The 122,261-nt window shown below is 37.0% G+C and overlaps 2 protein-coding genes and 1 long non-coding RNA gene across 3 annotated transcripts in view; all 3 read right to left on the reverse strand.

Annotated features, from left to right (window-relative positions):
* Window positions 1–46,489, reverse strand: part of RB1 (RB transcriptional corepressor 1) — a 151,575-nt gene extending 105,086 nt beyond the window's left edge. The window contains exons 1-6 of the mRNA XM_081815431.1: window positions 46,041–46,489; window positions 43,175–43,301; window positions 15,784–15,899; window positions 12,155–12,274; window positions 3,644–3,682; window positions 2,583–2,650 (exon numbers count right to left, since the gene is read on the reverse strand). Coding sequence (XP_081671557.1) covers window positions 2,583–2,650; window positions 3,644–3,682; window positions 12,155–12,274; window positions 15,784–15,899; window positions 43,175–43,301; window positions 46,041–46,204 — 634 coding nt within the window. The 5' untranslated portion in view covers window positions 46,205–46,489. The remainder of the gene's footprint in view (window positions 1–2,582; window positions 2,651–3,643; window positions 3,683–12,154; window positions 12,275–15,783; window positions 15,900–43,174; window positions 43,302–46,040) is intronic.
* A 33,912-nt stretch (window positions 46,490–80,401) lies between these two features.
* On the reverse strand, window positions 80,402–91,562 carry LOC145720636 (uncharacterized). Its single transcript, XR_014143755.1, has 2 exons — window positions 84,702–91,562; window positions 80,402–84,632 (listed from the first exon to the last, which is right to left on the reverse strand). It is a non-coding gene; the product is annotated as an uncharacterized LOC145720636 (long non-coding RNA).
* Window positions 91,563–92,479: 917 nt separating this feature from the next.
* Window positions 92,480–120,349, reverse strand: ITM2B (integral membrane protein 2B). Its single transcript, XM_006740639.3, has 6 exons — window positions 120,052–120,349; window positions 98,417–98,545; window positions 96,546–96,752; window positions 95,097–95,207; window positions 94,151–94,301; window positions 92,480–93,225 (listed from the first exon to the last, which is right to left on the reverse strand). The coding sequence occupies exons 1-6, from the start codon at window positions 120,166–120,168 to the stop codon at window positions 93,140–93,142; spliced, it is 801 nt and encodes a 266-aa protein (XP_006740702.1). The 5' UTR covers window positions 120,169–120,349; the 3' UTR covers window positions 92,480–93,139.
* Between the last annotated feature and the right edge of the window lie 1,912 nt (window positions 120,350–122,261).

Below are 122,261 nucleotides of genomic sequence, written 5' to 3' on the forward strand. Positions count from 1 at the left end.
TTAAGAGATATTGACTCAGAGTATCCTCATCTCCTCCTCTTCTGACTTGGAGGGAGGAGAAATTGCTGATGATGGGATAAGGGTAAAACAGGAAATAAACGATAACTAACTTTCTTTTGTTGTTGTTGTTTGGGGGGGGGGTTTGGTTTTGTTTTTTGTTATTTTTTTTGATAGCTAACTTTCTGACAAACACAGAGATTCCGGTGTGCTATGCTGAACTGGAAACCAATATGAATCCCAACACAATCCCATTATGGAAACAGGATGCAATTATCACTACAGTGTTCTATTTTAGAGTTCATTCTAACAAAAATCTCAGAACAACAAAGACTCATATCATTCCAGATGAATTCTCCACTTTCTCCCTCACCCCCTAAAACTAAAAGTAAGTAAAATAAAAAGCCCGTATTCATATTGTAGCTCTTTGGGGAACACAACTAGCCAAAGATAAAATGCAAAGAGAGTGTAAAGAGATTTATTCACACTACATCAGAGAAAACAACATCACACACCAACCACATCAGAGAAATTGCGTTGCCCACATAAAGTCCTAGTAACATGGGGAGGGGAGAGAGGATGAGAAGCACAGAGATTATGCAAACATACAACAGAAAAGAAAAAAGAAAAGAAAAAATAGAGTCACAACATAAGAAGAGAAAAAGTCAGAGAGAGAACCCAATCTAGAAGATAATCTATGAAAAGAAAATGCCCTACAACTCCTTGCACTAAGAAATAAAAAACAAATTATATAAAAACAACAACAAAAAGCTAAGGAAAAAGTGAGGACAGAATAACACCATTACAAATATAGTTTACACAAACAATGAATCATGGAACACTACATCAAAAACTAATGATGTCCTGTATGGTGACAAATATAACATAATAATAATAAAAAAATATAGTTTAGCTCAAAACAGAAGACTTGAGACAAAAACAGTTAGTAAATAAGAAAAGACGAAAGATCAAAATAAGACAAGAAAAGAAAGTAAATATGGAGGACAAAAATAATCCAACATAAGATAGTTAAGTTTCTGGGGCGCCTGGGTGGCTCAGTTGGTTAAGCATCTGCCTTTGGCTCAGGTCATGGTCCCAGGGTCCTGGGATGGAACCCTACATTGGGCTCCCTGCTCAGCGGGGAGCCTGCTTCTCCCTCTCCTTCTGCCTGCCACCCCCCTGCTTGTGCTCTCTGTGTCAAATAAATAAAATCTTCAAAAAAAAATTTAAAAAAAGATAGTTAAGTTCCTGAAACATAACAGAATAGAATACCTAACTGAATAGAATAACATTTAAAAATTTGTGTGTTAAGACGTCTTTCAAATGAAGAGCAGAACCTTCAGTTTAAAAAGAGATACAGTGTCATAAGAAAAACTAATATGAAATAATAAAAATCAAGAGATATTCTAGTTAAAGTATTGAACCTCAAATTTAAAAAAAAATCAAGTATTCAAAAGTAAATGGGGGGGGGAATTAAAGCTAGTCTCCTATTTCTCAACAGCATTGTTCAATGCCAGACATAGACAGCCCAGTGGTCCTTCAAGTATAAAGACTATGCGCATGATTCATAAACATGACAAACATAGGGAATATAGTGCCAAAAAGCCTTTTTTGAAAAATTCCTTCTTGGTAAAAGCCAGCCAGCTAAGGATGAATCAAAATAAAGAACTCAGAAATGGAGAAGTTATAACAGGAATGACAATAAGCTTAGAATCCACTGACATACAGAAGTGAGACTAAACAAGTAATTATAATTACAGAATGAAATATAAATGTTATGATCTTTGATAATGTAATGATAATACAATGAGCAAATCTGAAAGTGATGGATGGGGAGATGACAGGAAGAGTGGTAATACTGTACTAACATCCTTTTCCTTCAAAGAAGATTTATATTGCTTTAAATCAAAACACAAAGTAAAATCAAGATTCTAAGCTTAATTTTTTAACAGTGCTTTTTCATAATCTTAGAGAAATATTTTAGGAAATAATACTGCTTACGTGACAAAAATTTATCTAAATTTAAGCAACTCCTCCCATTTCTCTTGTTTATTTTCTTCTGTAAAGTTTGAGTAAAACTAATTTGTATGTTTACTACATGTTACACTATAATATCCTATTTTTAAAAAATTAGATCTGTTTGTGCATGCACACATCTCCAATCTTTTTTATCAGGTTCTATGCATAAAAATATACCTGAAATAACAATCATATAACTTTAATGATTATTTATTTATTTATGGGTAGGCTTGGGGTAATTTTTCTACATTTTCTTTGCATTTGCCGTATTATTTGAATTCTGTATCATGAATATGTACCATATTTATAAAAATAGTAATATTATTCTTTAAAAAAAAAAAGGAAGGAAGAAGGATTTTCAAAGGATATTAGAAACAAATGAAATGAGACATTTCCAAAGTTGCTTCCAGTGCCAGAATTACAAGAACTTGCTAACAGGTAACAAGCCACACAGAGAACTGGTGAGTGTGGGGGAATAACATTAAATTGAATAAAAAATTTTGAACCTAGTCCAAAAGAATTATTACATTTGAAACATTAACATGTAACAAACATAATGACTTTACCTTTAGCTAGTAAAAATGTGATCCAAGAAACTTTTAGCACCAACACAGAGTTTATTTCAGTAGATATCCTAGTAAACAAATAGAAACCAGAAAAAAAATTTTATACTGACAGTTTTCCAAATATCTCTTCTTTTTCCTTATTTTAAATTATAGGCCTAAATTGACTACATAAGAGAATACAATCCATTTTAAATGGACAATTTACAAAGTAACTCAATTTGTCTCAATTCAGTTAGTGTTTTTACCAAGATATTTATATTTAGCCCATAGAGTAGTATATATTTTGTAAAGGAAATATTTAATATTTCAATTATAATCTAAAAATATGCACAAGAAGTGGTATACTATGATGTACTTGGTTTCCAATTACTTAATACTTTTCTGTTCCTTGCTTTCTAATTAAAATCAACACTAAAGCAGAAAAATAGAGGTTTGGATGACTACCAATTTAACACTATGCCTTGATAACCTGTTGATATTAACAACTGGAATAGATTAATATAACTAATAAACACATAATTTCCCTTTATATCAATCATCTTCAATACCACTAGTTCAGTGGGGCAGAAAATCTCATATACTACTCATTCTGTTTCCAAAGAAAATCTCTAGAGCTCTTTCATGGGTATACGGTTGGAGCATGTATCAACATTTAAAAAAATAATTTGGAAATTTTAATATATACTGTCACATTTACTCTTACACAAAAACTATGTTCTTGGTCTTAATCAAGTTAATAAAATGCCAATATTAGACAATAACAGACACTCAAAAAAGATTAACTCAGTGAATTTGCATTTTTCCCAGAACTGGTGATATGTTGCACTGAATCTACTTCCACCCTATTAGCTCTCCTTGTAGTAAAGGGCACATATTTCATACCATTTTCTTTGTGAGAAGATAAATAATCTGCATAGGGTTTAAATCTATGACCTTAATTTATGAAAAGCATGCTATAATCAATCAAACTAACCCTGGCATTATCAACATGTTTGGGATTCTTCCAGAAAAATTTTTTAAAAAAACAGAAAGATAAAAATAACTTGCTCTGAACTACTTACAAACTGCTGGGTTGTGCCAAATATATAAGTTCACATGTCCTAAAAGGAAGAAATAATTATATTAACATTATGGCTTTTTTTTTTAAAGTCATTTTAAATTTTTTTTCATGATTTAGAAATCAATTTTACCATGCTTTTTTCATATTATTTCAAGAAGTATACATTTTAGGGGTGCCTGGGTGGCTCAGTTGAGTGTCCAACTTTTGGTTTTGGCTCAGGTCCTGATCTCAGGGTTGTTGGATGGAGCCCCACACTGGGCTCCAAGCTCAGTAGGGAGTCTGCTTGAGATTCTCTCCCTTTCCTTCTGCCCCCCCTGCCCGCTCATGTGCACACTCTCTCCAAAATAAATCTTAAAAAAAAAAAGTATACATTTTAAAGACAAAAAATTATAGCATTATTTTAAAAAGTTAAAGTAAATTTTTCCAATACATGGCATTTCACATATCACTGTAATATCTAATTACAAAAGGACTGGATTCCATATGTGCATTTGTAACTCAGAATACATTTTGTAATTAAATCTTGATCTAGTTAGAATCCCAGATCAGGTCATAAAAGCTTACTTAACTATTAGCCTCACTAAAATAACTCAACTTAAAAGTACTATAAAACCTATTTGTTGGGGCGCCTGGGTGGCTCAGCCAGTTAAGCATCTGCCTTCAGATCAGGTCATGATCCCAAGTCCTGGGGTCGAGCCCCATGTCGGGCTCCCTGCTCAGTGGGGAGTCTGCTTCTCCCTCTCCCTCTACCTGCCACTCTGCCTTCTTGTGCTCTCTTTCTCTGTCAAATAAATAAATAAAATCTTAAAAAACAAACAAACAAAAAAACCCTGTTTAGGACAATGGAGGAGTTAGCATCTCCACAGACCTGCTTCCCAGTATAATAACTATAATTGGTTGAAATTATTTAAAAAATCATTTAATGTCTCTGGAAATTCTCCTAAGGGCATACAGCAAAAAAAGGAAACATTTTTTCAAGAAAATGTACTAACTCCTGGCAAAAACAAAAATAGTCTGTGGAATTCAAAGCAAAACTCACTTCCTCCTCTCCAGTTCAGAATCATAAAGGTCTACCTTGGACAGGTGCAGCCAAGACACAGGACTCCCTCTCTCCCCAGCTCCCAGCCTAGGACTATCACTCTGGGAAAGGAAGGTGACTGGCATCTCTAATCATCCCAAACTTTGTGCTGTAGAAAGTCTATCCCAGGCAAGAGGAACTGAGGGGTCTGGGGCTCCCTTCCTCCACTTAGCCCCCACTCATAGTGCAAAAGTTCTCTTCCAGGCACAGCAGATCAATACTGGGGCCTTGACTTCTCTTACCCCAGTTAGTTCACAGGACAGAGGTTTCAGACATTAAAGGCAATCTGAGAAGACCAGGAACTATTACCTCTTCTCAGTGACACTTTTTTTTTTTTTTTTAGAGAGAGAGAGAGAGAGAGAATATGTACAGAGGGAGAGGGAGAAGCAGACTCCCCGCTGAGCAGGGAGCCCTATGCAGGGCTTGATCCCAGGACGCTGGGATCATGACCCGAGCCAAAGGCAGATGTCTAACTGACTGAGCCACCAAGGTGCCCCCTTTTTAAGTTTTGGGATTTTTTTTGAGAGAGACAGTGGCGTGTGCACGTGCACAGGGACAGAGGAGCAGAGGGAGAGGAGAGAGAGAATCCTAAGCAAGCTCCATGCTCAGCTCAGTGCAGAGCCAGACATGGGGTTTGATCTCATGACTGTGAGATCATGACCTGAGCTGAAACCAAGAGTCGGCCATTTAACCGACTGAGCCACCCAGACACCCCCTCAGTGATACTCTTAAAGCAAAGGTGACATTCCAAAAGAAGAGGACACTGTCCCCACTCTGACCTCCCGAGCAGTGGCACAGAAATGATGTCCAGGGGAGAGGCAAATCTTAAGAAAAAAGAATTTTTTTTTTTTTAATTCAAGAGAGAGACACAAAGCAAAAATGGAGAGTGGGGAGGAAGAGCAGAGGTAGAGGGGAGGAGAGCTGAACATGGAGCCCTACGCGAGGCCCAATCCCAGGACCCCGAGATCATGACCTGAGCCGAAGTCAGACACTTAACAACTGAGCCACCCAGGCACCCCAAGAAAAAAGAGTTCTGAAGCTCTCTCCAAGGTAATAACTATATTTGGAACACAGTGTGGGGACTTTCAAGGCTAAGTGCTATTGAAAACAATGGAAATTTTGGTGGTGAGAAAGTTAAGAGGAGGCTAGCAGTTCTATGAAAGCAACAAGATAAATTCTAGACCACCTAAGAAAGAACCAGGAGAATAAACAGCTAAGAAGAGCTCTCCTGGAAAAAGAACAAGCCTCAAGGTTGACCTCAAAGCCTATTCTTGCAAAGGGAGCCAAATTTAATTGGATCAGACTGTGAAGCAATTTCAGATGTGGGGTATTGTCAAAAAGAGCAAAACAGTCAGGAATTAGTGGAAGGTAACAGCTAGGTATTAACAAGAGATCAGGGGACAAGACTGTTAAAGAGAACCCCTTGAAAATGACTCACCTCAGAGTGACTGCCACATGTCCAATGGCTACACTGAAGAGCAATATCAGAGGCTACACACTATGGGACAAATAGACTTCACTGAAATAATACAGCTAGGCCACTAAACAAAAAACCACAACAGAAAGCCCCAAGAGAAAGGAGAATCAGTATCTAGAGTTACTACGGTGTTATCAAAAATGTTCAGTTTTCAAAAATAAGTGAAATATGCAAAGAAGTAGGAAAGTATGACCTCTACATGGGAAAAAAGCAGGCAAAAACAAAAAACAAAACAAAACAAAAAACTGCACTCGAGAGAACCCAGGTGCTAGACTCAACAGAGAAAGACTACAAAGGAGCTACTGTAAATATGTCCAAAGAACTAAAGGTAACCATGCTTAAGGAAGAAAGAAAGGTATTCTGACATTGTCTCATCCAATAGAGAATATCAATAAAGAGAAATTATCTGAAAAGAACCAAATGGAAATTTGAGTTGAAAAGTGCAAGAACCAAAATGAAAAATTCACTAGATGATCTAAACAGTAGATCTGAGCTGGCATAAGAAGTAAACACTAACTTGAAGATAGGTCAAAAGAGATTATGTTGAATGAAGAACGAAGAGGAGAAAAAAAGAAAAATGAAGAGGTTCACAGAAATGTGGTATACCAAAAAATATACCAATACATGTGTAATGTGAGTACCAGAAAGAGAGCTGGGGATGGGGGTGGGGAGTGGAAAGAGCAGAAAAAATATTTAAAGAATTAGCTGAAAATTTCCCAAATCTGATGAAAAACATTAATCTACACATCCAAAAAATATAAACTCCAAGTAGGATGCATATAAAGAAATCCACACCAGATATATGACAGTAAAACTGTTTAAAGACAAAGCTCATGATAAAATGCTATCATACAGTGAAAGATAATTGCATTCAATATAAATCTGTGCTCATATGGTAGCCACAAGCACTTGCAGCTACTGAACACCTAAAATGTGGCTAGTGCAAAGGTTGTTGTGCTATAAATGTAAATTACACACCAAAGTATTCAAAAATACTTAGTATGAGAAAAAGAATGTGAAATATTTCATTAATAACTTTTGTATTAGTTTCATGTTCTTATTAAAATATAACTCATATAACATAAAATTAATTTAAAAGTGTATAAATCCAGTAATTTTTAGTATATTTACTTTGTTTTACAACCATTACTATCTAATTCCAGATATTTCCATCACCCCCATAACAAACCCCATACCTATCAGCAGTACTCCCCATGCCTGGCAATCACTATACATTCTGTCTTGGACTTTTGTGTACTTTATATGGACTTTTATGTCTAGCTTCTTTCACTTAGCTTAATGCTTTCAAGGTTCATCCATGTTATAGTATATAATAGTATTTTATTCCCGTTTATGAATAATAATCCACTTTTTGGCTATTATGAATAATGTTGCTATGAACATCAGCGCACAAATTTTTGTGTGAATGATACGTGTTGAAATATTTGGGGATATATGGGTTAAATAAAATGTTAAAATTAATTTCACTTGTTTCAACTTTTTGTCATGTAGCTACCAGAATATTTAAAATTCATGGCTTACATTATTATATTTCTCTGTGACAGCATTAATGAAGCTAAAAATAACTTTAAAAGCTACCATTTATCAGCCATCAAAAAGAACGAAATTTTGCCAATTGCAATGACATGGTTGGAGCTAGAGAGTATTATGCTAAGCAGAATACGTCAGTCAGAGAAAGACAAACACCATATGATTTCACTCATATGTGGAATTTAAGAAACAAAACAGATGAACATAGGGGAAGGGAAATAAAAAAAAAGAGAGGGAAGCAAATCATATGAGACTCAACGATAGAGAGCAAACAGAGGGTTGCTGGAGGGGTGGGGGGTGGGGGATGGGCTAGATGGATGATGGGCACTTGTGATGAGCACTGGGTGTTACATATAAGTGATGAATCACTAAATTCTACCAATAGGAAACCAATATTATACTACATGTTAACTAACTAGAATTTAAATAAAAACTTAAAAAACTACCGTTTATTACACACTTAGTATGTGCTAGAAGGTGAGCTAACCAGTAACACTGTCTTACTTAATTCTCACAATTACCCTACAAGGAAAGTATTACTGGCTATATTTTAGATTGAAATTGAGGTTGAGAGAGGTTAAGTAACTTTTCCTAGCTCACACAGTCAGTAAATGACTAAAGTAATATTCATACTTAGATCTGTTTAGCTTTTTTAAAGTGACCATAATCACTATGGCATATTGCCATATATATATATATATATACACACATACAGTCTGCTCTGAAATAAACAGGCTTTGATATCACAGTTAATTTTCCTAATTGCTCTTCAGTAAAAGGTACAAATAAGATACAAAAAACTCTGCCAATCCACTTTAAGGCCAATAAACACTAAATTATCTAATATATCTAGTTAATAAAAATTCTAAATCCCTTTTACAAAGGCCTGAGTGATCTTTTAAGGTGAGATCTGACTGTCATTCCCAGCTTAAAATCCTGCAATGACTCCATTGTCTGCTGGGCAAAGTCCAAGCTCACTATCGGTCTGATCCCTTCCTACCTTTCAGCCATCAGCAATATCAAAGTACACCATGCTACTGCTTTGCCTTTGGACACATGCTAATCACTCTGCCTGGGAAGCGCAGTCCCAGTTCCTACACATTTTGCTTGGTGAATTTATCCTTAAACCTGTTCAGACATTGCCTTCTCCTATAGTTTTTACTTGATCAAAAGTACCCCACAACTACCCTTCTTGCCCTTAAACATACACAATATTTTGCCCACCATGAAATTTCTACTTCCCACATATAATCCTCTACAATACAGCATCACATGCATCATTGCACTTTTTTTATTAAAAAATATAATTTAGTTACTACATTTACTATAATCATAGTATCATTAGATTTTGTATCCCCAGCACCTAACTTATAGCTGAGTACTAACAGCCACTTAGTTAATGCTTGTTGTAGTTTCTTAATTTATTTGCAGTAAACAGCTGATAGCTAGCCTAAAGTTTCTTTTTTTTTTTTTTTAAGATTTTATTTATTTATTTGAGAGAGAGAATGAGAGAGAGAGAGCATGAGAGGGGGAGGGTCAGAGGGAGAAGCAGACTCCCTGCTGAGCAGGGAGCCCGATGCAGGACTCGATCCTGGGACTCCAGGATCATGACCTGAGCCGAAGGCAGTTGCTTAACCAACTGAGCCCATAGCCTAAAGTTTCTTAAAGAATATTCTACAAACACTATTTCCAGAAGTTAATTGATGTTAAATACATATAAACATATATTAGTAGTCTAATCATTTAGGAAACGATAAACTCAACAGATTCAACATGTTTTATTATACAGGACTTTTAAGAACCCTGGGTTGTGAATGTACAGTCTGACTCTTTAAGGTGGGTATAGTATGTAAATTTTCCCAAACTGGGCCAGAAATTTTTTTGTTTTATAAACATTCCTGGAGGGGCACCTGGCTGGCTCAGTTGGTAGAACATGTGGCTCTTGATCTCTGGGTAAAGAGTTCAAGCCCCACGTTGGGTATAGAGCTTACTTAAGAAAAACAAAAAACAAAATGAAAACATTTGTGGAAAGTTTACTATGTTTATTATAGGTTCTGGACTCAGCACTGCCTGCATTATCTCATTTAATACATTAAAAAATGTAACAGGGTAGGCACCATTATCAACTCGTTTGTACTCTAGAAATTTAAGCACTAAAGTTGGGTAACTCACTTGTCCAAGATCACACAGTACATGTTGGAGCCCAGAGTAGAATACAAATCTGTCTGACTCAAAAGATTCCATTCTCTTCAACATTAAACTGTACTAGAGCCTCTCTTTTTTGGTAGGGCATCATACCAGACTACTATTGTAGAGAAAATTTTTGTGAACTCTGACCTTGAACCCTACTTACTAATCTGAAATAGCCAGTGTTTTACAAAAACTGGCCTAAAGGAAAAACATAGGGCATGGGAGGTAGGAAGAACTCAAATACTTCAGAATTATCCATATAATATTCCACTTTCTAACTTTCCTTTCTAACTTCCTTTAGCCCCCACAAGAATCATAAATACAATGTATCACTAGAAGGTATGAAGGGTAAAGGAAAGAGGTAAAACAGAAATAAATATCCAAATAGATTTCTGATCTCAGATAGTGAAGCAAAAAACCTAGAAGTATCTAATTAAAATTATTATAGCAGGAAAAAAAATCAGGACTGCACTCCAAATCATTCTCACTAAAATTCTGTATCTAGAAATAAACTGATAATTATAGATTTTGAGGTACTAGTCTTTACAGAATAGATTTTTTTTTAAATATTGACCTAGAGAAGTTTTTGCTTAATTTATTATACCGGTAACACATCCTCTTTAGAAATGCAAGTTACTCATACAAAACCTTGGTTAACACATTCAGTACATTAGTGTTAATACATAACTTCATTCAATACATACAACTTCTTTCTGCAGTTATAATCACAGTATATCCTGCTTTATTTATTTAACATTAGAAGCATTTTTCTCATATTGTTTTATTCCTCATCAAATTTTATATTTACTTAATATTAGAAGCATTTTTGCATATTGTTAATATTCCTCAGCAAATTTTATTTTACATTTATAATATTTAGTGTTTAGATTATATTTATATCTTACTCTTTATTTCAGTCATGCATAAATAGGTTGTTTCCAGCTTTTTGTTGGCTTAAATAATATTGTGATAAAAATTTCTAAAGCTTTTTTGTATTTAAGATAACGTTCTTAGGGTAAGTTCCAAGATATGAGTTAAAAGGCCATAAACAACTTTAAGGGACAGAAGCATTCAGAAAAGTCCCAGTTAGGTTAAAAAAGAAAAAAAAAAGAAAAAATTATATATACCATATGTAATTTACATAAAATATCCAAAAGAAAGAAATATTCTAAATATGAAAACTAGTTATCTCCAGTATTAAAATTTAGGGTGATTCATATTTTATTTATGCTCTTCTGTGTTTTCCAAGTGCTTTATAGTCTACATTCCTTGTACAAATTTTTATTATAATAAAAAAAATCCCTTTTTTCTTGTGCATAGATTTTACTCTATTCAAGAAAAGACAAAAGAAAATAATGATGGCCAATGCAACCTTATTACAATTAAAAACGAGGAGCAAGAAAAATTCCTTTAAAAGCCATAGGCCATCTTGATTTTTCTCTCCATTTTTCTTATCCTCTATCACACCTCTGAAGTTTTAGTGACATACCAAACAAAAAGAAAGAAAGGGAAAACAGAAGCATCCTTCTGAGAAGATGCTTCTTTCCAGCACTATCTCCATACTCATTCTCCCCAAAATACTCTTCCCTCTCCCTTTACAACTATTTGTTTAGCTAAAATATTAACTTTCATATATTCTCACCAAGTGAAATGAGCCCCACAATGAACAGAGTAACAGCCACATGCCAGATGTGGCATTTTACCAGTGGCAGTGGCGACGTGGATGAAAAGTGCATTAAAAACCCAAGTTTATCTGAATTTCATCTTTCTCCCAGTTAAAAGGAATGAAAAGTCTCCGTTTACACCACTGAGAATACAAATCATAGCTTGGTAGTATAGGTCATGTACACCTTGTACTACCAGTATGTTTTTCTCTTTCTAAACTAAATAACACCATTAGGAAGAAGCTTAAATTTAGGTCACTCTTCCATTGAGAACTGAAAGTCTCTGGCAGAGAAGACTAAAGTCTTAAAATTTGTTGCAACAAATGAGAAATATGAAAGGACAGTATAACAATTTTGGAGGAAACATTCATAATGCATATGATTGAATAAAAAAGAAAGCTAAGAACCTATAAAAAAAAAACTAACAGCAAAGGGGACAAATCTACGGGGTAATACCTAATAACTTTACTAAATATAGTTCCCAGATGGAATCTAATCATCACCAGTAACATGCAAAACTGGGGTGTAATCCTAATAAAATTTTTACTTTACCTTTCTAATTTGCTGTAGAGTGCACACAATACATTATACTTCTTTAACAGTCTTGACATAGCATTATCAACTTTGGTACTGGTATCAATTTCTTTTAGTAAATCAAAGAATTTGCAGACACTACAAAGAAAGGAATAGAAAAAAGTGAATCTGTAACTGAAAAAATTCATTTTATTTCATTTTCAAAGCATAGACATTTCAATTCAAAAGTTTATTAGCTCCATACCAAATCACTATTATATTCTTTGGAAGGAATTACTTTTTGCATTTTATTAGTTTGAAGAGTAAAAATCAACTAGCTTCAACCTACAGCCCTATATGTATATACCTATGCCTACATCTATTTATACCAAAAAAAGGGTTGTTATGATAGACATATACATACATATTTATTTCTACACCTACCTATATGTTTTGAAAACTGTAAGTTCACATCCATTTATCCAATTCCAACATAAAACCACATGGTTTATTCTAATGTTTCCCTTTTCAAATTTATAACTCTTCTTTGATAGTGAGAAAGCTGGGATCCACTTATCTTTATTTACTCACTTAGTCAATCACCCTGCATGTAACTACCTTCCATCTCCAAAGTTACCCACTCTCCCACATGGGCACTCTCCTCTCCTGCTCAGACTGACTCCCCATCCTAGACTGCCCTGACCCCTCCACATGGACATCTTCACCCCAGTAGGGTTCTGACTCCCCAGCCCAGACTGCACTCGCTTCACATGTGGTCTGGCTACCCACACACCCGGCTTGATCTCTGACACTGCACACCAAGCAGCCCATATCAGGACCCTCACCCCCAACTACATCCAGGTGAATACCCACTTGGGCTCTAACATCCTTCTCTGCACCCCATGCTCTCTCCTACCACAGATGCACATACCTACTTTCTTCACCCACCAATGGTTTTAGACTGAATTGTTGGGGAAGGGAAAAGAAAAACTGATTAAAATGTTTAGGTTGTTTAAATAATGACTTTAAATAATTCTTTATTGTTTTCTATTAAAAAATTAATCTATTTGAAATATTCATACATTTTTCACTAATAAAAAAATAGGGCACTAAACATAGCAATCATCAACTGCACCTCACACACTCATTTCTAATCAAGTTTGTCTAAGGAATTATACCAAAGCAGCTAAATGAACTCAAGGGTAGTCACGAGACCCACCCATACACTCTCCAGCAACTGAGTTAAGGCTTCATTCTAAAAAATGGGCTGGACCACTCAGACATTCATCTCAAGAACCCTAAAAATAAAAGCTTCAGCTAATGAGCAGCGAACAAAGAACCCAAGAGAAGGTCATTAAAGCACTTGTGACATAGAAGGGACTGGGGCAGCCATGACAAGCTACATGGAACAGCAAATAAAGAAGTAGAAATGATATGGAGTAGATAATCATGATGCTGCTCACAAGAGAAAAGAGAATGGAGTAAATGTCTAGATACCTTCAGAGAAAAATAAATCAACCCCAGAAAAGCATTTATTCAAGAAGCACACTCAGTTCCAGTTTTTATGAGATAATATAGCAATACCTATGGAGCACCATGGAAACTGAATTGTTACTACAAAGTCACCTTTTTCTAGGGGTAACTTAAGTGAGTCTCTATTCCTTCTGCAGCCCTCCTCTGAAGGAAAGAAGAGAAGAGGAAAGGCTACAGAGATGAAAAGCAGGCATAAAGAGCCATAATTAAGACACACAAATCTAAAATAACTACTTATTCTACAGCAGTGCTCCATGGATTGATATGTTTTGTTATCTGTCCACAATTAAATAAATACAGAAATTGAGAGTAAGCATATAAAAACTTTTATGGCAATTTAACACTAATTTTATGGTGCTGAATATAATAATAAAAAGTTTGGTCCTGCGGTTAGTATAATTTTTTTTATTTCATTTTTCTAATACTTAATTTATATTATATATTTTTTAAATGTCAGTCCATGACTTATTGAAAAAAAAGTCCTTTACCAGGGCACATTTAAGCAGCAGTGGTCTAGATACCATTCCTGGATAGTTATTAGAACAAAGAGATGACCTAAGAAAAAGTTGTAACAAATAAACTATTATATTTATTGTAGGGAGATTATTTATGACATGCCCAATTATAAGTGTTGCTCCATTCAGGAAAAAAGTTCAGGAAAAGCTTTGCCAGGAAAATTCTTTCATCTTAGAGATAAAAGATTTAATAGCCTTTCTGTCATATTTATTTAGTAGTCTATAAATAGCTTTATAACACTGTATTGCAGCCATCTGTTTAATTTTATCTTCCCACTGGAATGAATTTTTGAGCTCAGAGACTATTTCTCACCTCTGTATCATTAGAACCTAGCACAGTATCACAGAGCCTAACAACTGTTTTTCTTTCCTTTCTTTTTTTTTTTTGCAGGGGAAGGGCATGGAGGGGTGGTCTACAGAAGGAAAGAGATCAAGACCTCATCAATACCTATGGTTAAGTTACAAGCACTGTTTCTATAAACTACTTACTTTTCCATTCATTATAAGTTATTTAATTCTCGTAATTCTATAAAATAGCTAATAATTTTCATCTCACAGATGAGGAAACTGAAATTTAATAAAGCTAAGCAATCTGCTCTAGGTCATATAGCTTGTAAAACAACAGAGGCCCATTAAACCCACTCTATCTTAACTGAAACATTCATATCCTTTTCAATCCTCTAGGCCACTGAAACATCTACTGCATGAATGTATAAATTAATGTAGAAATTTACTTACATAATTTTCAGCTATATAAAAACTATTTTGACTTAGTAATTTTATGAATAAAATAAAACTGAAATCTCTGAGAGGTAAACCAATTCTAATTCAATAGGTTAAAATATGAATATACAAGGTCTTTGTTTCCACATTTTACTTAGAGGTAGTAAGAAAAAGAGTTACTGAAAAATGCAGCAATTTAATTTATCTCATATAAATAAAATACTAATTATGTTTAATTCTAGATGATTTTATCCAAGAAGAAACATATACTACTACCTTACTAGTAAAATTATTTACTGTTAGATTTTGTAAATATGCTGCAAATGAAATGACTGGATGTCCCACAAAGCTGTTCAAGATAAAGTTCAGGAGTTATTGGAAACAAATTAGTAAATTCTTCTTATAAGCTTATAAGCTCAACAAGAAACAATTATTGGAGTAATTATGGAAACTCAGCTGAATATACAGTCTCAAAAAATATATAATTATGCATGTATTATATGAAGCAATCTTAAACATTAATAAATGTTAACTAAATTCCTTTAAGATAGACTCACACCACTTTCATAAAAATTTTAATCTAAATAAGCCTACTTTATAAACCCTTGCTCTTTTTGTCCACTTTATCAACAGCTACAATTGAGAAAGTTCTAGAAAGTGGGAGACATGATGAAAAATTTCCCAGGACACAAACTCTACATTCTTGAGAAACTATAACATAAATACACATTCATTAAGGCTCCAAGAGAGAAGGACAGTTCACTGTTTGACCTAAGTCCTTTAAAAGTTTTATTTAATTTTAGCATTTCTCACTAGTTCTCTAAAGTCTATTAAGAGGAAAGTTCAGAAATACTTTTCTTTGATGGCAGAGGCCTATATTGATATAATAAATTTTACCTGGTTTCTATGTTTTTCTGTAGCTCAGTAAAAGTGAATGGCATCTCATCTAGGTCAACTGCTGCAATAAAGATACAGATTCCCCATAGCTCCTTTTTCCTTTGAACATAACCTTCCTGGGTACAAAAAAAAAAAAGATTCAAATATTTCATTAATCATTCACATACTAGATACATATTAAAATTGTATTATATGATAATATTTTTCTTATTCAACATAAACTTGTTTTTAAATCCTTATGATGGCATATACTTGAGAGCATTTAATTCTACACTAATCAAAAACACTTAAATTTTATATTGTAAGTAAAAAAAAATTACTAGAAAGATCAAAAAGTTAAATTACAACTTACTGTGAAAAATTTAGGGGTCAGTCAGTTCTCTGAAGTAAATACTTTCATTTTTAAATAATCCAATGTCATCAGAACCAACTTAAAGGATTTTCGAGTCCATAACATAAATTGTTTTTAAAAAAAACAAGGCTACTTTCTTACATGATTATCCTCCTTTTGCCCTGATTCACTCTTGTTTTTTAAAGACATTTATTTTTAGAGAGAGAGAAAGAGAGAGAAAGCTCACGTGTGTATGCACGTGAGCAGGGGGAGGAGCAGAGGGAGAGCGAGAGCGAATCCTCAAGCAGACTCCCTGCTGATTGCAGAGCCTGACCTGGACTTAATCCCAGGACCTTGAGATCATGACCTGAGCCAAAATCAAGAGTCGACTGCTTAACTCACTGAGTCACACCTAGGCACCCCTGATTCACTCATTTTTTAATCAGTCTATGGACTCAAGTATTTTTTAACTTTGTGAAATTCATATCCCTCAGTGCCATAATTGCCTTCTTTGTGAGGTGGAAATAATAATACATATCTCACTTGGTAAGAATTAAATGAGATTATACATATAAGGCCCTTAGCATAATGCCTGACATATAATTAGTACTTGATGAGTGATGGCCATGATTATCATTAGAATATTTTTTCATTATCATTAGAATACCTTTTCCCCTAAAAATATGTATTAATTTCTAGATATGTAAGTTTTGTAGGTAAAATTTGATTACATTAAGTTGAAAACAAAAGACACCAAATTATCTGATATTCTATTACAAAACTTGGACTATTTGCTTACTCTTAGTTGGAGGTTACAATAGAGCTGAGAAGTATGTGATGCAAATTTACATTGTTTTGAAATCTCAGTTATATACAAGCTTTAAGAAAAGAATTATTCTGGGGCTCCTGGGAGGCTCAGTCAGTTAAGCGGCCAACTCTTGGTTTCGGCTCAGGTCATGATGTCAGGGTCTGCACTCAGCAGGATTCTCTCTCTCTCTCTCTCTCTGCGCTGCACCCCCCCCCCACCAGCTCACAATCTCTCTCTCAAATAAATAAATCTTCTAAAAATTATTCTGGATTATCAAATTTTTAAAAGATTTTTATTTGTTTATTTGTCAGGGAGAGAGAGCACAAGCAGGGGGAGTGGCAGGCAGAGGGAGAAGCAGGCTCCCCATCAAGCACGGAGTCCAATGCGGGGCTCAATCCCAGGACCCTGGGATCATGACCTGAGCCTAAGGCAAACGCTTCACCAACTGAGCCACCCAGGCGTCCCTGGATTATCAAATTTTACTGATAATAAAAAGTTTATCATTATCCAACTCTAAACTTTTCCATGATTTTAGCTACTTGGAAAATAAATATTTTTTATTAAGTTTTTATTTTAATTCCAGTATAGCTAACATACAATGTTATATTACTTTCAGGTATACAATATAGTGATTCAACACTTCCATACATCACCCTGTGCTAATCATGACAAGTGCACTCCTTAATCTCCATCACCTATTTCACCCATCCCTCCACCCACCTCCCCTCTGGTAGCCATCAGTTTGTTCTCTTTAGTTAAGGGTGTGTTTCTTGGTTGTCTCTCTTTTTTTCCTTTGCCTGTTTGTTTTGTTTCTTAAATTCCACAATATGCAGAAATCTGTTGCATTTCTATACAAATCTTTTAAAACTTACAACTATACATCCACTAAAATGATTAAATTAAAAAGACTGACAATATCAAAGGTTAGTGAGGATGTAGAGCAAGGAATATTCAAACATTGCTGGTGAACATGTAAAATGGTACAACCATTCTGAAAAACAAGTTTGGCCAGTTCTTATAAAGTTAAGTATATACTTTCCATAACACTTAGCAATACCACTCCCAGATATTTATACCCAAAAGAAATGGAAGCTTTGTACATGAATATTAATAGCAGCTTCAATCATAAAAACCAAAAACTAGAAACAACCCAATATCCAAAAACAGGTGAAACAGATAAACTCTGGTATATCCATACAATGGAATGTTATTCAACAATAAAAAGGGAAAGTACTAATAAACACAACATAGATAAATCTCAAAATTATTTCATGGAGAAAAAGAAGCCAGAGAAAACAGGGTATATCCTGTGTACTGTGTGATTACTCTCCTACAAAATTCTAGAAAAGGCAAAATTAATCTTTAATGGCAAAAAGTAGATCAGTGGCTGTCTAGGGACAGGAATGGAGGTATCTGGGGAATGACTACAAAGGAGGAGAAAACTTTCTGGAGTAACCAAAAATTTCTATATCTTAATTAATGGTGGTAATTGCATGGTTGAATGCATTTGTTAAAACTTATTGACCTATTCATTCAAAATTGGTTGACTTTAGTGTCCGTAAAATATGCTTCAATAAATTTGATTTTTGAAACCATATTATATATTTATTATTTCTGAAAATGAACAAAGTATACATAGCTTGATTGTTATAATGACTAGTAAGTATATTATATTTTAATAAAATGAACATCGACTTTTGTATGTGTTTATATTAATATGGTCAATATCTCAGAAACTAAGAGGTAAAAGGTTGTTTGTCCCTATAATAAATAGCCCCCACACTACATTACTTTTTGAATTTTTGTGCTTATTTCGTATGTTTTTGGTTTGCTTCCTTGCTCACAGGCTATCACCTGTTAAACCTAACTGCTCTCAATGTGTCTACTTTCAGGAACTATAGCATTTTTTTTTAACTGTTCTAAAGGTTGAGAAAGGAAGTAACTAAAGTTATTAAAATGGAGAACATTGCTTATTCATATTTTAAAAACAACAGATTTTATTAGGACATAGTGAACACAGTTCAACACAAGCTCATTTGAAATGATAAAATGCCTAAATGAAATGTTGTATAAATAGGTTCTGATTTTTAAGGACCTAAGGAAATTTCCTATGAGCAAAATGTATGACCGTTATTTCAGATGATTTATAAAGCTTGCTATTTTTGCTGTTGTTGTTCTAGCTGCATCCAATTAACTCTTTTTTGGATAAAGTGCTTTTTCTTCTTGATACACATTTATCTATGGGAGAAAAATAAATGTTCCTTCTAAACTTCAGCCTACTAAGTATTAAATATGTCAGAGGGAACCAGGTTACAGATGAGATCAACCGGATTATTCATTTACAAGCAAATATTTTTATGTATCTATGGAAAGGAAATGATCAGTTTCCAACTAGGAGAGTCCTAGAAGTAGACTTTCTAGACACACACACACACACACACACACACACAGGAACGGCTTGTAGTTTAGTTGTAACCAATAACATTGACTTGGTCTGATCTTATACCTGGTTGCCACCAAGATTTGCTAGATGGAAAAAATTTACAAAACCAGAAAGATTAGAATCAACTATAAAATCCTACTCTATAATTACTTTGTTCACTTTTTAAAACAGCAGATTTTATTAGGACATAGACAACACAATTTAACACAAAGTCATTTGATATGATAAATGCTTAAATGAAAAACATCAGTCTAATCACTAAAATACACTAATTTAAAAATCATCTTTATCTTCATATAGGCTTCTTTGTACCTTCCTATGTTTTTTTAACACTTTCCAAAATTTGAGATCTCTAAAAATTTTTCAAGAAACACTCATTATACAACTGTCATGGTTATGACTCTGGGGAATACAGTGGTGAAAACAAAAACAAAAACAAAAATTCCGTATCTTCCTGGAACTTACACTCTTTTATTTAAGAACATGGATTTTGGTGTCAAACACTCAAGAGTTTGAATACATACTCGAGTTGTGTTAACTGTGGGCAACTTGTTTAAATCCAATTAAACCTCAGTTTCTACTAAAATAGGAATGACAATAATAGTGTCTAATCCTAGAATCACCACAAAAATTAGCAGTGAGGATGCTCTTAAGTAATCAGCTTGGTGCCTGGCATTGTACCTACTGAATCAGAATTAATTAGCAGCAGTAGCACTACTATTATCAGTGAATCTAGCGCTCATTCCACTACACCATAGCTGTCTCAGCGCCTCTCACTATCTGATCATCTCCCTACCATAAATATCCATCCTTGGGAATAAAGGATTTGTGTGTGTGTGTTTAGGAAATCAGGTCTATTGACCCCCAGCCCCAGGCAATCACTGATCTGATTTTAATTCCTTTTCCAGAATGTCATACCAATGGAATCATATGGTCTGTAGTCTTTTTTGTCAGGCTTCTTTCACTTAGCATAATGTTTGGGAGGATTCATCTATACTATTTTATCTATTAGTATTTATTCCGTTTAATTTCTGAATGTACTCCACTGTATGAATATACCACAATTTGTTTATCCATTCTAACAGTTGAATACACTGCTATAAATAATGCTACTACCCCTAACCCTAAATATCCAAGTACAGGTCTTTAAATAAATGTAGGTTTTCATTTCTTGGGCAAATACCTAGTTGGGGAATAGCTAAGTTCTATGTTAAAAGTCAGTTTAAGTTTATAAAAAACTAACAAACTGTTATTCCAATGTTTGTTGCTTGTTTTCTAGCCATCCTAATAGGTGTGTAGTGGTACATTTTCCCACGGACTAATGACATTGACTATTTTTTCAAATCTTACTTAACATCTGTGTCCTTTCCAATCTTTTGTCACTTTTCTATTCAGTTGTTTGTCTTATTAAGCTGTAAGAATTATTCATACATTCTGGATTCAAATTCTTTGATAGGTGTTTTGCAAAAATTTTCACCTCGTCTGTGACTTGTATTTTTACTTTCTCAAACAATATATTTCAAAAAGCATAAGTTTTTCATTTTAATGAAGCTCAATTTATTTTTTTTCTTTTATGGATGATGCTTTCAGTGGTATGATCTTTGAAATCTCTGCTTAACCAAAGGTCACAAAGATTTCCTATGTCATCTTCTACAAGTTTAGGTCTCTAATTCGAGTTAATTTTTATAAGTGGTGCAAGCAAGGTAGGCATCAAAGTTCATTTATTGTACATGAATATCCATCCAGTTGCTCCAACATCACTTGTTGAAAGGAACATCCTTCCTGCACTGAATTACCTTCAAATCTGTGTGTACAAAGACTGAGCATATATGTGTGGATTCTATTTCTGGATCCTCTGATCTGCTCCACTGACTGGCCTTTCTTTTCACCAATACTACAATATCTTGATTAATGTGGTTTTATATGTTTTGTTCTTTTTTAGTTTGGTTCAGGATTTTTCAATCTGAAAAGGTCACCTGATTCACCTCTCATTGTGCAGATTAAGAAATTAAAGACTAGAACTGAGACTTGCACAATACAGCCAGTCAATGCCACAGACCTAAAACCCAAGTTTCCTAACACTCAATTTAGTATTTCTTCGAGAATATTTCTTTATTACATTTCTACATTGATGTTCCTAACATTTTCACTATTGAAATCCTTAGTCTCATCACCCCACCAAGAGTTCTGTATTCTGAACTATTTTACTATTCTGTATTCTTAATTTCTATTTTATTGAGAAGCTTAAAGAATCACAATACTTAAAGCCTCAACATTCTTCTCCACATCAAATACTTTCTAATTACCATATCTTGCAGTCTTCTTTAAAATGTCTCTGCATCCTCATCTCTAAATTTGTCTTCTCTTCTGATTTTTACAAATGGACATTCTCCTCCTCTCAAATTAACAACTCTAATGCCTTTCTACCTCCGATTTTCAATCTCACTGCCTCTCATCTCTTTCAAGACCTGGCGGCTTATTCATTACTCCCTCTATCTTTTGTAATTTCTCTAACAGTTTCCCTTCTAAAAGCTTCTTTCTCTTTACAAATAAGCCTATATCACCTTAAAAACAAAAAATAACCTATATTTCTATCTCTGGACCTTATCAAGCTACTATCCTCCCTTCACATACAAACCTTTCATTTGCTCACTATTCACACACTCACTCACCATATACACTCTCACAGGACATACATAGTACATCCACTGAACACATACTCTCAGTATTATACTGAGGCTATTCTCTATCTAGGTCTTCAAAGATCTCTTCTTAACAAACTAAATGGCCTTTTTTGGGTTTCAACCACAAAGACCTCTAAGTAGCATTTGACACTATTGCAATGAAACTTTTTCCCTTAGCTTTTAAAACACTCTAATATCCTCATTCTCATTTCTTTCTCTCTCACAACTTTTTCAGTGTTTCCTAATGCCAAAGACTTTTTTCCACCACATTGTTTTTCTCAGCAATCTCATTTACTTCCACAGCAACCCCTACCACCTCTATACAAATGATTAGCGTATCTTAGCCTGCTTTCCAGCCCTGATTGTTTTCTCAAGATCCACAGCTTTTCTTTTTTTTTTTTTTTAAGGTTTTTTATTTATTTATGTCAGAGAGAGAGAGAGCACAGCAAGGGGACTGGCAGGCAGAGGGAGAAGCAGGCTCCCCACTGAGCAAGGAGCCCGATGTGGGACTCAATCTCAGGACCCTGAGATCATGACCTGAGCCAAAGGCAGACGCTTAACTGACTGAGCCACCCAGGCATCCCCACAGCTTATTTTCCAATGGCAATTTACAACCTAAAATCTGTAACCGATGTGTTTTCTTAAAAACTTAGTTGAGAATTATGAAAAGGGCTTAGAAGAGGACCTTAAAAATGGTTAAAACAGAGAAAAATTATTTGCACCCAGCCAAAAGAATTACCAAAAAGAAATGGTAAAACATGAAGAAAATAAATGGGCAAGGACAAGAACAAGCACTCTGCAAAAGAAAAAATGGTCCTTTCTAACAAACATATTTTGAAAAGACTGAACCTCAAAATAGTACCAACTGAAAGACATTTTGATAATATGCATGAAGATCCTTAAGAGTTCAGTTTTATATCTAAGAATTTATACAACAAAAATATCTGGAGAGTTGAATCAAGATTTAGTGTAATAAATCGCCAGAGGCAAGGGAAACAAAAGCAAAACTGAACTACTGGAACTACATCTAAATAAAAAAGCTCCTGCACAGTGCAGGAAACAATCAACAAAACTAAAAGGCAGCCTATGGAATGAGAGAAGATATTTGCAAACAACCTATCTGATGAAGGGTTAGTATCTAAAATCTATAAAGAACTTACTAAACTCGACATCCAAAAACCAAATAATCCAGTTAAAAAATGGGCAGAAGACACGAATGACACTTTTCCAAAGAAGACATCCAGATGGCTAACAGACACATGAAAAGATGCCCAACATCACTCATCCTCAGGAAAATACAAACCAAAACTATGATGAGATACACACCTGTCAGAATGGCTAAAATCAACAACACAAGAAACAATAGGTGTTGGTGAGGATGCAGAGAAAGGGGAAACCTCTTGCACTGTTTGTGGGACTATAAACTGGTGTAGCCACTCTGGAAAACAGCATGGAGGTTCCTCAAAAAGTTAAAAATAGAACTACCCTATGAGCCAGTAATTGCCCTACTAGTTATTTACCCGAAGGATACAAAAATACAGATTCGAAGGGGTACATGCACCCTGATGTTTATAGCAGCATTATTAACAATAGCCAAACTATGGAGAGCCCAAATGTCCATCAACTGATGAATGGATAAAGATGTGGTGTGTGTATACAAACACAAACACACACACACACACACACACACACACACAGGAATATTATTCAGCCATCAAAAAGAATGAAATCTTGCCATTTGTGACAACATGGATGGAGCTAGAGTGCATTATGCTAAGCGAAATCAGTCAGAGAAAGACAAACACCACATGATCTCACTCATATGTGGAATTTAAGAAAGAAAACAGATGAACATATTGGAAGGGAGAAAAAAGGAGAGTGGGAAACAAACGATAAGAGACTCTTAACAACTATAGAGAACCAACAGGGTTGATGGAGGGAGGTGGGTGGGAATGGGCTAGATGGGTGATAGGTATTAAAGAGGGCACTTGTGGGGCGCCTGGGTGGCTCAGTCGGTTAAGCGGCTGCCTTCGGCTCAGGTCATGATCCCAGGGTCCTGGGGTCGAGCCCCGCATCAGGTTCCCTGCTCATTGGAGAGCCTGCTTCTCCCTTTCCCTCTGCCTGCAGCTCTGCCTACTTGTGCTATCTCTCTGTCAAATAAATAAATTAAAAAAAAAAAAATCTTTAAAGAGGGCACTTGTTGTGATGAGCACTGGGTGTTGTATGTAAGTGAATCACTGAATTCTACTCCTGAAAGGAATATTGCACTGTATATTAAATAACTAAAATTTAAATAAAAATTACAAAAAACAGATTTAGTGTAATAGAGTTTAAAGAATTATTTGTAAGAGCAAAATCAGTGGGGAAAACCTAAATATCTTAAAGTAGAATATTTAAGTAAATTGTGATGCAGCTCTATCACACAATGATATAAAACCCTTAAAATATTTCAAAGATTATAAGGACATGGGAAAATATCAAAGATATGTTAAGAGAAAAAAAAAACCACCAAAATACAAAATTCTGAGTATATTTTGATCACAATTGGGTGAAATTTTTTAAAAAGGGAAAGCAAAAACATATCAAAATGTTAATATCTCTATGTGGTAGGATTACAAATGGTTTTCTTTTTCTTCATTAATCCTAGATACATTTTCTTAAAATTCCTTACAATTATAGTAGGAAAAGTCAATCAATCAATAAAAAAGTGCTAGGGGCACCTGGGTGGCTCTGTCGGTTAAGCATCTGCCTTCGGCTCAGGTCAGGATCTCAGGGTCCTGGGATCGAACCCCACATCAGGCTCCCTGCTCAGAGGGGTGCCTGCTTCTCCCTCTGCCTCTGCCTGCTGCTCTGCCTACTTGTGATTCCTCTCTCTGTCAAATAAATAAATAAAATCTTTAAAAATAAATAAATAAGTGCTAAATTTATACAAAGCAATAAAGAGAAATATTAGGAATACTAATGAGAAAAATCTTAAAGTTAATTACATATATTATAGTTTAAATCAAAATCTACAATCAACACTTGAAGAGGCTACATATTAAGGTAGCATTTAGGTTAGTTCACTTGAACCACCCTAATGATAACCCCCAATTGATGACATGTTATTTGCTGCTTTAAAATGCACTAACTTACAGAAGAGCTCCACCATGTGGTAACACAAATCATCTTGGAGGCATCCGAAAATTACCTTACCTATCATAACTCAACATTAATTTAAATTCAATTTTAGAAGTTTAAAATACTAGCCATGACCAAGATGAAAATAACCATAAGAAATATGCTTTTGGGTGCCTGGGTGGCTCAGTCAGTTAAGCATCTAACTTCGGCTCAGGTCATGATCTCAGCTCCTGAGATCAGGGGGGTTTAGGCTCACACTCAGCAGGGAGTCTGCTACTCCCTCTCCTTCTGCCCATCCCCCTGCTACAGTGTGCTCGTGCCTTCTCTCTCTCTCTCTCAAAGAAAGAAATGAAATATTTTGTAAAAAAGAAATATGCTTTCTAACTCACGGTCAGTAGGACACATCCTTACTCTTTACTCACAGGATTGTAATGAGTGATTAACAATAAGGTTACAAATTAAATGTATTATAGGAATATATTAGAGGAATAGAGGGGATAAGAGCTGTCTTTATCTTCTACTCTTGGATTTCCTCCCTCACCAAGGTTATATGTAGGAACCAAAGGGATAACAGACTAATGTGTCAGAAAATTCCACTTCCCTCACTTGTGTAATATTGGCTGATAGCAGTTAGTGTTAAAAACATTCTTTGATGTACTCAGAAGAAGTAAAAGTCAAGAGTGACATAGCCAAGAAAAGGAATACAAAAGCTAAGCTTACTTGTACTCAATCACATTTTTGATACAACACAGAGGAGTAACCAACAGGTGAATCAGCCATACAGTTACTCAATGCCCTTGTGAGGAGAGAGTTGACTCCACTACTAGAAAAATAAGTACCTAGCAAGTTCAGATTTACCTGGCCCACTGTACAAGAGATGGGGCTCCCTCCCTTAAGAACTTCTACACAACTCAGTGGGTAGGAATATCTAAACACTTAACTGAACTGTGACTTACTTATTTATTTGTCCATATCCCAAGTAGTCTGTAAATATCTGGAAGGTAAAACAGTTATGCCTAATTCATTGCTGTACCCCCAAGTGCTTAGTAAAGTATCCAGCACTAACTTGGTGTTAAATGTGTATTTTTTTTTAAAGCAGTACTAATAGCTATACCCCAATATAGAATAGAACAGCTTTTTTTCTCCTTTAGTATGCTCAGAAAAACAAGCAGCAATTCAATCACCAATACAAAGTATGACGTAAGACAACTGGTTCTACTATAGCTTCTTCAACTCCCATTCACACACTGGTAACAACTAATGAGTATGAGCAAGAGTGACTCACACAAAGAAATGATAACTGACGTGGAACTTAGTTTCTGGTCAAGCTGTCTGCTTAGTTTATTGGGTCAAAGGCCCAAAGATGATCCACCTAAGAAGATATAACCATATAGGAGAGAAAACTGCCACCAAACCCAAATAGCCACTAAATAATCGGCTTTTCTGTAAAAGATCTATGAAACTGATATCTACCATTCTTAGAAACAAGGTTGAAAAACATTGAGGAGAGAGGTCATTCCTACAACTCAAATTGAATTATATGGATAAAAGGTATCTCCCAAAGTTTGCATGCCAACTCCTTCTACCAATATTGCATATACTACTTAAAAAAAGGAAAATATCAATAATGAATAAATGAGTTGGCATTAGAATAAAAGAATCCCAGATTGGAAGGGAACCGAAAGAAATCACTGATCATCAAAGTGCTGTGGTCTGGGAGTTTCTGGGATTCCAAGTCATAAAATGATAATCTGGCAAATTTTCCAAAATTTAAAAAAATTTAAGAAAACCCATATGTTTACTTACAATAAAGCCTCAGTTAATAAAATAGCCATCCAGTTACACAATGCCCTTGTGAGGAAGGCACTTGTTAGAATGGGCATTTGTTACTCTTGTAAGAATTCAATGTAGCACAGTAACACAATTTACCTTTATGTTGATAAAAAGCATTGGCTGTCGGCTTTTATGTCTTGAATAAAACTAAGAAAAATAAACTTAATAAAAAAAAGTTTGGTAGACTTTCTGAAACAGAGCCAAGGTGGGGGAAGCTAATAATGAATGTTTGGTGGCTTTGAGTGCAATATGATTCGGATTCAAGTTACCTTAAAAAATAGTTTGTACAATGAGAAAATTAAGGCACATATAAAAGAGATAAATTAAAACAGGAATAGTATTAAAAATGTTTGATAAAATAATTCACTTCAAAACTCTCCTAAATACCTAGGTCTCATATAAACTTGATTATCTGTTTATAGTTGAATATAAAGCAGATAGGAATAACTACCAATCGGGCGCCTGGGTGGCTCAGTCGTTAAGCATCTACCTTCAGCTCAGGTCATGATCCCAGGGTCCTGGGATCGAGCCCCACGTCAGGCTCCCTGCTCAGTGGGAAGCCTCCTTCTCCCTCTCCCACTCCCCCTGCTTGTGTTCCCTCTCTCGCTCTCTTTCTGTCAAATAAATAAATAAAATCTTAAAAAAAAAAACTACCAATCTGAACATCAATAATCATGAATATCAAGCCTTTAAAATTACGATGACTATAAATACGAAAAAATATTAATTCACTGACAGATTATTTAACCATTTATTTCAAAGCAACACCTGCTGACAACCTAGCACACCTGGAAGCCCATAACAATCTCAATAGTCATTTCAATCCTATGAAAGAGTATTTGATGTATCCTTCTAGTATCTATTCCTAATAGATAGGTGGGATGAAATTCAGATCTGGCTCTATGTTTGTGGGGAATTGGAGGGCGTGTAATTTTTTTTAAAGATTTATTTATTCATTTGAGAGAGAGAGAGGAGAGCACAAGTGGGAGGGTCAGAGGGAGAGAGAATCTGAAGCAGACTCCAAGCTGAGCGCAAAGCCCCATGTGGAGCTCGATCTCACAACATTGAGATCACGACCCCAGCCAAAACCAAGAGCTAATGGCTTAACTGACTGCACCACTCAGGCACCCTGTGGGGGGGGGGTAATTTTTTAGAAAGAAATACATTATGGCTGTTTTTCAGTAATTTGTATCCCAAAATATAACAGAAAGGATTTTTAAAAAAAAATCTTAACAAAACTATATATAATAAAATTAAGGAAAAATCTAAAATATATGGATAAAGAACTTGGGCATTTTGGGGAAGTGTAATTCTGAACATTATTCTCTTATTTATTTAATTATCAATAAATATTTATTAAATGCCTACAGCAACAAGCACTATTTTAACTGCTAGGAATACATCAGTAAACAAAATAAGCATTCCTCTTTCCTGAAGCTGACACTTTAGGGGGAGGAGAAAGACAATAAACAAAAATAAGTATAAATAAGTAAACTATATACTATGTTATAAAAATAGCAGAGTAAAGTGGATAGAGAATTTGAGGGAGAATAAGGGCAGATTACAGTATTAAACAGGGTGGTAGATCTCACCGGAAAAGTGAGATCTGAGCAAAGACTTTCATTCTATGAACAAAGACATAATTTATTAAATTTTGACCCAGTGGTTAGACTTCTAGAAATCTATACTACAGAAGTCTTCTTACTTGTGCATTAAATGTGGCTATAAAGATATTCACTGCAGTGGTTTGTAGTATCGAATATTCAAAAATAAACCAAATCTTTATCACAGGGGAGTACATATGTAAATTATATGTCCATACAATGGAAAATACATCCACTAAAAGTATCAAGCTAAACACAGAGGGTGAGGTGCTCTTCAAGATACACTGCTACATGAAAAAAGCAAGGTGCAGAACAATGCAAAAACTAGAAACTTCTATTAGTTGCTTTGGAGGGAAAAAGTATGTGTCTGCGGGATAGGAATGAGAGAAACTTCACTGTTTAATTTTTATTTCTCTTGAATATTGAACCATGTGAATCTATTGCCTACTCCAATAATAATAAATAGTAATTATTTATTTACACTTTTAAAACAATTCATAAGACCTCAATTAGGTAAGACAAAAATCTTTATATCTATGTGGTGAGGTGGAAGGAGGAAGGATTGGAGGTAGAGAATGAACGAAAACTTATCAATGGTTATTTCTACAGAGGTAGAAATAGAAAGAATGGATATTCATTTTTATTACTATAAAATATGATTTCTTAAAAAGAAGTATATTTGAGTTTTGAATATATATTTTTTTCTCTGGAACTTTGAAAGCAAAATATAAAAGTGATGATAAAAAAATAACAGGAAAAATGTTAGTATCTGGAAAACTGCACGCTATAATGCCTTGGATGTTAGCATCCAAAATAGTAAATAATCAATTAGAAGATTCACAGTGACCACAAAATTAAGTAAATTAGTTCTCAGAAGAAGCCTAGCTGCTCTTCATTCAGAGATGAAGGTTAAATTCCTTGCGTGGGTCCTTAGGAAGAAGAAAACACACTGCAGTAAACAATATTGGCCAACAGTGAAAACTTTCATGAAGGAAAAGCAATTTAAAAGCAGGCAGCCCAATCATTTACTATTATAATAATTACACTATATATAATTATATACTAGACCTATCTATTTCATGATGAAAGTTCACAATTAACTTTAATAATGTTATCTGATATACATATTAAATATAAAGCATTAAATGGTGGAAAAAATAGGAAAGAAACAGTTTAGGAAAGAGAATAGAAAAGTGAAGAAAATCAATGAAACCAAAAACTGTTTTTTTTTTTAAGAGATCACCAAAATAGAGAAACTTTTAGTTTGACTGACCAAGACAAAAGAAGGCTTAAATCAGTTAAAATTAAAAATGAAGTAAGGACATAAAGACCAACTTTACAGAAATAAAAAGAATTATAACATGAATGCTTATAACAGATGAAATGGACAAATTCCTTAAGAGAAACAAACTACCAAAACTGACTCAAAAAGAAACAATCTGTTGGGGCACCTGGGTGGCTCAGTTGGTTGGGCAACTGCCTTCGGCTCGGGTCATGATCCTGGAGTCCCTGGATCGAGTCCCACATCGGGCTCCCTGCTTGGCGGGGAGTCTGCTTCTCCCTCTGACCCTCCCCCCCCTCATGCTCTCTCTCTCTCTCATTCTCTCTCTCTCAAATAAATAAATAAAATCTTAAAAAAAAAAAAAAAAGAAACAATCTGAATAAACCTATAGCAAGAGATTGAATAGTAATTTTAGAACTTCCCAGAGAGAAAAGTCCAGGCCCAGATGGCTTCACTGGTGAATTCTACGAAACATTTAAAGAGAAATTAATAACAATTCATCAAACTCCTCCATAAAAACCGCTTAGGAGGGAAGATTTCCCAACTCACTCTGTGAGAAGCCAGTATTATCCTGATACTGAAATCAGACAAAGACATCATAAGGAAAGAAAACAGAGATAAAATCTCCTATGAGTATATGCCAAAAATCCTCAACAAAATACTATCAAACCAAATTCACAAACATATAAAAAAGATTATACACCATGATCAAGAAGGATTTATCCTAGAAATGCAATGCTGGTTTAAGATCTGAAAATCAATTAAAGTAATACCAATAAGAGAGGAAAAAAAACACATCATTATATTAATAAGCACAGAAAATCATTTGACAAAATCCAAAATCATCTGATAAAAACACTTAATGCAAGAAGAAGAAAAGGGAACGCTCTTTCTCTCTCTAAAAATAAACAACTTGTCTAGCATTAAATATTCACTAGGGAGAAGGAGAAGATCATAAAATACACCATTTTACATACAGAGAAACAAAGATTTGGATGGTAGCAGACTTATCTTTGGAAACAATGCAAGCTAGAACATAATGGGACTTGGGGGAAAAAAGCCAAGCTACAGTTTTTTAAAATTTTTTTCTTTATTTGAGAGAGAGAGTGAGAGAGAGAGAGCGAACACAAGCAGGGGGAAAAGCAGAGAGAGAGAGGGAGAAGCAGACTCCCCACTGAGCAGGGAGCCTGACTCAGGGCTCAATCCCAAAACTCCAGGACCATGACCTGAGCCAAAGGCAGTTGCTTAACCAATTCAGCCACCCAGGTTTCCCCCAAGCTACAATCTTTTAACCATGAAAATACCTTTTAAAAACTAAGGCAAGGGGCACCTGGGTGGCTCAGTCAGCTGGGTGGCTGCCTTCAGCTCAGGTCATGATCTGAGAATCCTGGGATTGAGCCCCACATCGGGCTCTCTGCTCAGTGGGGAGGCTGCTTCTCCCTCTACTTCTCCCCCAGCTTGTGCGCTCGTTCTCTCTCAAATAAATAAATAAAATCTTAAAAAAAAAAAAAAACTAACGCAAAATAAAGACTTTCAGATGTGTGAATGCTGACAGAACTCATTATCAGACCTGCACTGTAGAAAATGTTAAGGAAATGTTTCCTTCAAGGAAGGAAAGTGATGCCAGATGGAAATCTAGACCTTTATAAAAGAATGAAGAACACTGGAAATGATAGCTACATGGCTAATAAAAAGACTTTTTTAAATTATTATTTAGATTTCTTTAAAAAATAATTGTTTAAAGCAAAAATGATAACACTATACTATGGGGTTTCTATCACATGTACAAGTAAAATGTATGACAATAGGATAAAAGCCATGAGGGAAGAAATGAAAGTATACTGACATAGTTTTTATATTGTACATTCAGTAATATAATATCATTTAAAAACGAACTGTGAAAAGTTTCAAATATATGCTATAAACCCTGAAAGAATGACTAAAATAACACAAAAGTTATAGCTTACAAGCCAACAAATGACAAAAAAGGAATCATAAAAAAATAGTCAATCCAAACAAAGGCATAAAAAGAGGGAAAAGCAACAAAGAAAAGATGAGGCAAGTAGAAACAAATAGCAAGGTGGTAGATTCAAGCCCACCATTTCAAAAATCACATTAAATGTCAATAGTCTAAAAACCCTAATTAAGAGGCAAAGACTGACCCAACTATATGTTGCCTATAAGAAACCCACTTTAAATACAGTTGACCCTTGAACAACATGGGAGTTAGGGCTGCTGACCCCTATGAAATTGAAAATCTTTGTGGGGCACCTAGGTGGCTCAGTCAGTTAAGCATCCAACTCTTGATTTCAGCTCAGGTCATTTATCTCAGGGTTGTGAGATGGAGCCCCACACTGGGCTCCATGCTGGGCTTGGAGACTGCTTAAAATTCTCTCTCTCCCTCCCTTCTCTCCCTGCCCCCATATCTCTCTCAAGAAGAAAAGAAAGAAAAGAAAAAAAGAAAGGAAGGAAGGACGAACTAAAGAAAACCCATGTATAATTTTGATTCCCCTAAAACTTAACTAATAGCCTACTGTTGACCAGAAGCCTTACCGATAATATGCACAGTTGATTAACATAGATTTTGTATGTTACATGTATTATATACTGTATTCTTACAATAAAGTTAGCTAGATAAAAGAAAATGTTACTTAGAAAATCATAATGAAGAGAAAATACATTTACAGTACTGTACTATATTTACTGAAAAAAAAATCCGGGTGCCTGAGTGGCTCAGTCTGTTAGGCATCTGCCTTTGGCTTGGGTCGTGGTCCCGGGGTCGGGATCGAGTCCCGCACTGGGCTCCCTGCTCAGCGGGGGTCTGCTTCTCCCTCTGCCCATCAACCTGCTCTCGGGCTCTCTCTCTCTCAAATGAATAAATAAAATCTTTAAAAAAAAAAAAAATCCATGTATAGTGGACCCACCCACTTCAAACCCATGTTGTGCAAGGGTCAACTGAATAAAGATACAAAGAGGTTAAAAGTAAAAAGATTTTTTTTAAAAAGGTATATGATACAAAATATTTATCAAAAGAAAGCTTAGTGTCTATATTAATATTAGAAAAAGATTTCAGAGCAAATTCAGATAAGGAGATCATTTCATCATGCATTATATTAATAATATATGATACATACCATGTAAGATACAATAGTGAAGTTTACTAAAATAATATTAAGGTATAATAAAGTATAATAATAAAAGAATATTATAAACAATTTTACACCAATTCAACAAGTTAGACTGACCCAGGGGCGCCTGGGTGGCTCAGATGGTTAAGCGTCTGCCTTCAGCTCAGGTCATGATCCCAGGGTCCTGGGATCGAGTCCCGCATCGGGCTCCCTGCTCCTTGGGAGCCTGCTTCTCCCTCTGCCTCTCTCTCTCTCTCTGTCTCTCATGAATAAATAAATAAAATCTTTAAAAAAAATAAATAAATAAAATAAAATAAAAAGTTAGACTGACCCATTCCTTGAAAAACACACACTGCCCAAGCTCGCCAAAGAAGTAAGAAAACCAAAGAAAAAAAAAAAAGGACGCCTGGGTGGCTCAGTCTGTTAAGCTCAGGTCATGATCCCAGGAGCCCTGCATCAGGGGCTCCTGCTCAGCAGGGAGCCCATTTCTCCCTCTGCTGCTCCCCCCTGCTTGTGCACATGCCCACGCTCTCTCTCTCTGGCAAATAAATAAAATCTTTAAAAAAAAAAAAAGTAAGAAAACTGAATTTCCCATATCTGTTAAAGAAATTGAAATTGTAGTTAAAAACTTTCCCACACAAAAAAAAACCCTCGAGGCCCAGATGGCTTTACCAAACATTTAACAAAGAAATGATACCAATTTTACACAAACTCTACAAAAAAATTAGAGAACAAAATATTTCCCAACTCATTCTATAAGGCCAGCATTATTCTGTCACAAAATCTAACAAAAATTGAAGGAAAAAAAAAACCACTAAAAAAAACCCGTAACCAAAAAGAGAAAACTAAAGACCCAATATCCCTCATGAATATATATGCAAAAATTCTTAACAAAAGTTTAACAAATCAAATCCAACAATATATGAAAGGGATACTGTATCATGATCAAGTGGAATTTATCCAGGAATGGAAAATTGCTTTAACAGTCAATATTATTCATCACATCAACAGTCTAAAAAAGGAAAAATATGATCATCACAATAGATGCAGAAAAAGCATTTCACAAAATCCAACATTTATTTGATACAATAAAAAAAAAATCTCTGCAAACTGGGAATAGAAGGAAAATTCCTTAAACTGAAAAAGGACATCTAAGAAAAACCTACTCTTAACATTACACTTAATGGTAAAAGACAAAATGATTTCTCCCTAAGAGTAGGAATTCTTACCACTTCTATTCAACACTGTATTGAAATTTTAGCCAGTGCAACAGGCAAGGGAAAAAAAGCAAAAGGTTATAAAGGAAGAAATAAAGCTGTCATTATTCACAGATAACATAATTGTGTACATAGAAAGCCTATGGAAACTCAAAATGGGCAAAAAACATTAAAAACAATACACTGATGATGATAAACAATGGCAAATAAGCACATTTAGAAGACCTTCAGCAACTATGGACTTCGGGGGATAATGATGTGTCAGAGTAGGTTCATCAACTGTAACAAATGTAGCACTCTTGTGGCAATGTTGATAACGGAAAAGGTTAATCCTGTGGGGGCAGAGGGTATATAGGAACTCTCTGTACCTTCTGCTCAATTTTGCTGTGAACCTAAAACTATTCTAAAAAGAAAAGTCTATTTTAAAAAATATTCTGTATCACTAACCATCAGAAAACTGTGAATTCAAACCCCAATGAGATATCACTACATACCAAGAAGAATGGCTAATTTAAAAAAATAGTACCACACCACCAAATGTTGGCAAAGACGCAAGGAAACTGAATCACCCATATATTGATGGTAGGAATATAAAATGGTACAGCTGGAACAAAGTTTCGCAGCTCTTAAAAAATTAAACACATATGACCATACCATATGACCAGCAATTGCACTCCCCCAGAAAAATGAAAACTGATATCTACACAAAAACCTATACACAAATGTTCACAGCAGCTGTATTCATAACAGCTAAAACATACAAATGAGGCAGACATCTTTCAATGAGTGAATGGTTAAACAAACTGCGGTCCAGTCATGCCATAGAATACTACTGAACAACAACAACAAAAAATTGCAATGGGCTGACTTGTGCCCCCTCCCCAATTCCTGAAAACTCATATGCTGAAGTCCTAACTCTAAGTATCCAAAAATGTGACTGTTTTTGAAGATAGGGCCTCACAGAGGTATAATAAAGTGAGGATATTTGGTGAGCCCTAATCCAATCTGATTAATGTCCTTATAAGAACAGGAAATTTGGACACAAAAAACACACCAAGGATGTGTGCACATAGGAAAAGCATTCCAGAGCGCAAGGAGAAGGTGGCGATCTGCAAGCCAAACAGGGAAGTCCCAGAAGAAACAACCTGCTGACATCTCAACTTGGACTTCTAGTCTCCAGAAATATGACAAAATTTATTTCTGTTGTTTAAGCCACCCAGTCTGTAGTATTTTGTTACGGCAGCCCTAACAAACTAATATATTGATATACAATTTCAATGACTCTTCAGGGAATTACTCCAAGTGAAAAAAGCCAATCCCAAAGGTTAAATACTGTACGATCCCACTTAGACAACATTCTTGAAATTATAAAATATGTCATATTATTATTGAATAAAGATCTTATTAAATATCTATGTATAGCCAACCTGGTCTACTGATACTGTCAACATAATATTTGGAAAGATGATTACAATCATTGGTCATCTTTGGAGAATCTTACAGAACAAATGTGTTAGTTTAAAAACTAGTCAATAAAAGCAAAGCATAAAGTACTTATCCTTCCTTTCCTGAATGAACTATACTTTAGAATAAGAACAGTTAATGAGGGGGGCGTGTTAGTTTAAAAACTAGTCAATAAAAGCAAAGCATAAAGCACTTATCTTTCCTTTCCTGAATGAACTATATTTTAGAATAAGAACAGTTAATGAGGGGCGCCTGGGTGGCTCAGTCGTTGAGCGTCTGCCTTCGGCTTGGGTCGTGATCCCGGGGTCCTGGGATCAAGCCCCGCATCGGGCTCCCTGCTCCTCGGGAAGCCTGCTTCTCCCTCTCCCACTCCCCCTGCTTGTATTCCCTCTCGCTGTGTCTCTCTCTGTCAAATAAATAAATAAAGAAATCTTTAAAAAAAAAAAAAAGAACAGTTAATGAAGAAAAGTTTCTCTCAATTATTACAACTAATAATTGAAAGAGGAATGATAAAGTTATCAGATTACCATTTAGCAACCCCCATGGATCCAGTCAATGGTCAACAGTAATCGCTTATAACAAAAAAAGAGACATAACAAGATGTTTGCCTCCCAATGGGCATTCACAAAAATATCTCTGAACTGTACCACCTCTGTATTTCCAGAAAATACAGAGAATTAGACAAATATGTTAAACAATGAAGGATGCAACCTGCAAAATACATACTGTAGGAAATTCTACAGAATAAACCATCCAGTTTCTTCAACAAATAAATTTTAAGAAAAGAAAGGGATGGGGGACAGAAGTAGAAGGTAAAATCTATAGATTAAGAGATTTAAGACACAAGTCAACCAATTACAATATATGAACCTTATTTGAATCCTGATTACAACATGTGAAAAAATTTTATGAAATTGAAAAATTTTGAACACTGGATATTTGATAATAAAAAACTGTCATTGGGGGCGCCTGGGTGGCTCAGTCAGTTAAACGTCCAACTCTTGATTTCAGCTCAGGTCATGACGTCAGGGTCATGAGATCGAGCCCAGCAGCAGGCTCTGCACTGAGCATGGAGCCTGCTTAAGATTCTCTCTCTCCCTCTTCCTTTGCCCCCCCTCCCCATGCATGTGCACACACTCTCTCTCAAAAATAAATAAATAAATAAATGAATAAATAAATAAATAAAATATTCTGTTTTTTTTTTAAGGTTATTAAAAAAAAGAACCTTTTGCAAAGGAGAAGTTATTTGCAAAAGAAGGACTTCAGCTCTGCATGAAGAGGTTTCATACAACTGTAGTACTGTGTAACTTACATGGAATACCTAGTATTACTCCAATTCCAAACTATTCCTTTCAACTATCTTCCTACACATAATGACCCATATCACAAAAACAAATGCCTATATCAAGGGCAATATATTTCAAAGCTCTTGAATATATATACACACACAAAACCCTAAGAGGTTGACATTCAGATGTCATTTCTGCTTTACAGATAAGCAAACTGAGACTTCGAGAATTCACCAATTTACCTAAAATCCTATAGCTAAAATGCAACTACTATAATCAAAAGTGTCCTGCCTCCAGGTCCAAGGCCTTTTCCATTCACCCATGCAGTCATTTAAGATGCAGAAAGAAAATCAAAATTCTAACAACTGATTCACTGTAAGTCACAACATGAACAGCACTCCTGGCCAATTTCTTAATGAAAAGTCCCTTATTTATATGCTATATGCAGTATGAACACAATCTAATATAATGACAGCAATTACATATTACACGCTTATTAAACATTTATGCGAAAAGGGAAAAACACTTTTCTAGACAAAATACCACAAATCTTTCCTTAAATTTTAGAAAAAGTACCACATCAGAATCATTACACATACATTTATAAATTCAACTATTTTCAAGGTTGCTTTGGCTATTTGGGGCCTTTTGTGGTTCCATACAAATTTAAGGATTGTTTGTTCTAAGCTCTGTGAAAAATGCTGTTGGTATTTTGATAGGAATTGCATTAAATGTATAGATTGCTTTGTGTAGTAAAGACATTTTAACAATATTTGTTCTTCCAATCCATAAGAATGGAATGTCTTTCCATTTCTTGGGGTCATCTTCAAATTCTCTCATCAGTGTTTTATAGTTTTCAGAATACAGGTCTTTCACCTCTTTAGTTAGGTTTATTCCTAGGTATTGTTTTTGGTGCAATTGTAAATGGAACCAGTTCCTTAATTTCTCTTTCTGCTGTTTCATTATTGGTGTATAGAAATGCAACAGATTTCTGTATGTTGATTTTGAATCTTGAGACTTTACTAAATTCATACATTAGTTCTAGCAGTCTTTTAGGTTTTCTATATAGAGTACCACGTCATCTGCGAATAGTGAAAGTTTTACTCCTTCTTTCCTGATTTGGATGTCTCTTATTTCTTTCTGTTGTCTGATAGCTGTGGCTAGGACTTCCAGTAGTGACAGTGGTGAGAGTGGACATCCCTGTCTTGTTCCTGACTGTAGAGAAAAAGCTCTGTTTTTCCCCATTGAGGATGATATTAGCTGTGGGTTTTTCTTATATGCCTTGATTATGTTGAGGTTATGTTCCTTCTAACCCTACTTTGTTCAGGATTTTTATCATGAATGGATATTGTACTTTGTAAAATGGGTTTTTTTAATCTATTGAAATAATCATATGGTTTTGATTCCATCTTAAAAAACAAAGCTGGAGGCATCACAATTCCAGATTTCAAGTTATATTATAAAGCTGTAGTGATCAAAACACTATGGTACCAGCACAAAAATAGACACAAAGATCAATGGAACAGAAAACACAGAAATGAACCCACAACTATATAGTCAGTTAATCTTCAACAAAGCAGGAAATAATATCCAATGGGAAAAAAGGCTCTTCAACAAATGGGTCTTGGGAAAACTGGACAGCAACATGCCAAAGATGAAACTGGACCACTTTCCTACACCAAACACAAAAATCAACTGAAAATGGATTAGACACCTAAATGTGAGACCTGAAACCATAAAAATCCTAGAATAGAATGCAGACAGTAACGTCTGATACTGGCCATAGCAACTTCTTTCTAGATATGTCTCCTGAGGCAAGGGAAACAAAAGCAAAAATAAACTATCAGGACTTGATCAAAATAAAAAGCTTCTGCACAGCAAAGGAAACAACAAAACTAAAAGGAAACCTATGGAATGGGAGAAGTTATTTGCAAATGACATATCAGATAAAGGGTCAGTATCCAAAATATATGAAGAACTTATAAAACACCCCCCAAAATTAATAACCCAATTAAAAATGGGCAGAAGACATGAACAGATATTTTTCCAAAGAAGACATACAGATGGCCAACAGATACATGACAGGATGCTTAATCACTCATCATCAAGGAAATACACATTAAACCTACAATGAGATATCACCTCACATCCGTTAAAATGGCTAAAATCAACAACACAAGAAATAACAGGCATTGGCGAGCATGTAGAGAAAAGGGAACCCTCTTGCACTGTTTGTGGGAATACAAACTGGTGTAGCCACTCTGGATAACAGTATGGAGGTTCCTCAAAAAGTTAAAAATAGAACTTCCCTATGATCCAGTAATTGCACTAGTAGGTATTTACCCAAAGAATACAAAAATACTAATTCAAAGGGATATCCCAATGTTTATAGCAGCATTATCTATAATAGCCAAATTACGGAAATAGCCCAAGTGTCCACTGACTGATAAGCAGATAAAGAAGATGTGGAATTTATACAATAGAATATTATTCCCACCATAAAAAAGAATGCAATCTTGCCATCTGCAATGACATAATGCAGCTAGAGAATATTATGCTAAGCAAAATGAGTCAGTCTGAGAAAGACAAATACCATGTAATTTCACTCATTGTGGAATTTAAGAAACAAAACAAATGATCATAAGGGAAAAAAGAGAGAGGGGCAAACCAAGAAACAGACTCTTAACTACAGAGAACTGATGGTTACCAGATGGGAGGTGGGTGGGGGAATGGGTGATATAGGTGATGGGGATTAAGGAAGGTACTTGCTGTGATGAGCACCTGGTGTTGTATGGAAGTACTGAATCACTATACTGTACATCTGAAACTAACATTACACTGTATATTAACTAACTGAAATTTAAATAACTTTTAAAAATTCAAGGATTTTAACTGATTCTTAAATTCTCCTAAAAAATTATATTAATATAAAATTTTCCAGGGTAGTTCTTAAGTCAAATTATTCTGGTTGCATGATCTAATATAGGCATTCATTTACACTAATAAGTGCTTTATGTGCATGAAGTTATTTAATCCACACTATTAACTCCAAGATCCAGAAATTAGTCATTTTTACAAATAACAAAAGTGAGGCCTGGATATTTTAGGTAACTTGTTTAAGATCATGGAGCTAGTAAATGGTAGAACTGAGACTTCAGTCAGTCTGTCTGATGACAAATCCTTGCTCTTAACCCACCCTCTATTCCAATAAACATCAACTACTTTCAGTTGCCAAAAAAGAGTTCCCTTAGTTACTACATTTTTCTTCTTGTTTAAAAGAAGATAGCCAACTGTTATCTAGAATAGCTAGAATGGAATAGCTGCATCAGAAATGGGTCCATTTGTCATAACATTCACTTCTCTGCACAAGCTCTGTCACATTCTCCCTTAGAAATGATTGTATAATCAGAGGTTAAATTCTCAGGCCAACCCTCAAAAACTTGACTATCATTTAAAATAATATTTCTAGGTAAACATCTGGTAATTATAATAGGACAATACCACATCCTCCTCTGTCATACACCCCTGCAAAAAACAGGTACCCAATATACCAAAGATAACACGAAATTCCTTCCTGTCTTCCTCCAGCACACAACCAAGGATGATTTCACATCCCCTAGTCCCATCATGAGCTCCATTAGGAAAGGAGATTTAAACTGTGCCAGTTACTATGGAAGGTAAGGACAAAGCCAGGATAAAAGCATAGAATAAGAAAGTAGTAACATTTATTCATACTTGTAGTCAAGTCTGAAGATACTATTACTGTTACAGTTCAGTACAAAAACAGTTTTGTGTGAACTAGGCTGGAAGCCTAACTACTATATTGTACTTACAAAGAGATTGGGAACATGACCCACTCATAAATTGGAAACTACCAATATTCCCCAATGCTCTCCATAATCTGCTGCTCCTTCCCAACTTTCTGAAAACTAAAAGCCTAGCATTTGTGAGCAAGAGGTGAAGGAGCTATGACTCCCTGTAACTGCATATGCACAAAAAAAGCTTTGTACATGAAGTACCCAAATCAGTGGAAGTACAGATGCTTTGGGAAGATAATACCAAAGTCATTCATCCAAGATACTTCAGTATTCCTCCCTTTTTAGTAAGGAGTTCCAGATTATGTTCAGGTCTTTGAAACTGGATTCATTTTCTCTTTTTTATTACCAGAGGTTATGCACTGAATGCTTGTGTCCCCCAATTCATATGCTTAAAGCCTAATGCCCAATGTAAAGGTATTAGGAGTTGTGGCCTTTAGGAAGTGATTAGGTCATGAGGGCTCTGTCCTCATGATTGGGACCAGTGTCCTTATAAAAGAAGCCTGAGAAAACTCCCACCCCTTCCGACTTGTAAAGCCAATGACAAGGTGCTATCTATGAAGGAGGAAGAGAGCCCTCACACAGACACAGGAATCTGCCAACACCATGATCTTGGACTTCCCGGCCTCCTGAACTGTAAGAAATAAACTTCTGTTGTTTATAAGCTACCCAGTCTGTGGTATTTTGTTAAAATAGTCCAAATGGACTAAGATACTAGAATTTTTTTAATGGTTTTAAACATTTTTATGGGATGTACATTAACATATTTTGCTGTGTTAATCTGATCAGTAAAAACAAACAGACATGTACAATAATACAATGCTAAAAAGAAAGTAAATTCATTAAAAGTGTCTGTCTGGAGTGTAATTTAACAATAATTCCCAAAAGATTTATAAATGTTCATAGCTGTTGACTCAGTAATTCAACTTGTAAAAATGTATTCTAATAATCAGATTCATTCATTAATTTATTTAACAAACTATCAAGGACTTACCTTGTGCCAGGCATTATTCTTATGAATAAAGATGTTTATCACATCATATTACAGTGCCAAAAAGTTGTGGGGAAAAAATGTCCAATAATAGTAAGAGTTTTAGCAAATTAAAATATATCTAATGTATAAAATATTATAGTACCATTGGAAACATTATCAAATACCAAAAAAATATTTAACAACATAATAAAATACTCATAAAAAAAGAAAAAAAATTTAAAACAAGATACAAAACTATTATATGTAACTATATATAATTACATGTATGATCCCAAATCTGTGTTTTAAATGACCAAGCCAGGGACCTTGATCGAGTTACTTAACCTCACTCTATTTCAGTATCTTCTAAAACATCAAGATTTTACATTTTACATGTAAAATAAAAATTTTCTATTTCATATCTCAATGGACTGTTGAATGAGTTATTTTTTTAAATGCTTATAATATTCTCCCAGTACATATAAAGCACTAGTAATTATTTGCTGGTGTTATTGGTAGTAGTAATATTACATATACACACATATATTTATGCAAAGAAAAAAAGGAAAGAAATATATCAAATGCTATCAAAGATTCTAAATTCTAACAAAACTAATTCTGAAACAATCAGGAATTCTGAACACTACATATTATGAGATACTAAAAATTATAAGGTATGGCTTTGTTTTTTAAAAAGTCTTTGTATCAGAGTGAAGTATGTATGAATAAAATATGATAGCTAAGATTTGCTTTAAAATACTTTGGAGGGGTTTACCTGTGGAGATTTTTTAAAATTTTTAATGCTATCAGATGTATGTTATTTACCTCTGTGTAACAAAATTATTACTTGCTTTTCTTTTCTTTATGTTTTTCTATTTTCCAAATTATCTAGAGTAATTCAAAATTATTTTTTAAATGAGAAAATTTTGGGGGCGCCTGGGTGGCTCAGTCGGTTTAGCGTCCAACTCTTGGGTTTTGGCTCAGGTCATGATCTCAGGGTCCTCAGATCGAGCCCTACATTGGGCTCTGTGCTCAGCAGAGTCTGCTTAAGATTCTCTGTCTCCTTCTCAGGGTTTTAGAGGGGAGGGGGGTGGGGGGAATGGGTTCGCCCGGTGATGGGTATTAAGGAGAGCACGTATTAAATGGAGCACTGGGTGTCATACACAAACAATGAATCATGGAACACTACATCAAAAACTAATGATGTAATGTATGGTGACTAACATAACATAATAAAATAAAATTTAAAAAAAAAAAAAAAGATTCTCTGTCTCCCTCCCGCTCTGCCCCTCCCTGTGCTCAGGCTCTCTCTCTCTCCCTCTAACATAAATAAATAAAATTTTCTTTAAAAAAAAATAAAATGAGAAATTTTTTTCAAAAAATGTTAAGGAAATCCTCACCAATACTCCATCCACAGACGAAACTTTCTCCCACGTTAACCAAGCTCTTTCTCTGACATGATCTGGTATCTTTAATTTCTGACATAATGCAGTAAAATCAGGTTCTTCGGTTTCTTCAAACACAAGCCTACCAGATAAAAATAGACATATAATAGGGATATACTTACAAATCAAACTAATTAAGTAAACATTTCTTTCAATGGTTTGCATATAACAGCGCTGTTCTGAAAAAAAAAAAAGCATCACTAAATACTTTAAAATCTTATTTATCTTTGAAAAAAATTACAGGTAGAATTTAAACATGTTTATCTTTTTCATAGTCTTTCCAACAAAAATACAACACAGTGAAAGATGTTTGCTGGCCTGGTGAATCACATACAGTTCAAAAAGCAAAACAGTTTTGTAAAAGTATGATAGCTAAAGCTGTATAGGAAAATTGGGATGACAATAACAGCACAAAGAAGAAAGCCCATATATAACATTACAGAATCAATTTAGTATCAGCGACTTTGCTAAAATGCAGTCTACAACTTATCAATGTCTCACATAATCTCCACCTACTAGCATTTCTTACATGACGATTAACTTAACATAAATTACTGCTATGCTTATTTCAGCCTTTTCTCTTTGATCCTCCTTACCCAAGATAGGTAGTCAATAAATTCTTGTTGGCTAGTTCCTTTTCATTCATTTAATGTCTATCTCACACCTAATAATAATAATATGAGGAATACTGAATAATTTTTGAGTATTTACTCTAGTCCTGTCTGTACAAAGCACTTTAGGTGCATAGTTTCAGTGGAATCCACACATCAGCCTATTAGATAAGTATTCTTATTATCCTTGTTTTACAGATAAGTACCAAATCAGAGAAGTTAAAGTACTCACTCGAGGTAATGGCCAGTAAGTGGGAAACCCAACAGTTTAATTTAATTTAACTTTTAATCCATGCCTTTGACCACTATTCCAGACTGCCAACCCTCTTTCAAAACATAATTAACTTTTGATTATGTCAACAATGAAGGTGAAGTCCTGTTCCTAGTGAAGGTTTTCCTTCCAACTTCACTACTTAGGCCAGATATAACGCAACAGAAAGAAGATCTCAACTGTCAAGGCAGAAACAGACTCTGTCACTGAAAGTGCAGGTGGAGTGGGCCCTGAATCCATCCCTAAGCAAGTTGCTAGGCTTCGGATTGCCTGTCACTAGTTTTTACCCTTGCTAAGCAGCTAATCTACAGAGTTCAACTGCCCATACTAGTAAAACCTTTTGTGGGTATTGATACTCAAGAGTAGAGTGTATCTTGTATGCTTTTGACTTACAGGAGATTTTTTGATAGTTCCATCGTTTAAAAGTATATAACATAATGTTGGGGTGGGGAAGAAAGGCATTCTTTTCCCCGGTGATGGCCATAATTTCAGTATTTCTGGGTTACCCTATAATAACTGGATAACATGGAATTCTTTAGAGTAGATTTACTGCTTTTTCCAAATGAAAAATTTCAAGTATTGGATACATCAGACCTTAATCAGAAATTAAATTTGTCTTCTCCCAGAACATCCTAGACTTTTTTTTTTCGTGAGTGTGATTTTTAACTCACACATTAAGACAATCCATTTAAACATATGTATTTTTAATAGCCTTTCACAGGCCATCCCAAAAGCCCATTCCAATTTTTAACAATTTGTCTGAACTCTGTTAGTGCCTGGCAAGTTGAAAGAATAGGACTTGGTAATGGGCTGGAACAGGGGAGGAAGAGGTGAGGGACTGAAAGGAATCCCATTCCTCCGAAATCGATATGTAGTCTCAAGGTAGAACCAGTACTGACAATAATAATGGCAATCATACTCTTTCAATCTTAGCTTCTTAACTATAAAGTATCACAATCAAGAAAAATAGGAATGTTGCAATGAAATAAATACCCCCCGTCATGTTCGACTTCATTATCATGGACTCGCCTAAAGTTAGATACCACTTGGGGGGAAAAAAAGTTTCATGTGAGCACAAGAACATCACTAATTTTGTACCCCCCCCCAAAAAATGAGAGGACACAAGGTTGTTTCCTGGCTCAAAGGCAAAATGAAAGAAATAATGAAAAATGCTTAAGATTAATAATATACAAGAGTTTTATGCGACGGGAATAAAAGAAAAAGTTGAGAAACTTTTAAGCATTTAGACTAAACGTCTTACAAAACTTTTTCCCATACACCAGTTCCTCTCAAGAGTTATGTTCCTCCAGTAACTACCGATGGCTCTGAATATAAGGGAGCGCCACAAAAACACCTCAGCCGAGTATCCTGGGGGCAACTGACACGCAGGACCCTGGACTTCACGTCCGATGGCTTTCCCGGTTGGCCTCTCCCAGGACTGGGCTTCAGATGCAGTGCACGCCCAGAGGAAAACACTTTCAGCTGTTGCATCGCAGAACACCAAAAGAGAAAGTCAAACGACCACCGAAATACTACAGATCTCAACAGGAGACAAACTCTCCAGCAGACACTAGTCAGTCCTTTTTCTTTTTTGCCTCTGATGGGGCCTCTAAATCACCCGCCGCCTGCAAGCCTTTCCGCCTAGAGGAGGGAAGGCGGCACCTGTCACTTTGCTCAGGGACCCGAGCCCCACCCGCCCGACACCTGTCAAGCTGGAGCCGAGACCCTTCCCGGCTTCCCTCCCCTCGTTCCCGAACCCAGACCCCTGTCACCCTCCTCCAGGCGCTCCGCGGTGGTGGGGGACACGGGAGGACCCTCCTCCCGCCCGGAGGCGGCCGCCGGCAGAGACGCGCCCCCGCCTAGACGCCGGGGCGCCCGCCCCAACGCACTCTCGGGGCGCCCTTCTCTCGTGGCGGCCGCCGCGGTTCTGCTCGCTCACCTGGGCAGAGGCAGGTCTTCGGGGCCACTGTCCTGCTCGGGGTCCTCCTCAGGAGGGGGCGGCGGCGGCGGGGGTTCGGCGGCGGCTGCGGCGGCGGCAGCGGCGGCAGCGGCGGCGGCAGCGGCGGCGGCGGCTGCTGCTCTCCGGGGGGTTTTGGGCGGCATGACTCCCCCCCAGGGCAGGAGCCAGTGAATGGTGGCGAAGAGCCGGGGAAGGAGGACGCGCGCACGTCGGGGCACGCCCCGTCCTCTCCCGACTCCCGTTACAAAAATAATTTGAACGTCCCCTGAGAAAAACCGGACGAGCCCTCCCCCGCCCGGCAACCGAGCCCCGCGTCCAACCGCGGGAAAACGTCACTTCCGCCCGCGGCGTCACGTCCGCGAGGCTCCCGGGCCCGCCGGCATCGGGAGGGAACCGGGGTGCCGAGCGGTGCGCCGGGCGGGGGCGCGAGGTCGAGCGGGCTGGGCGTGGACCCCCGGCCTGGGCCAAGGCACCCTCCCTGAGGCAGCCGCCGCCGCCCGGACGTGTCTCCGCTCCAAACTCTCCTTTTCAGGCCTGGGTGCCGGTAACGGGGCACCGCACGGTCTGGCGGGTGAGATTGGGCCCCATTTTTATCTGTGGGCTGATCTGGGGCTGCAGTTCAGGCCCCGCCGGGAATATCGAGCGTGAGCACCCTGGGCGGTCACGCCCCTCTCCCTCCGTGGGCGGCGCCCTCCCTCTCTAGCACGCTCCTCCCGCCCAATCCGTTGGGCAGAATCGGCCAAAACAAAAACAAACGTTTGTAGAGCACCTAACAGAAAGTGAATTTTGACGATCACTGGGAGTTATAAGGTGTAGAACAATTACTGGCCTTTTAGGGTCACTGTTCACAGAAGGGGAGTGGGGGAGTGGGTAAAGAACAAATTATAGTGTGATAAATGTTTTAATAGCGGTGTCAAAACGGGAGGCACCAACGAAACGTCTAAGGGACATCTTCAGAGAAGCGGTGGCAGCTCAATAGAAGTTTGCCAGGCACACCTAACATGTAAGGAGGGCTTACTATGTACCAGGGATTGTGCTGGCCATTTTAACTATCTTAATCCTGGGTCCTGGGGTCTATTACCCGCCCCCCACCCCGTCCTGTAGTGCTCACTGCTCAGCGGGAAGCCTGCTTCTCCCTCCGCCTGCAGCTTCCCTTGCTTATGCGCTCTCTCTGTCAAATGAATAAATAAAATCTTTAAAAAAAAAAAAAAATGCACCAAGAAAAGAGGAGCATGCGCAAAGGTACAAAGACCTCAGAGAAGAGCTTGCTGGAAGAGCTTCTACCATCCAACATTGGTTTAGAAGCTACGTGTCTTCTCTCGTAATATTTACTATAATAATAGACTGTCTAGTATGAATACATGTTTTCTTCTCTTTGGCAGACCCAGCAGATTGCTCTGTCAGAACTTCCCAACTGAGGCACTGTGAATAAAATGTAGTTGTGTTCTTATGTGAACCCCCTCATCCTTGGAAGAGCTGACCAGGGTTGAGACAGCAGGAGCCTTCAGTCAAGTCAGGGTTGCAAACCTCTTGGGTTTATCTTAGCCAGTTGTACAGTGGATTACCATTTTCTGTATATACCATGATATATATGTCAGGATGTGAAAAGAGTTGGCAGTCACTGGCCTACTCAACAGCCAGTCTTGCCTAAGTTCAGAAGCCATCTGTTGGGGGCCAAAAGTTTGTCAGGAAGTAGGGCCCAAACCCAGCCCCAGCTCCAGAGAATGAACAGCATCAAATCGGTAATCCTCTTCACCTTGCCAGGGATTAGTGTAGGTAGGAGCTCAGGATGTAGTTTTGGTCTTTGCAAGATCGAAGATTGTCTGCTGGCAGCCTGATAAAATCAGATACAGAGCTGACACGGTTCTTCTACCTTTACCTATTATCATGAGAATGTGACACTGAAACAGTCGCCGCAGCCATTGTGACTTCAGGCAAGCTGACCTGAGGATAAGGCAGAAATGTTAATGATGTTGCAGTAGTAATATCAAAAACATCTGCATCCTCCGTGACAAACGAGTCTCTGATTTGACCCACCCTGGAGCTGACCTCAACTGAGCTGGGGTTTTCAGTTGTTTACACCAGAAAGCATTATGACTAATAATATGCATCCTATGAGCCCCTTCAGGGTAGAGACCAAATCTTAGGCTTTGTTGTAGCCTTATAGTAGCCAGCAGGGTTAGGCACCCAGGAAATGCTTGTTTGCTAACAGTAGAGAGGCCAGGAGAGCAGAGGAAAGTTCTGGGAACTGAAGTAAACTCTGTATGTAGATCTGACTTTCTTTAAAACCAGTTTATCAACCTCTGGATTTACCACAGTTGTGATAAATCAAAGACAGATTTCTCAATTTACAAAAGGTTGTATGTCTTTACCATGGATTAATTTAACTATGTTTCTCTACTACATTTAAAATCCTTACACACAACTCAGGAACATTGTGTCGATCAGAAGTTTTATATCTCCCACATGGCTTTCTGTTGCACAACCAAAGAAATATTAGAAATTCTGCAGATTCGGGCGCCTGGGTGGCTCAGTTTGTTAAGCGACTGCCTTCGGCTCAGGTCATGATCCTGGAGTCCCTGGATCGAGTCCTGCATCGGGCTCCCTGCTGGGCGGGGAGTCTGCTTCTCCCTCTGACCCTCCCCCCTCTCATGTGCTCTCTCTCATTCTCTCTCTCTCTCAAATAAATAAATAAAATCTTTAAAAAAAAAAAAAAATTCTGCAGATTCTTAAAAGATGCTTTTCCTGATCTTCCTCCAACAGTGAAATCACTCTTTTAAAGGTTACCTATGTCCTACTTGTTCATTCAATGACTTCTTTCTGATCTTCATTCTACTTGACCTTTCTTGCAGTTAACACAGTTAACCACTTCCTCTTTCTTAAAACTTCCCTAGTTTTCCACAAATCCGTGGTCTCCTTTTCTTCCTCCTCCTCCCTTCTGTTCCTTTGTAAACTCCTCACTGGTTCTTCTCCGACTTCAGTGCAGGTTCCCTAGAGCAGCATGACTCAAAGTGTGTTCTTTAGACCACTGCCAGTTTGCTTATATCTTATCCACAAGGAAATAAGCACAGAAATTAAGAGTAAGTGCTTAGCAGCGTTGATAGCGATTTAATATTTCAGCTATATCCGGGCACATGATCTTTGAACACCTCTCATTAAACAGAATATGGAACAGTTCAGGTGTTTCGCAACCTCTGTGGTTGCAGGTGGCATGACTGTGTCCTTGTCCTGTGCAGGAGGACCATGTTATTAGGAGTAAAATCTTAAGGTTAGTTTGTTAATGTAACCCCAAAGTGAATACAAATCTATGAAAGTGTACATATCTGTTTACTTTTCTAACTTGTTATATTGACAGTCATTTTAATTTTTAATCAAGCCTGTTTTTTGAAATTCATAGCTACATTAGGGAAGTAAAATTTGTATTATTTGTTTTTAACCCTAAATTATGGATGGTGAAATAAGCCTTACTGTCCTGTTTTGTCCAGAAAAGACACATGTCAGTAGTATGTTAGTAATAATAGTAGTAAACCAAACAATGACCAGAGAAGTGATTCTAAAGAATTAAAGATCCAAGTGTTTTTACTAATTTTATTCAGAAGTATCATCCCCCTTCTATTGAGTTCATAGCCAAAACTCATAGTAAAGTACTAAAACTGTAACTGACTGAAGAAGGAATAAGGCCATCAAAATTCAGTAGTATTCACATATAAAATATAAAGAAACTAATTATGAGTTTGATAAAACATTTGGAATTTTTATTTTCCATGCAAATAATCTCCACACATAGGGAATTCATGGATCCAGAATCCATTTCTTTAACTGAAGGATACTTTAAATGTAACTATAACTTAGTAGGACAAATTTTTGGAACTGATAAAGAATTGATACTATTACTGATAAGGAAGATGAATTTTGAAACAAGCATTATTTGTTCCATTTTGGGTAAAAATTAAAAGGGAATGTCCTGAGCTTGCTGAAATTGTTTTAAAATCACTTCCATTCCCTTAAACATATCTTTTGAGAGACTAATTTCTCTACTATGAGTGTTACTGAGTAAAACATAGAAACAGTTTAGATACATAATATCTCCTGCTAGAGGCATTGTCAGCAATCCAACCTAATTTAGGTAGTTTAACACAAGAAACACATTCATTTGGGGCGCCTGGGTGGCTCAGACGGTTAAGCGTCTGCCTTCGGCTCAGGTCATGATCCCAGGGTCCTGGGATCGAGTTCCGCATCGGGCTCCCTGCTAGGCGGGGAGCCTGCTTCTCTCCCTCTGCCTCTGCCTCTCTCTCTGACTTTCATGAATAAATAAATAAATAAGATTAAAAAAAAAAAAAGAAACACATTCATTTGTCATGTTAAAATCTAACTACTGACAAATTTAAAACATTAAATATAGCATTTAATATGGGAAAATTGTTCCTTCACTACCAACTTTTTATTTAGTTGTTATGACTCTGGAATGATAAAAAAACTAACCATGTATTAGCAACTCTTTATATTAATCACCTATATGCACACTTTCAGTGAACAAAGTAGTTTTTGTAGTTTCTTCTTTTATGCTATGTAATTTTTTGTTCTTTGATTTTGAAACGTAATTTTATATCTGTTGAAAATACTAAAAAATGTGAGTTTGGAATTGGTGTGCCTTTTTGTTTTCATTTCATTTTTCAAGTATTTTTAAAGGTTTTATTTTGCAGAAGTATTAATTCATGAAATTAAAAAGAAAAGAAAGGTCCTTCACAGATAGTGTGAGATAACAGTGGCCTAAAAGATTCTCACCTCTCCTCTCATTTTCCTCTGTTTAATTTCCATGACTTAAATCACCTCCATATATGTATGTTCTTAGATTCTTTCAGATTTCAAAAAACAGAGATTCACTTAATCAGGATTGTTGATTAGTTTAGGGGGGAAAGTGAAAGAGACAAAAAACTAAAAAATAAGAGTCCCTCCTGCTACATTCATGTACTTTGTCATCCATCCAATAGCTGGCTCCCATCCTTCCTGCCTCTGTGAACGTTGTTAGTCTTCATCTCTTTATAATTTTCTCCTGCCACAATGACCCCCTCTCCACGTCACTAATTCACATTCCTCAGGAGAGAGAATATGATTGTTTCCCCTCCTAAACTGTAATTTACATTAGCAGGACCAGATAACATAATTGGCATGACCCAGTGCAAAATGAAAATGTAAGGCCCCTTTTTCACAAATTATTGAGATTTTCAAGATAGTGAGTGTGGAACATTAAACGAAGCACAATGCCTTTCTAAATGGAGTCTTATAAAACTGCACAGCTCACCTGCCCATAAAGCCAGCCATGTCCATGACAGTACATCTATATCTGTTCTGCTAACTAGGGTGTCCGCATTCCTAGCATGAGCCCATGACACTGAGCAATCAATTGGGCTTGATACCAAGTGGTACTAGTTTGGGACTATATCATTGTTTTAGTTTCTCCTCCTTCCCTGCCCACTCCCCTTTGCCTTCACTCCTATCTCTCTCAAATTGCACTCAGTCTCTATCTTCTAGAGAACCAAAGCTAAAAGACTTGGCTCCAAAGTGTCCCAAAGACATTCAGGATGGGATATCAGAGTTGGCTTAATCACTGGTCTTACAGCAATAAAGACCGAAGCATGGTACGTGGGTAGTAAGTGGGGCCACACAGTGGTATCATAATTACTAAGCCTCCCCACCTGTGGCCCAACAGGATGCAGTGCACCTAGAAGGTGGAGCATTGGAATGTGTAGAGGCTGTGATGCTTGAGCAGTATGGCGATAATAATTGTAGGGATTGGGATGGATTCTGTTACTGGAATTGTATACTTTGTAAAAGAAAATGATACCTCAGGGTAGTCAACTGTCACCTTAAGGCACACTGAGAAGGGCAGAAGGCTTCCATTGGCAGTTTTTTAAAAGATTGTGATTTTGATGTAAATTATTTTTGCTTTTGTCTTTCTTGCCGAAGGAGACATATCCAGAAAAATATTGCTAAGGTCAATATCCAAGAGATTACTACCTATGGTTTTCATCTAAGAGTTTGACGGTTCCAGGTCTTACATTTAGGTTTTACTGCATTTTGAGTTTATTTTTGAGTATGGTTTAAGAAAGTGGTTCAGTTCAACCATTTTTTTTTTTTTTTGGATGTAGCTTTCCAGTTTTCCCAGCACCATTTATTGAAGAGACTGTCTTTTACCCATTGTATATTCTTGCCTCCTTTGTTGTAGATTAATTGACCATATAAATTGTAGGCTAACTGATCATTAAATGACCACAGATAATTGACCATACAGGTTTTATTACTGGCCTTTGTGTTCTGTTCCACTGATCTGTCTATTTTTGTGCCAGTACCAAACAGTTTTCATTACTATAGCTTTGTAGTATAGCTTGAAATCTGAGATTGTGATACCTCCATCTTTGTTCTTCTCTCTCCAGATTGCTTTGGTTATTTGAAGTCTTTTCTGGGTACATACCAATTTTAGGATTACTTATTTTAATTCTGTGAAAAATACTATTGGTATTTTGATAGAGATTGCATTGAATCTGTAGATTGCTTTGGATAGCATGGACATTTTAACAATATTAATTCTTCCAATCCATGAGCATAGTACATCTTTCCATTTGTTTGTGTGGTCTTCAGTGTCTTTCATCAGTGTTTCAGATACAGGTCTTTCACCTCTTTGGTTAAGTTTATTTGTAGGTATTTTATTCTTTTTGATGCAATTGTAAATGGGATTTACAATTTGTTTTGTTAATTTCTCTTTCTGCTTCATTATTAGTGCATAGAAACAACAGATTTCTGTATATTAATTTTGTATCTCATAACTTCACTGAATTCATTTATCAGTTCTAATAGTTTTTTTGGTGGGGTCTTTAGGCTTTTCTATGTATAGAAAACCCTAAAACCTTTTTCTTTGGGAATGTAAAACACAAAACAAACAAAAAACCAGAAACAGACTCATTAATATAGAGAACAAACTAGTTATTGCCCAAGGGAAGAAGTGTGGGGTGATGGCAACATAGGTGAATGGTGGCAGTGATAAAAGCATTGCATGGGCCAGAAAATAGGGACTCCTCAGTAATTCTGATCCATCTAGATTAATGGCCATTGCTGAATTCCCAACTTGCCACTTGTAGATACCGAAACTGAGCCTTTAATATGCCATTACTTTTTGAGAAGACCAGTCGGCCACTTGATGGCAGATTGATTATATTGGACCCCTTCTACCTTGGAGGAAGCACTAATGCATCCTTATCAGAACTGGTACCTAATCTAGGTATGAATTTGCTTTCCTTGTCCTCAGTGCCTCTGCCAGCACCAATATTCAAGAATTTATGGAAGCCTGATATATTGACATGGTTTCTCTCACAATAATGGCTCAGACCAGAGAATATATTTTATGACAGAAAAGGGGAAACAACAAACAGAGGCCCATGGTCTTAACCATGTAACTCATCTATATTAGCTAGATTTTTTTGCATAGCAAAATATTCCAGACAGTGCAGAGTTGGGGAATGCCCTCCAAGATATAGTATATGCACTGAACCAACAGCTAATATATAGTACTATGTCCCCCCGTGACTAGAAATAGGGGTGCAAGAAAAAAAGAGTGGAGGTAGGATTAACCCCTTGTAGTGGAAGGATGCTGTTGGTGCTTTGCTTAAGTGTCCTTTACCTACTCGCACACTCATCCCTCAGCTGCTATTAGTATAGACTGAGAATTGTCCTTAGCCAAATGGGAGCTGCCTCATCCATGACATCTACCCCCGTCCCTGCCCCACTGCTGACAGACATTGGCCCATGATAGACTGACATGAGGGTACAAAAGAATAGAGGAGAGAGACATGAAGATTATCAATTACGACCTTGATATTATCTTCATCAGCAGGGACTTTACCTTGTTTCGTTAACCTTCTTGCCTTAAGTCTTTCCATGGTGGTTGGATATCATCTTGAACAGGACTCTGTGATGAAATGAACCTGTTCGTTCCCCCTTAGGGAGGAAGTGAAGGATCTACTCACAAAAATTGATGCTTCTATTGTAGTATGGGGTGAATATAATGGGAAGCATGAATGAAAATGAGTGGTGAAAAAGATGCATTTTATTAAACACTGTACTCAGATGCTCTTGGCCTCACCAGCCCCAGGGCCATTAGCCACTTGTTTTGTCCCAGACAACATTGTGATAGCCAACACCTGTTGGACTATGCTATTGCGGCAACAGACTTCACATTAGCACAACTTGATGGTTAGCTCACTTTATAACCAAACAATACTGCGTCTCACCTCCTGCCCTGGAGTTTTTCTGTTGGTAAAAGACAAATGAGATGCTGCAGGACTTGTCAGTGCCTACACATGAACAACCCAGAAATGTGTGGGATTCAATGTCCATGAGGAAAAATTTTGACAAGGGGGTCTAGCAGATAAATTCTCTGTCTTCTTCTCAGAAGTTTGTTCTGGGATAAGGGTCATTTATATTACCTCTTGAAAGATGCTCCCATGAGACTGAACAATTAATTGCATTTCATACTGAGTGATGGCAAGTTCATAGAAGAAGCAGTGGAGTGCATATACATATAGAAAATGGGCACAAAGGATGAATAACAATGCAAAGATTGTTTCTCCTCACTAATTTTATTTTTACACAATAAATCTAGGTTTGTATAATTGTACTATGTATGATGTTTAGTAATAAGAAAAAATGATATGATTTGTAATTTAAAAATGTAATTTAAAAATGTATACAATCACTGTTGTGAAGTTCTTACATTATATGTAAAGTATATGCAGTATATGCATAATATCGATTCATCAGAGATGCATATTATAATCACTATACCAACCAGCCTCCAAAAAACTGAAAGAAGATATAATTGAAAAGCAAATAGGCTTCAACTGAAAGGCAGTACTAATCGGGCTGGATAAAAAAGTAAGACATAATGATATGCTATTTACAAGAGATTTACTTTAAACACAAAGACATGACTAAGTTAAAGTGATGGACATAAACTGCCATGCAAACACTAATCATAAGAAAGTTAGAGTACCTAGGACTTACAGTACTCTGTTAAATAACTGGTGAGAATGGACATCCCTGTCATGTTCCTGACCGTAGAGGAAAAGCTCTTGGTTTTTCCCCATTGAGGAGGATATTAGCTGTGGGTTTTTCATAGATGACCTTGATTATGTTGAGGTATGTTCCCTCTAGCCCTACTTGGTTGAGGGTTTTTACCATGAATGAAATATTGTACTTTGTCAAATGCTTTTTTTTTTTTTTTTTTGCATCTACTGAAAGGATCATATGGTTCTTATCCTTTCTTTGGTTAGTGTGGTGTATCAAGTTGATTGATTTGTCAAGTTGATTGATTTGTGAATATCGAACCACCCTTGAAGCCCAGGAATAAATCCCACTTGATCATAGTGAATGATTCTTTTAATGTACTGTTGGATTCAGTTTGCTGGTATTTTATTGAGGATTTTTGCATCCATGTTCAGGGATGTTGGCCTGTAGTTCTCTTTTTTAGTAGAGTCTTTATTTGGTTTTGGTATCAGAGTAATGCTGGCCTCATAGAATGAATTTGGAAGTTTTCCTTCCATTTCTATTTTTTGTAACAGTTTGAGAAGAATAGGTATTAACTCTTCCTTAAATGTTTGGTGGAATTCACCTGTGAAGCCATATGGCCCTGGAATTTGCTTGTTGGGAGATTTTTTATTATCGATTCTATTTCTTTGCTGGTTATTGGTCTGTTCAAGTTTTTTATTTCTTCCTTGAATTGTAAGTATTTTTTATGTGTTCTAGATATATGATTTGCAAACATTTTTTCCCATTTTAAAATTGTCTTTCCACTCTCTTAATTGTGTTTCTTAAAGCACAAAAGTTTAATTTTTATCAAGCCCAATTAATTTTGTTTTGTTGCTTGTGTTTGTGGTGGCTTAGCTAAGAAATCAATCAGTGCCTAGAGCAAGATCATAAGGTTTTATTCTGTTTTCCTCTGAGAGTTTTGTAGTTTAGCTCTTACACTTAGGTCTTTGATTCATATGAGCTGATCTTTGTCTATAATGTGAAGGAAGAGTCCAACTTCATTCTTTTGTATGTGGATACTAGCTGTCACACCACCATTTGTGGAAAAGAATGTTTGTTTGTTTGTTTGTTTGTTTTCTATATTGAATTGTCTTGGCACCCTTGTTGAAAATCAGTTGACCAGAAATGTGTTTATTTCAGTTCTGTTCTACTGATCTATGTGTTTATCCACGTCTGTACCACACTATCTTGATTACTGTAGTTCTGTAGTAAGTTTTAAAGTAGGAAAATGTGAGTGCTCCAACTTTCTTCCTTATTTTTGAAGAATTCTTTGATGATTCTGAAATTTCATTTACATATGAATTTTAGATCTGCTTGTAAATTTCTGCAAAAAAGCCAGTTGAGATATAATAGGGATTGCTTTGACATGTAGGTCAGTTTGGGGAATATTTCCATCTTAACTTTGCCATAGTAAGTCATATGACGCATAAACATGAAATGTCTTTCCATTTAATGAGGCTTCTTTATTTTCTTTAAGCAATGTCTTATAGTTTTCAAAATATAAGTATTACACTATTTAGTTAAATTCATTTATAAGTATTTTATTCTTTTGGTACTATTGCAAATGGACTTGTTTTCCTTATTTTATTCTTTTTTTTTAAGATTTTATTTATTTAACAGAGAGAGACACAGCGAGAGAGGGAACACAAGCAGGGGGTGTGGGAGAGGGAGAGGGAGAAGCAGGCTTCCCACTGAGCAGGGAGCCTGACGTGGGGCTCGATCCCAGGACCCTGGGATCATGGCCTGAGCTGAAGGCAGACGCTTAAGGGCTGAGCCACCCAGGCGCCCTTTTCCTATTTTATTCTTAGCTTGTCATTGTTTTTAAGGAATTTCCTAGGACTTTTTTTTTTTAATATACAAGATCATATCATTTGAAAATAGAGATCATTTTACTTCTTCCTTTCCAATCTGAATGCCTTTTATTTTATTTTCTTGCCTAACTTCCCAGGTTAGAACCTTCAATACAATGTTGAACAGAAGTGGTGAGAACAAACACCCTTGTCTTGTTTCTGTTCCTTAGCAGAACACATCCAGTCTTTTACTGGTAAGTGTCATGTTCTCTGGGGGGATTTTCACAGAAGCTCTTATTAGGTTGAGTAATTTTCTTTCTATTCCTAATTTGTTGAGTATTTTTGTCATGAAAGGGTAATAGATTTAGTCAGATGCTTTTTCTGTATCTATTGAGATAATTGTGTGTTTTTTCCCCTCCAGGATATGATACAGTATATTATATCAATGAATTTTTAACTCATTTAAAACTTTATTAATTTTTAATTTTTTTCATTGATTTTTTTTTCTTGATCAGTCTAAGTAGGGCTTTATCACCTCCATTGTTCTCTTATAAGAACCAAATTTTAGTTACACTGATTTTCCCTGAACTAATAAGTGGATTCATTTTCTATTTTATTGATTTTCCTTAAATTTATTGTTTCCTTTTTTCAGCTTCCTTCAGGTTAAGTTACTCTTTTTCTTCTTTTGCTTTGTAAGGTGGAAGCTTCAATAATTTAAGTTGTAAGCATTTTAGATAAATCCCCTTTTAGGCACTGATTCAGCTGCTGTATCTCACAAATATGAGATGGTTTAAGATGTTGTATTTTTATTAACATTCAGTTCAAAATATTTCATTTTCCCTGTGATTTCTTCTTTGGGTCATGACCTATTTTAAAATGTACCATTTACTCATTTTATCAATTAGTGAAAGAGGAATATTCTCACCAAGACAGTACTAAGCATCACAGAAAAATTGATGAATCAAAGTTCATCAAAGTTAAAACTATCTGCTCATCAAAGGACACTGCTAAGAAAAAAACCTAGGCAAGATGTAGACAGAGAGAAAATATTTGTAATACATATATCTATCAGAGGATCTTTATCCAAAATATATAAGGAACTTCTCCAACTCAATAATAAAAAGACAAACAAACCACACAACGTTTTAAATGGACAAAATACATGATATATGATTGGCCAATAAGCCCATGGAGAAATGTTTAGTATCATTAGACATTAAAGAAGTACAAATTAAAACCACAATGGAAATAAAAGGCACAGCATAGGGAGTATAGTCAGTTATATTGTAATAGTGTTATATGGTGACAGATGGTAGCTACATTTGTGGTGAGCATAGCGTAATATATAAACTTGTCAAATCACTATGTTGTAAGCCTGAAACTAACATTGTGTGTCAGCTATAATCACAAAATAAAATAAAATAAAAATAAACCACAGTGGCATATTCTACAACAACTGGAATGGCTAAAATTAAATATATGGCAACACCAAATGTTGATAAAGATGTGAAGCAACCAAAACTCTCATTCATTTATGTTGGGAGTATGTGGTACACATACTCTTAAGGTGGCCCTCTTTAATCCCCACCTTCTGGTACTCATGCCCTATGTGATCCCTCCCCTTGAGCATGAGTGGGACTTACATTAAAATATGGCAAAGGTAGGGGCGCCTGGGTGGCTCAGTCGTTAAGCGTCTGCCTTTGGCTCAGGTCACGATCCCAGCATCCTGGGATCGAGCCCCGCATCAGGCTCTCTGTTCAAAAGGGAGCCTGCTTCTCCCTCTCCCACTCTGCCAGCTTGTGTTCCCTCTCTCACTGTCTCTCTCTGTCAAATAAATAAATAAAATCTTTAAAAAAAAAATATGGCAAAGGTAATGGGATGTATATGATTAAATATATTTGATTACATGATTACATTTTATAAGATTGTAGCACTCACCTTGCTGGAGTCTCTTGCTCCTTTGCTGGCTTTGAGGAAGCAACTGCCCACCTGAAAGAGCCCCACGTGGAAAGGAACTGCTAGCCTCTCTAGCAGCTGAGGGCAACCACCAGCCAAGAGCCAGCAAGAAATTGAAGTCCTCAATCGCACAGCACAAGTAAATGAATTCTGCCAACAACCACATGAGTCTGGAATCGTGTCCTTCCCCAGTTAAGCCTCCATATGAGAACCCAGTTTGGGTCAACACTTTGATTACAGCCTTGCAAAGGATTGGCTAAGCTATGCCCAGTCTCCTGATCCAAACTGGAAGATAATAAATGTGTTTTGCTTTATGCTGTTAAATTTGTGGTAATATTGTTAGGCAGCAGTAGATAACTAACACTGACCATAAAATGTTACAGCCTCTTTGGGAAACGGTTTGACATTTTCTTATAACATTGAACACACTCCAACTACATGACCCAGAAATTCCACACTCAAGAGAAACATAAGTCCACAAAATAAACAAGAATACTCACAACAACTTCATTCAAAATAGCAAAAACAAAAATCAGAAAAAACAAATTTCCATCAATATAAAAGTAGAAAAAGAAATTATGGTATATTGATACAATACAATGAATACTACTCAGCAACAAAATGGAATAAACTTTTGATAGACACAAAACATGAATGAATCTCAAAACATTATGTTAAGGTAAAGAAGCCCAGACACGAAAGAGTATAAACTATGTGATCCCACTTATATGAAGTCCTAGGACAAGCGAACCTAATCTATGGCAAAAGAAATTGAACCAGTGGTCGCCTCTGGGAGTTAAGGGCAGGGGTTTACTTAGAAAGGGCATGAGATAACTTTCTATAGTGATGAACGCGTTCTCTATCTTGATGAGGTGTAGATTACACGGGTGAATGCATTTATCAAAACACCTTTGTGCACATAAGATCTGTGCTTATCACTATATATAAATTATACTTTGATATAAAAAAATTAAAGGACAAGAGAAATACTTGCTTGGTAAGGGATAGCATATGTCTCAAGCCAAATTACCCCATGATTCTTACAAAGATAAAGAGAAAAGCATAAAACATCTGCCATGTGTAATCTGTAACAACACAAGTTTCCAGAGGAAAAGGCACCTTCTGCATGGTTCTCTCTCCGTTGATCTTTGTGCCTGGAGCTTCATTGACTCAATCCACCCAGAGAAGACCATGCCACCCAATGAATGCTGTGAACTCTATATCCTATATTTAATCAGTAAGTAGTCATAATATGACCCAAAACAAACAGGCTGCTAAAATAACTTTATCAACCTTACCACACAGCTACTTCAAACACGATTTGATTTTCACCAATTATCAGAGATTTTACTTATTTCAAAATAATATTTGTTATGGTGCTCTGCCAAGCAATGTAGGGAGATTGAATTATCAAAAAACCTATGAGTTCAAAACTGTCAAGGATATGAAAAACAAGAAAAGTCTGAGAAACCATCAGTCTAAGGAGCCTAAGGAGAAATAACAACTAAATGTAATTTTGATTCCTGGATGGGATCCTGGAACAGAAAACATTAGGTTAAAAACTATAGAAGTCTGAATAAAGTACGGACCTCATTAATCATAATTTGTGAATATTGGTGTATCATACTATACTAATGTAAGTTATTTTTTGAGAGAGTGAGAGAGCACAAACAGTGGGGAGGAGCAGAGGGAGAGGCAGAAGCAGGCACCCCGCTCAGCAGGGAGCACAACGCAGGGCTTGATCCTGGGACTCCAGGATCATGACCTGAGCTGAAGGTAGACCCTTAACCAACTGAGCTACCCAGGCGTCCCGTAAGATGTTAATAATAGGGGAAATTGTGTGCAGAAGGAGAGGGAATACATGGGAACTCTACTATTTTCTCAATTTTTCTGTAAATATAAAACTTCTCTAAAAATAGAATCTTTTTTTTTTTTTTTTAAAGACCTATGAAAACAAGCTGAATGTAAATGGTAGGATCTGGGAAGCATACTAACAACTAAGAGAGGACAGATTTAAAACATGGGTGGGAAGAAAAGGGGCAGCACCCTAGGAACAGCCCAGGTGGTTTTCAATCTGTCTCTCTTACTTCATGTCTCTACAACGCTCCTCTCCTCCAAATAGCTGCCTCAAATGTAATCAGTGTCAACCAACCTCTCTTCTGGCAGCTGCTATTGTTTCTATTTTCACTCCCTGCCAATCTGGACATGGGACATCTATAAGTTTCCCCATAGAAATTACTGGAAAAAAAATATTAATGAGAAACGTGGTTGCTTTTGATGATTTTCCCAACATGGAAAAGGCATTTATGTTGAACACAGCAAACAATTTTAAAATCCCCCTTAAATTGGATATTTATAAGGACATCATTGGGACAATGGGGGAAATTTGAATATGCACTAAGTATTAGATATTGTATTATATCAAGTTTAAGTTCCTGAGTGGGATAATTGTATTGTGGTCATATAGAAGAATGGCCTTATTCTCAGGAGACACATACTGAAGTATTTAGTGGTGGAGTTTCATGATGTCCCACAAACAACTTTCACATGGTTCAGAAAAAAAAAAAATATATATATATATACATATATATGTACATTTCTCTCTGTATCTACTTTTTTATCTGCCTATCTGTATACAAAATGTCAATACACACATTTATGAGTATACTCTCTGTCCCTTTGTATACGTGTCTATGTATATGTAAGGGGTACACCGGTGCTTATTGTACAGTTCTTGCAACTTTTCTAAAGCTTTGGTATTTTTCAAAATAAAACGTTTGTGGGAATCTCCCTTAACATATCAGTCCTTTGACATCCCCCTTTGGCCCCCCAGTACCAGAGATCTCTAACACCCCTTCTCCAATACTGCTCCATCTTTGATGGCTCTGGAGTTTTACACAAGATTTATCTTTCTCTCCCACTTCAAATATATTTCCTCTCTATTTATGCAAAGCATTTACCTTTCCTTGGCTTCTACACCCAAATTCACAATCCTAAACCCATCAAAGTGTTCAGTGAAACCCAGAGGGCTCTAGTTGATTGGGCCTACACTCCTGAGAAGACAGTCTAGTGACCATCGTGTGCAACCAAGCTGTGTTTTTGAGATTTCGTCCCCACCCTAGGTAGCATAACAAAATATTCCTACCAAACACGACTTCAAAAGAATTCTGGGGAATGGAATTTTCATCTCATTTCACAACTAAAGGACTCCAACACTGTACTAAATCAAAAAGATTGCTGCTATTTTAGACTTTTCTGCATGTATCTGAGGCGAGATTTAAAGCCTACTCTTAATTCCCAGCTTTCAGAGTACTGACAAAGATTTTCGCCCATAAGTGCGAAACTTCCAGAGATGTCAGAAAGGAAGAACAACCAGTTGAACTAATATTCAGGGGCTTTCATGGTAAGGACAATAACTAAGAAGGATTTCTAGTGGTTGAAAGATTAACTCCTGGTTCCTAAAGCCCCAATTACTATGGTTTCTCCCTTTCTCTCTCTCTCTCTCTTTTTTTTTTAACTGAAGTATAGTTGACACACAATGTTACATTAGTTTCAGGTGTACAACATAGTGATTTGACAAGTGTATACATTATGCTCGCCACATTGTAGTTACTATCCGTCACCATACAATGCTATTACAATATCGTTGACTATATTCCCTGTGCTATACCTTTTATATCTATGATTTATTCATTCCATAACTAGAAGCCTGTATCTCCCACTCCCCTTTACTCATTTGGTCCATCCCCTCAGCCCCTTCCCAATTTCTATTAATTTCTCTTATTGAAGGCATGAGAAGTGATTGTCCTATTCTGTAAGTACAGGGCAGTGTACCTTATACTAATCGTTAAGTAGATCTCGAAGCTAAATGAGCAAGAAACTCTACAGCTAAGCATAAGTAAACAGAGTTTGATGTCATTACTAAATTTCCAGCATGATATCTGGGTTTGTCTTTGATGCCCATATAACTCCTTTCCTCCTTTTTCTCTTCTGGACCACTTTATTCCAGTAAGCCTGGTGTCCTTGTGTTGAACTGTTTGTTCAGAGATCCCAGAATAGCACCTGTCAGCTCCATGTGCCTTCTCCACCTGCATTATCTCTCCCCATTGTCTCCTCCACCACAAAATGATGCCCCACATTGGGCAGTTTTGTACCATTTACAAATCTCTTTCATGTGCACTGACTCCGTTCTCTCAGTAATTCAATGGGATGTATTTTATTAAAACCCTTTTTACAGTTGAAGAAAAGGAAGTTCAAATAGGTTAAGGTATTGTCCAAAGTCACACATATATTAAACAGCAAAGCCAGAAATTAAATCTGGGTTGTGATATTAAACCTAACATTGTTTTTTCTATACCTCATATAACATTATGGTTAAAGTATCCTAGGTTAGTAGTAGTCTAGGTTAAAGTATCCTTAGTGAATATGCTAGAAAAACAGAAAATCCCATGAATTCAGAATGAATATCATAATGAGAACAAAAGAGATGTTGGATATTCATTTGCCTATTTTCTTTTTCTTTTTCTCTTAATTCCCCTTCCTTCTCCTCCCATTAGAAAGAGAATCCTTTCACAACAACCCTCCTACCTCCTTTCTTCTTCCCCCAAACACCCTATATTCTCCTGCTAGTTCAAAACTAGGCAAGGGGTTGGCTATGAATTAAAGAAACATTCTGTTCACATAATAATATGTGAATGCAGGACATTAGCATTTCAAAAGAGGTTTGTGTTTTGGTTTCACTTTCAGTTCACAGCCCCAGCTGTGTAAGAAACAGTAAGTTTATTTTCCTCTAACTTATTTTCTATTTAGAGCCCCTGCCCTCTAAGTGGTAAAAATTTAAATTTAGTCAATATATACCAAAGGGATACATTTAATTTCTGGGGTGCTTATGGAGTGTTAAAGCACTGGGAGATATGGTGTCTGGTCCTTGACTGCCTGTCCTCATCTTCATTTAGCCACTTATCCTGTTCCATATTTTTTTACATACAGGGGACTGCTGCGCCATCCCCATGATCCCATTACAAAGGCCCCTATAGGTTTGACAACTACTCTTTTAACTTCTATACAGACTCTGAGGTATACCAAAATTCATTCCATTGCCAAGCCGGGTCTTAGAAACTGGGGTGCAGCGGGGTGCACTCAGGCCATAGAACCATCTGTCTGCTTGTAGGCCACATTGTGACACATGGAATTCTGAAAGCTGTCCCAGACTCATATGTGCCACACGGCCCTTTAGTCCCTGAGATCTTGGGTTTCCTTGAACTTCTATCTAAGATCACATCTAGATTGTGTCTCCTTTCAGTTCCCACAAACTTACCTGGTGCTTCTGTTAGTTTGTTCCTCCCCAGTGGGGCAAGATCAGTTCCCTCTTCAGTGATCCACTAGGATAAGTTCTCCTCTTGTTCATTTGCCATCTGGACTTGACCTTTCCTCTCAACCCAGAGAATCTTTAGTCTGAAGTCAGGAAGCTTTTCTCTGATTCATATTACCTTCTTCTACATGATTGCAAATGCTTTAAGTCCTCCTCACAGGGTTTATGAAATTCAATGAGATAATTTTAAAAAAATGTTAATCATATATGAGTTAAAGTTGGCCATAATAGAATGTTTAAGCCACAAGGACTTTTTAATCCAAAGTAGATTGTGAAAATAGTTTTCCATTAAGAAGATAATTTCTGACTCTGTCTTCTTTCTGGTTATGAACAGTAACTTACTTTCACAGTTAACACGGCTTTTATTTCAACTAGCTAGAATGCAGGTTTACCTTGTTGCTTACAGTCTTCATTTTCCTTTGCCGTGGGACATGAAATATAATTACAGAATGTACAATTTTGTAATAACTTCTAAGGATTAGTTCATTTTCTTTTCCTTTTCAATTTAACTTCTCTTTCTGAAAACAATTGGGAGAAATGTGCTAAGTACTTTTTATGTACCGATACGGGTTGGGGAGAATATAAAGCAGAAGACCCATAAACTCTCCCCTCAAATAGCTTATGATCTTTTCAGAAAACAAAATCTAAACATAAGTGAAAAGTTAAATGGCCAGAAAAGAGTTTGAGTGAAACATGTGCTGTTAGAAAATAATTCCAAGTGGTGTGAAGTTTTTATTAAGATCCTTAGGAAATGAGACTTTTGAGAAATTTGTGAATCTCAAAGAAGGCTTATGTTATTATCTGACTAATATTATTTTTTAACAGAACAAGGCCAACTAATAGATCTCACTAAATAAATAAGGTGAAAAAACATTTTTGTAGAATTCAAGAAGCCAGAGTTCTAAAGCCACCTTTGCCAGTTATATGCTATGTCAAAGTTGTGTGTGCATATCCATCTGTGTGTGGGGGGGGGTGTCCACACTTGTCTGGTGAGTATTTTAGGTGAGCCAGAGGGGAAAAGAGAGAGACTGAAGGAGAAGAAACTGGAGGTGAATCCAGGTGTCCACTCCTGCAGCTGTCATAGAGAATATCTGCATGTCACATAGAAGGAAAAAATTCTTAGCTGTCACACATGTGACAGACCTACTGAAAGTGCTTGAAGTTACTGAACTACATCTGTACTCACCAGCTGGTGGAGCCTATGATAGAAACATTCCATTTTTATTTTCATTAATTTAGTCATTTAATCAGTATTTATCAAGCCCCCACCATGTGGGTACTCAGGATCTAGGGGAAACCTTTATAGACATAGATTCTGCCTTCATGAAGCTTACAAGCCAATTAGGAGGAAGACTTTCAAGATTACTCAGACATATAATTACAAACCAGGAAGGAATGGGATGTAGAGCTATAAAGGGAATAATGGGGGAGTGCATCTGCTCTGGGGCTTCAAGGACAGCTTCCCTGAGCAAGTGACATTTGAACTGAGCTTGGAAAGATGAGTGGGAATCAGTAAGTTAAAGAGTCAAAGAGAACAGCATATGGAAAAGCTCAAGGCAGGAGGGAGCATGGCATTTGAGGAACTAAAAGAAAACGAGCATGGCATAGGAAGAAGGTAGCACGAGGTGGGACTGGAGAGACTGTCAAGGGCAAGGGTATACAGGTGAGACAGGAAAGGGCTTTCAATAAAGGAAAGACACAATGAGATTTCCTGATTGCCATGTGGAGAATTGAAAAGAGGAAAACGTGGACAGGAGAAGACCACTTAGGAGGCCATTGCAATTCTGCCTGATGTGATAAGAAGATCCGGACTTCCAACCCCAAGGTATGGAGTATGGAACTCACCAGGAGAAAGCTCTTCGGGGGATCCTCCTGACACCAGGTCAGTCCTTATACTCACTAGCAGGCAGTCTTGCAGGACAACAAAGTCCCCTGGTGCACCCAAATCTCTGATGAACTGTGTGGGATGTGAGAGTTCTGCTTATGGATTGTAGGGAACACAGTGCTTAAGATGAAATGGTTAGAAATAAGACAGGGGGGCGCCTGGGTGGCTCAGTTGGTTAAGCGACTGCCTTCGGCTCAGGTCGTGATCCTGGAGTCCCTGGATCGAGTCCCGCATTGGGCTCCCTGCTCGGCAGGGAGTCTGCTTCTCCCTCTGACCCTCCCCCCTCTCATGTGCTCACTCTCTCTCATTCTCTCTCTCTCAAATAAATAAATAAAATCTTAAAAAAAAAAAAAAGAAAGAAGACAGGGACTCTTGCAGGTGGAGCTGAGACCATATGATAGAGACACAGCTGGGCCTCCTCTGGGAGATGGTGCTGGGCTCTACTCACTCAATCCTGGGTGTCAGGTTTAGGGGATAGAATCCTTGGAGATGGAGGAGTAGGGATGTCAGTCTTGAGTACTTGAGATCCCTAAATAAAGGAAACTTGAACTGATATCAAACTTTCCCTCTAGTTGGTTTCATTGCCTGTTTAAGTTGGGGGAGTTACTGTCACTGCTGTGGATGGGATCCATGAATTACTACTGAAATTAGTCATATAGTAAAGTTTGTGCCAACCACTGTTAGGGTGCAGATAGAAGTTATAGAATGCTGGTGAGTGGAACTATGGACTATTTAGCAGTTCTGGTGGATCACTGAACTCCTAAGAAACCTAAGAAAAGTGCTCCATCAGGGGCTGTAGTTATGTTCTTAGGGAGCCAACAATCTTCCTTTCACTCCAACAGAAGACTGATTGTATGTGAGGTTTTGGCCACAGCTGTAGGATACAGGGCCACATGTTAGCTAAATAAAGGATTCTGGGAGTATTCAACTGCTCAGTACTCTCCATAGGGTTTAGCTCTTAGTAGATCAGCCAGGAAGCCTTGTGTCAAAACCATGGAGCCTGTGAAGAAGTCTTTTTTTGTGCTAAAGAGATTTTCCAGCATGTAGGGCACTTAGATATGTGATTAGATTCTCCAGTTTCATCCAGAAGAAACCTAGGAGTTAGCTTCCTAGCAAGAAGCAGGAGCTGACAGCATGGAAAGCAGGTATTATAGACAGAAGCAAGTGGAAAGTGCAGTCTGTTATCCAAGAAGCAGAAGAGACAAACTACAGAACACTCTGAACAAGGGGTCAATAATTAACACAAAACTATTTCAATTCCCCATAGCCTACCCCCTAGATTCAACTGAATTAACCACTTTAAACCACCAGCTGTTTTGAAAAATTAAAGAGATCTACTTAGTAGGTTTTTGGGTAAAACCCAAAATCTAGAAAAGAGATCAACACATTTTTAACATCCCACTTGTTACTGAGGGCTCAATTAGATTTAAAACCAAGAAGGGGGATGGAGTAGATGACACAATGAACTCTTCTTTCCAATTTCCTTCCCTGGGTTCTTTCAAGGTTCTTTAGTATTCCCTCATATGTACCACATTTGAATCAACTTTTATATTTATGTATTTAAATGGCCTTTCATTTAGCTTTCTACCCCATAAGTCAATGCTAATTTTTAAGAATCTCTGTAATTGCTTTTTTATTTATTTTTTGGCAAATGTCCAGCCTGCAAAATTTTAGTTAGAGGCTAGAGGGAGATAAAGGACCTTTAAATTTTTCCGTCCACAAAGACCATGAATTGATTTGCAGCTATATGACTCCTGATTCAACGATTGTCTGACAAATAGCATAAATAAGTACATGCATAATTGTAGGAAACATCAATTGATTGCATATTTCTGTGTTTGATTTTTAGATTACACATCTGTTTTTTAAAATAAATCTTAGTAGGATTAAGGTAATAGCACATGCTCTATTATTTTTTAATTTGATAAAAGTTACCCAATTTTTCCTAAATCCTCAAAGCTATATGGCAATGGTTCTCAAAGTATAGTCCTGGACCAGCAGCATCAGCACTACTTGGGAATTATTAGAAATGCAAATTCTCAGGCTCCACATCAGACCTACTGAATCAGAAACTCTGGGGGTAGTCTGTGTTTTAACAAATTTTCCGGAATGAACTCTAAGTAGAATAAATACAAAAAGACCCACACACCAAGACATCAAAATGCTGAAAGCCAAAAACAGAGCAAATCTTGAAGGCAGCAAGAAAAAATGACTCATCACATACAAGAGAATCTCAATAAGAGGGGCGCCTGGGTGGCTCAGCCAGTTAAGCATCTACCTTTGGCTCAGGTCATGATCCCAGGGTCCTGGGATCAAGCCCCGCATCATCGGGCTCCCTTCTCAGTGGGAAGCCTGCTTCTCCCTCTCCCACTCCTCCTGCTTGTGTTCCCTCTCTCGTTGTGTCTCTGTCAAATAAATAAAAAATAAAATCTTTAAAAAAAATAAAATAAAAAATAAAACTGGGGTGAATCTTAAAAAAAAAAAGAGAATCTCAATAAGATTAACAACTAATTGAAAACCAGCTGGTAGTGGATGACATATTCAAAGTGCTGAAAGAAAAAAAAATGTGAGCCTAGGATCTTATATCCAGCAAAATTATCTGTCCAATGTGGAGATGAATTAATGATAATTCTAGATAAATAAAAACAGAGAGAATTCCTTGCTAAAAAGACCACCATAGACGAAATACTAAGGAACGTCTTCAGGCTGAAAGGAAGTGACAACAGACAGTAATTAAAATCCACACAGAAAAACAAAAAGTACCAGCAAACAGAATTATCTCTTTTCCCTTTTTCTCTTAACTGAGTTAAAAGTAATTTCATAAAACAATATGTATATGAATATATTGTTGAGTCTATAACATATAGAAATATAATACACTTGACAGTGACATCACAGAGGAGGTGGGTAGGAGCAAAGCCATATGGGAGTAAAGAAATGACACCAGCTGGAACTAGAATCCACAAGAATAAATGAAAAGAACCAGAAACAGTAAATGAGAGCTTCTCTAAAAGACATAAAACTATATGAAGTAATGATTATAACAATGTACCACTGAATTTGTAACATACATAATAAATGTTTAATAATAATAGCACAAATGGGAGAACAAATCAAACTTTGTAAGAGTAATGTCTTATATCTTTATATGTTTTATAGAACTAGAATTAAGCTAGTGTATATTTTAAGTAGATTCTAACAGGATATATAAAGTAAACTCTAGACCTACCACTGAGAAAAAGTGAAAAAAAATTAAAGGAATTAAAATGTTACACTAGAAAATATACATTAAATGCAAAAGAAAGCAGTAAAAGAGGAACAGAAGAAGAAAAAAGACATGAGATGTATAGAAAACAAAAATAAAATGGCAGATGTAAATCCAACTATATTGATAATGATACTAAATGTGAATGGATTAAACTCCACTAGTCAAAGGCAGAGACTGCTAGATCAGATAAAAATCAAAATTCAACTATACCCTGTCCACAAGACACTTTCAATTCAAAATACAAATAGGCTGAAAGTAAAAGGGTAGAAAAAGATATATCATGCAAACAACAACCATGGGAATGCTGGAGTGATTATGTTAATATCAGACAAAAGAGACTTTAACCAAAATTATTCACTATTGATAAAAAGGACAATTTTGTAATGATAAAAGGGTCAATCTATCAGGAAGATGTAGTAATTATAAACCTGTACACTTCTAATAGCAGAACCCCAAAATTCATGAAGCAAAAACTGACAGAACTATAGGGAGAAATAATCAATTCAACAATAATAGTTGAAGTCTTCAATACCCCACTTTCAGTATAAATAGAACAACTAGATAGAGGCTCAGCATGGAAATAGACTTGAAGAACTCTATAAACCAACTAGTTCTACAGACATCTATAGAACACTCCACTCCAACAACAGAATACATATTCTTCTCCGGAACACACAGAACATTCTTCAGAACAGATCATACTCTAGGCCATGCTACAAACTCATTAAATTTAGAATAATTGAAATCACATAAACTATGTTCTCCAACCACAATAGAACGAAAATAGAAATCAGTACAGAATGAAATTGAAGATGCTAAAATTAAACAACAACCATCAAAGAAGAAATCATATAACCAATCAAAGAAGAAATCATAAGAAAAATTAGAAAATACCTTAAAATGAATGAAAATGAAAACATGTCATACCAAAATTTATGCAATGCAGCAAAAGCTGTGATTAGAGGGAAACTTATAGCTTTAAATGCCTATATTTTAAAAAGAAGAAGAAGAAAAAAAAAAAGAAGAAAAATCTGAAACCAAAACCTAAACTTCCACTTTCAGATATTGGAAAAGAACAAATGAAACCTCAAGCATGCATTAGCCACAAGGGAAATACAAATCAAAGTCACAATAAAACATCACTAAGATGGCTATAATACAAAAGTCAGATAATAACAAGTGTTAGGGAGGATGTGGAGAAATTGGAACCCTTGTGCAATGCTGGTGGAAATATAAAATGATACAGCTGCTATGGATAACATTCTGGCAGTTCCTTAGAAAGTTAAACATAGTTAACCCTATGGCCCAGAAATTCAACTCCTAGGTATATAACCTAGGGAAATGAAGACATATGTTTATGCAAAACCTTATACACAAATGCTCATAGAAGCATTATTCATAAAAGGCAAAATTGGAAACAACCCAAATGTCCATCAACTGATGAATAGATACATAAAATCTGGTGTAACCACAATGGAATATTTTTGAGTAATAAAAAGGAATGAAGTACCAATAGATACGACATGGATGAACTTTGAAAACATTATGCTAAGTGAAAGAAGCCAAACACAAAATAACACATATGATTCCATTTATGTAAAATATACAGATTAGGCAAATCCATAGAGATGGAAAGTAGATTAGTGTTTATCTAGAGCTAGGAGGGCAGTTGGGGGAAAATGAGAACTGACTGCTAATGTATACAGGGTTTCTTTCTGGCATAATGAAAATGTTCTAAAATTTATTATTTTGCCACAATGGTTGCATAACTGTGAATATGCTAAAAACTGCTGAATTTTATGATGTGTGTGAATTGTATGATATGTGAATTATAGCTCAACAAAGCTGCTACTTGAAAGTTGGACAAGTTTAGCAATTTAACTGTACATTCCTAGTGAGATATACTTTAGGAACAAGGAAACTAAGAAAATATTTTGTGAACTGTTTTCAATAATCATACTGTTGATAGTAGTGTTGCTATTGTTTATGCTGAGGTGTGTGTGTGCATTGTGGGTGGTACTTGGCCTTTTCATCCTTATGTTAGTCATAAACCTCTACCTACCTGGTAACGTTCTTTCTTTTAAAATATATCTAGGGACGCCTGGGTGGCTCAGTCGGTTAAGCGTCTGCCTTGGGCTCAGGTCATGATCCCAGGGTCCTGGGAGTGAGTCCTGCATCAGGCTTCTTGCTCAGCGGGGAGCCTGCTTCTCTCTCTACCTGCCACTCCCCCTGCTTGTCTGCTCTCTCTCTCTCTCTGACAAATAAATAAATTAAAATTTTCCTTAAAAAAAGAACTCCTATAACATAAAAACAAAAACCAAGCAACCTGTTTAAAAACTGGGCAAAAGGACTTGAATAGACATCTCTCAAAGAAGATATACAAATGGCCAACAAACATGAAAAGATGCTCATCATTAGTCACTAGGGAAATGCAAATCACAACCACAATGAGATACCACCTTACACCCATTAGTATGGCTACTAATAAAACAAACAAAAACCCGTAAGTAACAGAAAATAGCAAGAGTTGTCAACATCGTGGAGAAATTGGAACTCTTGTGCACTGTTGCAGGGAATGTAAAATGGTATGCCCTTAAGGAAAATGGTGTGGTCGTTCCTTAAAGTAAAATTAAAATAGAATTACCATATTATCCAGTAATTCCACTTCTGGGTATACATCCAGAAAAACTGAAAGCAGGTATCAAAAATATATCTGTACATCATGTTCAAAGAAGCATTACATAGCAACCAAGAGGTGAAAGCAACCCAACTGTCCAACAAGATGACTAGATAAAAAAAAAAAAAATGTGGTATATACACACAATAGAATATTATTCAGCCTTAAAAAGGAATGAGATTCTGACACATACTACAACATGGAAAAACTTTGAAAACATTATGCTGAGTGCAATAAGCCAGTCACAAAAGGATACATACAGTATGACTGCACTAATATGAGGTACTTAGGGTGATCAAATTCATGGAGACAGAAAGTAGAACGGTGGTTGCTGTTTCAGTTTGGCAAAATACAAAGAGTTCTGGAGATGGGTGGTGGTGATGATCATACAACAGTGTGAAGGTACTTAACACTCCTGAACTATACATGTAAAAATGGTGAAGGTAGTAAACTTTATGTTATGTGTATTTTACCACAGTTAAATTTAAAAGAATTTTTTTAATTTAAAAAAGGATTTCATAAGTGGCCAACTGCAATGTATGGATACTGATTCATACTGATTCAAACATACAAACTTAAAAATAAAAGAAACAAAAACATTTATGAGACACGGGGAAATTTCAACTGTAACTGTGTATTTAATGGATTAAGTTATTTTTGTCCATTTGTTAGATGTGATAGTGTGGTGGTCTTTTTTTTTTTTTAAAGAGTCCATGTTTTTTAGAGATAAATACTAAAATATTTGTGGATAAAATAATTTGATGTCTGGAATTTGCTTTAATATAGTCAGGGCTGGGGAGTAGATAGGAACAAACTAGATTGGTTATCCTTTGATAATTGTGAGGTTAATTGATGGGTACATGAGAGTTTCTTTTCCTCCATTATGTATTTTTTAAAAACTTCTTTAGCTTGAATGTGAATGGTATCTTTCTTCTTATTTTTTACTAGTTTATATTTTACTATTATTCTTTACTAGTGGCTATGCATATATATAGGAAGGATACTACATTTATACCAATTTATTGTCAGCCCACAATGACATGCTTGTTTTCAACCTTGTCTAGCAAATCTGTTCCCTTCTGTCAAGTACCATGGAACTAAATAGTTCCCTGCATTCCAGTTGCTTAGAAGCCAGAATAAATAGCCATATACCACATGGCACCATCAGTCCCTGTATGCAGTCCAGAAATATCATCAGAAAATGGATGACTAATGCATGTCTGTCTGCTGAAGGATATCCTGTAAGCCACAAAGTGTCAAAAACCTGTGTACTGATTATTGCCCTACAAACAGGACAGCACTGGAGACTCTGCGACTGATTTTTAGGTTAAATTTATCCATGAAGGAAACAGAGAGGCAATGTTTATACAAAATGGTAGGAAACTGGATACTAAACACATCATCTAGCTGCTTTAAACCATTGTCCCTAGGGCTTATTACTCAGTGAACAATTAGCTCTTTCCTGCCATTTATTTCTAACTCTTACGTATGCATTTTAAGTTAGCATGGTGAAAGATTTTGCTTCAGTTTTCCCTAACGAGTTTTACATATTTGTACTTTTCTATATGCAAATATTTCTACCTTAAAAAAAGCATGACCAGTAATATTACAAACAAGTTTATTATTTTCCTACTTTTATTTTGGAATTAAACCTATTCAGTGGCTCTAAAAGATAAATTTATTTAAACTTTTCCTGCAGAGGATTAAAGAAACTCTAGAAAATATAATCATGCCCTTCTTTCTTTTTTTTTTTTAAGTGAAAAATCTCCCTTTATTATACACTAAAAGACTTGACAAGAATGTTCATAGCAGCATTACTTATAATATTTAAAACTGCAGATAATTCAAATGTCCATTGACAGAATGGATAAATGGAATATTATCATGCCCTTATTTCAAATGTGTTTTCTCTCCCTGTCTGAAGTCCCTCTTTGTACCCCAGCCCTCAGCTCTCACAATAGTAGGAAACCATTCTTGGCACGTGTTTTTATGACTGTAGGACGTGCTTCTGAGTCTGGTAAAATCAGTACCCACCCCAAGTATAACGAAAAGATTGTTCAAACATTTCCTTTGGTTCATCCGGGGAAATTTTCTCAATATGGGATAAACTCACACAATGGCAATATATAACTGAAGGTCAAAGATGTTGAGTTCAACTCATACCTTGATATCAAAGTAATTGAGTTACCTGAGGAAAGGCACTGAACCCATTAGGGCTTTGGACTTTTCATTACATATTGAGAATGTTCTAGAAGATGATCTTTAAAATACCTTCCAGTTCTAAAATTCTGTGCTTCTTTGAATTAACTCATGCAATGAAGAATTGATATGACACAGGATTTATGGATAATCTAAAACCCTAACTCCTCCATCATAGGTTTTTGTCCTCTTTTGCATTCCTTTACGTACTTGAAGTTAAAGACTCTAAGTGCCAGTATCGCAAGAAAAGATAAATAGTAAAGATGAAGTAGAACATGGAAAACTTGCAAAACTATTTTTTAATCTCTGAAAAATGGAGAACTTTCTCTATTTTATTTTTTTATTATGTTCAGTTAGCCACTGTATAATACATAATTAGTCCTTGATGCAGTGTTCAAAGATTCATTAGTTAAGTATAACACCCAGTGCTCATCACAGCATGTGCCCTACTTTATTTTCATACATTTAAATGAGTTTGCCTTGTTGACTATCAAATAAAATCTCTCAAGCTTTTAAGCAACTATGAAGTTTTTTCATGACCATCAAGTACATTCTTAACCGATTAGATAGAATGCTCCTATTTGACCAGTTCCACAAAACTCAGGAAGAAAATTAGTATTAGGACTTTGGATTTGGAATTAAAAGACTTCAAGACTCTTTGAACTCAAAGACTTCAAGAGGTCTGAGTCTCCATTTCCTCTTTTATAAAATGGGAATATAATACCTTTCTGACAAGGTCATGGTGAATGTAAGTAAAAACTAATGTAAAAGCAACTGCTACATAGCATATGCTGAAATTGAACCCTTCCTCCCTGTCTTCCTTCTTTCTAGTATCACAAAAATGTAACAGGCACCCCAAAATATTTGTTAACTAAAGGACTTACTGGATGGTATTTTAAAAGGCAGCATAAGTCCAATAAGGGAGAGAAAGGAGAAAGTTTCAAGATTAATCAACCAAAACAGAAGAAACCAGGAAAGACATATACCAAATGTAAACAGTAGTCTTTAGAATGTAGGAATACTCTTGCTTTTTATTTTCTTCTTGATTGTTCTCTGTATTTTTCAAATTTTCTACAGTAAATATGTTATATTCAGAATTAAGAATTTTAAATAAAATTATATAAATCTAGCTGAACCCATTAAGCAAGCTTAATATCACTTTCTACTAATGTGATGCAATAGGAAGGTTAAAGCATAGCCAATGAGTATTGTTGCCTAAATCAATCAATCAATCAATCACCTGAATTGATTCCTCCTCCAGATCTATCAATTTATAGAAAATACAGGGGATACAGGAAAATTTTTGAATGACATCATAGAAAATCAGAAAAATCCAAAATTTAGGGAATTCTATAAGACACATGACCCAACTTTTCTATCAGTAAATGGTAGAAGGGTGAAGGAGAGATGAACTCATAAATAAAATAGACTTAAGGGATATAACAACCAAATGCAAAGTGTGTAGGTTGCTTGAATCCCAATTCAAACAAACCAGCTTTGTATAAAAAGCCATTTTGAGCCAACTGAGGAAATCTGAACATGGATTTAGATGTCTACTAGGTAATAAAAAGAATTGATGTTAACTCTGTTGAGTATGGGGATAAGAGTATTGGGATTTTATTAAAAAAAAAAGACACATGAACTGCACTAATTAAGGGTGAAATGATATGTTTGAGAGCTGCTTTAAAATACTCCAACAGAAATAAAAATAAAATCCCAGACACCTGGGATTTTAACAGTCATTCCAGGAAGCCCATGGCTTCTGGTAAAGTATAATTCACAGAAGGGAACTTATATTTTCTGGCAAAGGATTGTCTCTTTATGAGAAACAGATAAATATATTACACCCACCTTGTCTTAGACTGTTTTAAGTGAATGGTATTGACAAGAGTCATCTGTCTGTGATCAACTAGAGCTGGCCCTCCTTATCCTTGGCCAAACCCCTATGCCTAGACTTGATCTAAACCAAACTTGTTCATTTTTATTTATTTATTTTTAATTTATTTAAATTCAATTAATTAACATATAGTGTATTACTAGTTTCAGAGGTAAGAGTTCAGTGATTCATTAGCTGTATACAATACCCAGTGCTTATTACATCCTCCTTAATGCCCATCACCAAGTTACCTCATCCCCCCACCTGCTCCCCTCCAGCATCCCTCAGTTTGTTTCCTGAAATTAAGAGCCTCTTATGGTTTGTCTCCCTCTCTGGTTTTGTCTTGTTTTATTTTTCCCTCCCTTCTGCTATGCTCCTCTGCCTTGTTTCTTAAATTTCACGTATCAGTGAAATCACATAATTGTTTTTCTCTGCTTGACGTACTGTGCTTAGCATAATACACTCTAGTTCCATCCACTTCATTGCAAATGGCAAGATTTCATTTTTTGATGGCTGCGTAATATTCCAGTGTGTGTGTGTGTGTGTGTGTGTGTGTGTGTGTGTGTGTGTATCTCACCTCTTCTTTATCCATTCATCTGTTAATGGACATCTGGGCTCTTTCCATAGTTTGGCTATTGTGGATATTGCTGTTATAAATACTGGGGTACAGGTACCCCTTTGGATCACTACATTTGCATCTTTGGGGTAAGTACCTAGTAGTGCAATTGCTGGGTCGTAGGGTAGCTCTATTTTTAACTTTTTGAGGAACCTCCATAGTGTTTTCCAGAGTAGCAGCACCAGCCTCTTTTCCCACCAACAGTGAAAGAGGGTTCCCCTTTCTCCGCATCCTTGCCAACATTTGTCATTTCCTGATTTGTTCATTTTAGCCATTCTGACTGGTGTGAGGTGGTATCTCATCGTGGTTTTGATTTGTATTTCCCTGATGCCGAGTGATGTTGAGCACTTTTTCATGTGTCTGTGGCCATTTGGATGTCTTCTTTGGAGAACTGTCTGTTCATGTCTTCTGCCCACTTCTTGATTGGATTATTTGGTTTTTTGGGTGTTGAGTTTGGTAAGTTCTTTATAGATTTTGGATACTAATCCTTTATCTGATAAAACATTTGCAAATATCTTCTCCCATTCTGTAGGCTGTCTTTTGGTTTTGTCAACTGTTTCTTTTGCTGTGCAAAAGCTTTTTATCTTGATTAAGTCCCAATAGCTCATTTTTGCCTTTGTTTCCCTTCCTTTGGAAACATGTCTACCAGAAGTTGCTGCAGCTGAGGTCAAAGAGGTTTCTGCCTGTATTCTCCTCTAGGATTTTGATGGATTCCTGTCTCACATTTAGGTCTTTCATCCATTTTGAGTATTTTTGTGTGTGGTGTAAGAAAATGGTCCAGTTTCATTCTTCTGCATGTGGCTGTCCAATTTTCCCAACACCATTTGTTGAAGAGACGGTGTTTTTTCCATTGGACATTCTTTCCTGCTTTGTTGAAGATTAGTTGACCATCGAGTTGAGCGTCCATTTCTGGGTTCTCTATTCTGTTCCATTAATCTATGTGTCTGTTTTTGTGCCAGTACCATACTGTCTTGATGATTACAGCTTTGTAATAGAGCTGGAAGTCCGGAATTGTGATGCCGCTGGCTTTGGTTTTCTTTTTCAACATTCCTCTGGCTATTTGGGGTCTTTTCTGGTTCCATACAAATTTTAGGATTATTTGTTCCATTTCTTTGAAAAAAGTTGATGGTATTTTGATAGGGATTGCACTGAATGTTTAGATTGCTCTAGGTAGCATTGACATTTTCACAATATTTGTTCTTCTAATCCATGAGCACGGAACGTTTTTCCTTTTCTTTCTGTCTTCCTCAATTTCTTTTATGAGTGTTCTATAGTTTTCTGAGTACAGATCCTTTACCTCTTTGGTTAGGTTTATTCCTAGGTACCTTATGATTTTTGGTACAATTGTAAGTGGGATTGAATCCTTGATTTCTCTTTTCTTCTGTTTCATTGATAGTGTATAGAAATGCATCTGATTTCTGTGCATTGATTTTATATCATGCCACTTTGCTGAATTCCTGTATGAGTTCTAGCAATTTTGGAGTGGAGTATTTTGGGTTTTCCACATAGAGTATCATGTCATCTGCAAAGAGTAAGTTTGACTTCTTTGCTGATTTGGATGCCTTTTATTTCCTTTTGTTGTCTGATTGCTGAGGCTAGGACTTCTAGTACCATGTTGAACAACAGTGGTGAGAGTGGACATCCCTGTTGTGTTCCTGACCTTAGGGGAAAAGCTGTCAGGTTTTCACCATTGAGAATGTTATTCACTGTGGGATTTTTATATATGGCTTTTATGATATTGAGGTGTGTTCCCTCTATCCCCACACTGCGAAGAGTTTTAATCAAGAAAGGATGCTGTACTTTGTCAAATGCTTTTTCTGCATCTATTGAGAGGATCATATGGTTCTTGTCCTTTCTTTTATTAATGTAGTGTATCACATTGATTGATTTGTAGATGTTGAACCACGCTTGCAGCCTAGGAATAAATCCCACTTGGTCATGGTGAATAATCTTTTTAATGTACTGTTGGATCCCATTGGCTAGTATCTTGGTGAGAATTTTGGCATCCATGTTCATCAGGGATATTGATCTGTAATTCTCCTTTTTGTTGTGGCCTTTGTCTGGTTTGGGGATCAAGGTAATGCTGGCCTCATAGAATGAATTTGAAAGTTTTCCTTCCATTTCTATTTTTTAAACAGCTTCGGAAGAATAGATTTTAAATCTTCTTTAAATGTTTGGTAGAATTCCTCCGGGAGGCCATCCGGCCCTGGAGTCTTCTTTGTTGGGAGCTTTTTGATTACTGCTTTAATTTTCTTGCTAGTTGTAAGTCTGTTCAGGTTTTCTACTTCTTCCTGTTTCAGTTTTGGTAGTTTATATGTCTCTAGGAATGCATCAATTTCTTCCAGATTGACTAATTTGTTGGCATATAGTTGCTCATAATATGTCCTTATAATTGTATTTCTTTGGTGTTGGTTGTGATCTCTCCTCTTTCATTCATGATTTTATTTATTTGGGTCCTTTCTCTTTTCTTTTTAATAAGTCTGGCTAGGGGTTTATCAATCTTATTAATTCTTTCAAAGAACCAGCTCCTAGTTTCGTTGATCTGTTCTACTGTTCTTTTGGTTTCTATCTCATTGATTTCTGCTCTAATCTTTTATTATTTTTCTTCTCCTCCTGGGTTTAGGCTTTATTTGCTGTTCTTTCTCCAGCTCCTTTAGGTGTAAGGTTAGGTTTAAGACCTTTTATGTTTGTGTGTTTGAGACCTTTCTTGTTTCTTGAGAAAGGCTTGTATTGCTATATACTTCCCTCTTAGGACTGCCTTTGCTGCATCCCAAGGTTGTAAACTGTTGTTTTCATTATCATTTGTTTCTATGAATTTTTTAAATTCTTCTTTAATTTCCTGATTGACCCATTCATTCTGTAGTAGGATGCTCTTTAGCTTCCATGTATTTGAGCTCCTTCCAAATTTCCTCTTGTGACTGCGTTCAAGTTTCAAAGCACTGTGGTCTGAAAATATGGAGGGAATGATCCCAATCTTTTGGTACCAGTTGAGACCTGACTGATGACCCAGTATGTGATCTGTTCAAGAAAATGTTCCATGTGCACTTGAGAAGAATGTGTCTTCTGTTGCTTTAGGATGCAATGCTCTGAATGTATCTGTGAAGTCCATCTGGTCCAGTGTGTCATTCAAAGCCCTTGTTTCCTTGTTGATCTTCTGCTTAGATGATCTGTCCATTGTTGTGAGTGGGGTGTTAAAGTCCCTTAGTATTATTGTATTATTATCAATGTATTTCTTTAATTTTGGTTTATATAATTGGCTGCTCCCATGTTAGGGGCATAAATATTTACAACTGTTAGATCTTCTTGTTGGATAGACCCTTTAAGTATGATATAGTGTCCTTACTCATCTCTTATTAGTCTTTGGTTTAAAATCTAATTTGTCTGGGGTGCCTGGGTGGCTCAGTCAGTTAAGCATCTACCTTCTGCTCAGGTCATGATTCCAGGGTCCTGAGATTGAGCCCCATGTTGGGCTCCCTGCTCATCGGGGGTGGGGGTGTCCCACTTCTCCCTCTCCCTCTGCCCCTCCCCCCCACTCATGTTCTCTCTCTCCCTCCATCTCAAATAAATAAAAAAATCTTTAAAAAAATAAATAAAATCTAATTTGTCTGATATAAGGATTGCTACCCCAGCTTTCTTTTGATGTCCATTAGCATGATAAATTGTTTTCCATCCCCTCACTTTCAATCTGGAGGTGTCTTTGAGTCTAAAATGAGTCTCTTGCAGATAGCATATTGATGGCTCTTGCTTTTTTATCCAATCTGTTACCCTTGTCATTTGATTGGGGCATTTAGCCCATTTACATTCAGAGTAACTATTAAAAGATATGAATTTAGTGCCTTTGTATTACCTGTAAAGTGACTGTTTTTGTATATTGTCTCTGTTCCTTTCTGGTCTATGTTACTTTGGGGCTCTCTCTTTGCTTAAAGGATTCCTTTTAATATTTGTTACAGGGCTGGTTTAGTTATCACAAATTCTTTTAGTTTCTGTTTGTCCTGGATGCTCTTAATCTCTCCAATTTTGAATGACATCCTAGCTGGATAAAGTATTCTTGGTTTCTTACTTTTCTCATTTAGCACCCTAAATACATCATGTCAGTTCTTTCTGGCCTGCCAGGGCTCTGTGGATAGGTCTGCTGCCAGTCTGATGTTTCTACCCCGCAGGTTATGGAATTGTCCTGAGCTGCTTTCAGGATTTTCTCTTTGTCTCTGAAATTTCAAACTTCACTATTATATGTTGAAGTGTTGACCCATTTTTATTGATTTGGGGGTGGGGGGGCTCCTCTGTGCCTCCTGGACTTGAATGCCTGTTTCCTTCTCCAGATGAGAGAAGTTCTCAGCTATAATTTGCTGCAATATACCTTCTGCCTCCCGCCTTTTTCCTCTTCCTCTGGGACCCCAATTATTCTAATATTGTTTCACCTATGGTATCACTGATCTCTCGAGTCCTCCCCTCATGATCCAATAGTTTATCTCCCTTTTCCTCAGTTTATTCTCCATAATTTTTTTAAAAGATTTTTTCCATTCAATTGTGATAGAGCACAAGCAGGGAGAGCGGCAGGCAGAGGGAGAAGCAGGCTCCCCATTGAGCAAGGAGACCGATGCGGGACTTGATCCCAGGACCCTGGGATCATGACCTGAGCTGAAGGCAGACGCTTAACTGACTGAGGCACCCAGGCATACCTATTCTCCATAATTTTACCTTCTAGATCACTGATTCTCTCTTCTGCTTCACTTATCCTACCAGTAAGGGCCTCCATTTTTTACTTCATCTCATTAATAGCCATTTTTATTTCAACCTGATTATAGTTCTTTTATTTCTCCAGAATGGGATCCTTTTGTATCTTCTATGCTTTTTTCAACCCCAGCTAGTATCTTTATAATCATTATTCTGAACTCTAGTTCAGACCTTTTACTTATATCCACACTAATTAGGTCCCTGGCAGTCAGTACTGCCTCCTGTTCTCTTTTGAGGTGAGTTTCCATCTCGTCATTCTTGCAAAAAGTGGTCGCTTTTCTATTTGTAGAATTGCAACAATTCTTTTCTTAGAACTCTGGTTGAGTTCAGAGGTGTTCAGGATGATTTGATAGCTATCTAACTGAATTCCAGGGACCAGATGAACCTAGGGCCCCTACTCCTCCGCCATCTTCCTCTCTACCTTTGGAGAGAAGCAACTACTGATGTTAAAGCTGGTTTTCCCACAGAATCTCCAGAAAAATGCCAAGCTAAGAGTTACCAAATACAAAGATGAATCAACAACCAGATGAAGAGATGCATAGAGCCAGGTCTGGGGAAAGGGTGCAGAGCTTCCATGCCCCCTCCAGGGGTGCCACTGTCCCTACTCTTCCACACATTTACCAACCAGGGAGCTCCTGGAGCTAGTCCTTTTGGGTTTTATGGAGTCTTCATCGCATAATCCTAAACCAAACTTGTTTAATTTAGTCATTCACAGGAACCACATGAATTTTTTACTTTGCAGATTGTTTTTTTCTATACGTGTCTTCTTTAAAAGCTGATTACTATGTTTTCCATAGTTATCATTTCTGATCAGAATTTGGTGTGGAATGCCCTTGTTCTTGCAAGAGCCATAGTAGCCGTTTTCCTGACCATGGCATGGTTTTGAATATTTGGGGAGGATGATAGAAGATTCACAACCCTCCCAGGCACAAGCCCCACCCTCCACTACAAACCGAGCTGACATACAGATACTCAGTTCAATATTATGTCAGTATCAAATATTCCCTTAAAATCTGCAAAACAAATTTTAGTTATTTCCATATTATGAAAAGAGATGATCTATAAAAGTTTAGTCAGACAACATTCAACTGGAAGCAATGAGACTTATAGAGAGTCAAGCTTATTTATTATTCTCCTTTCAACCACTACCCTTGGGCAGACAGAAATTGCAAATTCCTTTAGGGTAGAGCTTAGTCCTGTAATCTGCATATATGGTTGCTCAATGAATATTACTTATTGATCACCAGGGAGTTGGATTTTCTCGGTCATCTAGTACAAAGTATTTTACTATGGAAACAATGTTGACTTTTTTTTTTTTTAAAGATTTTATTTATTTATTTGACAGAGAGGAAACACAAGCAGGGGGAGTGGGAGAGGGAGAAGCAGGCTCCCCGCCGAGCAGGGAACCCAATGCGGGGCTCGATCCCAGAACCCTGGGATCATGACCTGAGCCGAAGGCAGACGCTTAACAACTGAGCCACCCAGGCACCCCCAATGTTGACTTTTTGAAAAAATAGATCACAATTAGGATTACATATTTAAGGTATCTAATATTCTAAACACTTGATAAAATTATTTATTGGAATGAATTGATAAGAATCTACAATTTCTATTTCAAGTCTTTGTACCATTCACACCACCCAGACCCCAAAATGCAGACTTTCAAAGAAGCAGGCCCTTTCTCAAAATGTTATTTCTAAGTCTTTACTTGTGAATCAATCTGAATTTCAATCCAGTCTTTGCCATCTTTTATTCTCCAGTGTGATTCAGCATTATCACATTCAAGAGATCCCTGTATTAGAGGGAATTTGAACTTCAGATATTAATACAAGAATAGATTTTTTTTCCTACTCCAGCTACTAAACACACAATTCCCAGTTCCCTTTAACATGGCAACAAAACTTGTACCAAACCTGAGGTGTATGCAACTTGCATTCCCGTGGCCATAAATTAAAGAATCTGAAACTAAAAGTAAAGAGAAAAGCAAAAAGGGAAGTTTGGTTTGGTTTGACATTAGTAGCCACTTAAATCTATAGAATGATGCCAATTTTTTAGGAGACTACATAAAACCATGTTAAATACATTGAACAAAATTAATTCAGTAAATATTTACGAAGTATTTATTATGTGTCAGGTGCTATTCTATTAACAAAAAGTCCGTGTTCAGGGGCGCCTGGGTGGCTCAGTTGGTTAAGCGACTGCCTTCGGCTCAGGTCATGATCCTGGAGTCCTGGGATCGAGTCCCGCATCAGGCTCCCTGCTCGGCAGGGAGTCTGCTGCTCCCTCTGACCCTCCTCCCTCTCATGCTGTCTCTCATTCTCTCTCTCAAATAAATAAATAAAATCTTTAAAAAAAAAAAAAGTCCGTGTTCTCAGGGAACTTACATTTTACTTGGAGAGACAGACAATAAACAAGCACAAAAAATAAGTATGTAATATGTCAGATGATATGCACCCTGGAGAAAATAAGGCATTGTGGTAGGTTATGGCCAAGAGGGCCCGTATGGGGGCAGACTGCAAAACTCTTAGACCCTACTGGAGTGCAGGTATAGATAATGGGAGATTGTCAAAGCCACAAGGACACCCAGCTACGAGGCCTTGTTGATCAGGCTCACTGTGCAGCAGAATAAGATAGTACAGGTTGTTTCTGGTTGTTGAACAGCTGCAAGGAAGTGAAGGCATAAGGCAGAGCCCACAGTTCTAGGCTTCTCTACCCCGGTGAACATCTCACTCCATGTGGGGGCTGTGGAGACCATCAAATCCCGGAGGAGCCTCCATGAGAAAACAAGGGTGGCTTTGAGAAAGTATCCTCACTTTGTTCTTCTTTGCATTGGGTAGTAGCTGTTTCAGGAAACTTGAGCCAAGTTCTCACCAGCATTTCTGCCCATCCTCAAACCTGAAGCAGTCTTCAAGGTCTGGCCTGGGTGGGGTTAAGTAAGAATATAATACAAACAGAAACAGTTGGCTTTGGGGCTGGAGGTGGGACATTACAAAGGTGATCAGGGAAGACCTACTGAATGAAGCGACAGTGCGTCCAGACAAGGACAGAGTAACGCGGTGTGCCTTGGGATATAGGCTACAGGGGAGTGGGATTCCTGACCCAGAAACAAGTACAATGCCTAAGGCAGGATTGCTCTTGGTCAGTGCAAAGGAAAGTGAGACTGCTGTCCCAGAAACAAGTACAATGCCTAAGGCAGGATTGCTCTTGGTCAGTGTAAAGGAAAGTGAGACTGCTGTGTGACTGGAGAGGGGCAGGAAAGGGGGAGAGTGGTCAGAGAGATGTGAGGAGAGGTTCTGGGAGGCCAGATTACTTATGGCCTTGTAGACCATCGCCAAGAAACTTTGGTTTTTATTCTGAATGGGAATGCTGGGTTTTGAGCAGGGTGAGCTGATGTGACTGAGCGTGAAAAAGGATCCCACACCAGCTGTTTAGAATAGGCTCTAGGGGCCAAAGATGGTGGTTATGGCACCAATCCGAACAAGAGATGATAGTGGCTTTGACTAGCATGTTAGCATAGGAAGAGTGAGACGTGCATCCCTAATAATCTGCATTTTGAAGACAGAGTGCACCAGATTCGCTGATGGATTCCATGTGATGTTTATGAAAAAGGGAGGAATCAAGGATGAGACCACATTTTCAGGCTGAGCAACTGAAAAAAAGAGTTGAGATGAGAAAGCCATGGGAGGGTTAGGTTTAGGGAAGGAAATCAACTTCTGCTTTGAATACAGTATCTGACTACTGGACCAGGAAAAGGGGGATTTCAAAAGATAGCAACCTATATTTTATAAGGGATCTAAATGAGAAGTTATCCAAATTGTAGAAGTTTGTTTGAAGGGTTAAGTTACATATCTGGCTTGGCCTTCAATTCTAAAACAATGGGAAACTGGGGCACCTGGGTGGCTCAGTCGGTTAAACGTCTGCTTTCGACTCAGGTCATGATCCCAGGGTCCTGGGATCGAGCCCCACATCGGGCTCCCTGCTCAGCGGGAAGCCTGCTTCTCCTTCTCCCTCTGCCGCTCTCCCTGCTTGTGCTCTCTTGCTCTCTCTTTCAAATAAATAAGTAAATAAATAAAATCTTTAAAAAAAAAAATAAATCTTTAAAAAAATAAAAAATGAAACAATGGGAAATTGATATTGGTATGTTTTTAGTGTTTTAAGTTAATGACTACAAATCTAATCATAGGGGCCTGCTATATTTTCATGGTATTTATTATACTTTACCCACTCCCCCTCTCTCATAAAGATGAGGTTTACAATTAAGATGCTTTCACAATAAAATCATTAAACAAAGATTTTCAAACATGAGCTGTCCACCAAGAATTGCACACGAATGTTCAAAACAACTTTATTCATAATAGCCAAATATTGGAAACAACTGAAATATCCATCTGCAGGAGAAATGATCAACAAATTGGAAGTATATTTAAGAGTGAAATACTACTCAGTAATTAAAAAGAACTACTGATTCAAGTAACAGCACAGAATGTCAAAAATGTTGAGTGGAAAAAGCCAGACTAAAATGATTCAAGTAAAGTTCAAGAACAGCCAAAAACTGATCTATGGTCACAGAAACCAGAAAGTAGTTGCAACAGAGTGGACACTGAGTGCAAAGGGACACAAGCAAACTTTCTGGGGTGATGAAAATGTTCTGATCATTGTTAACACTGACATTTAAAATGTTAAAACTCATTAAACACATGTGCATTTTCTATCTAAAATATGCAACAAAACATAAGCCAGCTACTGAAAAGGTTATATACAGGAAAACCTAGGCTAAAAGCAATTAATCTAATTGAGCAGAGTTTTGTTCTGAGTTTCCCAGCCACCAAGGCAAAAGGGAAACAAACTGCTTGGCTCTATTATCTAATATTAGTGTGTATCAGAAGAGAAAAAAATTTTTCCTAACACCAACTTTAAGAGTATTTGGATAAGAAACACTAGGTATCACGTAATACTTTCACTAGGACTTTTATAAAAGCAGAACCATTTTTGGTTCATTTTTATTTCCATCAGTCCTCAATAAAAGTCAAGAGGATAATACTAAGTTATGATTCTATGAAGGCATTTCTACAGGGAGTTAAAGGAAGGTATTCACAGTTTTCTAGAGTGCCCTACCTGCAGGGATAGAATCTGGACTCATTCCCAAGGAATACAGGATTCTCAGATTTCCCATGCCTACCTTCCTGCATGCCTCAGCTGGGTTTGTGACAGGAGTTGGGTATCAGATAATTAGGGGCTGACTAAATTCTCTGCAATATTCTCTGGAGCTGATTAAAATTAGATACATGGGGTTTAGCTACTGAACTTGTATTTGGCTAATTATATGTTTTGTTATAAAAAAAAATGTTCTAAGAAACCATATTCATGCCCAAATGGAAAACTATGCCTGGCTTTACTGAATCAGGGGCTTAATGGATGCCTTTATCCCTGGTATTCAAGAAACTTCTGAGTATCCTTCCAAGCTTCCCAGCAGGGGTGTAACTGACAAATTAGGCAATACTTTGTTGGGTAGGACTCCCTACTTTTAAGTCACTTAGCATCTGTGGCCCCACCCAACAAATGCAAATAGCCTATCTCCAGTCCTGTGACAACTAAGTAGTGTGCCTACATTTTTACTTTTATTTATTTACTTTTTGGCCTACATTTAAAAACTCAGTTCTACCTCCCTTTTGGTAATCACTAGGCCTAAAAGAATGTTGGTATCCTTTTGAAGATGGAAGAATCTGGCCTCAAATTCCATGGAAGGACATGGCATCGGAAAAGACAATCTTGGTTTGAAACATTGAGGATAAATAGTATCAGTTATCACTTCCATCCTATAAAAACCTTAATATGGCCCCCACAGCACATTTTATTTAGAACAAGCCTGTGTCTGCACAGTGAGCCAGCCAGGATGAAGTAGCCTCCAAGTAAAACCCTCATCAGCTGAATGAATTGATCCACAAAATGTAGCTCATTCATTATTAATTGAATGGTCCATTCAAATGCTGAAGATCCTCTGCCAAAAAATATTTTGGCTTTAATGAAGTTGATGTTGAACTGTTTTTGTTTTCCTAGCTACAGCTGACCAAGAAATTATTCTTTCATTCAATGTTAGACCTATTATGTGCCAGATAGAGGACACAATGGTGCATGAGCTTTGCTAGTAAGTCTAATGAAAGGTTTCAGGAGACAAGTAATAAAGTAACATGGGAGTTAAAAGAAATAGAGAAGTATGGAAGTCTCCCTAAGGGAATGTTTAATCTGAGAGCTGAAGAATGAGTGGGAGTTAACTCAATGTTTTGTTTGTGGGAATGGGGGTGGGGACAGGCAGAGAGAGAAGACAGTTTCAGGGAGGGCCATCAGTTTACATGAAAGCCAGGGCAGAAAGAAGAGGTTAGGAAACAGTTAAGTGGTCAACAGAGGTTTAGCCAGGGCAGAATTTTGGGCTTGGAAAGAGATTTTGTCCCCAAGTGCAACAGAACACTCATGAACACTTATAAAAAAACATAATCAGATTTATATTTAAATCAACTCACGCAGATCCAGAGTGAGAAAGCCAGCAAAGATTATGGAAGAGACATATAGACAACTGGTTGGGAAAGGCTGTACTATCCAGAATAAAGCTGACTATAGGCAAGACTAGGGTGGTACAGGAAGGAGTGTTTAATTTTAGATAATGAAAAGCTCCAACTATGTGCCAGCCATCCTATATATATGTTGAGGAGTCTAGTGGGGGAAATATATTAATCAAAGGAGCAAGAATGACAAAATATAAAAAACAGAACCTTTCCTAATGCTTCAAGAAAGGTTTCTCTTGAGGAAAGCACATCTGAACTAAGTTCTGCAAGATGACTAGAAGCCAACTGAAGGGCACAGTGAGGAACGGATGGGAATAAATTTCAAGGGAGGGAAAATTGCATTTTTCAAGAAACGAATGTAGCCATTGTGGCAGAATGCAAAGAGCAAAAAGGAGTGCTAAAAAGTGAGGCTGGAGAGGTGGGCTGGGACTAGATCATGCAGATTAAGTAATTTGGTCTTTATCCTAAGAGTCAGGGGAAGCCATGAAAGTGCTTTAAGCAGGGGATGTGATAAAGAAAACATCAAATTTGTGTTTTGAAACCTGTGGTGGCTGCGGCATAAAGAATGGACTGTAGGGGGCACAGAAGTGGATGTGGTTAAGTGGGTTACATACACCATGACTACAGAAGACCAACCAGAAGACGTTGGGAGGTGGATGACTTAGAGGCTGTGCAGAGTACGGAGTTTCCGGCCTGTGCTTCTCACACAGTTCATGACACGTAAGACCACATCATCTGACCAGAGGAAGGCATTTTCTTCTTCTTACTCACTAGGGTAAGAACCAGGTCATCTAAAAATTATGTTACACATTAAACTATTAACAATGGTCTCCCTTGGAAAATGGGACTGGAGAGGAGGATGGGAGAAAGAGGAGGGCATTCGTTTTTTACCATCAACACTTCCGTGTGATTTTGTACAATGAAAATATGAATACAAATAGAAGTTTAAAAAAAAATATAGAAATCCCATCAGATTTACAAATGTAAGCAGGAAAGAGCTAGGACTATCTTGCCTTAATGCCATTTAGGAATGGAAATTAAGAAAAAAAAGAGAGAACACAAATTACTAATATCAGAAATAAAAGAGGAGGTTATCACTATAGATCCCATGGAAATTAAAAGGGTAATAAAGGATAACTATGAACAAGTAGGTCTGTGCCCACAAATTTGGGCAGAAGAAATGGACCAATTCTTTGAAAGACACAATCTGCCAAAACTCACACAAGAAGAATGAGATTATCGGAATGGGCCAATAACTATTAAAGAAATGGAATCAGTAATTAACCTTCTGAAACACAAAGCACCATACCGAGATAGGTTCACTGTGAATTCTATCAAACATTTAAGGAAGAAATTATACCAATCCTCTACAATCTCCTTCAGAGGACAGAAGCAGAGGCAATACTTCCCAACTCATTCTATGAGGCCAGCATTACCAAATACCCAAACCAGACAAAGATGTTACAAGAAAACTACAGTCCAAATCTCTCCCTTGAACACAGATTGAACAAAATATTAGTAAATCAAACCCAAAAGAGTATAAAAAGAATTATACATCATGATCAAGTGAGATTTAGCCCAGATACTCAAGGCTGGTTCAGCATTCAAAAATCAATTAATGTAATCCACCACCATCAACAGACTAAAAAAGAAAAATCACGTGATCTTAACAGATGGAGAAAAAGCATTTGACCAACTCCAATACCCATTCATGATAAAAACTCTCAGTGAACCAGGAGTAGAGAGGAACTTCCTCAACTTGATAAAGACTGTCTACAAAAACCTACAGCTAACATCACACTTAGTGGTGAGAAACTAGAAGCTTTCCCACTCTCAGGTACAGGGCAAAGATGTTGCCTGACAGCACTTCTTCTCAAAATCATACTGGAAGTCCTTATTAATACAAGAAGACAAGAATAGGAAATAAAAAGTATAGACGGGGAAGAAAAAAAAGAGGTATTAAAAATAGCATAATAAGTATGAGGATAAAAGTAGAAATAAGTATCAGAATTAACAGTTAAAAGAATCTGATCTGGGCATAGGGAAGGAGATGGGAGACTGCCTTTTTTTTTTTTTTTAAGTTCCTTCTGATAGTACTTAATTTCTATTTGCATCGATTACTTGAATAATTTTTTGAAAAGCAAATGAAAAAGGAAAAACTGCAAGAACAGATGGAAATAATCATGGATATGTATATAAAAGCTTATTAAAAGGAACACATCTCAGTGTTTTTAATGGCAAAAATGTCTTAAAATTACTAAAATGTCCAATAAGAGAGAACTCATTAAAAAATTATGGTATATCTACAATAAATATAATGCAGCCTTTAAAATGTAGAATTTTCAATGATATGGGAAAAGTGTTTACGATGTATAAGTGGAGGGAAAAGACTATAAAACAGTAAAGAAATGTTAAGAAGTCAAGTGTACATACCCAAATAACCAAAACAATAGTAAGTTCCTGGTAGGGAATAAACAACTTCTGTTCTCTTTGTGCTTTTATCTGTCTTCCAAATCCACCAAGAACATGTCACTATTGTAGTAAGATAACAAGTTCTAAACACACACACTCAAAATTTTGTTATGATGATTTCTATGTTACGGAACCGTGGATGATCTTTATTTGCTATTTTTTTCATTCCTTTGTTCATTCATTCGAACTGACCTTGGTGGTAAAGACAATGCTGTATGTGCAGTAAATCCTTATGGTTCTTTTTATTTACACACAGGACAACTACATTTCTCCATCTTCCTTACCACTGGCCTGGGGTCATATGGCTGGGCTCCGGTCAGTGGAAAAGGAGAGAAATAATGTATGCCTATCTGTCAGGTCCAGCCATAAAACCCTGCAGGATCTACCACTCTAGCTCCTCTCCTTCCACAGAAGATTTGAGGAGTCAAAGCTGACACTGTTACAAGATAGAGAAATCTGGATCCCTGGAAGGCTGGAGCATTCCTGCCACAATGGAGTATGAGAGAAGCAGATAAACTCCTACTCTCTGAAGCCACGGGGATGTTGGGGGTTGTTACAAGCAATTCACCTATCCTAACTAATAGAGCATTACTATTATCTGTGGGAAAACAGAAACTAAAATGGTCCTTCCAAAATATAAACCTTCAACAGCAGCTCATGATCTACTGAAGTCCTCGAGATGGCATACAAGGGTCCTCCATAACCTGGCTCCATGCGCCTCATATCCCAAATATCTCATTGTCCCTCCTGAACGCTCCCAAAGTTCCTGGACCTGTTCTTCCCCATCACAGTACTGATCACAACCGTATTATAATTAGGTATCTATTCACCAGTTCCTTTCCCTAGATTGTGAGTCTCCCCTAAGGCAACAGCTGTCTTTCTTCTTCACAGATGTATCTTCAACGTACGTGCTGGGCATGTAAAGGATGCTAGTAAGTATTTGCTGAATAAATAACGTTTTCTTAAATGTTCATAGCCCCCCCCCAAAAAAAACATGAAATTTTAGAACCTGGAAGGTAGAGAAAAACAATTCTCATTTTATCAGGATATATTCTCTTCTAAAATAAATTCTCAACCTCTGAATATCTGACTCGCCTAAAGCTCTTACAATATTACTGAAATAAAACCAGGAGCCAAGAATTAAATGCCTTTTTAGACTAGAACTGGTTCCTAGACCAAGTTGTTTATGGGTCTGTGAAACTAAAAATTCTAACTTCCTAAATTCAGAATTGAAATTTTTTGGTCTTGAATTTACACTGAAATTACTTATATATATACATATATATATTTTTTAAGATTTATTTATTTTATAGAGAGCACACAAGTAGGGAGAGGGGCATAAGGGGAGGGAGGGAGAGGGAGGGAGAGAAGCAGACTTCGCATTGAGACTCTGTATTGAGCCCGACATGGGGCCCAATCCTATGACCCCAATATCACAACCTGAGCCAAAATCAAGGAGTCAGGGGGCTCAACCAACTGAGCCACCCAGGCACCCCAAAATTATCTTAGATATTTTAATGGTGGTGGATTCTAAATTATTTCAGATAGGAAGTAACCTTGGAAATCTAAGAATCACCACTGTAACTTGAAATGCCTCATTTTTGAGAGAGACATTCACAGAAAAACAATATATTATGCTCCTTGGAAACTTTAGGGTTAATAATAGCCCTTCCATTAACTACAAAAACATTAGTTTAAATGTATTACACAGCATCTGTCTAGGTTGAGTCTTAGATGTTACTTCAATAGTACCCACGAAGAATATAACTTACTGTAAAAGTTTGTTTTTATTTTTAGAAAAATCTACAATTTTACCCACTGCATATAGTGAACTGAATTTTTAAGAAATACTTTTTTTACATGGCTTATCTTAAGATATAAAGAACCAAATAACTCTTTGGTTTTGTTATATGGGAAAAACAACACACAGTCCTTTAGTCAAACAACTTTGTGATATTTATATTCCATTGCACAGATATGGGTTATACAAATTAGTAACACAAGTTATTTCTTCAATTCCAAACATTTTCTAAAATATTATTACAGCAGATGTCTAGGATATTAAAACATCAAGGTGGAAATCATACTCTAAATAGTTAAATATGACTGAAAATACTGCACATTTTAATTAGAGGAAAATTAAAATGTGTACTCAAATGCTCTAACAAACTAAGTAGCAGGGCAGCTAACAACTACTAGTAAGTCACTGTGGTCCATTTTTACGTATGCATATATATGATTATTCTTTAGATAACCCCTCCTCTGGAAAATGCATAATTCAAATGTAAAAATCTGGATAAATGATTTAAAGAAATTTAAATTCATCCTAACACATAAGATCTATGGTGAAGTGTATCATTATCTATGACTTCATACAACTACTAATTCAAGATAAAAGACACCACACTTGGAAAGAAGAAAAGATTTTTAAAAGGTAATGGTTTTAATTGAATTAATGAGATGAAAAGAGAGTGAAGCCCTGTTTGCTACTTACATGAAAGAAGATCTTAAAAAATAATCACTGCACAAAATACAAAGGGTGGGGTTATGCTGCAATATTAAATTTTTCTCCCGTAATGTTTTTCTTGACTGTTCAAGGACAAATTACAGTTTCCACAGCAAATTTGTTTTCAAAATGCCGAATTGTAACACAATTGCTGACTTCACGTTTCTGAATACCTGTTTGGGAGGGAAAATTTTTTAAATTTCTGGTTCTTTAATAATTCATACTTATCATCATAGTTATTATTAATACATATAAAAATATTTTACTCTATATTCCATGAACTTCTATAGTTGGGATTTTTTAACACTGGAGAAGATAATTTTTCTCTTTTGTCTAAACTAAGTATCTTAACAGATCTTAGTAACCAATAATAATGCCACATATAAATTTATGACCTTGAAGGTACTGGAAATATTTCTATCTTGACTGTGATGGTAATTTGTTGAAACTCAGAACTGCACACTAAAGAGGGTGAATTGCATTATATGTGTAAGTCTGGCTTTTTTTTTTTAAAAAAAAAGATCAACTATAAAGGAAATGAAAGGAAATGGGGAGATACTGTCATTCTTGTTTTTCAGGTAAAAAACAAAAAGGTTAAATGATTTGGCAAAGCTACACTACTTATGTCAATGCTCTCAATTCTTCAGCCAAATCCCCTGCTAATTACCCTGACTCCGACTGTCTTCAATGTGATCCAAAAGGCAAACTCTCTGTTTAGAACCCAGGCCCCTGAGCACACACCTGCAGAGCTTCTCTAGAGACCGTCTGTACAAGAACAACTCTTGCACAGTGTGACTGAACCAAAGTGGTGGGATGGAAGGCTGGACTGGGTGACTACATGCAAAGTAAGGTAACAGCATCTCAGGGCATTGACACTTCACATTCACCTAATTCTCTCTATCTGAAAAGAGTGGATTTAGAAATTTAGAGGATTCTCTGGAAATCTAGAAATACTACATAGTGATACAGTATGGTTTTACTTTCTTACTCGTGGCAAGCATATTGAGAACAATACCGGCTTACATATAAATCTAGTTCAATACAATGAAGTGAAACAACAAACTTTTCTGCCATGATTTTAATGGTAAAAAGTATTACCTCTGATGGTTTCTCTGCGTTGCAGTTTGTAAGTTTCCTTGTCATGGCACAGTCGGTAAATAAAGAAACCCAGGTGATCGACGTTTTCAATGCGATCAGTGATAACCATGTGTTCGTGAATCAGATAGGACTGAGGCAAATAGGTTCCAGCCTACATTTGGAAGATATATTATATGAATACCTCAAAGCATACACTGAACAGATGAGGAAAGGCATGGAACAGAGGTTGGCAAACTACTGCCCAACATCTGTTTCCATTAATAAAATTGTATTGCAGTACAGTCAGGCCCATCTGTTTACATACAATCCATGAGTTGAATGGTTTGCAACACAGATCTTATTTCTTGAAAGCCTACTATTTATTATCAGGCCTGTTAGGAAAACTTAGATACTAATTTAAGAGATTGTATATTTTATTTCAAAATATAAAATAAGGAAAAAACCCAAAACCACGGGTCTTAATTCCTCTTTATAAAACTCTTGGCTATATTTCCAGTAAGGTGGGCACTTAAAGGGCTAATATCTCAACTAGGAATTCTAAGATGCTTTAGCAGCAGCATTATTAGTAAGAAATATTTGAAAAGGGGTGCCTGGGTGGCTCAGTCGGTTAAGCATCTGCCTTCGGCTCAGGTCATGACCCCAGGGTCCTGGGATCTCTGCTCAGTGGGAAGCCTGCTTCTCCCTCTCCCCCTCCGCCTGCTGCTTCCCTTGCTTGTGCGCTCTCTGTGTCAAATAAATAAAATCTTTAAAATATTTGAACATCAGGACACCTGGATGGCTCAGTCGTTAAGCGTCTGCCTTCGGCTCAGGTCATGATCCCAGGGTCCTGGGATCGAGCCCCACATCGGGCTCTCTGCTCCGCAGGGAGCCTGCTTCTTCCTCTGCCTCTGTCTCTCATGAATAAATAAAATCTTTAAAAAAAATAAAATATTTGAACATCTTATACCTTTATGTTAATAAGTAACTCCAGCAGGTTTCTTGGTGGCATAACAATGGAAGTGTTCAGTGGAATCACATAGCACTTATCCAGATTAAGATCTAAATAGGCTGTGAGTTTCTAGAAAGAGAAAGATACATTTTCATTAGATTAATATTTGTAACACAGGCAGCACCTGCAGTTTTAAGAATAGTTTGTACAATTAAAATGGGTTGGCTTCAGAATATGTCTATCACTTGCATTTAACAAATGAAGTATTTGGTGGGATAGGAACAGAAGGTAGTAATGAGAGGAAAAATTACTGCTGCTAGTAAACAAAATTCTTATCAGGGGTTTGCTTCTATAAATGATTATCAATAAACTATTAAAATAAAATGCAAATAGTCTTCCATCTGATTGAGATAGTCCGTTCTCTCACTTTTAAGCCCTAACACCCTCCAACATATCCATCCATGTAAAAATTTAATTTCTCTCCTATGCATCTAGAATGGTACTAGTTACTACCATCCTTAGAAAAACTGAAATAACAGTCAATTAAATGATTTTCTGTGTTCTTGTGGTTCAGATGGGAGACTATGGTTAGAGAAAGACTGTCTCATAGGATGGCTTTGAGGATTAAAATGAGTTAAATCAAACCATGTAAACACTTAGATTTCTAAGAGCTCAGTGTTAGTTATTCCCTACTATTTGCTTTGGATAGGCTTATTATCTTGAAGTACATAATTTTTTAAACTACTTTATAAACATTCATCAGATGTATTTATCAGGCATGAAATACTTGCAAAGCTAACTTCAGTGATATGCCCGAATGTTCCAACTGGCCAACTTACATACAGGTGCAAAATACACAGATAATATGTAAACTTCTAATTTCAGAATCCTGGCTTAAGAAAACAAAACATTCTTAGGACAAAAATTATTGGGGCGATTTAAATATCAACTAGATATTAAATAATACTATATTATCATGTTCATTTTCTTAGATGTAATAGTGATATAGGAGTTACGTAGAAGAGACAACAGTTCAAGTATGCAGGGGTCAAGTGTCAAATAGGAGAAAAAGAAATTAAGAAAATATGGTAAAATTTTGGAAGTAGGTGGAGGATTTGTGACAGTCACTATTTTCTCACTTCATCTTTCCTGCCTTGCATAACAATATTGAATCCTAGAGGGAAATGTAGAATGAGAACTTAAAAACTGATTAACGAAATGATGCAGAATGAAAAAGCCACACAGAAATAGGACCATGAATCACCTCTTATCTAAGAACACAGGGCATGTAAGAAATAGTACCGATTTACTAGCAAAGGAACAGAAGCCAGAAGGTGAGCCCAATCAAATGCTGGACAGTTTATAAGGCAGAAGAAATCAGCAAATACTGAAATTAAAAATGTAAAAAGCTTCAATTAAAGAAGTTGCATTTTTTTTTCTTTTTACAGTTCCAGGCACCTGGCTCACCTTGTTAAAGTCATGAACAATGTTGGCAGGATCACTATCTGCAAATTCTGGGACAGGTACACTGATGAATTCAACCTCTTCTTCCTCAAAGATCTTAATATTTTCCTCAATTGTCTGGTAGCGAGCAGCCGGGGCATCTGCAGAAGGCTCGTTTAAGATGACATCATCTTTGATATACTTTATTCCACAGTAGTACACGTCATCAGGCTATAGAGAGTTTAAACACTATTTCAGCAATTCAGTGGGAGACAGGTTCTTAAATGTAAGCATTACTTAAGCTGCCACTGCTATCTAAATAGCATTTTGCTTGCAAACTCTTACTTTTAGATGACAAATCAGACAGTTTAATTACAGAGTTAACATATTCCTTAAGATGGGGTTTTGAAGTATTTTGAAAAAATGGTTTCAGAAAGAGAAAAACAGCTCATTTTTTCCTTTACTTTTTACAGTCGACAAAAATAGCATTTAAAGCAATTATTCATCTGGTGACAAGTAAATCTGAAGAAATACCTGTAGGCATTATTTTTATAAAAGAATATATTCAGAAATGAATAATGTTTTTTTCTGAAAGATGCTTTTAAGACTTTTTGATATGGTTCACTGATTAAATGATTTTTCTCTTGTTAGCCAAAAAAGGGAGAGTTTTTCTGTAATTTTTACAGGAATACTAGTTGTGATTTTTTCCTTTAAATATATTACAATCAAGTGGAAAACAGCAGATTACAGCAACCATAATAAAGATTGTTTTTTAAAAGCATACATAAGGGCTACTAGTATATAACAAAACATTAAGGCAAAGATATTATTTCTGGATGGTGGAATTACAAATTGTTTTTATATATCAAATACATTTCTTGTAAAAAAAACTGCATTAAAAAAGATGACTAGTGGGGCGCCTGGTTGGCTTAGTCAGTTGGACGTCTGCCTTAGGCTCAGGTCATGATCTCAGGGTCCTGGGATTGAGTCCCGTGCCAGGCTCCCTGCTCTGCAGGGAGTCAGCTTCTCCCTCTGCCCCTTCCCCTGCTCATACTCTCTCTCTCTCTCAAATAAATATATTTTTTTTTTTTAAAAATGATGACTAGTATTTCAGTAATGTCTATCAACATGCAAATGAGCATGAAATGTATATTTCCTCTGACAATATTTCATTATTTTAATAAAATCTATTTGTCAACAGTTTCTCCAAATTTTAAAATGTTAAAAAAATAATAAACCTACTACTAAATTATTGTCAAGAGAAGTATTATCACAAAACAGAGATCATAAATCATGATTTTCATCAGAAAAAAATCCATCTTAGCCCACTGGGATTATGGATTACTATTAAACACTCTTAAGTTATAAAATGACGTTCATCCCAAATTACTTCAACATCACTGCTGAAGTTACACAATCCTTAAAGAGAAACCAAAGGCTTGGGAAAGAGGCAGAGAGACATGGTGCCAGTGAACTCAGTGTCCAGGAGTAAAGGCAAATTGTAGATGAGTCCAAACTGGCTATCAAGTTAAGAGGCCATCAATATGACAACATCTGATGTTGCCTGATGTTATTTATTCAATTGGCCAATTAATAATACTGTTAACTTAGCTACTTGTTAGAGTAGGAAAATGAAGGTTAGTCAATTTTGAAAAATCATCCAATAATCCATCCTCTTTAGTCAGCAACATTTCAAAATGACATTATTCTGCTTTTAGTGCTGTCCAAAAGGCTCAGCAAACTTATGTTCAGATTTTTAAACACAACTTTAAAATAGGACCACCACCCTGGCCAAAGGCCACGGACAAAAAATGCAGGCTTAGAACAAATTTGGGCCAATTTTCTAATATGCATGAAGGAAAGGGCCAAAAAGTCCTTAGCATTTTTCTACTTACTTGAAGTGCAAAATATTTGTACAGGTATGCTCCTCCTAGAATGACACCTGCAAGCATAAATGCTAGTCCAAAGCACATGCACCAACACCAGGCTCTTCTTTGGCCAACTGGTACCACTTCATCTGGGTCCTAAAATATGAAAAAAGACCCAACAACGGTCAATATTGTATCTCCCGTCAGAACCACAGAAAGGTCAGGATTCAAAGAAGCCTAAAAAGGATTATCATTTTATAAACAAAGATAATAAAGACCAATGGACTCAGGTCTCTAATCAAAATTAACCCAGCAATTATTAAATGGTGGTGCCAGCATTCACCACAATGTCTCTTGAGCTGAGCCATCAATCTCTTAGGAGAGTTTTGCCTTCTTCTCTCAACACCTTTGCTACTCATACCCCCAGAACAATAACATACTACATAATTTCTATTTTCTGTGCACAACTTTGGTGATTAAGATATCTCCTAACATTTAAAAATTCAGAAAAGGCCACAACACAACTTTGTCAGGCAGTATTACGGTGCTGAGCCTTATATACAACCTCAGTGTATATTACATCATATTATAAAATTATGTTATTAGCCTGCTACAGGTAGTTCATTATTTCATAGCAGGTATCAAACCACTCCTAACAATACACAAGAAAAAGTAACAGGAAAATAAGGGACAGAACAAATAATATGAAACAAATTCTTTAAACAATTGGAGTCTTGAAATAATCCTATAATTTTACTGCCCAACCCTAAAAAACACATCCCAGTTTGACAAAGGTCTTCATTTTTAAGATAGAAGCAATAGAAAAATGAGGAAAGATTAAACAGGAAAAAAACCTTGTAAAGTCAAGAGACATACAATTAGTTAGAATTTTGATTTTGATCCACTCCAGGAAATAATTTAGCCTTAGAATGTCAAATGGGGTCACAATATTCAGTCCTTTAAATACTCCCATTGCCCTTCTAACTCACACTACTCTGTCACTTCAGATTTACATCTCATTTCTGATTTGTACCCAGTATCACATCAAAGAGCTGACAAATGAGATTAGCTGCTCCTGTTATCTAACTCATGGCTCAAGATATATTGTACAGACAGCAAAAGAAAGGCTCCAATTGACTTGAAAACAACGTAATAAAAGATGTTCTAGTTAGTAGTATGTATGTACAGCCTCTCGAGTATAGGACTCTGATCTTTGCTTGGAAAACTCAATATAGGATGTATTAAGGGAGAATCGCTTCTCGGCCTTTTGACTAAGATCAAGTAGATTTGATCCACACCTCTACAGATAAATAGGATATAAATAAAAAGGAAGAAAACTTGTATCAACAATGCTGGATATGGTCGAAGCAAGAATACAGTTAAGAAAGAATGAAAGCTAAGGTTACGTTTTCAATGCTAAGATGAGGAATTTCAACTTGATACTACTGAGAAAAAGCCCAATCCCAGATGTCCCAAACAGCCAAGAACACTTTAGAGCTAGACAGTGTGCGACTAGGTTAACTGAGGTTTTAAACATAGAATTTAATACTGTAGAACAAATGCCTTTTAACTTAATGATCGGATCAGACACTGTGAGGGCATTTACACTTTGCTGTAGTAGGTGATCTTGCCAATGTACTGTACACGTACTTAAGACAAAGGTACTACAAAGCAGTATGTAAAAAGAATAAGCCAAAGTAATTTATCAAGTCATCTAAGATATTCCATCTTTAAACAAAGTTACAAGAATTCCATGGAGTCATAAAGTCGTAGTAGTATGAAACTTGAATTATTAAAGTCTAGTATTTTGCTTGAGCCCTTGTCTGATATAAATACCTAAGGAGATAAGAAACAGTTCCTAGCATAATTAATTTTAGGGTGGAGGCAGGGTGGGGGGGATGGATATGACAGATGGAAACAGTCATTTCCAAACATTTGGTATCAGCTGCTAAGACAGTCAAATGTGCGTACAACACCCACCCTGTTTGGCAGACTCCCTTCTCTAGTAGCACATAAATGAATATCCAAAGACCATGGGCAGACACTTATAAAAAAAAAAAAAAATATGCAGCCCCAACTGTCAAATTGATGCAAGTTTCCAGGCCTTTTAATATGTCATTTTTAACTGGTCAGCAAATTTCAAGAACAAATTATAAAATGTCTACTATGTGCCAAGAGCTGTGCTAGGCACTGGTATACAGCCCCTGCCAAGAAAGAGATCATTCAGATCAGCCTGGAAAATAAATACACAAAGAGAACATGAACATGATATGGACTCTTAACAGAAGAATGTAGAGCACAGAAAAAGGGATAGTGTTTGGAGTAGGTCTCCCAGAGGAGAAAATACTAGAGTGGAATGTTGAAGGACAAATGCTCATTACCCACACAGAAGAGAGAGTTAAAGGGCATTATACTGAAGGCAAAGAATGAATAAAATCATGGAACCAGAATGCATGACATCTCCAAGGGCCACATGTGCTATGGCTGGCGTGCCCAATATGTGGGGAGGCTACAAGAAATAAAAATGGAGTGTTAACTGGGGCAGATCACAAAGGGCCTTTATATACCATGCTACGGAGTTCAAATTCTCATGTTTATATACCATGCTACAGAGTTCAAATTCTCATGTTCATTCAAAAATCACACTTCTGGACAATGACAATTTAAAAAATTAAATTTCTCTAAGAATTTAATTTATAAAATGCTTCACTTATCTACAGGTCATTTGTTTGGCACTTCAACATTATGAACCATGGCTTAAGAATCAGAAACTAAGTCTTCAAATGACCACATTATAGACCCAAGTCCATGCACCACAGTCATGTACTTCCTACTTCTAAAAGAGCTATCAGAGCTCCAAAATCTATCTAATCTCTTTTTTTCTCAATTTCTAGTGATCATTTCCTTGCATTAGAATAATTCACATACATATTTTCTCTCTCCCTATTAGGCTATAAGGTTCTTGGGACTATCCATTCCTATTTATTTTGCATTACTGGTAGCTCCAAGCCAAGCTTAGTACTTGGTTGGCACTCAACAAATATTTGATGAGTGAATGAAATTTAGATTTGTTTTTAAAGCTTGGTTACTTATTTTTTTTTAATGACCCATAAAAGTTACATCAACAGCCAGCACGATAATGAGGGGTGGGGGCAACGTAAGAATTCACAACACACAACAGAGAGCGGCAATTCAGCAAGGAACAGCAGCCCTAAGTAGCCCAGTTCAACATTTGTTAGGGACCTGTTACTGGCAATATACGGTGCATGATCCAGTGGGAAATCCAAATGTGATTAAGGCATGGCTCATGTCTTAAGTAATTTACAGTCAAAATTAACACTATTCATGACAGACAATGACATACCGTATTACAATCTGACTCATGGAGAAAGCATTAAATATACTGAAGACAAAAAAGTTTTTAATCTAAGTGATTTATTAAAAGTGTATTTTAAATGATTAACACTGGAAAGAGTAAGCTTAAAGAAAAGGCCACATATATAAGATTTAAGAAGAAAAGCCCCATGACCATCTCAAAATATGTCAAATACGCATTTGACAAACTCCCAACTCCCATTCATAATAAAATCTCTTTGCAGGGCGCCTGGGTGGCTCAGTTGGTTAAGCGACTGCCTTCGGCTCAGGTCATGATCCTGGAGTCCCAGGATCAAGTCCCACATCGGGCTCCCTGCTCAGCGGGGAGTCTGCTTCTCCCTCTCCCGCTCCCCCACTCTTGTGCTCTCTCTCTCTCTCATTCTCTCTCTCATGTAAATAAATAAAATCTTAAAAAAAAAATCTCTTTGCAAACTGGAAAGAAGTGGAACTCTAATATGAATAAGGGTAATAATGATCAAAAACCTACAGCAAACCTCACACTTAATGGGGGAACTTCAGACTTATAACATTAACCTTTCAAGTCAGGAATTATGAGGGTTGCCCACTAAAACGGACTCTGTTTCCATCCAACATTATACTAGAGGTCCTACCTAGTACACAAGTGACAAGCACAAGAACAGATATAAAGATTACAAAGGAGAATGCAAAACTATCATTATGTGTAAATGGTATCACTGTCTAGAAAATCTGAGAAAGTAAAGTTCAGCAAGATTGCTGAAGATCAGTAATTAAAAATCAACTGAGGGGCGCCTGGGTGGCTCAGTCGTTAAGCGTCTGCCTTCGGCTCACGTCATGATACCAGGGTCCTGGGATTGAGCCCCGCATTGGGCTCCCTGCTCGGTGGGAAGCCTGCTTCTCCCTCTCCCACTCCCCCTGCTTGTGTTCCCTCTCTCACTGCTTCTCTCTCTATCAAATAAATAAATAAAATCTTTAAAAAAAAAATTAAAAAAATTAAAAATAAAAAATAAATCAACTGAGTCAAAGATTTATATATTAGTCATACCATCATTATTCATAATAGCCCCAAACTAGGGACAACACAAATATCCACTAAATGATGAATGGATAAATTGTGGTATATTCATACTGTATCAAAAATATGCTAAGTGAAACAAATCCGACATAAAAAATTACTTATTACATGACTCCATTTTTATGAAATTCCAGAAAAGGCAAATATAGTGACAAAAAAGCTCAGTGGCTGCCATGGCCAAGAACTGGTGAAGGGGAGATTGAAGATATATAAGGAAGATTTTTAAGATAATGGAAATGTTTCGTATCTTGATGGTGGGGGATATACAACTTTATACAATTACCATAAATTCAATCAAGTCATACACATAGAATGGGTGAATTTTATTGTGTGTAAATTATATTTCGATATAGGAAGTGAGGGGAGGAAAAAAAAAAAATCAACCGAGTTCCTATTACAGCAGGCAACAAGAAAAGTCTAACAATACCAAGTTCTAGGGAAAGTGTGGAGCAATGGGAATTGAGAACTTTCATACAGTTGGCAGGAGTTGGTACAACTGCTTGGAGAACAATTTAGCAGTATCTAATTCCACACACACACACACACACACACACAAACACCCCCTATGACCCAGCAATTCCATTTCTAGGAATGTAGCCCTAAATAAAGTTTTATACATGTACATAAAGAAAAAGGTCCAATAATGATTACTGCAGAATGGTCAATAAGAGAAAAATTAGAAATAACTTACATGTCCATCAAGTGGAGAATAAAGTATTATAGGTTCATATAATAATAATTAAAATGAAATCAACTAGCATAGTTGATTTTAAGATGTCAGAAACGTAATGCCAAATTACAAAATGAAAAGGCAAGTTAGGTATTACCAGTATATGATATTTAAGACTTTAAAAAACGTATCAAATGGTGTATGCTTGATTATTTCGTAACTAAAGGACAACAACAAAAAAGGAAAATCACTCTTGAACAGGGCTTCGTTGTCAGCGTGTATGAGTTTTCCTGGCCTAATTTAAAACAAGTCACGGACACATTTCCTCCCCTTGCACCGCAATAAAACTGGTGCACCTTAAATTATGCTGATAAGGTAAAAGAGCTCCCATAGGTGCTGTACAATTATCATCTCATTAATCTTCCTAAAACTTCAAGTTTTTACCCCAGTTTATAAATGAAGACACTGACGCACACACTGGCCTATAACCACCCCTTTACAGTAGTAGTATGGAAAGACACAGGTTTTGGAAGCATTCTTGCTCTCTCACTGCACGAATTTCTGGTTCAAATCAATCTTATCATCATATGATAAAGTAAAATTACTTAACCGATTATATTTTAAGCAAAATGAAGGATAAATTCTGTTCTGGTACTTCAATTAGTTAAGAATTAGGTCGCCTCCGTCAGTTCCCTAAGAGGCTTCAGTAAATGTGCTTCCATTATCAACTTAACTTAGACAAAACACAAGGGTTTTCAGATAATTTTGATTCTGTTCCTATACTAACAAATCACTTCACATCCTCAGGCACTTCTATTTGAGCCTTTTTTATAGGATATATGAAAACACATTTCTTCCAAAGCTCTCAGATATACTATTATGCAATTATTATAGCGAATGCAATCACAAAGCTTTAGGAATCAGAATATTAAAGAGGAAAACATCTCTTAGGGTTAAAAATTATATTAGCAAAGAATGAGAGAGAGAGAGAGAGAGAGGAAAGGAGAAAGAAGGGAGGGGAGGAGGGGAAGACAGTATAAAAATGCTTTAAGTATAAAAACGAGACAAATACAGAAACGAATCAATACAATTTATTCAATTCAAAGTAGCATGAACTACTGAACCTTCAGAAACAGATTTAGTAATTTAGGAACATGTTCATTTTTTTAAAATCAAGGTTTATTCTTTTTAATTTTTTTTTTTTAAGATTTCTTTGACAGAGAGAGACACAGCGAGAGAGGGAACACAAGCAGGGGGATTGGGACAGGGAGAAGCAGGCTTCCCGCAGAGCAGGGAGCCCGATGCAGGGTTCGATCCCAGGACCCTGGGATCATGACCTGAGCTGAAGGCAGTCGCTTAACGACTGAGCCACCCAGGCGCCCTGAAATACGTACATTTTTAAAACACATTTGGTAACATGGATAAACATGGAGATGCACAGGCCAGCTGCCCATGGATGTGTCTGGCCTATATACTATTTTCCAAATTATAGAATTAGCTGGCAACATTAAAAAAAATCTAATGATTCAAATTTTTTTTCTTAAAGATTTTTATTTATTTAGTTGTCAGAGAGAGAGAGCACAAGCAGGGGAAACAGCAGCAGAGACAGAAGCAGGTTTCCCGCTGAGCAGGGAGCCCGATGCGGACTCGATCCCAGGACCCTGGGATCATGACCTGAGCCGAAGGCAGACCCTTAACCGACTGAGCCACCCAAGTGCCCTGCCCAAATGATTCAAATTTTTACAAATGGGAATCAATGTTCTAGTTTTCTCAACTCCTCATAAATTTTTCTCCCCAGTTGAAGACCAGATGTACCAAATTCTTTTCTGTGTTGCTTACTTTTGAACTTTCATCTTCATTTCCTGCTATGACTGGGTATACTTCCTTCTGAGAACCTAACTTTATAAAACAACCAGTCTAACCATTCCCCGTATAAAGGATTTTGACATCTGAGTTTCAGACTGGATTAATATTCTGAATAAAAAACCTTAATGCTTTAAATGACACAACAGGCATTCTCTTACGAACATCAAATCCGAATATGGATGGCATCAGCTAGCCAAAAGTGGTGACAGAGAAGAGGTGGAAATGGATGAGCCCAGAGAAAACCATGGGTCAAGAGCTACAGGAATCCAACACCTTTTCCAGACAACTCCCAGTTCCCAGAAAAGATAAAAAGAGCAAGAATGACAGAAGGCTACTTGGTTATAATACCATCTATATTCTGGAAAAGGCAAACTACACAAAGACAAAACAGGGATGGAGTGAGAGCCAGAACTACAAAGTGGCATCAAAAAAGAACATTTGGGGTGAGGAAAATATTCTGCATCTTGTCTGTGATGATTACACAACTACATTTGTCAAAATTAACACAATAATACACCTAAAAGGGCTGAATTTTCAGTATGTAAATCATACTTCAGTAAAATCAAATTCCTCTCTTTTCCCAATTTACGAGCAACAGGACAGTTTTTCCCTCAGACCCAAGTAAATCATACTAAAGAAGCTGGAGAAGATAGGAGAAGACAAACTGAAAAGACTGAGAGCAAATGAAAAATGTCAGAATTTTGGAGGATGGGAAAAAGGTGGACAAGTTTAACTTCTCTGTCTCAATTATGTCATCCTAAACATGGATTAATAATAGCACCTACTCACAGGGTTGTTGTAGGAACATGTAAAACATGAGAAACATTGCTTGGTACACAGTAAACAGTAAGTGCTCAATAGATGATAGTTATCATTATCCCACCACCATGTGATTTAGCTGAGAAAGTAAGCTGAAACAAGTATCCACTTGAAGCCAATAAAAAGCAATCTACAACAGAATCCTGGAAAGGCCAACTGAAAAAGATTTATAGTACTGGAGAGGGAAATTGAATCACTTCGTGTATCAGTAAGAATTTTAAAATAACAAACCTTGGTTATCATTTAAGATCTATTTAAAATTTTTCCAAAATGCTTTCCTAGCTATATTCTTAGAACCACAAAAGTTATGTAGGCAACGGCCCCAACAGATTACTATTATGCAGAATACCAGTGCTATCCATTTACTGTTGGTACATGTTCTATCCACCTGACTTATACATTAGCTTTCTTTCCCAACTATGGAGGCATCAAAAAGACATGATCCAGCGATCTGTTCATTATTAATATCATTGATTATCAAATATATATTCTGCTATATGTAAAAACACAAGATCTATGGCTAAAAAGCTAAAATCTATAAAGACATCAAACATTTGTTGACATTTGTCTTGTTCATTTAAATCAGTATCTGAGTTATGCTTTTTCATTTTACTTTTCAAATAAGATCGCTACTATATCTCAACTATGGTGAGAAAGTCCACATGACAAATGTTGTGTCCAGCACACAAAAAGGAAGCAGTTTTCCAAGTGCTTGGCATTATATGGATAATAAAGTTACTGCATTATTTTGTACTTGGACTAAAGAGAGGGTTAAAAACTGAGAAACTGGGGTGCCTGGCTGGCTCAGTTGGTGGGGCGTGCAACTCTTCATCCTGGGGTTGTAGGTTCAAGCCCCACGTTGGGTGTAGATTACTTAAAATAATATTAAATAAAAAGTGAGGGGCGCCTGGGTGGCTCAGATGGTTAAGCGTCTGCCTTCGGCTCAGGTCATGATCCCAGGGTCCTGAGATCAAGTCCCGCATCGGGCTCCCTGCTCCTTGGGAGCCTGCTTCTCCCTCTGCCTCTCTCTCTCTCTCTCTGTCTCTCATGAATAAATAAATAAAATCTTAAAAAAAATAAATAAATAAAAAGTGAGAAATCAATAGTAAATACAATGTCTACAAAACAGATTTTTCATTAATGTGCTTTTTTGTGAACAAATTCTACAACACACAAGCTGCAATAAACAAAAAGAAATGAAATTTTTAAGCCATTGCATAATAATTTAACTATTCTGAAAAATTAGGAAATCTGAACCAAATTATTGGCATTAAATAAAATTGGCACAGGCCTAGGTTAAAAAAAAAAATAGGTCAGAACTAAAAAAAAAAAGAAATCTGGCTATAAATGCTTTTTGTGCTGGATCACAATTTAATCACTTTATATCATCAGGGACAAGCAGAGTATCTAACACAAAGCAGAATGTTAATATAGGAATACCTTAAACATTCTCTATTCTTTTTTAAATATATTTTAAAGATAGCCATTATTCTTCAAGGTATTTACTCAATCTACACTGAAGAGAACTTTCTATTTTAGGAAGTGAAATTTCAGGAGATTTTCTTCCTGCCCTTTTTTTTTTTTAAATAGGCTCCACGCCCAATGTGGGGCTTGAACTCAGGAACCTGAGATCAAGAGTCCCGTGCTCTACCAACTAAGCCAGCCAGGTGCCCCAGATTTTCAAACTTATATTGGTGAGAGCTAAAGGTATTGGGTAGTCAAGAGCATTATATACAACTGCTATTTATTGTTAATCATAGCCTTTACGAGAGAGCAATAAAGTGGTCAAGATAGATTTCTTCTGCCACTGGCTGAATTATGAGTTCCTATTGTTACTAATAAGAATATCAATTGTTTTCTTAAAACTTGAAGTGTGATAGGAATGTTCTACTCTATATAATTCATTTTAAAATTAAATGTCAAGATGAGAGAGGAGAAAAAAAGCAAACTTGCTCTGGAATCATTTTTGTGTAAATCCTGGATTTTAACATCATTCAACAAGATAATTACATTCATATTCAAATATGAGTAATTCCATTTAAAATGCAGAACTCTTGATAAAAAATTCCAAGTATATTCTTCTAAAAGTGTAAAATAATTTAAATGTGAAAAGTGGTATTTTCTGTCCAAGTTTAGAATTTTTAAAGTTAGACAAAATGACTACTAGAAAAAATTCCAGTTTTTTTTTTTTTAAAGATTTTATTTATTTATCTGAGAGAGAGAGAGAGCACATGAGAGGGGGGAGGGTCAGAGGGAGAAGCAGACTCCCCGCTGAGCAGGGAGCCCGACGTGGGACTCAATCCCAGGACTCCAGGATCATGACCTGAGCTGAAGGCAGTCGCTTAACCGACTGAGCCACCCAGGCACCCAAAATTCCAGTTCTTGAGATCAGAGATATCTGTCTATCCTGAACATGTAAAAAGTGCTTTGAACCTATGCCTAGCACCAATGACATGCACAATCCATAGTCACTAGTCATTGGATCTTGCTCCCTTTTTTCACCACTCCCCAGGCTCTTGGATCCAGGGGTATTGTGTTCTTGTGACATTTAAGTTGGTTGCGATTAATTTGGTCTACACAATTGGTTGGTCTCTCTCAGTTCTAATGGGTGCTACTTGAAGGCTGGGATGCTTAGTAATTTTTAAATTCCTAATAAAGCGTTTGCCCATGAAATGGGTGCCTCTGAATATGTGATCAGTATAGTTTTCAGAAAGAAAAGATCTACTATGGAAGGACCATGAAAGGACATTTAGTGCAATGCATCGTTTTATAGATTAAATATAATGAGACCCAGAGAAGTTAAGTAAAATTATTTGTGTAGTAACTCAGAACTAGTAAGGCCTGAATATCCTCTCACTCCATGTACATCTTAGGGAAGGAAAAGCATGGGCTATTATGTCCACCACCTGACTAAATAATAGCTTATGCAAATTAACTCTGATAGTAAGTGAAGTGAGACCATGTCACAATAGGGTAATACTCATATCCAATCAGAAATGATGTAGCCTGAGTTCTGCTATGAGTTGACCTGAATTGAGCCACACTCGTGCTAAGCACTATGTGTTAACTATTACAACAGTAGTGTTATTATTATGTTTAAAAAATTAGGGGCGCCTGGGTGGCTCAGTCGGTTAAGAGGCTGCCTTCGGCTCGGGTCATGATTCCAGGGTCCTGGGATCGAGCCCCATGTCGGGCTCCCTGCTCAGCGGGGAGTCTGCTTCTCCCTCTGCCTCTGCCTCTCCCCCTGCTTGTGCTCTCTCTCTGTCAAATAAAGAAATAAAATCTTAAAAAAATAAAATTATATGCACACGAAGCAAAAACAACAAAGGAAAATAACTCAGACTTATAAGCATATAGGCATTTGAAAATAAATAGAAAAGTCAAGATATTAATTACAAAAATGAAACCTAAGTAGAATAACAAAGACACAAAGCAAAATTACAAAGTTGGTAGTGAGTTGTCTCTAAAATAACTCATGAAGGAGACAGTTTTGGTACTTTAAAGAGGGACACCAGAAGATGCTTCATGTATCTTTTCAGGCCATCCTGTATGACCTTGAAGCTAGTGCTAATATGGGGTGCCTGGCGGGCTCAGATGGAAAAGGCATGCGACTCTTGATCTTAGGGTCATGAGTTCGAGCCCCACACTGGGTGTAGAGATTACTTAAATAAATAAACATAAAAAAAAACCTAGTGCAATAATAATAATGCAGGCAATAATGGTTTCCATTAATAGCTATTATCCAAGTCCATTTTTAATGTGAAAGGAAATATTCCAATAAATCTTTATAAAGCTATGAAGACAGAATATTTAGAAGTCCTATGATTGATTTTCAGTTAAATGGTCATGTTTACTTCTTCCTGAAAGCTCGAGAGAGTAATAATAAAGGGATAAACAGATAAATACATTTTAAGCCCGAGAATGGAAATGAATGACCTCAAACAAACTACATCAATAAAATTTTGAGAGCCAGAAGCATAAAGAAAAAAATCTTAAGCTTCTACAGGGGGAAAAAAATGGTCATGTACAAAGAACCAGGAATCAGAATGGCATCAGACCAGAAGATAATGAAGTAATGCCATCGAAATGCTGAAAGAAAATTACAGCTAACCTAGAATTTTATACCCAAATCAATTACCAATTAAACTTGAGGACAGAGTAAAGATTCTCAGACATGCAAGGTTTTTTAAAAAAATTGATCTGATACTTTTTCTCAGATTCATAAAACTGCAGATCCAACACAGGATAAAGACAAAGCCAATTCAATTCCAGGATGATAATTATTATCGGGCATTTGGATAGCAATATGCCTAGATTACAACCAGTCTGGATGGTTAAGACTGAAGAATGACAAATGGAATACTGCCAAGAAAAATACAAAACTTGGTAAGTTATCTAATAAGTTTGTAAATACTGCTGTCAGAGTCTAAGGATGAATTAGCAATAAACAGAAAACTAAGCAACCCTCCCTGGCCCAAGAAACAATTATTAAATCCAGGGAAAATAAAGAGTTTTTGTATGAGAAACAACTTAAGTTTATTAAGTTATACTACATTACTCAGGTGTAAATAATGTTTATATCAATTACAATAAAAGTATGGAATATCAATTTAACCAGAAATTACTATATACCTTAAGACAGAATATGTTTGTAATATGTTAATATATAGAAAAGGCTAAATATTCACTTTCCATATTAGGAAGCCAGTAGGTGAGATCTAAAATTGCAAAAAATACAAACAAAACAAAAACCAACAACAGCAGCATAAGCAAGTATGTAGAGTGTAAGTTTTCCAAATGTGGTCCAGGGACACCCTTTTAGGACTTATACAAGGTTAAAAGTATTCTCATAATAAAACTAAGACACTTTTTTCATTCTCATTCTCTGACTAGTATAAAGTTTTCCCAGAAGCTGAATGTGTGATAACACAACAGGCCGACCACAGAAGCTGATGTGAGAATCAACTATTATTAATAGTCTTCTACTAAGCTATTCAGTAGAGTGTTACAAAAATAAGTGTTACCCTTACTCTTCTTAAAAATTTCTGGTTATTTGGAAAATTTTAGTACTTATAAAAATGCCATTTACGGTAATGTTATAGGTTTATTATTGCTATTTTAAATTAATAGTCAATTTCTAATATAGTAAATATCAATAACCTACATAAATCAAAAGCTCTTTGGGATCCTCAACAATTTTTAAGAGTACTGAGTGGGGGTCCTGAGACCAGAAAGTTTGAGAACCACTGATTTATAGAAATGCGGAGCTAGAAATCATCATATATGGCTAGGCAGATTGTTCTGAGTACAAGGATGCCAGGCCAAGGAGATCAACAGAGCCAGAATCCAGTCTGTACTGTGCTCACCAAAACCGCAGAGGGCACCCTTTTTTATTCTGCAGAAAGCCTAGAAGCTAGAGTGAACCCAACTGCCTCAAATTAATCTTCAAAGATAGAAATTAGATTAGTGGTTGCCTCTAAGGGGAGAAGAGGATAGACACTAAAAGGACATGAGAACTTTCTGAGTTGATAGCAATGTTCTATCTTGACTGGGTTGTGATTCAGGTGCATATATTTAAAATTATATAACTGTACACTCAAAATCTGCATTGTACTGTATATAATTATGGTACAATTTTTAAAAAGTGGGTTCCTCTATGATAGGGCAGGAATATTTGCATTTTAACACTAAGTATTATTTGGTAAAACCTAAAATTAAATTTACAAAATTCTCTCAACATCCTTTATGTAATGGGAGAAATACCCACTTTTACATGAAAAAGGACACAACTACTGCATGCTAAGGGTTTTACGTTACAGGAAGGAATTCTCACCAGAATACCTTGTAGAGGGTGATTTAACAACAGTATTGTTATGTAACACAGGGATAAACAATAATAGTAACAGAAGTAATATTCCAAAACTAGAGTGATGAGAGGGAAAGATGGGACTTTATTATAATAGATGGGGATAGTGGAAACGCATTAACATTTAACTAGTTTCTATCCATCAGGCACTGGGAATTTCATCCCAACAATACTCTAGGGCTGGTGCCACCAGACTATTTTGCAAACGAGGGAACTAAGCCATGGGGAAGTTTCCTGACTTGTCCAAGTTACCAGACACAGGTTACAACATTAACCTTTGCCAGCAGGATCTCACCCTATCTGAAAGTGGCTTTAGGTTTGCGGCACTGGTCTATAAAAAAACCAGAAATTAAGAACTGCTCTGCTTCACTAACTTTACTTCTATCTTTAAATCTTCACTTCTAGAAATTTTTAAGATAAGTTTACTTAAAACAAGTGACATCTGCAAAGCTGAATCAAAGCCAACAGGAAAACTAGAAAGATGCTACATTTGGTCTCACATCACATGGCTGTTTAACAATCTGAGGGATGCCAAACCCTGTGACAGTTGTAGTTATAAGTAATAGTAACGGTAATAGTGATAACAGCAGCTAAAGTCTCTTCTTCTTCTTTTTTTTTTTTTTTTAAAGAGAGCAGGGTGGTGGGATGGGGCAGGAGGAAAGGAGAGAAATCTTAAGCAGGCTCCATGGCCAGCACCTGACAAGGGCTTGATCTCACTGCCCTGAGATCATGACCTGAGCCCAACTCGAGAGTCAGTGGTTTAATGGACTAAGCCACCCAGGTGCCCCTAATATCTATCGAGTCTTACTCTCATGCTATTCCAGGCATGGTGATAAACTTTTTACAGATTATCATAGTCCCCATTTTGCTGAAGGGGAAACTGAGACAGAGAGTTGAAGTAACTTACCTCACATATCACAGTAAGTGGTAGAGATAGGATTTAAACCCTGAAGTATTAAGTGCATAGTCTTGAGTTCTCAATAAGTAGACAGTATTGCTTCCTGAACTTTCCCCCCTCTATTGAGTGAGGAGAGTGGGGCAAAAGGGAGAAACTGGTTTATTTTCCCCAACCATTTAAAAATATAAAGATAATTCTTAGCTCACGGGCCTTGTACAAAAACAGGCAGCAGGCCACATTTGCACACATGGGCCATAATTTGCCAACCGGACTCTTCACTGTAAAGGAGACTGAAACAGTGGCCCACGTCAGGCTGTCAGTATTCTTGCCTTGCTTGAAATTCTTGTATAAATTAGTTGTGAATATTTAAAACTCAAGTTTCAAATAAAAACCCTGATCGATCCTAGCTTGCCTTTAAAGATTGGAAAACCAAACAACCCTGGGTCCCCCCCCCCTTTTTTTTAATGAAAATGAAGAATATTCTAAATTGTTTAATAGGTAAAAAGCCCAGCTTCACTAGCTCTGCTTGGGCCCAGGAAGGATGGAGTTTGCGATCTCTGCTTAAGATGTCTAGCACTGGGGCGCCTGGGTGGCTCAGTTGGTTGGGCGACTGCCTTCGGCTCAGGTCATGATCCTGGAGTCCCGGGATCGAGTCCCGCATCGGGCTCCCTGCTCAGCGGGGAGTCTGCTTCTCCCTCTGACCCTCCTCCCTCTCATGCTCTCTGTCTCTCATTCTCTCAAATAAATAAATAAAATCTTTAAAAAAAAAAAAAAAAAAGATGTCTAGCATTGCCCTGGCTGGCTAACACTGACAGCCTGCTTCGGAAATGTTTTTCCTAGCACTAAGATGAAAGCAAGGAAAAAATGAATTGAAGGAGAAAGTTATAAATTGAAAGATAAAAACATATAGAGTAGCGTATACAGAACAGAACTACTACAAACGTGGGCTGAGAAAATGAATTTTAAGAAATGCAGACATAGACTGATTCTAGAAATCATTTTTCCCAGCACTAAAGCTGGGTCTTCTTTTGGATGCTGCAGTGATCCAAGGAATTACTTAACAATGTAACTTACCTTTTTGGTTTTTTTCTTAAATGATTTTAAACATGATAATCATATTTAAGGCAGAGAAAACAATTCAAGATTTAAGCTTTATTCTTAACACATTCTGCAAAAACAAATTTTCAAAAATAATTTTGGCATTAAAACAAGCTTTCAAATATACAAAAACCCATCAAAACTTAATTTCTTAAAGTATGAAAATCAACTATGTCAACAAGTTTATGCAAATATTTTAAAATCTCCAAGTATTGCATATCTAACACTGTAATTAGTGTCAATTTCCCAAAATAAATTCTCTATTTAACTCAAAATGTTCAGTATTTATAAATTAGGCAAATTTTATTTCAACATTAATTTCTCTTCTGATACATATACACATATACATTAGCTCTAAGTCATATAATTACTACTGGAAGCTCATTAATACTAAAAGATAAAACATTAAATGAAAAATTAGAATATCCCTATCATAAAAATAATTTCCTCATTTCTATAACTCAAGATTAAAATTCTTCTACTTAAGAACAAAGTATGTGTAGTTCACTCTACACTGAACATTCTAAAGTGTATATTCATTCTTACTTGATTTTCCCCCAAATGGTAAAATTATAGAATTACTTCATATGGTTCTTTCTTCCCCTCAAATCAATTGAAGAGCTTTAAAGAAATCTCAACTGTTGAAAATAATTTTGTTCATTCAATTGTTGGTAACATATAAAAAGAGGATTATATTATAGCTATCTTTAAAGCTATTAAGAAGATGTATCATAAATACTAATTAAAGAATAATCACATTAAATGATTTTTTAATTATGTTCTTAGGTCATATCTGTAATAAAATTTCTAATTTTCAACTTTCACCCATCTACCTTGTAAAAACATTCACTGTTAAGGTTTATGCAAAGAAAATAAGACAGCCAGGGAATAACTTTATACATAAGCTTCTGGAAAAACTAGCTCCAGTGTTAATATTTTCTACATCCTTTGGACAAAAACCACCTCATTGAGAAATTCGGAACTGTCAAATCCTTTAACAGGCAGTAGTTATGTATGGCCTGAAAAAATTCTTTGATGGCCAAGTCCTTAACTCCTTCAGTCTAAGTTCTAATAAAAACTGCCAAGTTTACCTAAAAGTTTAGGAGGATGAATTCATCAATATTGTATTTGAAAAGACAAATATTTTCTGGATCTTCCTCTACTGACACTATGGTATGAAAAGCAGTCGAAGTTGCTTTAGTTATAATCTCAATTCAGAAAGTATTTCCTTTTGGAAAAAAAATGCCTTTTAAATACACACCCCAGACAGAACAAGAGAACAAGAGAAATAAAATGTCCCAGAATTACTACTTACTACATTTTTCGATGACCCTTTAAAGCAAGTCAAGCTTTAGTAACCTCTTACATGGCAGAGCTGAATGCCACAACATCTCACAGGCTTATGATTTTGCTAATAATATACTGGCTTCTGTTTAGTCCAAACAATGTTGAAGATGACACTGTGAAGCCCCAGGCTGGACACTTGTCCTCCAAATGTGGAACACGTAACCTCGTCCAACCTTTGTCCACCCTCTGCAGCAGCCAACCCGCTGCACGGATACCGGTGGGGCGGGGGTCCGGGCCTGCCAAGTCACGTGGCATGCAGCAGCGGCGGGGGCGTCAATTAATTTATCTCCCAGTACTAAACCCTCACACTTCAGCTATCAATACCTTCATGGAGAACCAGAATGCTGTAACTGTGAAGTTTTTACTGGCCACTGTTTACAAACACTAAATTACACAACTAGGTAATGATGCGTACTTTAAAAAGAACCAAGCTCGGGAGCCTGGGTGGCTCAGATGGTTAAGCGTCTGCCTTCTGCTCAGGTCATGATCCCAGGGTCCTGGGATCGAGTCCCACATCGGGCTCCCGGCTCAGCGGGGAGCCTGCTTCTCCCTCTGACCCTCTCCCCTCTCATGCTGTTTCTCGCTCGCTTGCTCTCTAAAAAATAAATAAAATCTTTAAAAAAAATAAAATAAAATAAAAAAAAAATAAAAAGAACCAAGCTCCCAAATCCCTTCTCTAAAGGTCAACACAAATCAGTAAACCTCATCGTGTATTTTGTGTTCCTCTTTATCCCCAACCCTCCCCCAAAACACCACCAAAACGCTAAATTACCAAACCCATCAGTCAGCATATATATAAATATATGCATACAGGAAATACCAGAAAGTGCAAAGAACTAGGGTCAAAGAGCCATGCTCTAATGGGTAACTCAGAACTTAACTGGGTTAGTAGTCCTGCACTTTTCTCCCCACTTCCATCCTGCCCCATCTTCTCTCCTACGCAAGCACTTTCCTTTTCTCAACCTTTTACGTCTACAACTATGATGCAGGGTCGAGGAAGGGCAACACTATTTTTTGGCAGTACAGTTTGCAGGGATATCTATGAAGCAAATTTAAGCTTTTTTTAAATATTTTATTTGTTTGATAGAGACACAGCGAGAGAGGGAACAAAAGCAGGGGGAGTGGGAGAGGGAGAAGCAGGGTTCCCGCCCAGCAGGGAGCCCGACGCGGGGCTTGATCCCAGGACCCTGGGACCATGACCTGAGCTGAAGGCAGACGCCCAACGACTGAGCCACCCAGGCGCCCCCAAATTTAAGCTTTTTGAGCCCTGATACTGGGAAACGTGTTTCACAATTAGGCATTACCAAAAAAAAAACAACAAAAAAAGAGGTGTTAACAACTATTGCTCTAAAGTGAGGTAATCCAAAATAAAAATTTGGTTTTATTACGTAATACCTTGGTCCATTTCTTTTCTCTTTGACCCACTGCTACTTAATACGAAGAACAATTTAACATGCTAAATAAACATGGGGAAGAAAGGGAACAGTCTGGTTAGGATGAGGAAGTAGCTGTTATTTTTCACAATTAAAACAATTTAATTCCTGACAAATATAATTATGTAATCCTAACAGCTTCAGAGAATTTTAAAACTGGAAGAGTCCTTACAGACCATGTGGTCCTCGCATTTTTACATATAAACTAAAAACTTAAGCCCAAGATCAAGCAGTTATGTAATGACAAAACAGGGACTTCTGACTCAGTCCATTAGGTATTTTCTTTGATATTTGCACATAAATAACAGCTTTCCAAAGGAAAAAATTTTAGACACAAACATAAATGAATTGCTACCTGTAACAAAACATGCATATAATTTCAAGTTCACCTATTAAAAAACAACAGAGGTCCTACTCTTTGCTATTTCTGTATCTCTGAGCTTTGTGCCAGTTGGGACAGGCAGAGGAAGGTGCAAAATTAAGGGGAAAATGCAGGAAAAGAAGAGTAAATAGCAAGCTAGTTGAGATCATCAATAGACATGACTGTTGGGAGTTGAGAGCTACTGAAAGGCAAGACTGAAAAACAGGGCAATGGAACCGCTTTCAGAGGGTTCTCAACCTGCAATGAGAAAAGAGCTAAAGAAAGAGCAAGAGACAGGAGCAACACTGAAGTACTGGAATGGGTGTTACATAAGACAGCTGACTGAAGTGATCAGCATTCTTGGTGGTAGACAGAGACCAGAATTCTTTGGTAGATTCTAAGGTAGTAGAATCTGCATTTTTAAACCAGAATCCAAGCTGACACCAGGGCAGGTGACCCTGAAAAAGTGTACATTTTGAGAAATAAACATCATTTGGATATTGTGGTCCAGAAGGGTTTAAAGGTACTAAAAATTTCTTCTTCAGGAGTTCTGGTCCATAACTAGCTTTACTTGATTCTCTCAACCAACCAGGCAGGCAAGGATAAGCCCCAGGCAAACACACGAAGGCTGATTCTGTGCAGAATCCAGGCAAACTCGGTGGTTACCATAAAGTCACCCCAAGGAGCTACAGCACATTATGTAATCACAGCCCAAGCGCAGATGAAGCGATCAGAAGTTCTTTCACAATATCTGTTATTAAGCAAAGTCTTCATTTACCGTTAAGTGACCGATTATTAGGATTCTACTTTTGATGTAGAGCAATATTTTGTCACTCACTGAAGAAAAGAAGTCTTTGAGCTTATAGCTAGAAAAAGAATGTTGTTTTTTTTTTTTAATCTGCCTATTCACCCATGACTGCTGCGTGGTTACAAAGGAATACTCTGCCCTCAGAGCTTAGTTCCAGTATTTTTATTTGGGTATGGGATCTAAGAAAACAGAAACAAAATGCACAGAGCTACGAATGGTTACTTTTTCACAGCTGCTGTGACCACAAAATTTGAGTATGGTGAAACTGTGAGAAATTCTAAGAATCTGAAAACGGGGTTAATGTTTCAGGAATGACAGAAAATGTCAAAAGTCAGATTTACAGCTGCCTAGCAAATTAATTCTGACTTTTATCCAGAGTTCCAAATCTCCTTCAATACAGATCAAGAGAAAAGCCCTCTGAAGTGACATCATCTGATGCTTTCTCCCTCTTTTTTAAAGGGAAGGAATTACATTTATTTACAGGATTTTTAAAAGATATATAATAGGATTAATTTCTATATGTATCTGAGATTGTTATGACAGGGCACTTGACAATCTATTTTAGGTACAATGAATGTTAGGTAAACATAGAGCTAAGATAATAATTTGCTACTGGAATTATCCTCTGTGCATTCCAGACATTTTCTTTTAAGACCAAGACTGTTTGCAATGGATTCAGAAAAACAATACCGATACCAAAACTCTTAATCCTTTTAGGGAATCCTTTTAGCTCACTGTTCCTATTTCAAGGCAAGGCAGTCATTTAAAAATCAACCCTTGGTTTTGTTTTTAACTAGAACATTTCCAAAAAATAAGTACAGGCACGTCCAAATTAACATTACAGTATCAAATTTTTAAATAGTATATTAGTGCCATATTTTTCAACCGTAATTTTCATTAAACCGTATTTTAAAAAAAACACTTATTACTCACACCTGCACACAATTATTGGGTTTTTTGAAGTTAGAAAACTTAAGTTTACCCTACTGATAACAGATCTAGAAAAATGCTAAGGAAAAAGGAAGTTGTGCAACATAAAGAACTTCTTACAGTTAATTTCTACAGGATTGAATGTTTGCAGCCTAAAGATCTCGTAGAAAATAGGCTATGAGGCTTTCCTTTTTAACTCCTGAGACAATTACAATCATATTCTAAATAAATTATTATTGTAATCCGCTAAAAGTTAGCACAATTATAGTTCCACTTCTGATTTTTAATTAGGACTAAAGAGAGGGATTTTGTAAAAATAAAGGAGAATTTTAGAAGGGACGTGAACGAGTTTCTCCCGTTTAGTTTCACTTAGCGTTAAGGGGTCCTCATAAATATGCTTATATAATTTAAAAACCAGTCGTGGGTTTTACACTAACATCTACACAGTAATTACTGATCTTTACGGGGAATATTTGTTTTAATTATAAAAATAGCCAAAGCCTATTCTGAACAGATCTTCACCTCACTTTCTCCCCTCAACCGCTCCTCAGCCCCCTCTCCAGACCCCAATGTGAAGTTCACCTGCCAATACCGAAGGGCCGTGGAAAAGGAGGTAAAGAAAATGCTTTTAAAATTAAGAGGCTTGCAGCAGCTGGTCTTAGTCCAAGTGCTGTTCAGCCTAGAAACGAAAGTAGGAAGCAACGGAGGTTTAGGCTTGGAATGATGTCAGCCATTTTAGGCACATTTATACTGGGAGGAAATGCAAAACTCTGTTGTTGTTTTTGTTGTTTTGCACGTCGCCGCCGGTCTCCAGGTGGAACGACCCAGTTCCGACCCCACGCACATTCCCCCGACTGCACAACGACCGTGAATTCGGCACAATTCTTCGATCCCTCTCTCCAGGCCTCCCAAGCCCCCGATCCCGTGTTAGGCACCGCTTCCTGCACACGCACTTTCTTACAAAGGAGAAGCTGCGGCCGGACAAAAAAGAGCAGCACCCCAGAAAGACAGCCCGGCTCTCCCGGGGACCCTCGCCCGTGCCCTGAGCCTCCTCAGCGCGCAGAGCCGCCTCCGGCCCCGCGCACCCCTGCCGGCCGGGCCGAGCGCCCACTCCCCCGACCTCCCCGGACCGCGGACCTTGCAGTCTACCGCGACGGCATCGGGGGGGATGATGAGTGCCTCCTCGCCGCACTTGGACTCGTCCTTCTTGGCCTCCTTCTGGGCCAGAGCCGAGTTGAACGTCACCTTCACCATGGCGCGGCCTGGGGCGCCCTCGGAGGGCGGCGGCGGGCTCGAGGCGGGGGCTGCGGGCTCCTGGCTGCGACTGCAGCCTCCTCGGCCGGCCTCCGGGCGCGGCTCAGCTACGCTTGAACAGCGGCGAGCGGCTCCGCGGCGGCTGAGGCGGCTACTGCGGCACCGTTCCCGCAGCCTCGCAGCTCCCGGGCGAGGGCGGAGACGGCTCTCACCCCCGGGGGCGGGGTCGGAGTGGGGAGGACAAGAGGGGCGGGGCCGGAGGCGGGCGGGAGGGGCGGGGCCGGGCGCCGCGCCAGACTCTGCCCCCGCCCCAGGTCCCACGCAGGATCCAGCTGGGGTGGGACGGGCGTTCCTTGGGTGCGGGCCTGGTTTTTCCGGTTCTGAGTTCGTTTCCAGCCAGTTTAACCTCGGGGCTCAATGTTGCAGGTCTGTAACAAAATCAGGTGAACTCTCCTGGGTTTGCCGCACACAGCGGATTAGGCCGGCCCTTTCCTGCTTGCTGCCCCCACCGCAAGTCTAAAGACTGGAACTTTTGGGCGTCCACACCTCCATTTCCTCTCTTTTGTGGAAGAGACCCAGTGGAGCCCAGAAATGTTTAATACGCTCTATCCTTGTGATCTGACTTTTTATCTTCCTAGGACCTCACCCAAGGGCGTTACCTCACTCAGACTTGCCCTGTCTTCTCTCCCTCCCTTGGAAGGTCAGTAACTTCCCTGCCTACTCCCAGAGCAATTTGGAGGAAGGCTCTTGGCACATTTGTATTTTGTAAATCTCACATTCCTGAAACAAAATGTTCCAGTCTTGTGCAGATTTTAACAAAACCCACGTGCACACCGGGCTGACTTGGGATTCAAAGGCAAGGTACTCGATGATGAGTCTTTAGTTGTTTTGTGCAAAATTAAAAAATATATATATTAAGGATAAAGCAAAATTACATTTTGAAAATATTTTACTTATAACTAATGTGAGACAGGATACTGGCCAGCAGTGTTACTGGGTTAATGATTGTGTGGCCCTTTGGACAAATGGTTGATCTTACACCCTTCTCCCACCCCACTGTGTCCTGGTTCAACCTGAGATGTGGATATACTCTAGAATGTTTCAGCTGTGTCAACTCTGACCTGGGTCATCTGTGAAGAAAGTAGGTTGTGGCTGAGGTCCTTGGAAATGTGGCTCTGCTCAAGGAAAAGGTTAGGTCTCAGACTCTGTAGAATCAAACCCAAAATTCCTGTGAAATAGTTCAAGATCTTCATATCTTTCTGATCATATGTTTCCAAAGATTATACTGGACTGAGAGAGAAACCCAATCCAGACCTTAAGTCTGCTTAGGCATTCTGAAATTTCAGTGAAAATTAAGTGTTCAATTGAGAATGGCAAAAGTTGAATTCCAGGTCTCATGAGTTCTGACCCTAGCCAGCCATATGTCTTGTGGCAACTTACTGAAATTCCCTGGGCCTTACTTGTCCAGGGACCAACTCTGCAAGGTTTACTTTGTGAACTGGCATAGTTTCATAGATTTCCTGAGACACTACAATTGGAAACTAAGGAATTCTGATAGCAAGATCTGGAGGATTTTAAATGATTATACATATATCCTTCCTGCTTCTCTTGTTATGATGGAATGATGGAAAAATATTCAAGGCATTTGCACTACATAGAATTAGGGAAGAAAAGAAAACAAAATTCGGGACACTATTAAACAAATCAGGAAACTAAGGCAAAGAAAGAATGAAGGCATTTGACACAATCAGAAATTAACACCCCCCCCCCATTTCTATTCTACAAGACTTGGAAATAAAAAACATTCATTATTTTGGGTACTAGTATCCAGCAACAGTTTAAAATCAGTTGGCAAACAGTCTGGGAATAGTCTCCTGGTTTTGTTTCCCCATTTTATCTGGTGTGTCTACAAAACAGTGTAGTGCACAACAACAGGAGAGATAATAAAGAAGCTGGATCAAAACCAAACATAGCAAATACAGTCCCATGATTTAATAAAAGATTGTCTGTTGACCCTGGAAGGAGTAGGGGAGGAGGAAAGTTTGATGACTCAACAAAAGAAAGTTAAAAACATAGTGATAGCTTACCATTGA

Source organism: Leptonychotes weddellii, chromosome 3, assembly GCF_054177405.1.
Source record: "Leptonychotes weddellii isolate Sample4059 chromosome 3, ASM5417740v2, whole genome shotgun sequence".
NCBI lineage: Eukaryota > Metazoa > Chordata > Mammalia > Carnivora > Phocidae > Leptonychotes > Leptonychotes weddellii.

Excerpts from the sequence above, each read along its gene's own strand:
- ITM2B (XM_006740639.3), bottom strand. The coding sequence starts at position 120,168 with ATGGTGAAGGTGACGTTCAACTCGGCTCTGGCCCAGAAGGAGGCCAAG. Across the intron at positions 95,208-96,545 it reads TTGTTCATGACTTTAACAAG|AAACTCACAGCCTATTTAGA; the intron begins GTGAGCCAGGTG and ends TTCTCTTTCTAG. Across the intron at positions 94,302-95,096 it reads AGTTACTTATTAACATAAAG|GCTGGAACCTATTTGCCTCA; the intron begins GTATAAGATGTT and ends TTCCAAATGTAG.